Source organism: Lolium perenne, chromosome 3, assembly GCF_019359855.2.
Source record: "Lolium perenne isolate Kyuss_39 chromosome 3, Kyuss_2.0, whole genome shotgun sequence".
NCBI lineage: Eukaryota > Viridiplantae > Streptophyta > Magnoliopsida > Poales > Poaceae > Lolium > Lolium perenne.
In genome coordinates, this window is record NC_067246.2 from 29,608,464 (window position 1) to 29,752,642 (window position 144,179).

The 144,179-nt window shown below is 45.7% G+C and overlaps 4 protein-coding genes, 3 long non-coding RNA genes and 1 pseudogene across 9 annotated transcripts; 4 read left to right on the forward strand and 4 right to left on the reverse strand.

Moving 5' to 3' along the window:
• Nucleotides 1-12,534: 12,534 nt before the first annotated feature.
• On the forward strand, nt 12,535-16,007 carry LOC127340878 (uncharacterized). The gene is made up of 4 exons (XR_007874983.2): nt 12,535-12,888; nt 12,977-13,195; nt 14,423-14,508; nt 15,772-16,007. It is a non-coding gene; the product is annotated as an uncharacterized lncRNA (long non-coding RNA).
• Nucleotides 16,008-51,526: 35,519 nt separating this feature from the next.
• LOC127340877 (uncharacterized) lies at nt 51,527-52,063 on the reverse strand. Its single transcript, XM_051366628.2, has one exon. It carries the CDS (start codon nt 51,922-51,924, stop codon nt 51,715-51,717), a length of 210 nt encoding a protein of 69 aa, XP_051222588.1. The 5' UTR covers nt 51,925-52,063; the 3' UTR covers nt 51,527-51,714.
• Nucleotides 52,064-52,150: 87 nt separating this feature from the next.
• On the forward strand, nt 52,151-56,560 carry LOC139838387 (uncharacterized; annotated as a pseudogene).
• A 7,295-nt stretch (nt 56,561-63,855) lies between these two features.
• On the reverse strand, nt 63,856-64,655 carry LOC127340876 (uncharacterized). Its single transcript, XM_051366626.2, has one exon. The coding sequence runs from the start codon at nt 64,539-64,541 to the stop codon at nt 64,086-64,088; it is 456 nt and encodes a 151-aa protein (XP_051222586.1). The 5' UTR covers nt 64,542-64,655; the 3' UTR covers nt 63,856-64,085.
• An 11,315-nt stretch (nt 64,656-75,970) lies between these two features.
• LOC127338078 (uncharacterized) lies at nt 75,971-76,661 on the reverse strand. The gene has a single exon (XM_051364335.2). The coding sequence runs from the start codon at nt 76,535-76,537 to the stop codon at nt 76,076-76,078; it is 462 nt and encodes a 153-aa protein (XP_051220295.1). The 5' UTR covers nt 76,538-76,661; the 3' UTR covers nt 75,971-76,075.
• A 6,275-nt stretch (nt 76,662-82,936) lies between these two features.
• LOC127340875 (uncharacterized) lies at nt 82,937-84,174 on the forward strand. The gene is made up of 2 exons (XR_007874982.2): nt 82,937-83,056; nt 83,950-84,174. It is a non-coding gene; the product is annotated as an uncharacterized lncRNA (long non-coding RNA).
• A 35,810-nt stretch (nt 84,175-119,984) lies between these two features.
• LOC127340874 (uncharacterized) lies at nt 119,985-121,230 on the forward strand. The gene is made up of 2 exons (XR_007874981.1): nt 119,985-120,080; nt 121,013-121,230. It is a non-coding gene; the product is annotated as an uncharacterized lncRNA (long non-coding RNA).
• Nucleotides 120,886-126,864, reverse strand: LOC127340872 (cysteine-rich receptor-like protein kinase 5). Of its 3 annotated transcripts, XR_007874979.2 has the most exons (11): nt 126,671-126,851; nt 126,107-126,577; nt 125,931-125,983; nt 125,687-125,811; nt 124,880-125,026; nt 124,635-124,732; nt 123,179-123,395; nt 122,858-123,086; nt 122,515-122,644; nt 121,362-121,758; nt 120,886-121,023 (listed from the first exon to the last, which is right to left on the reverse strand). XR_007874979.2 is itself a non-coding variant. In XM_051366625.2 (10 exons), exons 1-10 carry the CDS (start codon nt 126,737-126,739, stop codon nt 121,447-121,449), a joined length of 1,851 nt encoding a protein of 616 aa, XP_051222585.1. In that variant the 5' UTR covers nt 126,740-126,850; the 3' UTR covers nt 121,308-121,446. The 3 variants fall into 3 exon arrangements, 1 of the variants encoding a protein (XP_051222585.1); XM_051366625.2 differs by lacking the exon at nt 120,886-121,023 and having other exon boundaries at nt 121,308-121,758; nt 126,671-126,850; XR_007874980.2 differs by lacking the exons at nt 120,886-121,023; nt 122,858-123,086 and having other exon boundaries at nt 121,619-121,758; nt 126,671-126,864.
• Nucleotides 126,865-144,179: the final 17,315 nt, after the last annotated feature.

A 144,179-nucleotide genomic window follows, 5' to 3' on the forward strand; every position in this document is an offset into this window, starting at 1 on the left:
GAGGCACGCGGGAGACGATGATTTATCCCGGAGTTCACACTCTTGCGAGTGCTAATCTCCGGTGGAGAGGTGCGGTTGCTTAGTGCTCCCGAACGCCACAAGAGGCTCACCTTGAGGTGTAGTTGCTCGATGCACACCAACGCCACAAAGGCCTCACCCCAAGATGCGGTACTCACACCACACACCGAACGCCACGAAGGCGCCTCACCTAAATCTCCGGTGACCCTCGCCACAAAGGCCTAGGTCACGGTTCCACTAAGGGATTTCCTTCGAGGCGGAAACCGGGCCTTACACAAAGATTGGGGCACACATCCACAACTTAATTGGAGGCTCCCAACAAATCGCCACAAAGGCCTAGAATCCGTCTAGGGTTCCAAGAACCCAAGAGTAACAACTTCCTTGCTTTCACCTCCACGAATCACCGTGGAGAACTCAAACCGATGCACCAAATGCAATGGCAAGAACACCACAAAGATGCTCAAGTCCTTCTCTCTCAAATTCCAACAAAGCTACAAAAGCTATTGGGGGAATAAGAGAGGAAGAACAAAGGAATTCACAAAGAACACCAAGATCAAGATCTAGAGAGTTCCACTCACAAAGAGATGGATTTGATTGGTAGAAATGTAGATCTAGATCTCCTCTCTCTTTTCCCTCAAATGGGGGCAAGAATCATGGAGGGATTGAGAGATGGAGCAAGCTTCTCTAGTTCAACAATGGAGGGGAGAGAGAGTGAGAGAAGCACAGCCCAAGGAGGAAGAAGGGGGGTATTTATACCCCCAAGAAAATCGAGCCGTTTGGGCAAAAACAGGGCGGATAGTCCGGCCCAAGTTGGGGCCGGAGTATCCGGGGGCCGGATAATGCGGCCTCGTGGACAAAACCTGGACAAAATCCGGCCAAAAATCCGGCCCCTATCCAGAGCTGCTTTTCTTCCGGTCCTTAGACGATTTCGGGGGCCGGATATTTCCGAAATATCCGGCCCGGATAATCCGGCCCGGATATTTCCAAAATATCCGGCCTAAGAAAAGCAGAAACACCAAAACTAAAACGGGCATAACTTTTGCATCCGGACTCCGATTTCGATGATCTTGGGCTCGTTGAAATCACAACAACGAGCTCTACAACAATATGCATAGAAACATCATAGTCCAGCAAAGGAGGATAGAAACAAATGAAGAAAGGTTTGACCTATCTCAAAAAGACATACCGGTAAAACCTCCAATCTTGAAAATGCAACAAGTTGCCCATGGAAAAACCATTCTCAATGAACTAGAGCTTGTCATGAGAATAAGCACAAGCTCTAAAACATCACATGGATAAGATCCAAATAAAACCAAGAAAGATGATGAACCAAACTCGAAAACGCAACAAGTGATCTATGCCAAATCCGTTTCGATGAACTAGAGCTTGTCATGAGAATAAGCACAAGCTCTAAAACATCACATGGATAAGGTCCAAATAACAACCAAGAAAGATGATGCAAGGATGCAAAGGTTTGAGCTCTCTCCGAACGATACGATCGAGTTACTCACTCGAGAGCCCTCTTGATAGTACGGCAACTAAACTATAAACCGGTCTCCAACTACACTATGAGACCGGTGAGAAACAAACCCTATCAAGAGCAAACCTTATACTTGCGCATTCCACTTGAGCTCGATGACGACGATCTTGACCTCAACAAGATGGAACGCCTTTCTTGCTTGTGCTTGCTTGACGAAGTCTTGTGGATTGCTCCCCCATAATCCACCATGGGAGAGCTTCTTCTTCGGCGCATCTTCACATAACCATGACCACCATGTGGATTGCTCCCCCATAATCCACCATGGGAGAACTTCTTCTTCGGCGCATCTTCACATATCCATGATCACCATATGGATGGCAAGACTCAAGCAAAGGATCTCTTCGAGATGGCTCATCTTGAACTTGCACTTCATTTCTTCATTCTTCATCATGTTGATGTCTTGAAGTAACTTGAGGGCTCACTTCATCTTCATCTTCAAGACATACTTGACACTTGATATCCTTCATCAATTTCTTCTTATTGCAACCTTGAAGCCAACATATGGTTCAAGCATTGCCTATGGACAACTCCTACAAATATAACTCAATGCAAACATTAGTCCATAGGGATTGTCATTAATTACCAAAACCACACATGGGGGCTCCAAGCACTTTCAATCTCCCCCATTTTGGTAATTGATGACAATCTCTTTGAGAGGGTTTATATAAGGAATTTAAGTAACAAATAAGTTGGATCTATAGAGCAAACTCCCCCATAATATATGCATGTGTGAATGATCTTGACTTTCATTGCATATATTGGCATTCAAAGCCTAGTGGAGTTTCCTCTAAAGATTCAACTATGCAAAGCAACAAGATGCAATGCAATGAAGGCACATGCTTAAGCACAAAGCAAAGACATAACCAAATTCCCTTAAACCCTCCAAACTTCTCCCCCATTGGCACCAATTGCCGAAATGGGTGAAAAATTTAGAAGGCTAATATAGTGAGAGTTCCTCCATAGCGTGTGCATTTCTCATAATTTGAGTGGAATCAAATGCACATATCCAATTACGAATATTCGGAAGGAATCACACCATAGATAGGATCAACAATTGCAAAAAGATAACAAAGTCAAGACGCTTCAACAAATGAAGCAAGCAACCAAATGAACCACAAAGAAGATATCAAAAAGAAAGATAGATATTATGATAAGATCAAGAAGATTGCTCTAAATAATATGAGGAAGCTCCTCAAGGTTTGTGCACAAAACTATACAATTTGTATTGGAGTATAAAGTGCACAAACATGGAATCATCACTCCCATAATATCATTCAAAAACAAAATATACCAAGTGAATCAAACTCTAATGATCACCACAAGATAGTGCTCTAAATCAAATGAGGAAGCTCCCCAAGGTACATGCATAAATTAAAATGTTGTCTTTGAATACAATATGCATAACATGGAATCCTCACTCCCTCATTACCATTTAAAACACAAACATTTGGAATAGATCATAGATAGAGAAATAAGCTTAACACTTGCAACAAACAAATAGTTGAGCAATAAGTAAGAGGCACCATAATAAAAGGCTCAACCAAGAGGATATGTGAAAGGCATGATAAAGCATATTATAAGACTATTATATGGATGAGCAAAAAGCATCATCATAGTCTTCAATGAATTATATTTCTTAGCATGACCAATCAACATGCAACAAATAAATAAGATATCAAATGGAGATGTATCATCTCTTATGTGTATAAGTTTCTCTAAGTGGACAATATCACAAAGATATTTATCCACAAAGAAACATGCACACACCAAATAGATACACAAGAAAAATAGCATGATATCCAAGACGAAGTCATGCAATATACCAATAAGATTTTTGCTTAATAGCATGGCCAAAGGCTCAATATTATCTTATTGTACATTCATGAACTTCAACCACAAACAACTAAAATACATCACAAATATCAACAAGGGATAGAAGATAGTTGGGATGCATTTGAGAAAGGCAACAAGTATCACAAACGGGGATACCAAAAGAAGTAACTAAATTTGCACTTTCATCTATATTGCACATGTGAGAGCCTTGAGGAATTGATATGCAACAAAATTGCTAGATAGGCATAGTTGGGATGGATGAATCATGAGCATGATTTAAAATACTTCCCAACACATGCACTCATCTCAAATTACTCACATTCACAATAAAGAGGTTTCATTAAGACTTTTGCAAGAAGCACAACATTTGCAAATCAAGAGATTCATGCCAAGATGCAACCATAAGGTTGGATACAAGAAAAGTATGCATGAGAAGATACTTGTTACCAAGATAGCATTGGTGTGGATGTAGTAGATATGTGTTCGTTGATCATCCTAGCTTGCCTCACGTTACCATTGAGTCACCACTTCTTTCCAAGAGTGAGACAAGCATTCAATGCATATCCATTGTACCTAACACAAAGGTAAGTACAAAATGGTCCCCAAACTAATTGGGTCCGAAGTAGTTAGACACACTACAACATATAGGACAAACTCCACAATTCTATGTGCATATAGATATGAAATTGAATTTCATGCACATCTTAGCCAAATTAGGATTTGATGGAGTTTACCCTATATATTGGATCAAAGAAAGTGACACATGCCATAAGATATACATATATTAAATATGCATGCACAATACTTTCAAGAACCAAAGGAAGATACAATTTGGACAAAACACCAAATAAACCAAGAGACAATGGTTGTCCAAATTATATCAAAGAATCAAATCAACACAAGATTGACTCCAAAGACTTATCTCATTATAAGAAGCTAATTAAACCTAAGCACAAAGGAATGAGATAACCAACTTCCAAGAGAGCAAGGTTCCAACAAATAAACCAAACCCTCGACACTTTTTATGATGGCACACAGTACCAAAAAAAGAAAATTTATGACTCCCAAAACCAAATTTTTGATAAAGATCAAGAGAAGTTTATATAACAAATATAGGAGAGCTCCCCCAAGATTAGTGCATTATCTAGGATTTAGAATATGGATACAAAATGCACACAACTAGGATCATCACACTACCTATATCTACAAAAAAAAGCTAAGAAAGTTTGAATAGAAAAAAGAACACATGGGAGTCAAAGCACAACAAATTCATGGCAATAAATAAGGCAATTTAAACACAAGATCCATAAGATGCAAGGAAGACACATGGGAGTCAAAGCACAACAAATTCATGGCAATAAATAAGGCAATTTAAACACAAGAGCCAATGTAGATATGATCAATAAATATCTACCTCATAATTGATTACCAATTGTCCTAGGACAAGAGGTATTAGGAAATATTTCCCGGTGGTAGTTTGTAAGTATACATAAGATCATATTTACAACGAACAAAGCATATGGTAAAAGATAAGAGTTAACCATCATGCAAAGATAGTTTCTTGATAGCTTCATTTAGTCATACCAACATGCAAGGCAATTAATAGTATTCATACCAACATGCGAAGCAATTAATAGTATTCATACCAACATGCAAAGCAATTAATAGTATGACTTGAAGCACATGGTTTTCCAAAAATGTATTGATGGACACGTTGTGAAAAACCATGCCAAGAAAAACTTTCACAAATAAGATCCACAAAGATATTAGCAATGAAGCCATTTAAGCAAATTGGAGCTTGTTTGAGCAAACATGCCACATAGGAGAGAGATAAATTACGGTATCAATTCTATGTGACACAACCTCAAATGTTCACATTTTCTAGGCTTGTAATATGCACAAAGCTTATTACTCCCCCATAATGTGATAAGGAATTTATTTTCACAAGAGGCAAATAAGATCCAAGTAGAGATATTAATGGACATTAGAATTTGAATTTCTCATGAAGATGACATACCACATAGAGACTAGATAATCTTGCAATATCAATTCTAAGTGGTATTCCTCATGTACACACATTGTTAGGATCATGAAATTCCCAAAGGAATGTCACTCCCCCAAAATGGGATTGTCCATTAATCGCTCATAAGAGCCATATAGGATACAACAAGATGCAAAGAGGCTCCAACACACACACAAATACATGGTGTGCAACCTAACATACATAGACTTGATTTCTCAAGAAAAACTAGTAGGATGCACAACATATACAAACATATGTTAGGAACAAAACTAACACATGCAAAGGGGCGAGTAACTTTCAATATAAAAGAGTTGAGCACATGTTACCGCAAGGAGGAACATTGGGTGTATGATAGAAGTAAGATAACCAAAAGACTTGGCTTGAGATAAGATAAGTGATGAAGATCCCTTAATTCTTCATGATGTAACCAAGTCTCCAATGCCCACCAACAAGCACCTATTGATCAAGTTTTGATTGTTGGTCCCCAACTAAGTTGGGTCCTAAGAGGTTAGTCACAATAGGCTTGGCAACCCAAATGGTTCTTTTCTTGACACCACTTTGAGTACCAACATATTTGGCAAACACATTGCCACCCTCATCCTTACGAAGAGAATAAACATCATCAATGGAGATAGAGTTGGATGAGGTACCAATAGTGCAAAAAGAGGAGATGTGGCCCTTCTCACGGCATATGTAGCAAGTTCTTTTCCTCTCCTTCTTCTCACTAGATTTCTCCACAATGGGAGCATTGGCTTGATTCTTCTTGGGAAGTGGAATTTCTTCAACTTGAGGTTGAATATGAGTTTGAGCTTGAGGCCGCTTCCCTTTTTGCTTCTTCTTCAAAGGGCAAGATCTAACATGGTGCCCTTCAATTTTGCACTTGAAGCAAACAATCTTGGCCGGGTCTTTGACTTGTACTTGGCCCTTCTTGTTGTTGTTGTTCTTGGACTTGTTCTTGTTGTTGGATTTGAATCCAAGTCCACTCTTGTCATTGGGGGATTGTTGCACACTTAACATCGTGTCAAGTTTGCATTTCCCTTCATGACTCTTTACCAAGTCGGTCTTCAAAGAAGTGACTTGGGCCTTGAGCTCTTTGATTTCCTCTACATGGTTAGTAACAACACAAGTACTAGAGGAAGTAGAACCTTCATTGTTAGAGCAACAAGGCAAGGAAGATAATTCATCACAAGATTTAGCAATACTATGAGTGGATGAATTACTAGGACTAGCACATGGCAATATAGCATTTTGGGTAGTAGTGCTAGTATCCACATGAGGCTCACAAGGTGTTGCCTTCGATATGATAGTCTCATGAGCTAACTTTAGCCTATCATGGGAGGCTAGAAGATCCTCATGGGAGCTAGAAAGCTTTCCATGATTTTCTTCCAATTTCCCATAATTGCTAGTTAGCAATTCAAGTTGAGCCCTTAGCTCAACATTCTCCTTCAAGATAGATGCTTCACAAGAAGTAGAGTTAGTAGCACAAGCATCATCACAAGACATATTAAGAAGAGAAGGTAACATAGCATGCTCTTTTAAATATGAAGCTTGTAGTTGCTCATATGACTTGGTGAGGATAGAGTGTTCGCTCTCCAAGGCCTTGTGGGCCTTGTCTAGATCATCTAGATCCTTAACAAGTTTATCATGGCCAACACCAACTTTGAACTTTTCATTTTTAAGCAATTTTAATTTAGCTTTAGCATGGTCTCTTTCTTTAGTGAGTTTAGCAAATATTTCATTTTGAGACACCTCAAGGGTTTGAAGTTGCTCCTCAAGAGAGGCTACGGTCTCTTGTTCTTCTTCAAGATCATTCTTTAAAGATGCTACATCATCGGCATACTCTCGTTCAAGAGCACCCTTTTTATCAATGGTGTTCTCATGCATCCAAATAAGTTTTTGGCTCTCAATAGCGGTAGTCAAGATTTCAAAGAAGTGAGAGCTAGCAATTTTATCTTTGTAAAGAACCTTGAATACACTCTCACCTTTATCGCGTAGAGAGACAACCCAATCCTCTTCTTCATATTCATCCTCATTCTTATCACCACGAGACATATTAGGTTCCATGGTAGGAGGTACCGTGGAACCCTTGGCCATAAGGCATATATGAGGACCGTGAAATAAAGATGAGGAGTTACTTGAGGCTCCTTTCAAGATCTTGTCTTGACCAATAGAATCTTTGGTTTCCTCTACATTGTTAGACACACAACAACTAGAGGAAATAGAATCATTTTTATCATGGCCACAAGACAATGCAAGCATATCATCATTAGATTTTTTCAAGCAACTTACACATGATATGCAAGGACTATCAACACAAGCATGTAAATCATTTCTAGTGCTAGATGTGTTTAAGTCCAAAGATGAACCATTGCAATGAGATATAGATGAAGGATCATCAATAGTAAGCTCAATACCAACATTGCAATTTCCATCACCACTCACCATATCATTACCTTGTGTCTTGAAACACTTTGGTGAAGTGGATGAAGATGAGAACTCATCACGGCCGGAAGTGGAAGCAATACAATCATCCTCAATGATATTGGACACATCATATTTATCTCGAAGCTTTGTCCATAATTCATGAGCGCTCCCAAAAGGCATGATTGAAGAAGTAACTACATTGCTCACAACAATGGAAAACACATGAGAAGCAAGAGCATCGAGACAAGAGTTTTTCTTCTCCTCATAAGATAAATTTTGGGGATCCTTAGGAGAAGAAAAACCCATGTCAAGAAATCGCTCCATGTTCGGGGAAATACCCCGCAAAATATTAAGCACATAAATTTTCCATAGATCATAATTTGTGCCATCAAATATAAACAAGTTATTGTGATCTAATACCCTAACCGACATCTTTACTCTCAAGTCGGTGAAGCCTAAGAATGAGAGACCTCGCCCGATACCAATTGAAAGGACACGGATGTCGCCTAGAGGGGGGTGAATAGGCGATTTAAAACTTTTACGAGATGGGCTTAACAAATGCGGAATAAAACTAGCGTTTACTTTGTCAAGCCCAAAGCCTATATACTATGGTTCACCTATGTGCACCAACAACTTATTCTAAGCAAGAGTTCACCTATGTGCACCAACAACTTATGCTAAGCAATACAAGCAAGTATGTGATAGCAAGATATATATAACTTCAAGCACGATGGCTATCACAAGGTAAAGTGCATAAGTAAAGAGCTCGGGTATAGAGATAACCGAGGCACGCGGGAGACGATGATTTATCCCGGAGTTCACACTCTTGCGAGTGCTAATCTCCGGTGGAGAGGTGCGGTTGCTTAGTGCTCCCGAACGCCACAAGAGGCTCACCTTGAGGTGTAGTTGCTCGATGCACACCAACGCCACAAAGGCCTCACCCCAAGATGCGGTACTCACACCACACACCGAACGCCACGAAGGCGCCTCACCTAAATCTCCGGTGACCCTCGCCACAAAGGCCTAGGTCACGGTTCCACTAAGGGATTTCCTTCGAGGCGGAAACCGGGCCTTACACAAAGATTGGGGCACACATCCACAACTTAATTGGAGGCTCCCAACAAATCGCCACAAAGGCCTAGAATCCGTCTAGGGTTCCAAGAACCCAAGAGTAACAACTTCCTTGCTTTCACCTCCACGAATCACCGTGGAGAACTCAAACCGATGCACCAAATGCAATGGCAAGAACACCACAAAGATGCTCAAGTCCTTCTCTCTCAAATTCCAACAAAGCTACAAAAGCTATTGGGGGAATAAGAGAGGAAGAACAAAGGAATTCACAAAGAACACCAAGATCAAGATCTAGAGAGTTCCACTCACAAAGAGATGGATTTGATTGGTAGAAATGTAGATCTAGATCTCCTCTCTTTTCCCTCAAATGGGGGCAAGAATCATGGAGGGATTGAGAGATGGAGCAAGCTTCTCTAGTTCAACAATGGAGGGAGAGAGAGTGAGAGAAGCACAGCCCAAGGAGGAAGAAGGGGGTAGTTATACCCCCCAAGAAATTCGAGCCGTGTGGGCAAAATCAGGGCAGGATATTCCGGCCCAAGTCAGGGCCGGATGATCCGGGGGGCCGGATAATCCGGCCTCAGGGACAAAACCTGGACAAAATCCGGCCAAAAATCCGGCCCCTATCCAGAGCTGCTTTTCTTCCGGTCCTTAGACGATTTCGGGGGCCGGATATTTCCGAAATATCCGGCCCGGATAATCCGGCCCGGATATTTCCAAAATATCCGGCCTAAGAAAACTGCAGAAACACCAAAACTAAAACGGGCATAACTTTTGCATCCGGACTCCGATTTCGATGATCTTGGGCTCGTTGAAATCACAACAACGAGCTCTACAACAATATGCATAGAAACATCATAGTCCAGCAAAGGAGGATAGAAACAAATGAAGAAAGGTTTGACCTATCTCAAAAAGACATACCGGTAAAACCTCCAATCTTGAAAATGCAACAAGTTGCCCATGGAAAAACCATTCTCAATGAACTAGAGCTTGTCATGAGAATAAGCACAAGCTCTAAAACATCACATGGATAAGATCCAAATAAAACCAAGAAAGATGATGAACCAAACTCGAAAACGCAACAAGTGATCTATGCGAAATCCGTTTTCGATGAACTAGAGCTTGTCATGAGAATAAGCACAAGCTCTAAAACATCACATGGATAAGGTCCAAATAACAACCAAGAAAGATGATGCAAGGATGCAAAGGTTTGAGCTCTCTCCGAACGATACGATCGAGTTACTCACTCGAGAGCCCTCTTGATAGTACGGCAACTAAACTATAAACCGGTCTCCAACTACACTATGAGACCGGTGAGAAACAAACCCTATCAAGAGCAAACCTTATACTTGCGCATTCCACTTGAGCTCGATGACGACGATCTTGACCTCAACAAGATGGAACGCCTTTCTTGCTTGTGCTTGCTTGACGAAGTCTTGTGGATTGCTCCCCCATAATCCACCATGGGAGAGCTTCTTCTTCGGCGCATCTTCACATAACCATGACCACCATGTGGATTGCTCCCCCATAATCCACCATGGGAGAACTTCTTCTTCGGCGCATCTTCACATATCCATGATCACCATATGGATGGCAAGACTCAAGCAAAGGATCTCTTCGAGATGGCTCATCTTGAACTTGCACTTCATTTCTTCATTCTTCATCATGTTGATGTCTTGAAGTAACTTGAGGGCTCACTTCATCTTCATCTTCAAGACATACTTGACACTTGATATCCTTCATCAATTTCTTCTTATTGCAACCTTGAAGCCAACATATGGTTCAAGCATTGCCTATGGACAACTCCTACAAATATAACTCAATGCAAACATTAGTCCATAGGGATTGTCATTAATTACCAAAACCACACATGGGGGCTCCAAGCACTTCAAATGCGATTATTATGAAATTATCCTGTTTAGAAATAAATTGAAACATATGTATACTGAAGTAATCGTAGTTCTTTTTTTACCAAACAAGTTTACGTGGCACTTTTTGAACTTTTTTTGAAACTTTTTAAGGTTAGCCAAAATTCTCATAGGTATCATCTCCAAATTGTAAACTGGAAATTGATATATTGTTGGAAAAACAGCTGTACATATGAGTGAGTATCATATCCAAACTGATGATTTACATGTAGAAACCGTGTCGTAGTTCTGCAGACCTCAATTATGCCGACGCTTTACATATGAACACAGTTCTTGTACTAGACCACAGATTTGTAATTGACGCAGTGAATATTGTTTGTTCAACCTGTCAATTGTATTGAGATCTTGCTTTACATTGCATGTTTCCCTGAACATGCCATGCACATTTTATGGATTGCTTATTTTATGGATTGCTTTCTATGAATTAACCAATTTTACAGAGCATATGTTTTGTACCAGTATGTCCCAATAACCAAGCAGACATAGCGAATAATTGCGCAAATGCATTCGTGAAGTTGATATGGGGCATAGTAGAAATCTCGGCCCTTGCATGGCATAGGGATGTTCATTCGTGGGTCACATATATTTGACTACTCACTTTACAAGATTCACTTCTCCGAAGCACAACTTTCAGTTAACAAATGCAAATGAGTTTTTGTTTTCGTATTCGACTTTCTCGCGACGAGCTCTTCAAAATGAGTCTAATATTTAATATTTTAAAAATTATTACGTAAACTGCATCTATAGAGTTCTCTATTATTTGGACATGTAGGACACTATGTTCATGTAGTCTTGCACTGGTTTTATAAAGTTCTTCCAAGTTTGTTTGAATAGTACATGCAGTATTGTCAAGAGTACTTATGCTTTTACACACATGACAATTGTAGTTTCTTTTTTCACATGGGAACCATTGACCCGAATCTCGAGGAAACCTGAATAGGAAGAATGGCCGTGATATGACCTCCGCCCCAGATCAGTCGCACCATCTGCGTGTCTGGGTAATTGTTCTTACCTACCAAGAATTTCTTGTAGCTATCTGACATAGGCATCCCCAATGGGCCTGCCAAAGATGGTATCCGGGGTTTACTGAAGGCCCACAACCCGAAGGATAAGAAGAATTCGGAAGCCCAACTTGCTAGTTAAGGAAAGCTAGAGTTGTATTAGGAGAGAACACTTGTAATATTACGGGAGGAGTTTGAAACCTTCCCGGACTCTGTAACTTGTACATCACGAATCCCTCGGCTCCACCTCCTATATAAGGGGGAGTCGAGGGACAAAGAAAGTATATTAGATTTTTCGCCGTTCCTTGTTTTTCCGAGTCGTTCTGAAAATCTTCGTCATCATGCATACATCATATACATGGTTTTGACAAAATAAAAGTTATTTATAAATAAACCCTGTTTCACTATTTTCTTCTCGTATGGTTCTATAAGAGCCCTCTTTAAATCTTTGCTTATTTAACAAAACCTCTAGTTCTTATTTGTATTTAAAACCCCAAAGAAAAATAAATATTTTTAAGCCTTGCAAAATTGTTTAACAATAAAAACAAAGCCTTTCAAATCTTTTCCAAAATTCCTCCTTTCATCCTCTTCTTTCTTTTTGCACAAGTTTTCAGCAAGAAACAGAAAAGATGGAAGAAGCTTATTCTGAAGAAGAGGAAAGAAGTCACGGCAGCAATACAATCAGACAGAGTCAACCACACACCAGCTTCCATCTTGTCTTTTTCGTGGGCACAGCAGGAGAGGAGCGTGATCATCCTCGCCGCTCGACCAGCCTCCTCTCAACCACTCCCTGTCTCTTCTTGTTTTTCCCATCTCCAGAGAACCCTAGTTTGCTTCCTCCCTTGCGCCGCCGTTTCCCTTCTGTCTGTTCTCCACGCAAACAGCAGACAAAGAACACACTTCAGATAGTTTGGAAGATTCAGAGAACGGAGATCCTCGCCGGAGAAAATCGACGACAACGTCAGCGTTTTCTTCTCCGACCCCAGAAGAAAATTGGGGTTTCCATCGCCACCGTGTTCCCCCATTGTTTTTGAGCGGGGATTCGTGTTCCTGGTAAGCAGGCGCACCTCCTAGACCTCCGTCCCCTCTCGTTTTCGCTTGCTGCTGCTCTGCCACCGGTGAACCTTCTTCTCCTCCGCAGATCGTCATCGCCGGCGCCGCTATGGTGGTTCCCGAGCCCAGCTAAGGCCTCCCTTCGGTTCGCCTCGTCAACGCACATCTCCTGGCGCAAGGAATTGGAAGGACGTGCTCCAGATCGACGTCGCCGTCCTCGACTTGCCGCAGTCACCGTCGCGTCTCCTTCCTCCTCTTCATCGAATCCGTCTTCCCCGAGCTCCACCGCTTCGCCAGCTTCCTCCTGGTGAGCATCCGCTTCTTCTCTTCCTTTCCCCATCTGTTCCGCCCCGCAGCGCGTCGGCCCGTTTCTGCTCGTTGGTTCTCCGCCATGGTCGACAGGAGAGCATGTTTTCTGAGCTGTTGTCGCAACCTCTTGTCCCTGTGCTCGCGCGCGTCTTCACGCTGCACACCGCGTCCGCGACATCCTGTACCGCACGCTCGCTTGCACGCGCAGCTTCCTGCCACTCCCGCAAAGCACACACCGCGCCTTTGCTTCTGATCATAGTCACCGTCAGTTTCGTCAGTTCTCAGGTCGACATGCTTCAGACTGGGATCTTTTACCTCGCGTCCACTCCTTATCACGTTTCGAAGGTAGCCCAACTGGAGGTACTCGTTGCTGGCTCAGTCGGTTGTGCGTTTGATCCACATCCAGTAAACCACCATCCAATTCCCGGGGAAATCAGCGTCCAATCTTTTTCTCTGTATGTTGCTTCACTTCAGTAGACACATGCAGTTCAGGTTCAGAGATCATGCACGAGGCCAGGTGAAAAACATTCCACACCATACTTTTGCTATCCGATCTTGGTCAGTTGGTCTGTTCCCTTGGTCGGATCAAATCCTGGATGTCTTTGGTTCAACACAATATCAATCTTTTTGTCCTCCGGTTTGCTTTAAAATTCTGGTAATTCAAATCTATTTTAAATGTGTATTACAAACCAGTAGCAGGTATTTGAACTATTTTAAACGTTATCCTGTTACAGTTATTGTTGAACAGATAATTTTGACAACGAAATAAAATAGGTTTTATAATCAAAATTTTGCATAAATCAATATCTTTCAAACCGTAAATCAAAATAAAAAATGTTATATATGAATATTGATCATAAAAATATGAGGAACATGAACATGCCATCCATTCATCTGTTTGCATCTCGCATCATGTCGTGACGTGATAGTTCGTGCATACCACCTAACTTATATGCGGAGTATTTCGGACACCGATTAGGGTTTCCCCCGCTCCGCTTAATTTTGAAGTAGCGCACCCCTGCCATGTTGTACCATGCTAATCAACACTTAAATTTGTCGGTAGAAAATGCAACTCCAACCTAATTTGTGTGTCGGGATTCCGGTTCCGCTTAACTGGATAGGTTGCATCGCATCATCGTTGCCATGTCATGCATGCCTGCATCTTGCTCATGCCGGTTCTTTATCCGTAGTAGTAAGACTTGCATACGTTGTGTGTGTGTTCCAGCATTTGCTTCTTCCCGGATAGGATCACGAAGTGGTGATGTGAGATACGACGAGTTCTCCGACAAGTTCTTCTGCAACTTTTCACAGGCGAGCCCACCCCTTCACCTATTTTACTTTTACATGCTCTTTTGATCTATTGCTATCCTTATGTTGCGATTCTGTTGTGTCACGTGCCCTATCCACCTGTTACCTATATGTCCGAGATACACCTCCTCGCCCTACCTATTGTTTGTTGTTTGCCAGCTTTGCGAGTCGTAGGCGAGTTTAGGGTTTTTGGTTGATATCTCGAAATGTTCGGGATATCTTGTTGGGATGATGACACATGTACTACCTTTTCAAAATGATGATGATAACTTTTGCTACAACTTGAAATTGCTAAGGGATATAATATGCAGAGGCATCTGTGAGCCCCTTTGCGAAAGCATCGGAATTTTGACTTGCTAATGTCCCCTAGGACCCGAGTTCTTGTTATGTGTTTCTAAGACTGAGCGCGCTAATCACTCGTGGGAGGTTTTATCGGGACCCCCCATCACCCATTACCATTTCTCAAGTCTGTTGAAAAGGGGGTCACAACCTTGGTTTTATTTGCCTATGCCATGTATGCCATGCTTTACTTACTGTTGCCTTCGGGTATTTATTACTGTTGCCTTCGGGTGTTTATATTCTGTATTGTACCTTGCGGGACGTTTAGCGAAGCGTGTGGTTCGCACGCCTAGCCATCGGCGCAAACCTCTGAGTCCGTCTTGGAGTACGGCCGAACTTCGATACGGGTAGCTTAGGCGGGTGGCCCCCCTAGACTTACTTGTTGATTTGGGAACGGTCTTGTTGTGAGACTCCGCGCTTGTCTACGCGGGTTCGAGCATGCGTGTATGGTAACATTGGTGCACCCCTGCAGGGTTAAATCTTATCGATAAGCCGTGTCCGCGGTTATGGACGACTTGGCGCTGTTTAACTCGATCATAGAACAACTTACACCTAAAGTTGTCGCTAATAACTTGCTAATTACTTGCTTAGTAAGTTAGCCCTATTATAATGGAATGGATATAAAATTTGGCAACTGTGTGAGTGCCTTGTTAGTACCTCTTGGCTAAGGGGGATCGCAATGGCAGGGTTTGTTTGCAGAGTATAGAACTGCTAGAATATGCGCTCTCTCACCTTCTCTATTAGATGGATGTTGTAGCGTGTCTCTATTGGATAGTGCTTTGCTGCCGCTAAACTCCACCATATAGCCGGGCGAAGTTTACACCGCCCACCAGCAAGCATAGCTGGTCTTGTCTCGCAAGTACGTGCCAACGGTACTTACCCTCGTTTTTCTTCCTCTTTTTCCGGAACCCGCTTTTCGACAAACAGGTACAAGATGACGACGTTAGCAAGGTTACCCTTCCGGCTTGGCCTGGGCAGGGTTATGGACGCCACTGGTTATCTTCAGGACTCTTAGTCCAATTTGTATCTTGTCCGTACTCGGACGCATTCGATCTTCTGTATGATTTGGATCTTTGTATTGTATATTTGTATCTTGACTCGTTGGAGTCGTTGTTGTAATATATGTATCTTGTGGGCTCTATTGTAATCCTGTTGTAATGTTACCGTTCGTGTTAATTCCTCTGGCATCACGTGTGTGATTCGTCGCGCACGTCGTGTTGGAGGGCGTCTCTGAGTCGATATCGTGCGGATTTCGGCGGGATCGCTGGAATCCTCATGGTACCGGTTCCGGGGCGTCACAAAAAACCTGCATCACTAGAGGAACTGAGGGCGTGTCGACAAAAGCCAGACGAATCAATGAGAAAGTACATCCAAAGGTGGAATATCATTAAGAATTCGGCAGAGAATATATCTGACGAGAGAGCGATAGATGCGTTTGTCGCAGGAATCAAGCGGGGAGATTTTGTCGAGGACTTGGGAAGAACTAACCCAAAGACAGTATCCGCATTGATGGAGATAGCAAACAGATGGGCAGATGGAGAAGATGCTGTTCACAACAAACGACATAGGTCACCAGAGGAGGACCGCGGTCGAAATTATCAAAATAGGCGACGATATCCTCGGCAGTACTCGAGCTATGATGCTCCTGGACAAATTTCGGCTGGCTTTCGAGCAAGCGCTGGAGGAAATAATAGAGATGACTATCAAAGGAGCAACGAGCAACGAGGCGACAATAGAGATGACTCCCGAAACAACAGGCAAAATAATGGACCAAGGTTCCAGAGACCTTTCGTGTCCCCCGGGGAGATGATGAACGGGCCGTGTCAGATGCATTTCTATCTCGACAACAACGGAAAGAGACAGTCAGGACACTTGCAAAAGGATTGCCGAAATTTTCAGGCAATGTTAAGGTGGGCAGGTCACGCCAATGCCCAGGCAACAAATAGAAACCCTCAAGGGCCCAGGAGTGAGATCCACTTGCCACCTCCTCCCGCAATTACGGACAAAAATCGACACCAGCTCAGAATAGCGGCAGCACCTACACCTCCACCTTATGTTGATCCCAATTCCAACGGAGCGGTCTCGATGATTCAGAAAGGCAGGCCATCCAATAGAGCTCAGAAAGTAATCTCGCGACAGGTGTTCATGGCAGAGAAGATGCCTCCACCAACGGTTGAATACCTCAATTGGTCAGGGCAAGACATTGGCTTCACAATAGCGGATCATCCACAGCAAGTTCCCCGACCAGGGCAGTCAGCACTTATCTTACCAGCAGTAATTGCAGGATTCGACGTATCTCGTGTATTCATAGATGGAGGCAGCAGTTTAAACCTTATGTACGCAGATACACTAAAGAAGATGAACATATCTCTAGCAAATCTGAAACCAACCGACACACGTTTCCATGGCATCACGCCAGAGAAACCGAGTTATCCGTTGGGGAAGATAAATCTCGACGTTCAGTTCGGGACCCGAGAGAATTACAGAATAGAAAGGCTGGAGTTTGAAGTCGTGGATTTCCCGTCGCAGTATCACGCTTTGTTGGGACGGCCAGCATATGCCAGGTTTATGGCGGTACCACATTATACATACTTGCTATGGAGGATGCTAGGACCTAAGGAACCAATTACAGTTAAAGGAAGCTTCGCGTTAGCCGATAAATGTGACAAGGATTTTCATCGACTGTCAGAAACCTTCGGGATGCAAGCAGAGTACATGGCGTCAAGGCTCACGACTGATTATGATGTGCTGCCAGATGTAGGAAGGCCTAACAAAGAATCAACCTTTAATACTGAGAAAAATTCTAAGGAGGTGCAGATTCACCCGACAGATCCAAAGAAGATGACGTCCATTGCGACAGACATGGACCTCGCATAGGAAAGCGCGCTCGTCGAGTTCCTCCGTGAGCACTGGAAAATCTTCGCATGGTGTCCAGCTGACATGCCAGGAGTACCCAGGGAACTTGCCGAGCACCACCTAAACTTGGATCCATTAGCGAGACCAATAAAACAACATTTGCGGCGTTTTTCGGAGCCAAACCGCAAAGCTATGCTATCAGAGATTGATCGACTAAGAGAAGCTGGTTTCATCAAAGAGCTGCATACAGACGCCACCTGGGTCGCAAACCCAGTGTTGGTTCCGAAGAAAAACACTAAAGTCCTTCGCATGTGTGTCGACTTTACGTGTCTCAACAAACATTGTCCAAAGGATCACTTTCCCCTCCCGAGGATCGATCAAATTATCGACTCCACGGCAGGATGTGAACGTCTTTCCTTCCTGGACGCATATTCTGGTTATAACCAAATCAGATTGAAAGAAGAAGACGATGTCAAAACAGCGTTCATCACTCCTTATGGCGTGTTTTGCTATAGAACAATGCCTTTTGGTCTGAAAAACGCGGGAGCAACATATCAGAGGATGATGCAGAAGTACCTAGCAACACAGATTGGCAAAAACGTACAAGTATACATTGATGATGTCGTCATAACGTCAAAAAAGGGGGCAACGCTAATCGAGGACCTGAAGGAAACTTTCGATAATCTCAACAAGTTTTGCCTCAAACTGAACCCAACGAAATGTTCTTTCGGCGTCCCTGCAGGAGAATTTCTTGCGTTCCTAGTCTCAGCAAGAGGGATTGAAGCTAATCCCGAAAAAATCCAAGCTATCGTAACAATGAGGAAGCCAACAAAGTTGAAAGAAATACAGCAGCTAACTGGGCGAGTCGCAGCTTTAAGCAGATTCGTCGCCAGGCTAGGAGAAAAGGCGTTACCGTTTTACGCTTTAATCAAGCAAGGAGAGAAATTCCAGTGGAACGAAGAGGCAGATAGAGCCTTCGAGGATCAAAAACGCACAATTTCGACACCACCAATCTTGGTGGCGCCGAAAGTGAAGGAACCCTTCCTGTTATACATTGCAGCCACACCTCAGGTGGTCAGCACGGCGCTAGTCGTCGGAAGAGAAGAAGAAGGAAAACTCCATGGAGTGCAAAGGCCGGTATATTTCATTAGTGAAGTTTTATCGCCTTCAAAACAGCGGTACCCGCAGTACCAGAAGCTAGCATATGGAGTGTTCACAATAGCAAGAAAATTGCGTCACTATTTTTCGGCACACCCGATAATAGTGGTCAATGAAGCACCTCTATCAAATATACTGAACAATCCAGAAGCTACAGGTCGTGTCTCCCTTTGGGGAATAGAACTTTCTCCTCGGGACATCACGTATGAAAAAAGAAAAGCAATAAAGTCGCAAATTCTGCCAGATTTCATCGCAGAGTGGATGGAGCTGCAAAATACAGGCCCCCAGATTTATCGAGAACTTGGACTATGAACTTTGACGGGTCCAAAAGGGTAGAAGGAGCTGGTGCAGGCGTGATACTTATAACACCTGAAGGCGACAAACTGAAGTATGTCCTACGGATGACGTTCCCAAACGCATCTAACAACGAAGCAGAATATGAAGCCCTCATACACGGGATGAAGATGGCGAAGGCTTGTGGTGCAACCCGATTAAAAATCTTTGGCGACTCACAATTGGTGGCTCAACAAGTCATGAACCAATGTGATGCAGTCAATGATAGCATGGTGGCATACAAAGAAGTGTACAAAGAGCTCGAGAAGTTATTTGACGGATGCGCAGTAAATCACATCAGCAGGCTGAGCAATGATGAAGCCGATGTTCTCGCAAACATCGGGTCGCAGTGCCTCGCAATTCCGCCAGGTGTGTTTTGGGAAGAGATAACCGAGAGATCCACCAAACCAAAGAAGACGCAGAAGAAGGAGAAGGAGGAGAAACCTTCGACGACTCCCAAAGAAGCACCAGAAGAAGAAGAGGACCAAGAGCTGGTGATGATGGTGCAGGTCCCATGGATGCAAGCATACATATCATATATCTTAAGAAAAGAAATACCCGACGACCCAGTTGAAGCAAGGCGAGTTATTCGACGATCAAAAGCCTTTACAGCGGTCAAAGGGGAGTTGTACAAGCACAATATTTCGGGCGTGCTACAACGGTGCGTTACACCCGAAGAAGGAAGAATAATCTTAAAGGATGTACACGAGGGAATATGCGGTCATCACGTGAGCAGTCGAGCCATTGCGGCCAAGGTTTTTCGGGCTGGATTTTACTGGTTGACGGCAATCGAGGACGCGAAGGAAATAGTACGAACCTGCGATGCATGCCAGAGATTCGCTGCAAAACCCCACTCTCCAGCAGCAGAGCTGATGCCAATACCATTGTCTTGGCCCTTTGCCCAATGGGGTCTCGATATGGTGGCCAGGAGGATACGAGTATATGCTTGTCGCTGTCGACAAATTCACCAAGTGGATAGAAGCGAAGACAATAAATTCACCAGATGCAGCATCACCAATAAAATTCGTGAAGAGCATTGTTTTTCGGTTCGGGGTACCTCATAGCATCGTCACGGACAATGGCAGTAACTTCACATCCAAGGAATTCAAGGCATACTGCGCAGAAGTGGGCATTAAATTGCACTTCACGTCAGTTGGGCACCCAAAAACCAATGGTCAAGTTGAGAAAGCCAATGGTATCATCTGCAACGGCATCAAGAAGTGTTTGTTGGGACCACTGGAAAAGGCTCGGCATACTTGGCCAGAAGAGTTGCCAAGTGTTTTATGGAGTATTCGAACAACGCCAAATACAGCGACACAGGAAACTCCGTTCTTTCTGGTCCATGGAGCTGATGCAGTACTACCGATCGAAATAGAGCATGGTTCCCCAAGAGTCACAGAATATGATGAAGAAACTTCCAGAAGAGCGTTAGATGACGATGTAGATGCACTTGATGAAGCTCGAGATGAAGTACTATCACGTGTCACCAAGTACCAGCAAGACTTGAAAAACTACCACAGTCGACGATTGCGGCCAAGGTCTTTTCAGGTCGGAGATTTAGTTCTGCGGCTCAATCAACAGAGTACTGGAAAACTCGAGTCGCCATGGTTGGGCCCTTACATCGTCACAGAAGTAATCAAAGGAGGAGCATACAGGATCAAGGACAAGAAGACAGGGGTTCCCGAGAAAAACCCCTGGAACGTGGCGCAACTCAGGCGGTTCTACGCTTAGAGTCGAAATATAGTCCTCCTTTGTAAAAATACAATGTACTGAAACGCCCGCGAGTTTTCGGACGCACTCTTTTCCTTTTCAGGGCACCGAGTGGGGCTGGAAAGGTTTTTAATGAGGCGGGCTCGCGGTGCTGCAATATAGTAAAAGATATTGGTGATATACATCTTTTCTCATCGACAGGCTCGGGGGCTCATAACCCATGACATCAAAAAATATATATATATACTCTCGCAAAATAGTAAATTCATCGAGACACAAAAAATAGTATAAGCTCCGGCCAAAGGCTCGGGGGCTTCGCAATATAGATTACACTTCACAATATAGACAACTTCATTATCACGAAGATTTCAACAAAAATACAGACATGTTTTCTTGCAATATAGTACAAATCAGTTAATGCCTAATATACTATCTATGGATAGACCTTTGTTATGTGCAGCAGTTGTCGTATGTTCAGCATAGCTCCCTTTGACAAAGAATTCAGAGTCCATCCGAAGAAGTTCGTCCATCATTTCTTCGGCGATAGGAGTTACAATGTCATTGATTTTGTCAATGTTACTTTTTCGCTTCGACTGTTTGGCCAGGCACTTGGAGACAATCGTCGTCAGGTCTAATTTTCGATAGCAGATCTGTATCATAATCATGGCGAATCTTGCTCCAGCAGACAACTGAGCTCGCACAAAGTTATGAATACGAGGAGCATCCCGAAATTTTTCCATCAGACCAAGAAGAGTGTCGGGTGTCTCGTTCCGAGGAAACATTGTCTTGTAAACAAGGGACAAGGGTCTGGTGCAGAAGTCAAGGAATTCACGAACCTAACAGACGCGATCTTGAAACCTGACAATCTGTCGGGTACGTTCTGGAGTGGCCCAGAACAAAGAACCATGATCAAGGGAGAGGTTGACCTAGAGATTTGTCCTTGCATCTACCCTTTCGTCTTCAGCAGCAGCGTCGAGAAAAGAACCTATTTGGTGACAGTACAAGAATATCAAAAAAGGAAACAACAGGGAAAAAGAAGAAGCTTTGGTTTGCAAAAGCATACCTGACATATCATATCTACACTGGCTTCATTCATTAACTCGAGCATTAAATTCTCTCGAGTGGTCGCTTTCTCAGCTTCAGACACGGCGGCTTCCTTGGCAGCTATGGCTTCTTGAGATTGCTGCAGTGCAACCTTCTCTTTTTCGGCTGCCTTTCGAGATTGCTCCATCATCACAAGTGTTTGTTTCTTTGTATACTGAAGCTGCTGACGAAGTTCTTCCAAGTCATGTGCTAAATCTTTACTCGAGGAATCTCCATCAAATTCATTTTCGATAAGTATTTTATTCGAGTGAGAGGAAGCAGGAAAAATATCGGAAGGACGCGAACTTGAAGCACGGTTATCAAATGTCAACTGAAACAGAAAGTTCGACATCAATCATCAAGCAAAATAGAATTCCATTGATTTTCAGAATATTTACAAGATATTACAATGGAGGTCGCCTTAACAAACTAGTGAGGTAAGTTTCGCTAAAGCTACTTTGGCGACAGCATTAAAAGGACAAAGAAAAAGAAAGACAAGGTGGTCTACTTGACCTCCGGCTTGGACGCGCTTGGAGCAGGAGTTGGTTTCACACCAAGGAAAGCAAGGATTGGCTTTGAGGGAGGCTTGGCAGCTCTAATTAGAGATTACCATTTCTTCGTCTCCATCTCCCATATGCCGCCAACCTTGGTCCAGTCGACGCTTTGTTGGCTATCAGCAATCAGCGCGATGGTGCCCTCAACGCCAATTTTCAGGCCCTCTTGGCGAAGTTTGAGCCCAAGATCTTCCGGCACGATGAAGCTTTTGGCAAGAGCAACAAAAGTGTTGGGCTCCTCTTTCTTCGGGAAGAAGTAGGGGAACAGCTTCGACAGACCTGCCTCAGCGCCAGCAAGGCCTTCGCGTGCCTCATCCCCATGGATTTCAAGAAGGGTAAGCGCGTCGAGAAGCTCGTCGCCTTTAGGACCATCCACTTCGTATTCTTGATGAGTTCTCCCTGAAAACAAGCAAAGGGAAGCTCGTCAGTAAGAATGCTCGAAAAAACGTGAAGTAACCCGAAGAAATGCACAAGGATGCGAGCACTTACTAACAAAACGTGGACTCTGCGACTGCAAGCGACTGAGGATACTTTCTTCTCGAGCAGCTTGCTCAGTTATTTTGTCGCTCAAAGCAGTTTCTGCGTCGTGAAGCCTCTTCCGAAAACCTTCAACACCAGCAGCATCTGCCTTGGCCTTTTCAGCATCTGCCTTGGCCTTCTTAGCATCTGCTTCAGCCTTCTTACGAGCCTTTTCACTTTGCTCCAGTTTTTGAGCAAGTGCATCAGCACGCTTGTTGGCTTCCGCAAGATTTTCTGCCAAAATAGTCAAAACCAGTCAAAATCACGACAAGAAAGGAGTAAACAGTCATGGGCCAGGAGAAGCAGCAAAATATTACCTTCAGCTTCGTTAGCATGATCACGGTACCCGATGAATTGGGCACCGAAGCGGATGAATTCCTTAATCAAAGGCTGACGAAGAAAGATAGAGAAAAGAAAGCGTCAACATAAAAAAACTCGACAGCACAAAGCAAAAAAGAAGCAAACAACGAAAAAAGTCGATAGCATCGGAAAATACTTAGCACAAAAAAGAGAAGGGACTTACATCATCCAAAAGAGGAGTCGCGGAGCCACCCAATTGTAAGGCAGGCTCCGTGATTGATTCAACCCTTGCCCTTTTTGGCGAAGGGACACGGGGGCTTGCAGGAGGAATAGGCTGTTCGGTGTTTTGTTGAGGAGGCAAAGATTCTTCTCCTTCAACTTGCACTTCAGAAACAACTAAAGTACGCGACGTACTCGTTCGAGCAGTCGCGTCAATAGCTTGCGCTTCTTCCTCGTCACCACTGCTGTAAAATGGCGACAGTATAAGAAGCAAGATAGATCAAAAAACGTCAAGAGCAAAACAGTAAGAAGCAAGGGGTAACTTACGAGCTGACGAGGGCATCATCGTATGGATTGAAAGCTGCCTTCCTATCTGAAGGACCAGCTTCTTCGGCTTTGGAGGTGCCGGAATCTTTGACTTCATCCCTCTTCCTCTTGTTCCTTGGAGAAACAGCAGGCGGAAGGGAGTGTGTCGAGGCAGTGGCCTCAGACTCAGCGTCTTTTTCAGAAGAAGCCGCGGATTTATGAGAACCCGCGACTTCACTTTCAGGGCGCGAGGTACCTTGGTTGTCATCATCGACAACGGTATGGTCTTCAACTTCTCCACCCTCAGGAAGAGGAGGAAGAGAAGTGAGAACGGGGTGGTTCTGAAAAAAAGGAAAGAGTGTCGATAAAAAAAGAAGTTATGCAAAAAATCTAGCAAGACAGTAGTCGATAAAATGTAAAACTCGAGGAGACAATATAGCAACTAAGAAGAAAAATTACCTCGGGAAGGGGATTGGCGCCACTATATGGCGTAATGCGGCAAGAGGATGGAATTGGATCTTTCTTGTTGAGCGATGAGATTTTGCGGATAAGCTTTTCAAAATCCTTCAAAGGAAGGTCTTTTGAGAGCCTGTCGACATCTTCTTCACCAGCATACTTCCAGAGGGGATTTTTGCGAGCCTGGAGAGGCTGCACTCTAATCCTAAGGAAATAGGCAGTAATCTCAATACCCAAAAGTTCCTTGCCGCGGGTGTTCTGTAGCTCGTGGATACGAGTCATCAGCGCTTCTGTCGCCAACTTCTCAGCTTCGGTAGCTTCAGCATCCCAGGAACGGCGGCGCAGGATTTTGGCTTCTCCGTCAAAAGGGGCGATGTTGTCCTCCACTGGATTGGAGCTTTCTTCATGGATATACAGCCACTTCTTTCGCCAACCTTGGACAGAGTCGGGGAATTTGACGTCAAAATATTCGACGTCAGAACGAACACAGATAACAACGCCGCCAATGTTGTAGGCGACGTTGTGGGAGCCATTACGGCGGAGGCAGAAGATACGCTTCCACAGAGCCCAGTTAGGTTGGACCCCGAGGAAACACTCACACAATGTGATAAAGATCGACATGTGGAGGATAGAATTGGGCGTCAACTGATGCAGTTGAAGCCCATAAACAAACAGAAGACCCCTAAGAAACTCGTGGATTGGGGGAGAAAGACCTCGGATGAGGTGGTCAACAAAACTGACCCGATACTCGATTGGGGGCTTTGGATAGCTCTCCTCCTTGGGGAAGCGGAGCGAGTTCTCCTTCTTGCTGAACCCCATCTTCTTCAGCAGGTTGATGTCTTGGGCAGAGATCTTGGATCTTTCCCACTCGGCGCTTCCCAGATCCGCCGTCGCCATCTTCGACTCCGGGGTACTGTGCCTAGTCAAACGGATGCGAGGCGGCATCAATGAGCTTGGCGGCGAAGGGTGTGAGTGTGGTTGAGCGCTTGAAGCACTGGGAGCAATGGAGGATTTTGCAGAGGAGAAGCAGAGGTGCGGCGCGTGCGAAAGGACTAGAGGAGGAAGATGATACCTTTATATAGAGGTGCGGTGAATCGACGCGCCGTTGGATTGAGAGATTGCGGAACAGATGGTGTACACGTGGACAAGGGGTAAAAAGTAATTTCATACAGACGAGAAAGCACAGGAGCTACAGTACGTGCGCCAGAAAAAGCGGAGGACGTGTGTCCCCCACTTGCACAACGTGTCAATACGATGCGTAATTTGGGCCCGCAAGGCAGCGGGAGAGAACTTCTCGCGTTTTCCAGGAACATCGGTAATATTTGCTCATAGCCTCGGGGGCTACTCCCATCGGGAGCGCTGTTCGCGCACCCGAGAGATTTGAAAACTTCGAGAGAGAAGAAAAATATAGTAACATAAGACGTGGAGCCTACACCCAAGCACAAGTCCTTGGTTGTAGCCTCGGGGGCTACTCCCACCGGGAACGCTGTTCGCGTGCCCGATGAAATTATAAAAAAGAAAGAAAGAAGAACAAGAGAGTATATTTCAAGTTATATAAATAACTCTACATATACTCCCATCGGGAGAGCAATATAAGTCATCCGTTGACTCAATAAAATGTGCTATTCCAACAGCCGAATAAGCACTCGACAATATATTCTCAGAACGCCAAAGTTGCGAACAATTTCTGAATGCTGCAAAACCTTGCGAAGGTAAGACCCCAGATCCGTTATGTGTGGCGTGGCGCCGTCTCTGACGTCGGTTTGCTACTTTTTTCCGTATCAACAGATACGAAGAAAAATCCTAACGGACGCGTTAGGTACCCGATAAATATGACTGGGACTCGACAGAATGGTAAGACTTTAAGCGGCACCTGTCGAAGTTTACACCAGTATCCCGAGATCATGTCCAGGGACGTGATCTTGAAGTAGGTTTTTGCGAATTGCCACTAGAGCAGTTAACTAGTATCTGATCCGTCAGATGAACTAGCCCCAACTACCATTATCCCTGTACAATATAGAAATTCGTATGCAAAGATATGTGGTGAAGTTCAGAGTTATCGAGTAAATATAAAAGTCGAGATTTTCCCTGACTCTACGATTCAAGCAAAATCTCGGGGGCTACTAACATAGGCATCCCCAATGGGCCTGCCAAAGATGGTACCCGGGGTTTACTGAAGGCCCACGACCCGAAGGATAAAAAGAATTCGGAAGCCCAACTTGCTAGTTAAGGAAAGCTAGAGTTGTATTAGGAGAGAACACTTGTAATATTACGGGAGGAGTTTGAAACCTTCCCGGACTCTGTAACTTGTACATCACGAATCCCTCGGCTCCACCTCCTATATAAGGGGGAGTCGAGGGACAAAGAAAGTATCGATTCATTGTCTCACAAACCCTAGTTTTCATATCGTCGAGTACTTTTCGGCTGAAACCTTCGAGATCTACTTGCCCTCTACTTCTAACTAAAACCCTAGTCTACAACCTGTAGGCATTGACAAGTTAATCCCTTGTCACTATCTATATATAATAATTGAGGTATTTGATCTGTAATCGTCTCTTTAGCAATCATAATTGAATGGTCACTAAATACGTTTAGTTACTAACATTTTGTAACATCCCAAATTTCAATAAAAAGAGAGAAGAAGAATTCCAGAGATCCAAAATTTAGAACCAACAAAAACTTTTATTTTGCATATAGTGCCATGCATAGGACTTGTGCATTTTGAGTGATATGCCATGATGATTGTTCTTATGCTTATGTTATAAACCCTAAAACCCTAAAGTGATCAAGTGAAGATCACAAACAATATAAATCAAAAAGAGAAAGAAATCAAATAAGAATAAAACCCTAAAACCCTCACATATGGTTTATGCCATTTTTGCAAATCTTTACCCTAGACCATTTTGGTCTTCACCATTAGTTGTAATATGATACTAAACACTTATTACAACTTTTGGAATCAAAGAAACACAAATCAAATCAAATTCAAACTCAAAATGGGATCACATATGATAATGGTCAAATCTGCCATTTATATTCTGGTCCCTACTTTGAGCCTTTGCAATTCAAGTTTTTCAAACTAAACTTTCCCAATTCTTTGCACCTCATCCAAGAGCACATCAAGGTGAACAACTTTGGTAAAGACCACCATGCCAAAATCATCATGGATCAAAAACTATGCTCATGTAAAGTTGAGACTTTTTAATATGAGCAACAATCTCACTTTGTCAAATTTTGCTATTCTTGGATTTTTAAAATTCCACCACCACACATAGTTATCTCTGGTCATTTACAACTTAACCAAACTCACCACTTTCAAATTTTTGAACCTTTTGAACTCAACCAAATTTGGGCAAAATTTGCAATTTGCAAATAGGGATTAAATTCAAACACTATTTCAAATAGTGCTCTAACCAAACCTACTGCCCCACTTCACTCTAACCTGTCCCCTGGTCCTCTCTCTCACTTATGCCTGCATACAAACCCTAGGAGGGCAAGGCATAGCTTGCATGTACAAGCCATGCCGCCCGTGTTCTTCTCCCTCTCTTCTCCTTCCACCCCACCTCTGGCCCTGCTGCCCAAACGCGCCACCGTGCCTCCCTACACATTCCTAGCACCGCCGTTGTCGAGGAGGAAGCTGGCAAGCGCCAGACCAACCCGCGCCCATGGCGGCCAGACATGCCGCGGACGTCGCAGCGCGCACGCCACGGGCACCCACATGCCACCTGCCGCCTCGCCAGCTCGAGCAAGCCCTGGCCCCCATTTATTCACCACGCGCCTCGCCGTGCCACCGCGAGCCCGTAAGACACGCTGGCCAAGCCAACCCGTGCCCGCCGCTGCCGGAGAAGGAGACCCTGTTCCGCCGCAGACGCGCCCGACACGAAAGTAACGCAACCCAACCAGACGCCGCCCGACAGCGCTGTCGCCGCCAAAAGCATCGCCAGGATACGCAGAACAGTTCCGCGCCCTCGCCTAGCTCGCTAGCTCGCCGGAACCGCCGCGCCATGGTCGACTTCTTCACTGCCTCGTAGCACCCTCGCGCCTCTATAAATAGAGAGCTCCCTGGACCAAACCAAGCACACCAGCAACATCCCCACTCTCCCCTCGATCTCCTCGACCACTCCACCTTCTCGATTCACCACCGTAGCTCGCCAATATAGCCGCTGGAGCCCGCCAGTACCTCATCTCGCCGCCGTCGATTGGAGCCGCCCCTGGAGCTGCCGCCGGTACCAGGAGCCTCGCCGTCGACTACACCTTCCTCGCGCACACTGCCAGCCACCGCGGGAGCCCTGGTTAGCCCTCCGACCCCCTACCCTCGCCGCGCCAGTGAGGTTCTCTCACCGGCGACGACGACGACCATCGGCCGTTGGATCATGTTCTAATCCAACGCGCCACGTTTCTCATACCGTTTCGCGCGTTTAAGAGACGCTGACGGGTGGCCCCCACCTCGTCAGACGGCCCACGCGCACTGGATGCGTTGCTGGGCCTAGTTTCTCTGTATTTGAATCGTTTCGGCCCAACTTCGTTTCCCGCCGGCCCTTTTAATTCAAATATGAATTTCCAAATCCATATAAATTTCAATACTGGTCCTGACTTTGAAATTCAATAGAATCTGTTTGGCTTGGCCAAATTTAGCAAATTTGATGTTGTTGGAAAGCCACTGAAAAGATCTACAACTTGCCACTGGTCTCACTGTGAGATCTGTTGTAGAAATAAAGTGAAAAAAGATTAAGTCAAGGACTTTTGCACATTCAATTAAATCTTAAAAATCAACCAAAAATGATATTTAGTTAATTCCAACTCCAATAGCTCACATTTAACTTACACTAATTGTTTCTGCAAAAATATGGTGTGGTCACTTTGAATGATCATGCCCTAGTTTAAATAATGGACTATATGGCTAGTTTACTTAAGTGATATTGTCCAAAACTATTATGCAAATTATATGAAGTGTTTCACTTCATTCAAATCTTGTCCCAAGTACTCTCATATGAAGTTGCACCACTGGTCAAATACTCTCACATGAAATACTTGGAGATTTTAAATCGTAAAAGGCATTATTAAATGGTATGAGGTATTCTACCTCATTTAAATCATTTTCTCAAATAATGATGATGAATGGTTGACTTAGGTCAACATGATTTCATGTATGATTGTTTGAGAAATTAAATCTTAAGAAGATTCAATCAGAGGAAATTATTTCTCAAAAACTAAATGGAAACTATCATTTACATATGTAATGAGAGGAAATTATTTTTCCTAAGAAAAGAAAACCAATGCACCTAATTGTTTTAAGTGTGTGATTAGAATAGTTTGTGTGAATGCATGTGATACTTAGAATAGCTATTGAATCTGTTGAGTGATTATACCTCGTATTCAAATTTAGACGCTAGCACCGGAGAATACCCGGAAGAAGAAGGTTGCTACCAAGAGGAGGAGGAGGAGAACTTTGACCATTACCAAGGCAAGCTAATATTCTTGAAAAGTGCAAAGCCCCTTTGGGGCAAGGCACCATTAGTCTTACCTTTCTTACCACAAGCCTATCCCAAGTTTTTACCCTACAAGTTTTTACTTGTTTATTTAAAGAGTTACTTTTATAGTTAACTTTGGTCAAAGTTAAAGAAGGTTACTAAAGTAGCAAAGTTAGTCTCAAGCTAGCCAAGCAAGATAGCACCCCTCATGATTAGTGCTAGTGCTAAATACTAAAACTTGACTACTCTAGATGGGAACATGTGACTTGAACTGAATTTGAAACCTTGGAATGATGAGTCATTTCCATTGAATGAATTTTGAAGGTGAATATGACTTGGAGAAGATGGTGATTTTTGATAAAACTGATATTGGTTTGAATGCGATACCTTTCCAATATTGAGTACCCCCACAATACCTGATTATGGGTAGGGCTTAACTGGAAATTTATGCATCTTAGTATGGGTTCCCTTTGAACACACATCATAGGGGTTATGCCGAGGCTGCCTCCGTTGTTGAGAAATGATGTGAATTGAGGTGAATTGTACGGCCAAGCCCTGTGCAGTTCCCAGGTTGACAGTTGGTCCTGACTGGGAGGCCAAGCTCATGGGGAGAGGTGCTCATACTAGGGTTTATAAGTGAAAGGTTATGGTTGATGATCCGCGTACTGTGTTACGATGATTCGGGGTAATCCCGATGGATGAAATCAAATGTTGTGGCACAAGTGTGCAACCTCTGCAGAGTGCAAACCTATTCGAATAGCCGTGTCCACGGTTACGGACGGTTGGAAAGGCCATACAGTTTCCGGTGTAAGATTCTTGAAAATGTTGGTGAAATGAATGGTGAATTGGTGACTTGAGTTGAATCACATTAAATGTTGTGGGAATGACACTAATGTTCCCACTTGAGTTAGTTAGCACTTGAATAAGTCTTTTCTCAATTACTTGTGAACTAAAATTGGCTTTATACAAATAAACTAGAGCTTAGCATCCCTTACTAGAATTATTAGCACTTACACTAGTATTAGTTTGAGAGTACTTAAAGTACTCACGGCTTTGTCCCTGGCTATTCAAATGGCCAGAGTATGAAGACGAACAGAACTATCAAGGAGATGACCAGCAGGACGCCTACGACAACTAGGAGTCTTCCGACGTCAAGCGTTGGCCTGTGGACTAGAGAGTCCATTTATCTTTACGCTTCCGCTATGAACTTGTGTTTGTTTGTTGATCAATAGATCAACTATTCGTGTAATATGGATCAGGTGATTCAAGTTGTAAGACAATATGGTTTGTAATGAATGATGACTATGCTACTTAACTATTATGCCTCGCAACAACAATATTCCTGGGATTGCGATGAATGACATAATAGGCATCTGGACTTAAAAACCCGAGTGTTGACAAGTTGGTATCAGAGCCATTGTTTGACCTTAGAAGACCATAGTTAGAATGGACGTTCAGAAAAACTTAACTTTGAAATCAAATGAAGAGAATATTTGTGAAAATTTACTTACACTCTTGTCTTTGAGACTTTTTCAAAATTTGATGAATCATGATCTTTCTTATTTGAATCTACTGAAAATTTTGCCACACTTGTTCACTCTCTAACTTACTCATCCATTTCGCTTTCAGATGGAGCCGAATGAACCCATCAACACCAAGTTCTACCAGCTTGGGAATGGGGGAAGTTTGATCTTCGAGCACGACCTCAACGCCGTCTCGGACTTCCTTGGACGCCCACACCCCGAGTTCCACGGGATTCAGTTGGACGACCAGCCTGGAGGAGAGTTGCAGTGGGTCATCAATGCTGAGTTGAGGGGCAAGATGGAGCCTCCCACCTCGGAGAGGATCCTCTTCTCCTTCCGCGAGAGCAACTGGCTCGACGGACTTGCACGTGGCCTTCAGGAGGCACTTGCGCGTCTCTATGGACAGAACGTGGTGCGCCTCCTCGCTTCCCGCTTCGCGCATCTCGTGAGGCGTGATGCCATGGGAGTGCCCATGGAGCTGCAGCCGCACCCGGAGTTGAGGCACCATGCTGAGCACCTTGACTTCATGCTCTACCAGACTCAGGAGGATCTGGACGCCTCCCGCGTGTACGCGAACCAGACCCACGCTCACATCATCGAGCAGGGTGAGGCGATCAAGCTACTCGCCAACAACCGCAAGACCCTTCACCAGCAGCGTGCCAAGAAGGACACTACGATTGTGCGCCTTCGCGCCAAGATAGCATCTCTTGAGGCCACTGTCAAGGCCCAGGAGGATCAGCTAAGAGAGATGGAGGAAGACGACGGAGGTATCGACCTTCAGGGAGGAGGAGCCTTCCTGAGCGACGATAACGACTTTGAGGAGGACGAGTTCACCGAGAAGGAGGACTACGAGTTCCTAGAGGCAGGACCCGACGACTTCGCCCCGATCGATGTCGAGGATGAGGAGTAGTTGCACTAGATCACTTGTGTAGGTGTGAGTTGTATCCCGCCCGTTGTATCGTAGCATGAGAGAATGGTTCTTAAAACCATGGGAAGTGTTAGTGTGTTAGTTTGTACTATGTGATGTTGAATGAATGAATGAATGTTGTGTTTGTCATGAAAAGTTTTCAAGTTTCAAAGTTTTGAACTTACTCAAAATAAACCATAGAAATTTCCCTCTTATCTCATGATCTTCTCTATGTTCAGATGGCCCCTCCCAATCGCAACAACGATGCCATGATGCAACTGCTGCAAACCCTGATGGCTGACAGGGAGACTAAAAGAGCTGAACGCCAAGCCAACATCGCAGCACTGCAAAACCTTGCCAACCAAGGCCATGGAAATCATGACCACCCCGGATCCAAGCTCAAGAACTTCCAGAACACCAACCCTCCGGTGTTTAGCAAGACTGAAGAACCACTCGACGCCGACGACTGGCTCCAGACTATGGAGAACAACTTGGAAGTAGCCGGAGTGGAAGCCAACGAGATGGTCTTGTTCGCAACCCACTATCTTGCCGGACCAGCCCGAGCCTGGTGGACTAGCACCCGTGCCATGAACGGGGGTCAATTCATGACTTGGGCAGATTTCAAGCTCAAGTTTAGCAAGTACCATGTGCCCCCGGGTCTTATCAAGAAGATGAGGGATGAGTTCCGCGAACTCAAGCAAGGACGCATGACGGTGGTAGAATATCGAGACAGGTTCCTTACACTGTCAAGGTACGCCCCCGACGAGACCGACACCACCGAGAAGAGGCAGGAGAGATTCCTGAACCGACTGCATGATGAGATGCTGACTGTCCTCGTCAACATCCCCTTCGCCGACCTTGAAGCCTTAGTGGACTCCGCCATCCAGATGGAAGGCAAGCTGAACCAAGCCAATGAGAACCGCAAACGCCGTATGATGCACCAGAGTGGGCCTAGCAATGCCCCGAAGTATCGCCCCAGCTCAAGCGGAGGTTTCACTCCGAGAAACAACAACAAGTCCCAGATGCAGACTTCACGCCCCGGTTATCAGAACCGGAGTGGAGGCAACTCCAGGCCAGGAGGCCACAACAACAACAACAACTACAACTACAACAACAACTTCAACCGCGCTCCGCCCAGAGCCCCCAACAACAACAACAGCAACAACAACAACACCGCTCCAAGGACTGTGAGCAACGCCATCCCCGTTGCAACCAAGGACAAGGCCACCATCACTTGTTATGAGTGTGGTGTAGTGGGACACTACTCCAACGAGTGCCCCAAGAGGTTAGCCAAGATTGCAGACAACACCGCTGCACCTGCTCAGCAGCAACGCCGTGTCTCCACCGGCAAAAAGTTCGCCCCCAACAACCCCAATAACCGCAATGGCCGTCTCTTCCACATGAACGCCGAAGAAGCCCGGGAAGCACCAGATGTTGTACTGGGTATGTTTTCTGTCAACTCCATCCCTGCCAGAGTGTTGTTTGATTCCGGAGCATCTCATTCAACCTATCAGTTTGAAGCATGTTATGATAGTTCAAATTCCCGGATCAACCACCAAAGCCAGAAATTTTTGCAAAAATGTACCCATCAGAATCCATGAAGTAGATTTTTATGCCAATCTGATTATTCTGGGAAGCAAAGGTTTGGAAGTCGTACTAGGAATGGACTGGATGTCAAAAGACCATGGACTGATTGACTGTGCCAAGAAAGCCACCACCATGACTAGCAGCACCGGTATCCTAGTAGAACATGTATCTGAAAGACTACCCAGAAAATTCACCTGCAACCAAAGTGTAGCCAAGCCAACTCTGGATCAAATCGGGGTCGTTTGTCGATACCCTGATGTGTTTCCGGATGATCTACCCAGTATGCCCCCGGATCGGGATATCGAGTTCATCATCGAGTTAATCCCCGGAACTGGACCTATAGCACAGAGAGCCTATAGTATGAACCCAACAGAGCTTGTGGAGCTGAAGAAGCAGATCGATGATATGTTAGCCAAAGGTTTGATTCGACCTAGTGCATCCCCATGGAGATCACCTGTTTTGTTTGTGGACAAGAAGGATGGTGCCACTCGTTTATGTACGGACTACCGTAAGCTCAACGATGTCACCGTCAAGAACAAATACCCCCTACCCAAGATAGAAGACCTGTTTGATCAGTTGACCGGAGCCAAGGTATTCTCTAAGATAGATCTTAGGACTGGTTATCATCAGCTGAAGATTCGCGCCACCGATATCCCCAAGACTTCCTTTACCACCAGATATGGGTTGTATGAGAACAACGTCATGTCGTTTGGATTAACCAATGCCCCCGCTTATTTCATGAACCTCATAAATAAGATCTTCATGAACTTTTTGGACAAATTTGTCGTTGTCTTCATCGACGACATTCTCATCTACTCCAAGTCCGAAGAGGAACATGGACAACATTTGGAGACTGTCCTTGAAACCCTTAGACACCACCAGTTGTATGCCAAGTTCAGCAAATGTGAGTTTTGGTTGGAGGAAGTAGGATTCCTGGGACATATCTTGTCTGCAGGAGGAATTGCCGTAGATCCCGCAAGATCAAAACTGTTACAGAATGGCAAGCCCCAACCACCCAAACCGAGGTCCGCGCTTTTCTTGGATTAGCCAGATATTACCGCAGATTTGTAGAAGGCTTTTCGAGCATCGCTCGACCAATGACCAAACTGTTAAAGAAGGACAAGAAGTTCGAGTGGACTGACAAATGTGAAGAGAGTTTCCAACAACTCAAGAGTAGACTGACCTCAGCCCCAATCCTGATAATGCCTGATATCACCAAGCCATTTGACGTCTATTGCGACGCTTCCAAGATTGGTCTTGGATGTGTACTTATGCAAGAAGGCAAAGTGATATCATACCTTTCAAGATAGCTGAAGCAACATGAGCAGAACTATCCAACCCACGACTTAGAGCTTGCAGCCGTTGTCTTAGCCTTGAAAGTTTGGCATCATTACCTCATGGGTAATTGATGCGAAATCTACTCCGACCACAAGAGCCTGAAATATATCTTCACCGAGAAGGAGCTGAATATGAGGCAACGCCGATGGATAGAATTGATCAAGGATTACGACATGGAGATTCACTACCACCCCGGCAAGGCCAATGTGGTAGCGGATGCTTTGAGTCGACTGCCGTGTCAGTTGAACTCCATGATCGCAATCGAGCAACCTAGCCTGTTTCAGGAGTTTGAACAGTTTAGACTGGAACTTGTTAGTGAAGGATTCCTAGCCAGCATAGAGCTTCAACCCACCTTGATTAGTCAGATCAAGGAAGCCCAGAAAGGAAACACTAGCATCGACGGAATCAAGAACCAGATAGCCGCCGGAAAAGCACCAGGATTCACCGTAGATGAAGCCGGAGTTCTTTGGTACAAAGGACGCCTTTGTGTGCCATCGGACTCAGAGTTGAAGCAAGTCATCCTGAAAGAAGCCCATGACACCCTTTACTCAATCCACCCCGGAGGTACCAAGATGTATCAAGATCTGAAGGAGCAATTCTGGTGGCATGGAATGAAGAGAGAAATCGGCAGCTACATCGCCAAGTGTGACATCTGTCAGAGAGTCAAGGCGGAAAATCAACGACCCGCAGGATTGCTGCAGCCACTGCAGATTCCAGAATGGAAGTGGGACTCGGTAGGAATGGACTTTATCACCGGTTTGCCCAAACCCAGCAAAGGCAATGATTCAATATGGGTAGTTGTCGATAGACTAACCAAGGTAGCCCATTTCATCGCCGTCAACACCACATACCAAGGCCCAAAGTTAGCTGAACTGTACATCTCCAGAATAGTCGCCCTGCACGGAACCCCGAAATCGATAGTGTCAGATAGAGGATCACAATTCACCTCAAGATTCTGGCAGAAAGTGCACGAAGGACTAGGAACCCGTCTGAATTTCAGCACCGTCTATCACCCTCAGACCGATGGACAGACTGAAAGAGTCAACCAGATATTGGAGGACATGCTGGGAGCATGTGTACTGGAGTATGGATTCAAGTGGGAAGACTGCTTTTCTTACGCAGAATTCTCTTACAACAACAGCTACCAAGCCAGCCTACAGATGGCCCCCTTTGAAGCCTTGTACGGAAGGAAATGCCGTACCCCTCTGAATTGGTCGGAAGTTGGAGAAAGCCAAGTCTTTGGACCCGATGTTCTTCGTGAAGCCGAAGAGAAAGTACACAAGATCCGCGAGTACCTCAAGACGGCGCAATCAAGACAGAAGAGCTACGCCGACAAGAGACGCCGAGAGATGACCTTCGAGATCGGAGATTTTGTCTATCTCAAAGTATCCCCCTGAAAGGAATGCAGAGATTTCAGATGAAAGGAAAGCTCGCACCTCGATATGTCGGACCCTTCAAAGTTCTGAGTCGCCGAGGAGAAGTATCTTATCAACTGGAGCTACCAGAAGAAATGTCAGCTGTGCACGACGTGTTTCACATCTCACTCCTCCGGAAGTGCCTTGAAGTCCCCGAGAAGACCAAAGTGTTCAAGAACATCGATCACCGATCGGTGGATATCAACAAGGACCTGACGTACCACGACGTATCGATTCGCATCTTGGAGGAAGCTTACAGAACCACCCGCACCCGAAGCATCAAGTTTTTGAAGATACAGTGGAGCAACCATACCGAAGATGAAGCCACTTGGGAACGTGAAGACTTCATGAAGAAGGAGTACCCAGATCTCTTTAGTACCTAACTTTCTTTTAGATCTCGGGATGAGATCTTTTGTAAGGGGGAAGGGTTTGTAACATCCCAAATTTCAATAAAAAGAGAGAAGAAGAATTCCAGAGATCCAAAATTTAGAACCAACAAAAACTTTTATTTTGCATATAGTGCCATGCATAGGACTTGTGCATTTTGAGTGATATGCCATGATGATTGTTCTTATGCTTATGTGATAAACCCTAAAACCCTAAAGTGATCAAGTAAAGATCACAAACCAAATAAATCATAAAGAGAAAGAAATCAAATAAGAATAAAACCCTAAAACCCTCACATATGGTTTATGCCATTTTTGCAAATCTTTACCCTAGACCATTTTGGTCTTCACCATTAGTTGTAATATGATACTAAACACTTATTACAACTTTTGGAATCAAAGAAACACACATCAAATCAAATTCAAACTCAAAATGGGATCACATATGATAATGGTCAAATCTGCCATTTATATTCTGGTCCCTACTTTGAGCCTTTGCAATTCAAGTTTTTCAAACTAAACTTTCCCAATTCTTTGCACCTCCTCCAAGAGCACATCAAGGTGAACAACTTTGGTAAAGACCACCATGCCAAAATCATCTTGGATCAAAAACTATGCTCATGTAAAGTTGAGACTTTTTAATATGAGCAACAATCTCACTTTGTCAAATTTTGCTATTCTTGGATTTTTAAAATTCCACCACCACACATAGTTGTCTCTGGTCATTTACAACTTAACCAAACTCACCACTTTCAAATTTTGGAACCTTTTGAACTCAACCAAATTTGGGAAAAATTTGCAATTTGCAAATAGGGATTAAATTCAAACACTATTTCAAATAGTGCTCTAACCAAACCTACTGCCCCACTTCACTCTAACCTACCCCCTGGTCCTCTCTCTCACTTATGCCTGCATAGAAACCCTAGGAGGGCAAGGCATAGCTTGCATGTACAAGCCATGCCGGCCATGTTCTTCTCCCTCTCTTCTCCTTCCTTCCCACCTCTGGCCCTTCTGCCCAAACGCGCCACCGTGCCTCCCTACACATTCCTAGCACCGCCGTTGTCGAGGAGGAAGCTGGCAAGCGCCAGACCAACCCGCGCCCATGACGGCCAGACATGCCGCGGACGTCGCAACGCGCACGCCACGGGCACCCACATGCCACCTGCCGCCTCGCTAGCTCGAGCAAGCCCTGGCCCCCATTTCTTCACCACGCGCCTCGCCGTGCCACCGCGAGCCCGTAAGACACGCTCGCCAAGCCAACCCGTGCCCGCCGCCGCCGGAGAAGGAGACCCTGTTCCGCCGCAGACGCGCCCGACACGGAAGCAACGCGACCCAACCAGACGCCGCCCAACAGCGCTGTCGCCGCCAAAAGCATCGCCAGGATACGCAGAACAGTTCCGCGCCCTCACCTAGCTCACTAGCTCGCCGGAACCGCCGCTCCATGGTCGACTTCTTCACTGCCCCGCAGCACCCTCGCGCCTCTATAAATAGAGAGCTCCCTGGACCAAACCAAGCACACCAGCAGCATCCCCACTCTCCCCTCGATCTCCTCGACCACTCCACCTTCTCGATTCACCACCGTAGCTCACCAATTTAGCCACCGGAGCCCGCCAGTACCTCATCTCGCCGCCGTCGATTGGAGCCGCCCCTGGAGCTGCCGCCGGTACCAGGAGCCTCGCCGTCGACTACACCTTCCTCGCGCACACTGCCAGCCACCGCGGGAGCCCTGGTTAGCCCTCCGACCCCCTACCCTCGCCGCGCCAGTGAGGTTCTCTCACCGGCGACGACGACGACCATCGGCCGTTGGATCATGTTCTAATCCAACGCGCCACGTTTCTCATACCGTTTCGCGCGTTTAAGAGACGCTGACGGGTGGCCCCCACCTTTTCAGACAGCCCACGCGCACTGGATGCGTTGCTGGGCCGAGTTTCTCTGTATTTGAATCGTTTCGGCCCAACTTCGTTTCCCGCCGGCCCTTTTAATTCAAATATGAATTTCCAAATCCATTTAAATTTCAATACTGGTCCTGACTTTGAAATTCAATAGAATCTGTTTGGCTTGGACAAATTTAGCAAATTTGATGTTGTTGGAAAGCCACTGAAAAGATCTACAACTTGCCACTGGTCTCACTGTGAGATCTGTTGTAGAAATAAAGTGACAAAAAGATTAATTCAGGGACTTTTGCACATTCAATTAAATCTTAAAAATCAACCAAAAATGATATTTAGTTAATTCCAACTCCAATAGCTCACATTTAACTTACACTAATTATTTCTGCAAAAATATGGTGTGGTCACTTTGAATGATCATGCCCTAGTTTAAATAATGGACTATATGGCTAGTTTACTTAAGTGATATTGTCCAAAACTATTATGCAAATTATATGAAGTGTTTCACTTCATTTAAATCTTGTCCAAGTACTGTAACGGCCCCGGAAATACCCATAATAGATTTTGTTTGTTCTTTTTATTTTCTGCATCATCATGACATATGCATCATATCATCCACAAGATTTTATGAAATAAAAGTTATTTTGAATAAAAACTATTTTGAGTTTCCCCTCTCATATATGGTTTTTATATATAACCTCTTCTCGTCTATTTGTTTAAACAAAACCCTAACATCAAAACTATTTAACATATGAAACTATTTCAAATGTTTATCAAATTTCAATTAAAGCTGCACTTGTTCTGGTGTGGTTTATAAGTTGTTTTCAAAACCAGTTTTAAAATCAAAGAGGAAACATATTTTTGAAATAAAATAAAAAAACCAACCCTTCTTCTCTGGGCTCCTCTCTCCCTGGCCCGTTTCCCTCTCCTCTTTTCTTTTGTTGGCCGAGCCCATCTTCCCCTCTCCTCCCTGCAGCCCAGTCCGGCCCACCTCCTTTCTCCCTCTGGCCCGAGGCCACTTCTTTCCTCAGCTCATACCGGTTCGAGCGGAGACGCGACCTCCCTCTTGTTGTCTTCCACCTCGCACGCACATGGCGTGAGTGTTGCCGTGGTCCTTGCCCTCTCTCCACCAGCCTGGCCTCCACCTGCTCCCTCCCCTTCTTATCCCCTCCTCGAGGCCCCTGGAAACCCTAGCCCTCACCCATCTCCTCCCTCGCGCCGCCAGCACCCTCTTCCTCTTCCCCTTTTTCTTCCACCACGGAGAACCACGTCGCAGGTCTCCATGGCGCCGTCGCTCCGGCCGCTTCCTCGCCAAACCGAGCACACCGGCGGGTGCGCCTCTTCACCCTCTACCTCATGCTGCAGGGAATCTGAGGGGGAGCCCTCAAATCGCCCCCAAATTGTCGTTCCCTTATCGGTCTCTGCCGCTGTTCATCATCGATTACGGCAATCCCCGTCCTCCTCCGCCCGTTCTGAGCACGCCTCGGCTTCCTGGTAACGTTGCGCGCGTCCTGGACCCCTTCTCCTCCTCCCTCCCTTCCTGGTTCCTTTTCTCACCGAGATGCCGACGCCGTTCGCCGCAGATGTCCGCCGCCGCCACTCTCCGGCGACCTCCTCCTGGCGGCGCCGCCTCCAGATGGTTCACGCCGCCGAGCCGAAGCCGCGACGTCCTTCCTCGCTTCCTGGAGACCTCCTCACCGTCCGCGAGCGCGAAGCCCCGCCGCGGTGACCGCCTTCCTGGAGAACGCGAGCGGCATCGGCCGCACAACGAGCACCTGGTGGGCGTGCTTGGATGCTTTGCCACACTGGCGTCGACGGTCCCACCCGTCAGCGACCTGGACCAACACCCCCACGGTGAGAAACGTATTCTCTATCCAGATCTGGCTAGTTTTGCATCGGCCCCCTGCAGCTTCTATGTTCTCAACCCGGCGTCCCTAGTGCCTGCACTTTTAATAAAACCCCCTGGTCCTTTACCAAACGAACCCGGGGTCCCTCCCCTGGCCGGAATTTATTTCCAGGTCCTTTCCCAATTAATAAAATCTGTTTTCTATAATTTAAAATGCTGAAAAACTATTTCCTTAATAACTTTTAATTGGTAACTCCAATTAAAAAGTGTTATATATAAAAATTGATCGGAAAAATGCAAGGAACATTAATATGCCATCCATATGCCTGTTTGCATCTCGCATCATGTCGCGCGTTGATAGTCGTGCATGTTCACCTAACATATATGCGGAGTATTTTGGATTTCCAACTATGGTTTTCGCCGCTCCGTTTAATATTGATGTAGCTCACCCCTTCCATATTACGTCGTGCTAATCAACCATTAACTTTGTCGGTAAAAATGCAACTCCAACCTAATTTGCTTGTCCAGGGTTCCGACTCCGATTAATATGGATAAGTTGCATCGCATCATGTTTGCCATGCCATGCATATCATCTTGATCATGCTGGATCTTCTTATCCGTAGTAGTAAGACTTGCATCCGTTGTGTGTTCCAGCATTTGCTTCTTCCCGGATAGGATCGCGAAGTGGTGTGGGGAGATACGACAAGTTTCCGGATGTTCCTCGGCAAGCTTTAACAGGCAAGCATTTTCCCTTATACTCCTGTCCCTGCAGGAGTCGCTCACCTATTTTATTTTGCCTTCTTCCTCATGCTATCCTTAAGTTGCGTTCTTTTCACGTGTCCCTTCCACTTGTTACCTCAAGCAGCCTATATTGACTCCACCAACTACCTACAGCTATTGTTTGGTTATCGGGTCTGCCTTGCGAGTCGTAGTGCATGCTAGTGCTGTTTTATCTCGTTACCGTTGTTGTTATCTTATCGGGATATGTTGGGTTGTTGGGAGGTTATCACATGCTATATCAGTTGTTGGAGATACACGTGCTTTACTTAATTGTTAACAACTAAAATTGTAAGCAGAGGCATCTGTGAGCCCCTTTGCGAAAGCATCGGAACTTTGACTTGCTAATGTCCCCTAGGACCCGAGTTCTTGTTATCTGTTCCGAGATTGAGCGCTCTACCCATGCGTGGGGATTCACTGGGACCCCCCTCACCCATTACCTTTTCTCGAGTTAGTTGAAAAGGGGGCCACAACCTTGGTTTTATTTGGTGCATGCATATTTATTACTGTTGCCTTCGGGTGTTTACTTCCTGTTGCCTTCGGGTGGTTTATTTCTGTACTGCACTGCATAATTGCTAGACGACTTATCTAGTGCTTGGCCGTTAGTTCCCGCCTAGACGCCTACGCAACCTCTGGGTCCGTCTCGGAGTACGGCCGAACTTCGTCACGGGTAGCTTAGTTGGGTGGCCCCCCTAGACTTTCTTGTTGAACTGGGAACGGTCTTGTTGTGAGACATCGCCTGTAAGAAGCGGGTCGAGCATGCGTATGGTTACATTTGGGCAACCCCTGCAGGGTGTACATCTTATCGATAAGCCGTGTCCGCGGTTATGGACGACTTGGAATTGTATAGCTTGATCATAGAACAACTTACACTTTTAACTTGTTGCTAATAATCTGATAATAACTTGCGTAGTAATATAGCCTTACTACAACCGTTACCCAATAAAACTTGTCCACCGTTGAGTGCCTTTTACATTGCCTCTTCGCAATTGTTGGAGGGGATATGTGTAATCGGCAGGGTTATGTTTGTGTAGTATTTTATCTGTTACCTTATGCGCTCTCTCACCTTCTCTGATTAGACGAATGTTGTGAGTGTCTCTATAGGTTTTTAGTGCTTGCGCTGCCGCTTAACCCCACCATATTGCCTATGACGTTCCTCTTGCGTCCTCTAAGTCCCCTGCGTGCCTCAAGTACAAAGGACGACTGGTTGACGAATGCTTATACGTCTTGAAGTCTTGTTAAGTACGAACCCGTACTTATTGCTGCTTCTACGGGATATAACCGGGCAGGTATGAAGATATGTTCGATGAAGATGACGTTAGCAAGGTTACCCTTCCGGCTTGGCCTGGGAAGGGTTATGGACGCCGCTGGTTATCTTCAGGACTCTTAGTCCAATTTGTATCTTGTTCGTACTCGGACGTATTTGATCTTCTGTATGATTTGGATCTTTGCATTGTATATTTGTATCTTGACTCATTGGAGTCGTTGTTGTAATATATATGTATCTTGTGGGCTTTATTGTAATCCTGCTGTAATGTTACCGCTCGTGTTAATTCCTCTGGCATCACGTGTGTGATTCTTCGCGCACGTCGTGTTGGAGGGCGTCTCTGAATCGATATCGTGCGGATTTTGGCGGGATCGCTGGAATCCTCATGGTACCGGTTCCGGGGCGTCACATGTTGGTATCAGAGCTCAGGTTGACGGTACCCCACTAGTCCAGCCTGTAGGATAACCTTGCCAACGGTCGTTGAGTTAGAGTGTCAAAACCTATTTTCAAAAATTCGTTGGATAGATCTGATTAGCTCTGAATTTTCTCCTTACCTCAATTCTTTCTCATCTTACCTTTACGAGTTTTGAGTCTTCTCTCTTATCTGAGTTCTCTGAGTCTTAGGCTTCTACGCGGGTTGGACGATCTATGCCTTTCTCCTAATAGGTCCGATCTCTGAAGTCTCCCGACGAAAGCGCATCATCAACAGAGGGAACAACGACTTCTTGTTAGTGGCATCGATCGATCTACGTGGAGCAAAAACTCTTGTTAGTGGTGTCGAGGAGATCGACACGTCGCCTGAAGATCCGATAGTTCACCTCTCTCCCCCGTACCTTGAGGTGGAACCTCGGGGCGAGGTTCCTTGTTAGTGGTGTCGATTGTAACGGCCCCGGAAATACCCATAATAGATTTTGTTTGTTCTTTTTATTTTCTGCATCATCATGACATATGCATCATATCATCCACAAGATTTTATGAAATAAAAGTTATTTTGAATAAAAACTATTTTGAGTTTCCCCTCTCATATGGTTTTTATATATAACCTCTTCTCGTCTATTTGTTTAAACAAAACCCTAACACCAAAACTATTTAACATATGAAACTATTTCAAATGTTTATCAAATTTCAATTAAAGCTGCACTTGTTATGGTGTGGTTTATAAGTTGTTTTCAAAACCAGTTTTAAAATCATAGAGGAAACATATTTTTGAAATAAAATAAAAAAACCAACCCTTCTTCTCTGGGCTCCTCTCTCCCTGGCCCGTTTCCCTCTCCTCTTTTCTTTTGTTGGCCGAGCCCATCTTCCCCTCTCCTCCCTGCAGCCCAGTCCGGCCCACCTCCTTTCTCCCTCTGGCCCGAGGCCACTTCTTTCCTCAGCTCATACCGGTTCGAGCGGAGATGCGACCTCCCTCTTGTCGTCTTCCACCTCGCACGCACATGGCGTGAGTGTTGCCGTGGTCCTTCCCCTCTCTCCACTAGCCTGGCCTCCACCTGCTCCCTCCCCTTCTTATCCCCTCCTCGAGGCCCCTTGAAACCCTAGCCCTCACCCATCTCCTCCCTCGCGCCGCCAGCACCCTCTTCCTCTTCCCCTTTTTCTTCCACCACGGAGAACCGCGTCGCAGGTCTCCATGGCGCCGTCGCTCCGACCGCTTCCTCGCCAAACCGAGCACACCGGCGGGTGCGCCTCTTCACCCTCTACCTCATGCTGCAAGGAATCTGAGGGGGAGCCCTCAAATCGCCCCCAAATCGTCGTTCCCTTCTCGGTCTCTGCCGCTGTTCATCATCGATTACGGTAATCCCCGTCCTCCTCCGCCCGTTCTGAGCACGCCCTCGGCTTCCTGGTAACGTTGCGCGCGTCCTGGACCCCTTCTCCTCCTCCCTCCCTTCCTGGTTCCTTTTCTCACCGAGATGCCGACGCCGTTCGCCGCAGATGTCCGCCGCCGCCACTCTCCGGCGACCTCCTCCTGGCGGCGCCGCCTCCAGATGGTTCACGCCGCCGAGCCGAAGCCGCGACGTCCTTCCTCGCTTCCTGGAGACCTCCTCACCGTCCGCGAGCGCGACGCCCCGCCGCGGTGACCGCCTTCCTGGAGAACGCGAGCGGCATCGGCCGCACAACGAGCACCTGGTGGGCGTTCTTGGATGCTTTGCCACGCTGGCGTCGACGGTCCCACCCGTCAGCGACCTGGACCAACACCCCCAGGGTGAGAAACGTTTTCTCTAACCAGATCTGGCCAGTTTTGCATCGGCCCCCCTGCAGCTTCTATGTTCTCAACCCGGCGTCCCTGGCGCCTGCACTTTTAATAAAACCCCCTGGTCCTTTACCAAACGAACCCGGGGTCCCTCCCCTGGCCGGAATTTATTTCCAGGTCCTTTCCCAATTAATAAAATCTGTTTTCTATAATTTAAAATGCTGAAAAACTATTTCCTTAATAACTTTTAATTGGTAACTCCAATTAAAAAGTGTTATATATAAAAATTGATCGGAAAAATGCAAGGAACATTAATAAGCCATCCATATGCCTGTTTGCATCTCGCATCATGTCGCACGTTGATAGTCGTGCATGTTCACCTAACATATATGCGGAGTATTTTGGATTTCCAACTATGGTTTTCCCCGCTCAGTTTAATATTGATGTAGCTCACCCCTTCCATATTACGTCGTGCTAATCAACCATTAACTTTGTCGGTAAAAATGCAACTCCAACCTAATTTGCTTGTCCGGGGTTCCGACTCCGATTAATATGGATAAGTTGCATCGCATCATGTTTGCCATGCCATGCATATCATCTTGATCATGCTGGATCTTCTTTATCCGTAGTAGTAAGACTTGCATCCGTTGTGTGTTCCAGCATTTGCTTCTTCCCGGATAGGATCGCGAAGTGGTGTGGGGAGATACGACAAGTTTCCGGATGTTCCTCGTCAAGCTTTAACAGGCAAGCATTTTCCCTTATACTCCTGTCCCTGCAGGAGTCGCTCACCTATTTTATTTTGCCTTCTCCCTCATGCTATCCTTAAGTTGCGTTCTTGTCACGTGTCCCTTCCACTTGTTACCTCAAGCAGCCTATATTGACTCCACCAACCACCTACAGCTATTGTTTGGTTATCGGGTCTGCCTTGCGAGTCGTAGTGCATGCAGTGCTGTTTTATCTCGTTACCGTTGTTGTTATCTTATCGGGATATGTTGGGTTGTTGGGAGGTTATCACATGCTATATCAGTTGTTGGAGATACACGTGCTTTACTTAATTGTTAACAACTAAAATTGTAAGCAGAGGCATCTGTGAGCCCCTTTGCGAAAGCATCGGAACTTTGACTTGCTAATGTCCCCTAGGACCCGAGTTCTTGTTATCTGTTCCGAGATTGAGCGCTCTACCCATGCGTGGGGATTCACTGGGACCCCCCTCACCCATTACCTTTTCTCGAGTTAGTTGAAAAGGGGGCCACAACCTTGGTTTTATTTGGTGCATGCATATTTATTACTGTTGCCTTCGGATGTTTACTTCCTGTTGCCTTCGGGTGGTTTATTTCTGTACTGCACTGCATAATTGCTAGACGACTTATCTAGTGCTTGGCCGTTAGTTCCCGCCTAGACGCCTACGCAACCTCTGGGTCCGTCTCGGAGTACGGCCGAACTTCGTCACGGGTAGCTTAGTTGGGTGGCCCCCCTAGACTTTCTTGTTGAACTGGGAACGGTCTTGTTGTGAGACATCGCCTGTAAGAAGCGGGTCGAGCATGCGTATGGTTACATTTGGGCAACCCCTGCAGGGTGTACATCTTATCGATAAGCCGTGTCCGCGGTTATGGACGACTTGGAATTGTATAGCTTGATCATAGAACAACTTACACTTTTAACTTGTTGCTAATAATCTGATAATAACTTGCGTAGTAATATAGCCTTACTACAACCGTTACCCAATAAAACTTGTCCACCTTTGAGTGCCTTTTACATTGCCTCTTCGCAATTGTTGGAGGGGATATGTGTAATCGGCAGGGTTATGTTTGTGTAGTATTTTATCTGTTACCTTATGCGCTCTCTCACCTTCTCTGATTAGACGAATGTTGTAGAGTGTCTCTATAGGTTTTTAGTGCTTGCGCTGCCGCTTAACCCCACCATATTGCCTATGACGTTCCTCTTGCGTCCTCTAAGTCCCCTGCGTGCCTCAAGTACAAAGGACGACTGGTTGACGAATGCTTATACGTCTTGAAGTCTTGTTAAGTACGAACCCGTACTTATTGCTGCTTCTACGGGATATAACCGGGCAGGTATGAAGATATGTTCGATGAAGACGACGTTAGCAAGGTTACCCTTCCGGCTTGGCCTGGGCAGGGTTATGGACGCCGCTGGTTATCTTCAGGACTCTTAGTCCAATTTGTATCTTGTCCGTACTCGGACGTATTTGATCTTCTGTATGATTTGGATCTTTGCATTGTATATTTGTATCTTGACTCGTTGGAGTCGTTGTTGTAATATATATGTATCTTTTGGGCTCTATTGTAATCCTGCTGTAACGTTACCGCTCGTGTTAATTCCTCTGGCATCACGTGTGTGATTCTTCGCGCACGTCGTGTCGGAGGGCGTCTCTGAATCGATATCGTGCGGATTTTGGCGGGATCGCTGGAATCCTCATGGTACCAGTTCCGGGGCGTCACAAGTACTCTCATATAAAGTTGCACCACTGGTCAAATACTCTCACATGAAATACTTGGAGATTTTAAATCATAATAGGCATTATTAAATGGTATGAGGTATTCTACCTCATTTAAATCATTTTCTCAAATAATGATGATGAATGGTTGACTTAGGTCAACATGATTTCATGTATGATTGTTTGAGAAATTAAATCTTAAGAAGATTCAATGAGAGGAAATTATTTCTCAAAAACTAAATGGAAACTATCATTTACATATGTAATGAGAGGAAATTATTTTTCCTAAGAAAAGAAAACCAATGCACCTAATTGTTTTAAGTGTGCGATTAGAATAGTTTGTGTGAATGCATGTGATGCTTAGAATAGCTATTGAATCAGTTGAGTGATTATACCTTGTATTCAAATTTAGACGCTAGCACCGGAGAATACCCGAAAGAAGAAGGTTGCTACCAAGAGGAGGAGGAGGAGAACTTTGACCATTACCAAGGCAAGCTAATATTCTTGCAAAGTGCAAAGCCCCTTTGGGGCAAGGCACCATTAGTCTTACCTTTCTTACCACAGGCCTATCCCACGTTTTTACCCTACAAGTTTTTACTTGTTTATTTAGAGAGTTACTTTTATAGTTAACTTTGGTCAAAGTTAAAGATGGTTACTAAAGTAGCAAAGTTAGTCTCAAGCTAGCCAAGCAAGATAACACCCCTCATGATTAGTGCTAGTGCTAAATACTAAAACTTGACTACTCTAGATGGGAACATGTGACTTGAACTGAATTTGAAACCTTGGAATGATGAGTCATTTCCATTGAATGAATTTTGAAGGTGAATATGACTTGGAGAAGATGGTGATTTTTGATAAAACTGATATTGGTTTGAATGCGATACCTTTCCAATATTGAGTACCCCTACAATACCTGATTATGGGTAGGGCTTAACTGGAAATTTATGCATCTTAGTATGGGTTCCCTCTGAACACACATCATAGGGGTTATGCCGAGGCTGCCTCCGTTGTTGAGAAATGATGTGAATTGAGGTGAATTGTACGGCCAAGCCCTGTGCAGTTCCCAGGTTGACAGTTGGTCTTCACTGGGAGGCCAAGCTCATGGGGAGAGGTGCTCATACTAGGGTTTATAAGTGAAAGGTTATGGTTGATGATCCGCGTACTGTGTTACGATGATTCGGGGTAATCCCGACGGATGAAATCAAATGTTGTGGCACAAGTGTGCAACCTCTGCAGAGTGTAAACCTATTCGAATAGCCGTGTCCACGGTTACGGACGGTTGGAAAGGCCATACATTTTCCGGTGTCAGATTCTTGAAAATGTTGGTGAAATGAATGGTGAATTGGTGACTTGAGTTGAATCACATTAAATGTTGTGGGAATGACACTAATGTTCCCACTTGAGTTAGTTAGCACTTGAATTAGTCTTTTCTCAAATACTTGTGAACTAAAATTGGCTTTATGCAAATAAACTAGAGCTTAGCATCCCTTACTAGAATTATTAGCACTTACACTAGTATTAGTTTGCGAGTACTTAAAGTACTCACGGCTTTGTCCCTGGCTATTCGAATGGCTAGAGTATGAAGACGAACAGAACTATCAAGGAGATGACCAGCAGGACGCCTACGACAACTAGGAGTCTTCCGACGTCAAGCGTTGGCCTGTGGACTAGAGAGTCCATTTATCTTTACGCTTCCGCTATGAACTTGTGTTTGTTCGTTGATCAATAGATCAACTATTCGTGTAATATAGATCAGGTGATTCAAGTTGTAAGACAATATGGTTTGTAATGAATGATGACTATGATACTTAACTATTATGCCTCGCAACAACAATATTCTTGGGATTGCGATGAATGACATAATAGACATCTGTACTTAAAAACCCGGGTGCTGACACATTTCTTGATTGCTAAATACTTTTCGTCACTAACATTTGTTTTGTTACTAAATATTTCAAGGCGCCAATATTTGCTTGGTTACTAAATAATTTGGGTTGCTAACATTTGCTTTGTTATTAAATAATTTTGGCCACCAACCGTTGCTTGGTGACTATTAATATGACATTTTTCTATTTAAACTCAGTGCTGGTTTTTGAATACCTTCAGAAACAAGTAGTAGAAATCATGATGCAACCGGGAAATGCACTTTGGCTCATAGGAGCATTTGCTCTCGTTATGTGAATCCACATTTTGAAGTGTCAAAAAATTCTAAACTAAATTTTTACATGTACATCTAAACATTTTATGTTGGTACACAAATTTTCAAAAAAAGAAAATTTTTTCTGTGGCTCCTGTAAAAAAGACAAATTTTGATATTGTAACACGACTACATACAGCATATTTTTTTGTCTTTTTTGTACACACCACACAAAATGTTGTTTTTCCACGAAAACTTGTGTACGAACATAGAATGTCACGATGTATACCAAAAAATTTATGTCAATTTTTTTTAACATTTTTAAAATTAATTTTTAATTATTTTATATAATGGGAGCATTTGCTCCTGTGAGCCAAAACGCCACCTCCTGATGCAACCAAGGTATGTTGATGAAATTAGACACCAACATTTGATCTCTAGTAACCAAGTACCCTGGTCACCCCTAGCCACTTGTGGATATCCCCTAGACCAAACAGCCCCTAAAGGTATGTTCTCTAGCATTGAGTTTGAGTGGCCAGAATTTCTTCGGGTTAATCACCCTAAGGGCCCAACTACAAAGCCTTTCAACTAAGAGTCTTTTGCCCTATCGACACCACCCTGGCCTCTGCCAAAGGCATCACCAATTTCTTTCGGGTTGATCGCTCTAAGGGCTAAGAGCGCCAAATAGTGATTGCTCGATCTCATTTCATTGTGGTGATGTTACAAATATCACACTATTCGTGCAGAAAAATTGACCACAACGACTAAGGAGGCAAGGGAATGGAAGAGAAAACAATACCACAAAAGAGACGAGAGGTTGGTGCATGCTGAGAAAGTACTTGCATGCAAGCATCCACGAGGTTGAGACATTTTAGATAATTATAATAAATCTCTAAAAATTTATGATAATATCTAACGTAGGGAAGTGGAGAACCGAAGACATCCTCCAATAACACAACAAAGGACAAGGCCTTTGCGTGAAAGTATTGAAGTTAATTACCAAAACCAAGGCCAATATCGGATTGGGGCCTTACAGTTGCCCCCGTATTGTTCCTGAGACAGACAAGACGTCCGAAGGTGAGAAAATGAACGAACATCAGCGTTTTGTGGATCATCAGGAACAACTATGTCTTGATTCGTGTGCGCCTCGTGCGGTCTTGACTCCTGACGTAACACCCGTTCTTCAGATTTTTTTTTTTGGGGGGGGAGGGGTGGAGTTTGATTAGACCATTTTTTACAAAGGTAATGGCACAATTTTTGCTCTCCCATATCCTTCTATGAATCATTTGTGCATTCGGTAGAATAATCGTGGACAAAGACTCCAAGTAAGAACAAACCTATTTCTTCTTTTCCTTTGTTCGCTTGTCCAATTAATCTTCTCTTCCTTTGTTCACCCATCCAATTAATCGAGAGCACTTCATCAAAAAACTCGAAAACTTCAAATTTTCATGTAAAATTTTCCAAAAACATTGGGCACGTGCATATAAATGTCTCGTATGTATTTAAGTGTAAATTTATGTAGAATTGTATTATAACATGTGACCAATATAAAAATGACAAATGTGAAGGCCAAAAGGGAATTTCTAATGCCAATTTTGAACCACAATTTTGTGAAATTATACGTTACTAGAAATCATCTTTATGTATGTACACAAACATTGAGTTTCTTTTTATAAAATTTTAATTTTTATTTAATTATTTATTTTGAAAATACCGGGCTCACTGTAGCCCTGGTTCCGTAATGTCAGCACTCTAGCTAGAAGACTAAGATTCTAGCAGCAAGCAGGTTAAGATGGTAGTTTGTGTGGTACAGTGGTAGTGGTTGGATGGGCAGTGACCCTGTCAGCTTGATCACGACCGATCGATTGGTAGCAAGAGCATGGCATACGTGCACACCGGCCAGCCGCACCGGTCGTACGCTATACATAGCGAACGAATCAGGACTAATTGAGAAACATGACATGGCATACATCCATACCACTAGTAAGAACAAACATGGAAATGTCGCTCAATCCCTGGAAATTAAACATCTCTTGAAGATAGTTACGCTACGCAGGACAACAAACATGGCATACATCCATACTACTAGTAAGAACAAACAGAGAGACAGAAAAAGTGAGAAGATGAAGAAGACAAAGGGAGGAGAAGATCGATAAGAAACCAGGTCGGCCTGTATATATAGGTAGCTAGCTAGCCAGTGGTGATGTGTACTCCGATGACGATGACGAAGAGGGCGATGAGCGCGAAGTAGATGATGGCGTGGACAAGGATGGCCATGGCGCTGGTGTGCATGTTGCCGAACTCCACGATGTGGTGCTTCCCCGGCAGCTGCAGCAGCAGCCCCGGCGAGAGCAGCACGAACAGCACCACCGCGATCACCACCGGACCCCAGTCCGACATGCTCGACGAGGAAGTGGAGGAGGAAGAAGGTGATGGAGCAGACAGCAGAGGAGAGGAAAAGGGGAGGATGGTGTGACTGAGGAGGCGAGGAAGTTGTGGTGGTCGAGGGGAGATGGAAGGGGCTTTCACTGGATTTTGGCCTTCGGTTCGGCAGGTGGCCTCTCGCACTCTCGCTTTCTAGCAACTCCTTCCAGTCCTCCTATTCTAATCACACGTACTGCACTTTGCTTCCGAAAAGAAATCATCTTTAATTAGTTCATAAGTACTGATAATTCCTTGCATGAGATGTTTTACTAGGTTTTCTTATTGTGATTTGCTAGCTAGCTAAGTGATTGATTGGACAAGTAGAAAATGACCACTCTTGGCAGTTTCTTGATTAATTTAGACCATCCTAGCACGAGAGTGAAGTCTGTGGACACTTCTCTTCCATCCTCTGTTCCTCGGGTCGCTCCTCAGTCCTCTCCCGTCGTCCGGCCGGCCCTACATCATTCTTGAACCAGCCGAGTCATAGGTCGTCGGCGGGAACACCGGAACAGCTCCGTCGTGTGCGCCTCACGCGGGCTCGACTCATCCAGCAACGCCACTTTTCCAGATTCAGGGAGATAGCGTTTGATCACGCGATTCTGCACAAAGGTGATGGCACACATTATTTCCCCCTGTTATTCTCTTATGAACCATTTGGGCATTCGGTAGAACAATTGTAGACAAGAGAACGCACCGCGCATCTAGGCAGCTCCCTCATGGCGGCCACCGCGCGCAAGGTGTTCGACGAAATGGGGTGTACCGGGAGCCGGGATCGCCATGAACACGCACGTCTGCAACCCCATGCTGCACTTGTGCGTCAAGGCGGGGGATCCACGCTCGCCCAGGCGCTCATGATGAGGGTGGACGCGGATGGCATGCCGCTAGGCCGCTTCTCCTTCGACATTGTGCACGGTCTACGTTAGGAAGGGGATGCAGCACGAGGCGATGTGTGTGCCGGAGTGGATGAGATAGGAAGGCGTTGAGACAGATATCGTGACCTGAAACACCATGATCCACCCGGTGTGTAAGGAGGGGAAGATGAAGGAAGCGTCCCTGGCTCCCAGCTCGACAGGCAGCTCCACAGGGACATGGTGGATGTGGATGCGAGGGCCAATGCAGTGCTGCTACTTCCCGCCTTCCTGGTGAACTTATAACAAGAGGCCTTCCACCAGATAAATCAGTAAATAGGTCTCTGATGATTATCTGATTCAAAGGCTTTGCAAGAAGGGGCTGGTTGATCTTGCATAAAGGTTTAGAAGCCTACTGTACTTCATCAGATGCAAGGCAAAGGTTTAGAAGCCTACTGTCTTGTCTTGTGTATGGCTGTATGCTACACTTTCATACGCACAACTGACTGCAGGAAAGCTGGCTGCTTCTTTGGATACACTGAACAAGATGGCTGCTTCTTTGGATACATATTGCCTTGTTATGGGGATGAGAAGAGACACGGAAGATGTTGTGGGTTCATGCCATCTAGAGAGGCCTGATTGGGAAGAGTGTATAAACTGATGCACCAAGCAAGGATGAAATCATCAAGGCCTGCACTAGGGAACGGGGACTTGCCTGCGCCTGCAAAATCAAAATCAGAACTCAGAGGGCTTATACACTTGTCGCAGTTTCATGCACTGTTACGCATATGTTCCCTGCCTTTTTGATGGTCATATGTTCCCTGCCTGGATCTTCCATAATGCAAGGGTACGGAATACACTTTGATAATTCACGGCATCTCTTCCGCTATCAGTTTACTGTAAATATCGATCTTGTGTATTTACTGTATGTTTCTAAACCTGTTTTCATGTGTCCTGTTAATTGGAATCACATCTATTGCTGAAGGTTGCAAGAACATGCTCCTGGCATTTCCATGTCTCGTTTACAAACCTTTTCAATAGGAGTATATCCAATGTATGTATGGGAGCAATAAGATAGTTCAGGTGGCCAAATCAACTTGTCAAAGCCAGATAGAAGTAGGACGTTTGATCTTCGGTTTGTCAAGGGATCCGCAAAGCTATTAGGTTTTGAACTCAACAAGGCATCGAATAGGCGAACAAAATTCAGAATCTTAAGCCACATTGGGCCTCTTCTTTGCGGGATAGATCCATTTATGTCCACATAGATTAGGACCTCTGTTTCTACATTTTCTCTTGCAAAAGAATAGGGTTAATTGGATAGTGCCGCACCGCGCTCACCTCACAGTAACCATGCCGCTGCTTCTACTCCCAGCTGCTAAAACCATATCCCTCTCCCTCTTCCTGCCACTGCCCCTGCCTGCTCCCTCTTGCCTACAGCTCCGGCGTGTTACCACCACTGCCACGGCAGCCAGCGACGATGCTGCGGCAGAGCAGCGTGTGGCCAAGGTGCTTGAGTAGCACCGCCACCACGAGTACGACCGCACACCTAACCTGGCAGGGCCAGGTCCCTCGCTCCTTCCTGTGTCGCTTTATATTTGCTACTGTACTATTTGTGTTGAAATGAATGGATGGACCCTCTCTGCTCAGTTGGCTAGCTCACTGGCACTGTTGTGGTGATCTAGGGTCCTGGAGAACGCCTGCAGGGACAACGAGGAGACTGCGCCATTCGCGGCAACAACAAAGGGTCCGTTCCTGTAGAAATCGCAGAGGTTTTAATTTGTTCAGGCTGAAAATACCTTTTCTGTACTAAATTGTAGAATTTTGTGTACTTCGTGAGATGCAGATTCAAGGGTGTACAAGAAAAGCAGGCACGGGTTCAATACACTTGAGACAGAATCGGTTACGGCATTTAAAGTCAACTTCTGAGAGTGATTTGTCACGTAGATGATAACCATGCTCGTATTTTAATCTGTTTCGCATCGTGATAGCTGAACGTGATTCTAGACCGAATGATCTGCTTCAGCCTGTAGCGACATTCATTTTCTAAATCCATGATTCTGTTCTCATCGATATAGTTTTGTTTCTCTTCTTATGAAATAACTGAGCATTTCCAGGCCCATCCATAATTCAAAAGAACTGCACAAACTGAGGCAAGACCATCTGAATGCGGGCTAATTTTGTGCATAAATCAACCATGTAATAGCTAACTTTTGACATCAACATCGCACAGTCAGTTGATACGATTGTTGTTGTCAACGCAATCGTGATTCATCCAGTGCGAACAAGTTGAGGTTCATGAACACTGAATTTCATGTATCTTTGTATCATTGCACCTTCAACCCGTGAAATGCTTTCATTTGGTTTCAACTCTTTGGAGAACCTACCGATAGTGATGTTCACCTTCTTGGCAGAGTAAAGTGACATTGTATATTTATTTCTTCAGATTATCATCATTCGAATGCAATTTCCCTATTTTGACGTCCTCTGTTCTTCACAGGTAATTCAGGCTTGGTATGTCATGGGAAGGCTAGGAGCTGAAGATGAAGAGCAATGCATTATGCACTATTGTATCTAGAAATTAATTTTCATATTATATGAGATGTCCTTTGAATTTCGAAAAAAATACATGCACTATTATTGTAATGTGTGGACCACCTCCGCTTCCTTTTCTTTTACATTATTTGTGAACCATGTTTGGCATGGTTTTTTTGACCGGGGCTACGGCGGGTTTAGGCCAGCCAGTTTGGCATGGTTTAGCTTGACACCTAATTGATAAGATCTTAGACAAGAAATTTCATGTTTCATAGTAGTATTAACGATTCTCGATCAACTGGTTACAACTGCGGACACTTGGGTAATACAATCTTGTATATGTTTCCTCTTTTCTATGCTAGTTATTTATTTCCCTATCTCTTTTGGAGTTGTGATTGCGTCAATTTGTTTTCAGTTGGCCAAATCAATGCTGGACTTTGATGGAGCTTCTGCTGTAATGCCTTCATCTTTCCATGATATCAGTGATCTTGAGTTTCAAGACATGGGGCAGGAGTATGGTAAGGATGGGAAACACTCAATAATTCTGAACCTTATAAAGGTATTTATGCTATTCTGATAATCATCATCAATTAATTTTTGGGTGTACCTTGGGACTTCAAATTATCTTGGATTGGATGTACTACTACTGAACTGCCCTACAAGTAAGCTCGGAGTAAGGCATCTCTTTCTCTCTGATACTGTACAATACGTCTGCAGTTTTAGCTGGGAAGAAGCATCACCACTCATCTTGTGGGGATATAAATTGGCACCTTTACTCCCTAGCCATGTTTTCTCAAGAAAAAAAATCTAGAGCTGAATCCGAGCTGTGAGACTAACCGAGACTGATTCTAGAACCAGCTAGCTGTTTGTAGACCTTTCTAAAGGAGTAGACATTATTTATTCATTTATTGTCCTGTTTTCACTGCTAGCAACATTGGCTCATAACATACATTACGAAATGCAATAACATATTTTTCCAGATTTCATCATCCTCATGCACCCTAACTCACCCAACCTGTCGATTTGGCCAAAACTGTAGACACTTGGGAATCAAACAAGTCGTTTTTGGCAGCAAAAAACTGGGCAACTGGGAGGAAAGAGTGGAGCACTTCAAAATATAAGAACCATCAAGTCATACTCATACATGGCTTTATTCGTTCGTAATTGAAAAGACATGTGGTAGGAGCCTCACCCGGCCCCATAATTCATAGAAATTATGGTTAGTGTTTAGCACCGAGCCAGGATATAGTCTAAGACCTGCTGGATATAGTCTGCTCGTTATGTAACTCATTTTCTTATGGTAAAAATAATCCAGCAGAATGTTTGAAGTACAAAATGCCCTTGTCTTATTTGTTTTATACAAAGCATTTTTATTTCCTGGTGCGTTGCCATTGTTCTAGTGGCATTGCATTGGAAACATCAGATTGGAGCGGGCGAGGCACATCGTCCCTCCTGCTACGGAGTTTCGAATACGTCCTCCTCTTCATTGAGGTTGGGAAGCCTGCAAACTGTGCTCGGCTCAGTGCAATGTAAGTATTCTACCTTGCATACATAGTGTATTTTCTATGTTTTTATTAAAATAAATATGCACAAAATTACACCATTGGTATATGTTCTGAACAGCATAAACCAACACTTAAAAATGTGATGTTGATGAATATTCGACTCTACGAACTGTTTAGTTTGGTAATTTTTATCTATAGAGCATATTCACCTTCTTGCCGAAATATCCACAGTGATCTCCATTCGATTTTGGTATGATTTTTTCCGAAAGAGCGGATCATAACCTCAGAATCTGTATCAAAATGATACATACGGCCTTGAATACGGAGAAGTTGTGTCTGTTTAATAACAAGAGACGAGTCTAGTATTGTATGGTCATGATATATCTGAATTTAACATTGCGAGTTGTTTGATCTTGTGATAGCTCGGTGTACCTTTCTAGACTAGTCTTGTCCTGATTCACTCTATTCTCTCAACAATTGTACTCGATATCATGACCTTCCGCCACCATGAGCGTAGCATACCATGACGGATTTCAGATAAAACCTTTAACATGCGTGGCTCATCTTGCTGGCGTTTGATTTCTATCGATTTCAGCTTTTTGCACCAGAGAAAGAGGGGTCGGCTTTTTGAGACTTCCTGTTCCTTCTTCCTCGTCTCCTTGGGCGGGGCAGCTAAAAACTGTGGTTCATGCGCAAGACTCGGTAAATGTAAAACAAACAAAAAAAAGAAGGGGCCAATGGAAGTGCAGTAATGACAACAACGTACAATGCAATGGTGCAATCCAAGCTTCTCCAAGTTAGGCGTGCTTCGTAGGATGCTTGTCAAGATCTGGAAGGTGGTTCCGACACCACATTCTTCCAGGAGCAAAGTCTTCAAATTATGGAGCGGGGGAAATTGCAGAGATTTTTTCTTTAGCAACGCCTGACCAAAAGAAGACGGACATATGACTTAGTTATAAGAAAATCTCAGACGCCTAATATATATATATATATATATATATATATATATATATATATATATATGTTGATTGGTATATGTACCTCGAAGTCGACGGTGAAGCCCGAGAGGCGCAGGTTAGCGACATTGGGGAGGAGGGCCAGGAAGCAACACATGGACTGGATGAACAGAAGCTTCGCTGCTTCCCAATAATATCGATCCCGCCGGTACTCGTATAGGCCCATGAGCTGGATCGACGCCTTGGCGAGCAGCGCCAGTGGCTCTGGGTCGGGCGCTCCGTCTTTGACGTGGCAGGCGGTGGGTGAATCCGGCGGCGCTCACCGGCGATTCTGGCGTGATCGACTCGTATGGTCGCCAGGCGACGTTCCAGTAGTGGCTGCAGCGGATATCGACGGCGGTAGGGAAGTGCTGGAGGCCGCGGCGGATCCACCGGTCAGCCGCGATGCGGACGGAACCGAGGTAGATTTCTCTGTCCTTGCCTCTAGCCAGGTTCAGGCGGAAGGCGTCCAGCTGCGTCTCCGGTGGGATCGACGTCAGCAGGTGGTCGGCGAAGTCCTCGAAGCGCACCCACGAGCTGTTGACGAACTCCCGCTCGTCGAGGTCAGCGCAGGGCACGTCGCGCCACAGGTGCCTCCAGCGTCGCGAGAGCGCGCTCGTGTGCGCGGCCTGCCGCCCTAGGTGAGAGAGTATGCTGTGCAGGAGGCAGTCCGGCAGGTCGCTCAGCCGGTCAAGGACGCGGCGGCGCTTGTTGCTTGAAGAGTCCATGCCGGGGAGTAGAGAACTCTAGGTTACGAATCCCTCAGCCGTGTTTAGAACTTTAGGTAGGAGGAAGGAAGAGTACGAAGAGACGTACTCACCACGAAGACTTAGGAGAGGTATATAGACGAAGGGTTGATCAATCCGATCTGCTACGTAGGCGTCTCTGTCAAGATACGATACGACGCCCTGTCAAAACTGTCAAGGAATGCGTGATTTTTAAAGGAATAATCTGTCGACCAAAAAACCCATCCGCCCACGATCTACATAAACCAAGGAAGGCCATCTTCTTGCAGCCAGACCTAATGCCGTCCCAGCGAAGCCCATCAAACCTGGCGGCCATGGACACGGAGCAAGGAACTCTCCCTCCTCAGCCGACACCGGAGGTGGACGCGGCAGGACCTATAGAAGAAGCATGTGAAATATTTCTATTTGGCGTCCTCGGAGTCATCGGCTTATTGAGCATGGGTTTGTTAATCTGGTCAATCTACCAAGAGTTCAAGTACAAGCAGCCAAACTACACCGTCGCGATCGCCGCCGTCTCCGGCCTCGACCCGACGACGGACCGGCCAGTGCTAGATCCGGAGTTCAGCCTCACCGTCAGCGTCATGCAGCGCAGCCCTATCTCGCACCGGTGCGGCGACCATGGCACGGGCACCGCGGTGCAGGTGAGTTACCATGGCTTCGAGCTTGCCTCCGCAGCGACGCCGCAGGTCTGCCAGACCGAGGGCACCTGGACCGTCATCGCGCGTGGGAGCCGCGTGTGGCTGCCGGGGCCGGAGATGGACAGCCTAGCGGCGGATATTCGACGCGACGCCGGGGTGTTCGATGTGGTGATCACGATCCCGAATACGGCCTCCGTGCGAGGGGACGTCTACGGGCTGGAGGTTTCATGCATGGCGAGGCGCATCGGGCAGGAACTCGGCGGCGGGGGTTTGTGCGATGTACGTGGGGTAAAATACGCGAGATCTACGAACTGAACTAACCTGGGTGTCGCTGCAACACCTGCATGCGGAATAAATGCCAGGTGTGGCCGGAACGTGTCGCCAACACTGTGCCTTGCGGGTTAAACTTTCCGGGTTTTTTTTTCTTTTTCCTTAAGGATGATCTTCTGAATTTCATACCTGAAATATTTGTCTAAATCATGACAATACAAGAAACTATTGTTGTTTAATCAGTTGCTAGTGGAGTAGTAGTAGCAAGTTTGCTTAGCCACAAATAAGGCATGCACCTGTACGTGCATCTACTAGTAGTAGTAGTAGTTTGCTCTCTGTGAAGAGGATCAGCAAGTAGGGCAAGTGGGCAAGAGTCAAATCAGAGTTGCAGGAGATAACCTGACAGGACTAGAAGGTGATAAGATAAGCCTGAAACCTGCAGGGATAAGAGCATCTCCAACAGAGACGCTAAATCGCGGCGCGCTAAACCTCAGATTCTGCGCGCGGTAAACAGCTAGCGCGCGCTGGGCCGTTTTTTCCCCCGCCGGACGCGCTAATATGCAGCGCGTGCGCGGGCGGAAAAAATCGTCCTCCGCCGGGCGCGGCAAAATACAGCGCGCGGGGTGCGGAAAACAGTTTTCTAGACTATTTTGCAAACACAAAGATCAAATAATCACACATAATTCATGGTCACAAATGATGTACCATAATTTAAATGGACACAAAGTGCAACATACATCACATAGTTCAAGAACGACACACAAAATGACGTAGTTCAACAATGACACACGACATATGGTTCAAATGGACAAAGTGGAACACATAATGCATATCACAAATGCATATCACACTTCCGCATTTTCCAAGTCAACACCTTCTTCTTCCTCCTCGTCATCTTGGGTTGAAGGAGGAATAGTAGCATTCATGGAAGACACGAAGCCTCCCGGTGGTGCTCCCATACTCCCATACACACCACTCACCGAGCCTCCCATGGTCCCTCCAAACACTCCTCCATAGCTTGGTCCTCCCATGCCGGCCATGCCTCCATAGCCTCCCATGCCGGCCATGCCTCCCATGCCGGCCATGGGCATGCTTTCCATGCCGGCCATGCCTCCCATGGTGGGCATGGGCATGCTTCCCATGCCGGCCATGCCTCCCATGCCTCCTCCAAACGTCGGCATGCCTCCTCCAAACATGCCGGTAGTGGAAGTGTTCATGTTGGCTACCAACAATCTCTTTTTGGCCAACACTTCATCGCGAAGAAGGTTGATGTACTCCTTTTACCTCTCATCCATATGGGAAGTATCCATCAAGAAAAGCTTCATCTCCTCCTCCGCTAGGCGTGCATGCTCCTCGGTGGCTTGCCTCTTCTCCTCCAAAGCCAACTTCCTCTCCTCGTTGGCGGCAATCCTCTTCTCCAAAGCGGCTCTCCTAGCTTCAATAGCATTCATAGCCTCTTTCTCCAAGTTTCGTTGCATCTTTCTATCTTCATTTGCTTGCAACCTTGCATTTGCAATCCTTTCCATAGCCATGGCAATGTCATCATCTCCGGCCTTCTTTCCCTTCATTTCCTTGGCGGTCTTCCTACCATGCACATTCCTCCGCCCATTGTTGACGGAGTGAGGAGTGGAGCTTCTCTTCTTCCCTTCATCACTTGAATAATCATCATCGATGATTGTTGCATCACCGGTAGCATTGGCCGCCATAGTTGCCGCATCCAACTTGCCGCACGTCTTCCACTTCTCTTCATTCCCTAGCACGTCATAGCAATGATGCAAGGTGAATGGCTTGCCAAGAATCTTGTTGCCTTTCTTGTTCTTCTTTCCCACATCCCTAAACAATCCTTGAGCCATAGAGTTCTACACATATGCGGAAAAGAAAATAGATGAGCCATATGAAGTAGAACCGTATTCTTCTCATATGAACCATATGGTGAACATAGTAGAATGACTTACCCTATCATTCTCATTAGTGCCACTTGGATTGAGAACATCGATGTTGGCTTGCACGCCCGCCCATTTTTGGCAATCGGTGTTGATACCGGACCAACGGGACCGAAGTGAGCGCATGGTTCCCTCGATCCCACTTGTGTTGTGTGTGTTGAAGTACTCCTTCATCCTCATCCAATATGTTTCTCTTGTTTGATCGGTAACGGTTGTTGGATCCATTCCAATTGTCAACCACGTCTTGCAAAACAACTTGTCCTCCGCTATGGTGTAGTTGGCGGACCGACCGGGAGGGCGAGGTTCAATCAACCCTTCTCCTTCCTCATCTACATCCTCATATTCCTCCTCTCCATCGGCGGCTTCATCATGCATGAACGAGGATCCAACATTCATTGTCTCCATGAATATCGCATCATCGACTCTACAGTGCAATGAAATTGATTATTATACGGCTAGGTATGCATCTAAACTACAATTTGGACGAAAAGTAGCGTTTTTTACCTCTCGGGCATTTCATCATGCACCGTATGTGCGTCCGCGCGGTTGCCGGACGGAGGCGCCGGCTGGTTCGTCGTCGTCGTCGGAGGAGGAGGAGGCGCCTGGTTCGGCGTCGGAGGAGGAGGCTGCGGCCGGCGGGGGACGGGCGCCTTCGCTTTCTTCGGCGGCGCGACGGCGGCGGGACCGATGTGCGGCCGTTTGTTCGACGGCGCCTTCTCCTCCTCGGCGCGGGCCGCGCGTTGTCGGCGCCTGCGCGCGGCGGCAGCGCCTGCGGCAGTGCCCGCGCGGCGGGACGAAGAGCGCGCGCGCAGCAGCCGTTGGGTTGCCGTCGTCGGCGCCGCCGCTAGGGTTTGGCGGTGGCGCGGCGGAAGTGGCGGCGGCGGAGGGTGGGACAGAGTAGGGAGGGGTCGGTGGGTTGCCGGAGGGGTCGTCCATCGTCGGGATCGCCGGCGGCGCGCGGAGACGACGGATTGGGCGCTCGGGCGGCGACGCGGAAGAGGAAGTTTCAGCGCGGGGGATTTTTCGCGCTTGGACGAGCATTGCCGCGCGCTGTAGCCGACGCGCCAGATATGTCGCTCCGGTTTGTGCAAAACGCCGCGTGCCCTAAAAATTTTACAGCGCCACGCCGTTTACCGCGCCTGCTGGAGCGCCTCATTCCCTCCCCCGCGCGCTATATCGGACGTTTTTATGCCGCGCGGCCTATATAGCGCGTCTGTTGGAGATGCTCGGAGCATCTCCAACAGACGCGCTAAATCGCGGCGCGCTAAACCTCAGATTCTGCGCGCGGTAAACAGCTAGCGCGCGCTGGGCCGTTTTTTCCCCCGCCGGACGCGCTAATATGCAGCGCGTGCGCGGGCGGAAAAAATCGTCCTCCGCCGGGCACGGCAAAATACAGCGCGCGCGGGCGCGGAAAACAGTTTTCTAGACTATTTTGCAATCACAAAGATCAAATAATCCCACATAATTCATGGTCACAAATGATGTACCATAATTTAAATGGACACAAAGTGCAACATACATCACATAGTTCAAGAACGACACACAAAATGACGTAGTTCAACAATGACACACGACATATGGTTCAAATGGACAAAGTGGAACACATAATGCATATCACACTTCCGCATTTTCCAAGTCAACACCTTCTTCTTCCTCCTCGTCATCTTGGGTTGAAGGAGGAATAGTAGCATTCATGGAAGACACGAAGCCTCCCGGTGGTGCTCCCATACTCCCATACACACCACTCACCGAGCCTCCCATGGTCCCTCCAAACACTCCTCCATAGCTTGGTCCTCCCATGCCGGCCATGCCTCCATAGCCTCCCATGCCGGCCATGCCTCCCATGCCGGCCATGGGCATGCTTCCCATGCCGGCCATGCGGGACGAAGAGCGCGCGCGCAGCAGCAGTTGGGTTGCCGCCGTCGGCGCCGCCGCTAGGGTTTGGCGGTGGCGCGGGGGAAGTGGCGGCGGCGGAGGGTGGGACAGAGTAGGGAGGGGTCGGTGGGTTGCCGGAGGGGTCGTGCATCGTCGGGATCGCCGGCGGCGCGCGGAGACGACGGATTGGGCGCTCGGACGGCGACGCGGAAGAGGAAGTTTCAGCGCGGGGGATTTTTCGCGCTTGGACGAGCGTTGCCGCGCGCTGTAGCCGACGCGCCAGATATGCCGCTCCGGTTTGTGCAAAACGCCGCACGTCCTAAAATTTTTACAGCGCCGCGCCGTTTACCGCGCCTGCTGGAGCGCCTCATTCCCTCCCGCGCGCGCTATATCGGACGTTTTTATACCGCGCGGCCTATATAGCGCGTCTGTTGGAGATGCTCTAAGGTGAGCGGTGTGTTTTTTCCGTCGCACGAGAAGCCTCGCGATGCGGCGCTTGTGTGTAGATTTTCTCTTCTTTCTTTCTTCTTTCGAGGTCCCGAACAACCATTCAACTTTAAAATTGTTTGCATGCTTGTTGAAAAAATAATTTGACAAGCTCTCATCGACTGTTTCTTCCAACTATTCAGTATCATCATACTACTAAATTAATGCAAACGAACTATTTACTGCTCCAAACGAATGTATATATCGGTAATCGGCTCAGCGAAAACCAAACGAATCGTATGTCCGTCAGATCTTTCGATCCGTCGCACTATTTACACACAGAAATCGCGGCGAACCAGTCAAGAAACGTGCTGCAGAACGGTTCCCGCCGCCTGCCCGAGGAGGTGCAGGGCGACTGCGGCAGAGACCGGCACGCCGCCGAGCACCAGCGCGGCCACGGCCACGGCGACGCCGGGCCTGGTGCCCATGAGCATCAGCTGCAGCGTGCCGGCGAGCGCGGACACGTCGGAGACGTACGCCGGGTAGTAGCGCTTCTCCCACGATGCCCACCCCGGCGGCGCCTCGTAGTTGGTCTCCGCCATCCGCGCCTCCCGGATCTTTCGCCGCAGCACCGTCATGCCCTCGTCCACCAGCGCTCCGCCGTAGTGGTCCCGCTGGAAGGCGCCGCATCTCACCGTCGCCACGGCCCGCGGCCTTCTCGATTGCGGCGACAGGGCGTGGCACGGCGGCAATCCGTGACGGAGTCCAAGCCCGGCGGCCGGCCGCATCGTTCGAAGTGAGAGGGTAGACGACATCGATGGGGCGTGCTCGACAGTTGATCAGGTTTGTGGTCTCAAGAAGATGATACTACTGAGTGCTAACAGGAGTATGATCCAGGAACAGGAAGAAAGAAGCAATTGAAGTTGACGAGAAATGCAGCTCGAGTGAGACTTTTATAGGCAACAAGCCAACAAAGGCTCAAATTTGTAAACGCGTGATGCGTCGTTGGCGGGTTTTGGACGGTGATTTGGACGTTATTTAATTATTACAATTTACTAGTAATATTGTTTGGATCCAGCAGATGATGGAGGGGCAATCAAACCGCCATGGCTCGTGGACTCCAACTAACACCTGCCTGCCTGCCCGCCGGCCGCCGCCGTCCGCCCCAAGGCAATCACCTATCTCGTTAACTGCAGATGATGGAGTAGTCTTATGATTGAGTTGAACGATGACGACTACAAGAATATTTATATGGGTTACACAAAAAAAGAATATTTATATGGGTTGAAATTCTAATGCATCTCCGAACGATTTATTCACTACCGAATGTATATAGTACGCATCACCGATTGAGATTTGAGATTTGATACTGCTTCCTCTTTGCCATAATAATATAGTACGCATTGATTTCTGTGGAAGTCAGATTGCACTAAGTTTAACTAAGTTTATCGAGAAAATTATCTATATCTACAATGCTGAATGTATATTCTATTAAAATGTACTTCATGATGTTTTTAGTGGTGTCAATTTCATATTTTAGTTATTGACATTTTTTATATTTTTAATTAAAGTTTACACGACTTGACTTTAAAAAACATAATATAGAGGACATATTATACTCATTGCTTCATAATGAAGCTATTGAAAAATATAAGGTTATTCAATGGAAGTGGTAGGAGTATTATTCATTCGAAGAAACTGGGACCTTCAACAATCAACACCAACAAAAGCAGAAAGAGTTGGCCACCCCCACGCTGCTGACTGTTCTCCATCGATCTGAATTCTTTTTTCGCCGTCAGGCTTGCAGTTCAACAATGTCATACGTCACCGACGTGTGTGCCGACCGATCGATGGATCGCTCAAATTAAGCACCTGGAAATTGCATTATTACTATCTTGCTCATGTACTTTATCGAGATATACATTCAAATACAAGTCTATATGCACATGCTTCTGGATTTCCGACCTTTTACCCGTTTTATATAAGGAGTAGTCTTAATGTCGAAGTAGAGGCGTCCTATCAAGCGGTCGCTGTTGAATTCCCCACTTGATCATCGTATGATTAAGCATGACGCGTAACGTGCGATGTCTACTCGTCCGTGCAATTCGCGGTGATTCACGGAAAGGGATATAGGAAGCTGCGAGACGTGGGTGTTAAGCCGTAAATTGACTGTAACAAGGAGGGCGCCAGCTGATGGTAGCTTGATCTAACTCAACGCAGCCTATGAGTTGTGACGTCGATCGTCTCGATTGCATTTTAAAAAGATCTTTTGTTCACGACCTTCAAAAATATAATGGTATTGGTTTGTTGTTCATCAACTTGAGTAGAGGGTTTATTTAGGGGGAATTGCCACTTCTAAGAAGAACTAAGCTACTGCGGAGTAGACTTCTGCAACATCAGATTTTCATAGTGATTTATGCTCTTGAGTTGTAAGTTGGATTGCAACTGAGCTTTTTCAGTTGCTGGTGGGGCTATTAGATTTGCTTCGTGGTTCGTGCTAATGGTGAGTTGCAACTAATATTTGATGACATCATTTGAGGATAGGGTGCCCACACCAGCAACCCCAAAACAAAGACCCCCAAAAACATTTAGAGTTCAAATTTTCATAAATTGCGTTGGGTTCATTCGAATTTGTACAAAGTTTGTGAAATAAATAGTACTAGATGAAAATACTAAATCTAGCGGCGGTCGAAGGCACCAAAGTCGAGGGTGTTGTTAGCGTTGTCAGCGTCGTTCGAGCCAAAGTCAAAGTCTAATCTTCCTCCTTCTTCACCGCGGTGCCGGTGACGGTGCCGTCGAAGGACCAGGCCCATCAAGGTCGACGACGTTGTTGCTGTCAATCGTCGACCATCACTCCGCCTGCCTATCGCTCGTCGCCAGCACGTCCTCGTTGGACGATCTCTGCATCAACAGATGTTTCCCCGCCGTATCCTCTTGATCGTCGGCACCGCGGGCAGCCGCTTGCAACTCCAGCTCCAGTTGCCACCATGTCTTCTTCGGCTGGGACGGGAGGACCGGCTGGAGGATCGATTCTTCCTCTTTCTTCATTGTCGGATCCTTCTTCATGTGGAGGAGCGCTTGTGCCGAGGAAGATGACCTTTCCCCATCCCGAATAAAAATGCTTCTGTTCCGTCTTGGCGTAGGGTAGGGCGCCGATCGCTGCTAGCCGCCAGAGCTGGAGCCGAAGCGAGACGAACCCGAAAGCGCCATTAGAGCGGTGGACATGCCTAATCCTATGTGGCGCGAGGCACCGGCACACCCGTTCAGCACCCCGCACGAAGGGGCGGTCGCCTGCGTTTGTATTGGGCTCCAAAACTAGTCGGATACTTATTGGGCATGTCGGTGTGGTCCAAAAAAACACTCCGAACCCCCAAATTGCTATTGGGGTAGATATGGGGCGCGCCGGTGGAGATGCTCATAGTTCTCATATTTTACCTCTTGAATGCATATGTTCCTTCTATTTTTTAATGCATCTTTCATACATTTTGAAATGTGAAAAAGATTCAAACGAAAAATTCACGTGAACATCTTCACATGCTACTTGCGTGCAAAGTTTTTCCATGAAAAATAAGGGTCTGTGTAAAATAGAAAAAAACTCTAAAAGTAACACTACGGGAAAAATAGGCGGTGCCGTGCAGCCTATCTTTGTCGTGTGTTCTCGCACATCAAAGATTTCTTTGTTGTGTGTACGGAGGAAAACGCACGACAAAGATCTTGGCCACGGCAACGACAGACACGAGCGCCCAGCAAAGATGCGATTCACGGCAACGATGGAAGAGAGCGCACGGCAATGGACCAACGTAGCCCACGGCAAGTTGCACGGCAAAGTACAAAAGGCATCGCCGTGCACACCTTTGCCTAGTGTTTTTCACAAATACACGGCAAAGCAAGCCTTTGCCTAGTGTTTTTAATAAACGCACGGCAAAGAAGGCTTTGCCTAGTGTAAACGCGCGACAAAGATGTAAAAACTGGATTTTTTCCTCAACTAAAAAGGCGTGGTGTGGTATAGTTACCAACAAATAAACACTTAGCCTATTGATAAGGTTGCATACTTTTCCTACTCCGTGTCCTGGGTTCGAATCCCAAACTGGGGCTTTTTTTAGATAAAACATGTTTGGCACACGGCAAAGAAACGACCTTTGCCGTGCGGCATCGCCGGCAAAACCTTTACCGTGCAACGATGGCGAGTCGCACGGCAAAGAAACCTTTGCCGTCAATGGCATTGTCGTGCGCCATCGCACGGCAAAGCCTTTGCTGTGCATATAACACCCTTTGCCGTGTAAATAGTTGCACGGCAAAGTCCTTTGTTCCCCGTAGTGTAAGGCTTTTGTGAAACAAGTTTTGTCTTTTTTACATCGACCACAAATAATATCGATGTTCGCAAAACTGTACGGATGCACATAAATTGTTGAGATGTACATGCTTTATTTTTTTTAGAATTTTCTGATAATTAGAAATATGTGTTTTGTGTGAAGGGAGCGTCTGCACCCCGGAGGCAAATTAAATTTCTGGTAAAACAAAACTAATCACACCCTTATTTAGCTCCAAATCTAGCCAGCTCGGGCTTTTCTGGTCGCTGTGGTCTGCCCGTGGATCAAGTCGTTCACGTGCATCGCACATGAGGAAGCCGAAACAAACGGACTGGTCGCACTATGTGTGTTTAGGAACTCGGGTATCTTTCAGTCGGTAGTACTAGGCCCTCCAAACTGCGAACATATGGCTCCCCGGCAATATATAGCTCTTTTGCTTTTTAAAAATAAAAATCATATTAGCATGTTTCAAAGAATTCGACTAGAGACAACTTTCTCGGATGGCTTCGCCCGCGGGAAACCCTAGGTGGCGGGTGTCGTACACGGCGACTATTCCGGCGCCGGCGGCGGAGCCCGTCCACCTCGAAGGCGAGCTTTTCCTCCGTCGGGAGATCGCACGCCTTGTTCTCCTCGATGCGGAGGGGCTCACGATCGACGCGAGATATCTTCGGGCGGGTGAGGTGGTGATCGGCGGGGCTCACATCGAGTTCCCGGCACATCGCGTGAAGATTCTGCGGCCGGCGATTCCTACCGCGGCTCCGGTGAGCGATTCTCCGGCGCTTCCTCGCCGGGATTCCTCACTCGCGGGAATTGGGGATTCGAACGGGGGAGCTGCAGCAAATGTTGGGTCTGGCCCATCGAGCCCAACTGCTACAGCAACAGGCCCCCATGGCGCGAGAGGTATATCTGGGGAGAGACCTGCGGGGCTTGCCCTAGATTCCTTATTCGCTCACTTCTGGACAGCTTCCAGGGCTCCGCCGCCGCCCATCGCCGCCGATTCCTTTGGCTGGTGGTTGGGTAAGGTGGGCGGCGACCATCGATCCTTTGCTCAGGTGCTAAAATCCCCTCCCAAATCCACAAATCCTACCGTTCCTGTTGGCTCGACATCGGCGATGGGAGATCGCGGAGGGCGCAGTTTCTCTGGCGGGAGGCGTGGTGGAGGTGCGTTTGGTGGTGCGGGAGGCCGCAACTCCATCCCTGCTCGTCCGGGTGGGGGCAACCGTAACCTCGTCTGGCAGCGGGACGATGGGGGCAGCGGCGGCGGGGGCAACAACTCAAGTGAAGGTGGATCCACGCAGTGGGATGCAGCAGCGGCGGCCGTCGCACAAGGATCTGGGAAGGACAAGGCCCCGGCTGTCCCAGCCGCGGGCAACCGCTCATCGCAGCTTCATCAACAGCAGCGTGTCGAGAGGAAATCGTCTCATGGTGATGTCTCATGCCTTAACTGTGGTAGTAATGCACATTTCTCTGCTCGTTGTCCTACTATTCGCTGTGAGAGATGTGGGAAATTAGGGCATATCAATCAAATTTGTCAAGCTGTGTTACCCTGGGAATGTGTGGCTTCTATGTGCGGTTTTCAGCAACCTGGTCAAGGCTTCTTCTATTTTCATGATTCCTCATCAGCTAGACAGGTCAAGGACCGTGCTTCTAGCTTAGTTATCACTGTGCTTGAGGGTAATCCTACCTCTAGAGACCTTGAGAAAGAATTCAATGAATATTTGGGTTCGGGGTGGAGGTGTACTGCTCGACCGTTGAATTCAAAGCAATATACTATGAGATTTCCTAGTGCAAAAGAGGTGGATAAGGCTGTGTTCTATGGGGGAAGTATGGAAATGACAACCTTTGATGCTGTGATAAACCTGTCCCCTTGGTCTGCCGTGATTGGGGCCTCTGGCATGTTGAACAAAGCTTGGGTTCGGATCCGAAATATACCTGCTGAGAAAAGATGCGATGCAAATGTTGCTTACGCTGGCTCCCTGGTTGGTGTTACCTTGGAAGTGGATCAGGCTACTCTTCATAAACCTGAGTTCTGCAGAATTTTATTGGGTTGCAGAGATATTGATAAGCTTGCTGAAACTGCTGAGGGTGTTCTGGGTGATTTTTTCTATACTTTTGCTTATGAGGTGGAGTCGGTGGTGGTTCAGGGGCCTCCTGTGGTGAAAAATATGGTGACAGTTGCTAACTCCTCCACACCATCATCGCCTAAACGTGCTAGAACTGAAACATACTCGGCTGCGGCCTCAGATGCATCTACTGGTGGCTTTACTGGTGCTACTTCACAATCTGGTGGTGCGGGGTATGGGAAGAGTTGTGCCATGGCGCTTGCGACGGTGTCGGAACATGAATCTGAAGAAGAGGAGGAGAGTGACATTGGTGACAATGATTCTGAGTTGTTCATTGACACAATTGCTCGTGAAAACAGAATCAATATTGGTGATGTGGCTGCTGATTTGGTTGCTCCTGATGGCGACTTGGTAGAGCAGCCAATTGTTGAAAAAGAAATGAGTCATACTCCTTCTTCCCAGCTTGTCATCGCTCCCATTACTCCTGTGGTTGAGAAAGAAGTGGTTTCCCCTGATGTGATAAAATCTGATAGTAGGATGGCAACTTCCTATGCTGATGCGGTGAAAGGGTGTACATGGTCATCATCCCCTGTGGTGACGGAGGTTGAGAATGAGGAATTGATCGAGGGCTCGGGGAGGGCTGAATATTATGTGCAGTCACCTAGCACTGCAGTGATTGATGTGGTTTCTCCTGTTGAGAAAGTGGTGCTTCCGGAAGTGGATGTAAGAGTCAGCTCTCGCAACCTGGAAGGAAAGATGGGCTCAATCATGGAGCAGGCTGCTGCTTTGACAAAGAAAAGGAACCTTGAAGGTAATTCGATTCCTCCTCCATCCTCTAATTCGTTTGGTGTTTTATCAAATAACGAAATCATGGTTAGGGCTTCTTTGATGGGCATAGATATGCCATCTGATAATTTCGAGAGAATTGATGTGCTAAAAGAATTAGAGGTTGCTAGGAATAATATGGCGGAAAAAAATGAAAAGTTGCCTGATTCTTCCTTCATTTTGCATCATGATCATAGTAAAACAACCCCTTTATGTTTAACTTGGTTGGATGATGATGAAGTTGATGATTCCTTTACGGTGGTTAGTTCCAGAAAGTCTAGGAAGAAATCTCCTAAGAATGTGGTAAAAATATCGAAACCTATGACAAGAAGTCAAGCGAAAGGCGACAGTGCTGCCCAAGTCCCTGGCAGAGCTGTTAGGCCTAGAAGGAAACCTGAAAGATTCAAATGATAGTTGGTATTTGGAATATTAGAGGGGTGGGGAAAAAAGGGGTTTCCACCTGTCTCAATGATATCATTGCGGATTATAAACTGGACTTTATTGGTTTACAAGAAACGATGAAAACAAATTACAAAACAAAGCTTCTTTAGAAAAATTGATCCTGGGAATAATTTCTTTTGGAAGTGGATTCCTTCAATTGGCAAATCTGGTGGCATCCTTTGCGGTGTGAGATATGAGGTGCTTGAGGTACAAACTGTTAAGCTGGGGGAATTCATGATCTTGTTGTTCCTTTGGGACAAGATAAAAAAATGTAGATGGGCGGCTATTGTGGTATATGGACCTGCTCATGATAATAAGAGGGATGAATTCCTTGCTGAGTTATCTCTTTTTTGTAATTCTGTTGACTGTCCTTATTTCGTTGGAGGGGATTTTAATATTCTGCGTACGGTTATGGAGAAAAATAAACCTTATGTGTTATCACATTACTCCGATACTTTCAATTCCATTATTCATACGCTTTGTTTGAGAGAGATTCATATGACGGGAGGGTTGTATACTTGGTCGAATAAACAAAAAAATCCTACCCTGGAGAAACTTGATAGAATTTTGATGTCTCCTGATTGGGAGTTGTTATTCCCCTTGGCCTCGGTGAAAAAATTGGTAAGAGATCAATCTGATCATAATCCCCTCGTGTTAGATACAGGTGATACGATTTCCTTTGTAAAGAAAAGGAGTTTCAAGTTTGATACTGCCTGGTTAAAAAATGATGAGTTTCTCCATAAAGTTGAATTGATTTGGAAACAACATGTTAATAGTTCAGACCCTATTGATGTGTTGAATATCAAGCTGAAAAGGTTTAAAAAGTATTTTAAAGGCTGGGGTTCAAATGCCTTCGGCCATATGAAAAAAAGAAAAATGGAGTTATTAGATGAGCTCGGGAAGTTAGAATGTAAGGAAGAGAACAATACAATTTCACCTGATGAGGTTGCGAGGAGAACGGCCATTTTGGTAGAGCTGTATAATGTATACGCGGAAGAGGAGTCTTATTGGCATCAGAGATCTCATGCGAGATGGCTCTTGCATGGTGATCAAAACACATCCTACTTTCACAGAATTGCGAACGGGAGAAAAAGAAAAAATTCTGTTCACTCCCTGGATGATAATGGGGTTTTGGTGGAAGGCACGGATAATCTGTTGAAACATGCCACAACATATTATAAAGAGCTTTTTGGACCTGCTCCTGGTAACATGTTTAGTCTTTCGCAGAACTTATGGTGTGAGGATGAAATGTTGAATGAGAATGATAATATAAATCTTACTAGACCCTTTACTACAGAGGAGGTTAGAAATGCCCTCTTTTCCATGAAAAGTAATCGTGCTCCTGGGCCGGATGAGATTCCCACTGAGTTCTATCAACACTGTTGGGAAGTAGTAAAAAATGATGTGATGAACCTTTTTCATAGTTTCCATAATGGTAGCCTAGACTTGCAGCGTCTCAACTATGGGGTTATAACCTTGTTGCCAAAAATGGCGGATGCGAATAAAATTCAGCAATATAGACCCATTTGCTTGCTTAGATGCATTTATAAGTTGATTACAAAAACTTTAACAATCAGGCTTGACCCATATGCACCAAAGCTTTTTAGCATTCAGCAGAATGCTTTCATAAAAAATAGACATCTGATGGATGGTGTGTTTTCCTTACATGAAGTTATGCATCATGTACATATTAAAAAACAAGTCGGGGTAATTCTAAAGCTTGATTTCGAAAAAGCCTATGACAAAGTGAATTGGGATTTTCTTTTGAGTTGTCATGAAGCTAGAGGTTTCTGTTCCCTTTGGTGTTCGTGGATTCGACAGTCGCTTCATAATGGGACGGTGAGTGTCAAAATCAATGATAAAATGGGTCCATATTTCCAAAGTGCCAAGGGGGTTAGACAGGGAGATCCGTTGGCTCCTTTTTTGTTTAATATGGTTGGTGAATCCCTGACTAAGATGGTGCTTCAAGCACAACGCAATGATTTGATCTGCGGTTTGGCTCCTGATTTGGTGGATAAAGGGGTAGGTATCCTACAATACGCGGATGATACGGTGCTATGTCTAACTCATGATCCTGAAAAAGCTGTAAACCTGAAACTGTTGCTTTATTTGTTCGAACTCATGTCTGGACTCAAAATAAATTTCCTGAAAAGTGAGATTTTTACTATCAATGCTGACAATGAGATCACGAGATTTTATTCTGACCTCTTTAACTGTCAAGTTGGTCAGTTACCGATGAAATACTTGGGTATGCCGGTAACCTTTGCAAAGCTGAAAAGAGTTGATTGGGATTTCCTTGATGCTAAAATGCTTAAAAAACTTGACTCCTGGATTGGGGACTCCGCAACCTTGGGAGGTCGCTTAATTCTTCTGGATTCCAGTCTCTCGGGGATTCCATATTTCTATATGTCTATGTTCCTTTTAAACAAAACATTTATTGAGAAGTTGGATAAACATAGAGGGAGCTTCTTTTGGGCTGGTAAGAATAAGAAGAGAAAGTATCACATGGTCAAGTGGTCGAGAATCTGTCGATCCAAAAACAAAGGAGGTCTTGGGGTCAAAGATCTCAGAAAACAAAATATTAGTCTCCTGTGTAAGTGGTGGTGGAAATTAGAGACACAAGATGGATTGTGGCAACAAATTGTGAAGGCGAAATATCTTAGAAACAAGTCTGTTGCGATGGTGAAACCTTGTATCCGGGATTCTCCTGGTTGGAAAACGCTCTTGAAAGTAAAGGATTACTATTTTGAGGGGCGTAGAGTGGTGTTAAAAAAAGGAGACTTAGTAAGATTCTGGATTGATCCCTGGCTGGATGATAAACCTTTATGTGAGGTATATTCGAATCTTTTTGATATTTGTCAAGGTCAGGAATGGACCTTCGAGAGAATGCTTAGTTGTGATTTCAATGTCCCTTTTAGGAGAAGGTTGTTACCTGATATGATGGTACATTGGGATTTTATCAAATCCAAGGCCCGGGCACGGCCCTTGGTAAATGAGTCGGATGTGGTTACTTGGAATATGAATAACAAAAAGGTTTTCTCTACCAAATCCATGTATCAACACCTTGAGAGAAACCTGGCTGGTTCTCACAACAAATGGATTTGGAAAGCCAAAATTCCTCTCAAAATAAAGATTTTCCTTTGGCAATTGTTCAGAAATGCAATTTTGACTAGAGACAATCTGAAAAGACGCAGATGGGCAGGTTCCCCTCTCTGCTCCTTTTGTAATCAATGTGAAACTGCTAGACATTTGTTTTTTGAGTGTGCTAATGCCAAAGTGGTCTGGGGGGTCTTGGGGAAGATTTTGAGAACTGAGGTTTGCCCCATGTCTTTATGGCAAAGTATAACCTGGTTACACTGTTTCTATCCACATGGAAAGAAATTCCATATGCTTCTCCTTGCCACAATATGTTGGGGGATTTGGAATGTCAGGAACAAGATAACCTTTGACGGATATGTTGTTCGCTCTCCTCTAGTAACTATCGCCACAATTTGTTCTTTCCTGCATTTTTGGTCAGGGCTTTATGGCGCGGAAGAGGGGGAGAAGATCAAGAATGGCGCGGATCAGATGCTACAGCAGGCGTCGGCGCTGCATCATGGTGCTGCGGCGGTTGCTCCAGGGACTCCAAGGCCCCGGTCTGGACTTCTAATGATCACTAATGGGGAAGACTAGAAAGAAAAAAGTTGGGCCTTTGTTGGCTGTGGCTTTGTTAGCTTCTGGATTGAGCTGTTGATGTGGTTTTCTGGGATCCTGAAGCTCTTTTGTGGTTGTGGTAACCTGAAACTTGGTAGTGTAGGGGTAGGTTTTTTGCCCCGTAGCTTAGTTTTCGATGCCGAGGCTGAGCAGCGGGTTTTCCTACCAAAAACTTTCCTTTTGCTGGGCAGTTTATCTTCCTTTTGTGTGTTGTGTGGTGGAGACAGTAAACTGAATGATGTATTTCCGTTATATGATGTAATGGAAATGGGAAGGAAGTCCCAGTTGGAAAAAAAAATGTTTCAAAGAATTCAGATTTTTTTATACAACGCGTCAGTTTCCTATCAAAAATTGTGTTGTATTTTAGTCTACACGAAAATCACAAAAATGTGGGTCTAAGTTGGTATCAAAACATTAATTTTTGGTATTCACATTTTTTTTTTTGTTTGGTGTAGGTCACAAATGAAAAACATATTTCGATTAAATATTATGTGTGTGTACTAGACAACCATGGATGCATGTATGTTTTTTTAAGTGAGTCAACAAGTTTTCAAATTATTCAAGATTCGGGGTACATGAAGCTAGGGCTAGGTCTCGAACTAAAACATATTTCGATTAAATATTATGTGTGTGTACTAGACAACCATGGATGCAATCTGGCCGCCGGCTCCGGCTCGTTCTCTTCGTCGTCAGCTCTCCGCTGGGCATCCACGAACAATATGCTCAACTAATCAAGAACCGGAGAAGGACAATATAGTTTGACCATGTGTTCATTCACTTGTGGGCGGCGAGAATACCCAAACATTTTTCTCGACTCAATAGTGATTGGACTTCTTTTGTTTAAACCATTTGGATTTCTTTTTCTTAAGGGAGCAATTTTACAAGCTCTTTTCAACTCTGGTTTCCTACCAATACAAAAGAAATTGTTACTCTGGCTAAAATCAAATGAATCACATACCCAACAAACCAATCAATATGTCGCACTATCTACACACACACGCATTGCCGACGAACCGGTCAAGAATGCTGCAGAACGGCTCCCGCGACCTGCCCGAGGAGGTGCAGGGCAACGGCGGCGGAGACAGGCACGCCGCCGAGCACTAGCGCGGCCACGGCAACAGCGACGCCGGGCCTGGTGCCCATCGCCATCAGCTGCAGCGCGCCGGCGAGGGCGGACACGTCGGAGACGTAGGTCCGGTAGTAGCGCTTCTCCCAGGCTGCCCACCCGGCTGGCGCCTCATAGTTGGTCTCCGCCATCCTCGCTTCCCGGATCCTCCGCCGCAGCACCGTCATGCCCTCGTCTGCCAGCGCGCCTCCGTAGTTGTTCCTCCGGAATGCACCGCAGCGCACCGACGTCGTCGCCACCGCCGGCAGCTTCCTGGGCTGCAGCACCCGGCCGTTGCTCGGCGCTGTCCCGTGTTGCTGGAAACCAAGTCCGGCCGCTGGCCGCATCATTGGAAGTGAGAGGGCAGACGACATCGATCGATGTGTTGGGCTCAAGAATGGATTGGGTTTGTGATGTAGGAAGATGAGATACTACTAGCAAGTAGCAAAGAGGTCAAGAGTGCGATGGAGGAAGAAGAAGGATGGAAGTTGGCAAGAAATGCAGCTGGAGCGAGACTTTATAGGCGAGGAGGGTTCAAATTAAGCGCGTTACGCATCGTTGGCGCCTTGGCGGGTTTTGGCCGGTGATTAATCTGGACGTTGTTTAATCATTGTCTGATGAATGCAGCAGATGATGTAGTAGTGGTGATCACCTAGCTCGTGTTCGCCAACCAACACCCTGCCGCCAGCCGCCTCTAGCTTGAGTTGAACGCGACGACTACTACCAAAATTTATTAGTACATGGATTTGAACTAGTGATGGGGCGGCGGACCGAAGCTTCTCATTTTGATTCATATATTTTATTTACCTCGTTCATGGGGTTATGACCGATAGAACAATTTGAAACTTTTCAATGATAACCTTATTCAGTGGATGCGGTATTATACTATAATTCATTTCGAAGAAACTGGGAGTTTCAATGCCAAAATTAAATAAAATTGAGCTGTACTACTGTCCATCGATCTAAAAAAAATAAGTCACCGTCAGGCTTGCACCTGACACCCATACAACATCCATACAGCCAATATACTACTGGAGTATATGATATGATGCCCAGAAAAAATAAACATGTGCAAATTAAATCATGTCATACGAGTGATCAATATATGTGTGCCGGTCACCCAAGTTAAGCACTTGGATTTATCATTATTATCTTGTCAATGTTCATCCTTGAAGTCTACATGCACATGTTTCTTGATTTTCAGTTTTCCCGTTGTATATATCCAAGAAGAGGCGTCCCATCAAGCAGTTGCTGTCCAATCATCCATTTGCAGTTTTCCACTTGATCACATAATGAGCACAACGCGTTGCGTGTGATCCCCATGCCTGTATGCACTTCGCGGTGATTCACGGAAGGAGATATAAGCAGAAGAAGGGCAGCTGCTGGTAGTTTGATCCAACTCCAACGGAGCTGCTGGTGATGTCGATCGTCTCAATTACTTCGATGATGACCTGGAGCTGGATATCGTTTAAAGTCCACTTATCCGCATAGGCGGAGTTCTTCCACCTGCACGCCAACCATAGGCGGAGGAAGAACTTCATTGCACAGCTCAGTGTGGACGGGATCCTCGTGGCGGAACATGACAAGAAGGCCGAGGCCGTGGACTCTTTCTACGGCGATTTGTTGGGCGCGGCGCCGGAGCGAGACTTCTCCCTGGACCTTGGCTTTCTCGGGGTGCAGACTCATGACCTCTCAGAGCTCGACAGACCTTTCACTGAGGAGGAGATTTGGGATGTAGTGCGCTCTCAGGAGCTGGACAAGGCGCCAGGGCCCGATGGATTTTCGGGTAGGTTCTATGTGGCTTGCTGGCCCATCATCAAGCTCGATGTGATGGCGGCCTTTCAGTCCTTGTGGGAGGGGGACTGTCGGGGGCTCCATGTGGCAAACCAAGCTTTGGTGTCCTTGCTTCCTAAGCGGGCGGATGCGGTGGAAGTGAAGGATTTCCGACCGATTAGCCTCATCCATAGCGTGGCAAAGCTCATGGCCAAGGCGTTGTCCTCTCGCCTTGCTCCCAGGATGGAGGAGTTGGTTGGCCCTCAGCAGAGTGCTTTCATTCGTGGGAGGTGCCTCCATGACAACTTCCAGTTGGTGCATCATGCGGCCCGGAAGCTGCATGCGCTTAAGCGCGATGCCATCCTTTTGAAGCTCGACATCACCAAAGCTTTCGACACTGTGGATTGGGCATTCCTCTTAGAGGTGATGTCCCGGTTAGGCTTTGGCCGTAAGTGGACCTCCATGGTGGGCGGGCTGCTTAGCTCGGCTTCCACCCGCGTGTTGGTCAACGGTCAGGCCGGGGCGCTCATCTTCAACCGCCGGGGACTCCGCCAGGGTGACCCCCTCTCCCCTTTGCTCTTTGACACGGTGATGGATGTTCTCCACCTCATGTTTGAGAGGGCAGCGGACGCGGGCTTGCTCACGGAGCTTTCCCCTAGTGGTTTCCGGCATCGCACCTCGATGTATGCCGATGACGTGGTCACCTTCATCAGACCCACCAGGTTGGATCTCCAGACCTGCGCTCAGATCGTGGAGGACTTTGGGGTGGCATCGGGCCTGCGCACTAACCTGGCCAAGTGCTCGCTTCACCCCATTCGCTGCTCTCAGGAGCAAGTGGACCTGGCCAGCTCTATTCTAGGCTGCGAGGTGGGCTCTTTCCCTTTCAAGTACTTGGGACTCCCCCTTGGACTTACAAAGGTGACAGCGGCACAGCTACAGCCAGTGGTGGACAGTGCGGCCAATAGGCTGCAACGGTGGTGTGCCAACCTTCTCACCCGTGGAGGGAGGACCATTCTGGTCCAGACTACTCTCTCGGCGATCCCGGTTCACGCCATGATGTCTCTGGACATCCCTCCGAAGGTCATTGAGGCGTTGCTAAAGATTTGTCGCGCCTTCCTTTGGAAAGGGCGGCGGGAGATCTCGGGTGGTCATTGCTTGGTCGCGTGGGACAAAGTGGCTTCCCCAAAGCTGCTTGGGGGCCTAGGTATTCCGAACCTGCGCCTCCTCAATCTTGCTCTTCGATGTCGTTGGGCGTGGCTTCAAAAGGTGGACCCGTCAAAGGCTTGGGCGGAGTTCAACATTCAGCTCCCCAGCCTCTGTATGGCGATCTCGGACGCTGCTATTTGTTACACGGTGGGCAATGGCGACCGGGCTAGATTCTGGACGGATCGCTGGCTTGACGGGGCCAAAGTGGCGGAGATCGCTCCGAACGTGGTTTGCATGGTCTCGAGGAGGAGAGCAGCGGCATGCTCGGTGAGGGAGGGCCTCTCGGGCCAGTGGCTTCGCGATAGTGGCCCCGATATGAGTGCCGAGGCTCTCCCAGAGTTTTTCCTTCTCTGGCAGAGGCTGGCCAACTTCCACTTGGACCCCGAACGAGAGGATTTACCTCTCTGGAGATGGTCGCCTGACGGTCGCTACTCCGCCAAGTCGGCGTATGGAGCCTTCTTCGCGGGACAGGTGAGGGCTCCTATCTCCGATGAGATTTGGCTCTCCCGGGCTCCCTACAGTTGCAAGTTCTTTGCGTGGCTCGCCGCAAAGAACCGTTGTTGGACAGCGGATAGACTTCAGAGACGTGGCCTGCCTCGCCCAACGGCCTGTCCGTTGTGCGACCAGGAGCCAGAGTCACTGCAGCATCTGCTCCTTGGCTGCGTGGTGTCGCGGGAGGTCTAGTTTTGGGCCCTTCGCTGTTGGGGCAAGGAGGACTGGCTCCCAGCGGCGGACACCGAGCTTCTGGAGTGGTGGTCTTCACGTACCTGCCCGACGGCCCATAGGCGGGACATGTGGACCGCGATCATCCTAGTGTTCTGGTGTATTTGGAGGCACCGGAACGATGTGGTCTTCAACGGCGTGGCGGCTTCGCAGTTCACCATTAGAGACAGGATTAGTCTGGAGTTTGATAGGTGGCGGCTGGCCAAGCTCTTCCGTGGCACCCTTTTTGTTTTTCTTGACCCTAGTCTTCTCCCGTGGCAGCTAGGAGAGTAGGCGTGCGTGGGGAGCTGCTCCCCCTTGTGGGCAGCATCAACTTTGCCTTCTTTGGCTTTCTTCTATGCGATTGATACACCTTTTCATGGTGTATCCTCGAAAAAAGAAAAAAAAACTTATCCGCATTACGGAAGAGATAGTTGAACCAAAGAACATCAACTTCAACGCTGGAAAAATGTGTCCATAAACATGCAAAATATAAAAATTGATTCATCAACTTAGCTTGTGGGTCAACTTAGTGTTGGAATATTAACCAGTTTTCACATGAGTTTAATTAGTGAAAACAACATACTCCCTTCGTCCTGGTTTACACTAGTAGAAAAAGGGGCTTCCGTCCAACCCTTTAGTACCGGTTTCCTTACGAACCGGTACTAAAGGGTGCATTAGTACCGGTTGCATTGTCTAGGTCTTTAGTACCGGTTCGTAAGGACCTTTAGTACCGGTTCGTGTCACGAACCGGTACTAAAGGGTTAGCGTCAGGCGGAAAAACCTTTAGTACCGGTTCGTGACACGAACCGGTACTAAAGGGTCCTTTTTTTCTTTGTAAAATACAAATAAAAATGATAGAAAATTAAAAAAATAAAATGTTTTTAGATTCTTGTATGTTATGCAACCTACTATTCGGTGAAATTAAGAAATTCGAATTTTGACTTTTTTTGCAAATTTTTTTTTAAAAAATGGTAAAATCGCATTAATTTTTGCATACGACGTTGGAAAAATGCGTATAATATATAAAAATCATCGTGAGAAAAAGTTACATCCGAATTCACCTGGGTTTATCCGGTTAGCTATTTTTAGATTCTGAAAATATGAAAGCAGGAAGATTTTATTTTTTTTCCAGAAATTTAGAAATTTATATATTTTTTATTTTTGAAAAATTAAAATTAATAATTATAAGATCTTTTTAGTCCTAAAATATTACTATTACATTTAGCAAATTATAAAATTTTCAAATTTTCAGATTTTAGGTTTGGCAAAAAAATATTAAAATTATAAAAAATAATTAAAAATAATACAAATTTAAAAAATTAAATTTATTTATTTATTCAACATTATTATTACATCATTACTTTTTTATTAAAAGAATTATTTGGATTTTAGACAATAAAGAAGTGTGACATCGACCAACATGTTAATAGGATTGATATGATACTACTATCACATACATGCGCGCGAAGCACTTGGAAGTGGAACGGGATGGAACTCGGAAGTTAAGCGTGCTAGTGCAGGAGTAGTATGAGGATGGGTGACCGACCGGGAAGTATGACCACGGGTAAGTAATTTGACTAGAGATAAAGTGTAGTTAGAGACTAACGAAAATACTAGAAATTCTGGAGGAAAAAAAAGAGGGAATGAAAAAAATAAAATAAAAAAGGGAGTGAAAAATAATTAGAAAAAATGGATTAAAAAAATTAAACGAAAATAGCCTTTAGTACCGGTTCGTAAGGAACCGGTACTAAAGGTAGGAGGCCTTTAGTACCGAATCTTTAGTACCGGTTCCAAAACCGGTACTAAAGACCCTTTAGAACCGGTACTAAAGGGGGGTCTGTGTACTAGTGTTATAGGATATGCGCATATACCAAAATCGTTAATGGTCAACTTAGTGTTGGAATATTAACCAGTTTTCACATGAGTTTAATTAGTGAAAACAACATACTCCCTTCGTCCTGGTTTATAGGATATGCGCATATACCAAAATCGTTAATTTGACTAATATAATAAACTGTATAACATGAAAATTATAACTATAACTACTATATTAAAGGGGAACAAACATCTTTTTTCTCAGATTTTTGAGGCCTTCTTGGGAGTGAATCTGGTGGCAGACACGTGTTAATCTTGTTATTTGATTCCTCCTACCTTTTTGTTGTGTACGGTTTGGTGATACATAACATTTTTTTCTACTAACATTGGTCCGTTTGGGTGATTCAGTGGGGTGGCCATAGCTGGTGTATGATTGGCGGTGGTTACCCATGTGAAAAAACACAGGATAGTTCCACGATGCCACGATCTATCTGTCTTTAACTCACACGTATAGCTTTCCACCGCTCAGCCTAGGAAAATTACCTTATCTCTTCACGGACTCCCTCCTCCACTCATTTTTCCTCCTCTCTGTAAATAGCCACGGGACACGGGAGGGCAGCAAGGCGGATGGGTGTCGCGGGAGGCTCCGTCAGGACGCCTCCGACGAGCGTGTCGCCGGAGGCTCCGTCAGGACGCCTCCGACGAGCATGAGGAGGCGCGTCGCGGGAGTTTCCGCCAGGCCGTCGCTGATGAGCGGGATGAGGTGCGTCGCGGGAGGCTCTGCCTAGGACCCCTTCGACGAGCGCGAGAGGGCGCGGGGAGGGCTGCGCCAGGCCGCCGTATAATCCGCTACCTTGCCGCCGGTGAGCATCAACCGTGAGGAGGAGGCGCGTCTCAGAGAGGACTCCACGAGGACGCCGCCGACTCCGCCATGACGCCGTCGACGAGCTCGAGGAGGAGGCGCGATGCGGGGATGCTTGCACAAGGGCACCGTCGACTCTACCACGCCGTCAAAAAAGAGGAGGAGGACGCCACCTTCCGCCTCTAGGGTGGAGACGCCACCGATAACAACCACATCGGGGAGGCCAGGTGGTCTGGTGGTGGCTTCGAGGGTAAGTTGCCGTCGTCATCGGGCTACCAACTCAGGACCATTGTGCCTCTCCCTCACCGATGTGGTGGTTCCATTCATGCTGTCGTGCTCTGTGTCCGCGAGGTTGCTGCAGCTAGATGGAGGTCGGAGCTTGACGAAACTGTGGTGATGGCGGCGGTGCTTCTCTTCCACACTTGCTGTTGAAACTTCTGAATCTGTGTGGCCTCCACAAGCTTTTACTTCTACATCCCTGCATAATGGATTGGAACTCAAGAAATTAAAAGTGAAGGCCTTCTACTGGCAGGTATATCTAAATCTCTAGATACCATTTCTGTGTAGTACTCATAAAAATGTTTAGAGGTGTCACAAATATAGAGGGCTAACCACCTTTTGGACAAGATTTCTCCTTTTTTAGACATAGATGGATTGGTTCCATATGCACATTTATTTTTACCAGGATGTTCTTATTTTGATAGTAACTCAATACATCTCCATGTCTTCATGGATAGGTGTGAGTACCGGCGTGCTGGCCCTTGCCCGTGAGAGGCATTTTGTCATCAGTGACTACAAAAAATTGCTAATTTCAATATTGTGTTTTCGAATTTTTTTGGATAGAGGTTGAGTTCCACCCTTCATTTCCTTGTAGACATGTGTAACATCAACTTCACGATGTTATATATCTAATTCATTGCTGCTTAAGCCTTATTTATGGTCATATTGAAGTTCACTTCCTCACTTTTGGCATCACAATAAAATTGAATTTCGTTGTACTGGTATCTCAAATTAGTTGTGATGTGAGAACCTAACCCCTGTTTGAGCTATTGATCATTAGTTTAATTGATGTATTACAGTCTTTCTTGGACATTCAAACGAACCATATTGATCTGCCTTTGCAAAAAGAAGAGGTACATAGTGTACCGAATCTACCATTCATCAGCTTCATGGCTTGACTGTTTGGCAGACTGGGGAGCATTGTTTGTGCATGTTGAGAGGGGATAATTTGAATGGGTAAACCACCAAGCTTGCCCATTGAATTGAATATGTAGTTTAAGTTTTGGTTTTCATGTTATTTGATACATGTTCGTGCCTTGATTTTGTTTTCTATATTATGGTATGAATCTAGAGCTCCAGTAAACAAGGTTTTTCCACCGCTAAAAAATTGTGCTAAGGCTAATGTTGATGCAACATGGTTTGTAGATTGAAAGATGGGAGCTTGATACTTGGTAAGAGACAATGGTACCGTACTACATGGATCTAGAGCATTAACCATAGGAGGTAAACATGTTTTGATCTGCTCTATGACGTAGTTTTCTAAGGTAACTGATTATTCTTGCAAATATACAACAGTGCAAATTGACCTCTAGATGTATGTGCAAATATATACTTGAGTCTAATTTAATTAGCCCGGGGAGGGGAAAGTTATCTAGACATTAAAGTGAGTACTTGATGGAATCAATGAAGTTTAACTTTGTTATCTGCTGGCAAACTAATGTTCAGGATGCCTTACACGAAAAGAAAAGGTTAGCAATATTGATTGGAGAGAAAGAACACTCTGATCAGTGCATTCAACTTGCATTTTTATCCTTCGCCTCATGTTCACCACTATCGGTTGGCAAGCAGAGAAATATGTGAAAGAGAGATAAAATTTAGTTCACCAGATGGCAAGATGATATATTTTGCAGCTCATACCCCATGCTTGGCATGGTTTTCTACCAGGTCAGTATGGCAGCATATCTACCCTGCACCTAAACCATAATTGATGTGTTTCCTACCTATTACTAACGAGATTACAAGGACTATGGTAGATTGGTACCAAACTACCAGTCCATCTACTATTCGGAACTAATAATTGTCTCAATGCTAACCTCTCTTGCTCTCTATAATTCTGTGTATATGAATAGTGCCTAGAGAATGTCCTCAAAATTGAACTTCGAAGACCCTGTGTTTCATAATGACATTAACTAACTGATACTGGTGATACAAGTCAAGGGAATATTTTTCTGATAGTGGCATAGGATACGGGAGATCGGGAACAACAATACTGGTGCATGGTGCAAATTGCAAATTGATCTTAACTAGGCACCAATTATCTGCATTCACATGCATGGAAAATATATTGTAACAGAGTTGCGATTTGGATATATCGGTAAACCTTTCTTTTCAAGTGTACAACTTTATTATACCAATTCACAACTTATTTTTTCCCTTGGTAATCATATTGTGTTGCGATTTACCAAAGTTTAGAACTGAAAATGTGAAATTCCACCTATAAATTTGGCCGTTTCTCTGAATAAATTGCACCTACAAAATTAACTCTGGTTCTCTTTCTTAACCTTGGGAATAGCTAAGTGCTAATCACATGCACTCAGTATAGAGAAATGCAATTGCACTTAAGTGTTGTAAAATTTGCAGTGGACATGATCCAGAACTTTCTTCCTTTTTCATTCAAGCTACAATATAGAAAATCTGCGACTTGATTGCTTTTCTTTTTTCAGTATAGAAGCTTTTTCTTAGCAATTACTCTATATTTTGCATTATCTTTAATGGTCTTTTCGAGCTCTATTTTCTCTGATACTACAAGATAGAGGAGCTGTTTGACGACATTACGCAGTTTGGTCGACTAGGCTATTGTGACAGTGGGGGAGGAAGACATCAGTGCAAAGCATGGCAGGGCAGAATAGTTGTTGGATTTGAGAATTGTATGCATGATCATCCATTAGCATCTGGTGGTATCGGCACGGAGCTTATCTTTTTAGATGGTTCTGAAACGCACTTACAGCTGGTAGCTGCGCTGTATCGCTCTGTAATATGGATTTGGTCTGTAAATAGTCTTAACTAAATGGTTTGTTTGCTCACTGAAAGCTGATAATTAGTCTCACTGAATGGTTTGTTTGGTGATGCTAAAGGTCTGAGGGAATAGTTACCTGTTCACATGCAACACCAGTCGTCAACCTATGTTGAGGGCTGTGAATACCTGTTTACCACACGCCCCTACTTGGTTACTTGACATGTCCTCCTACTTTGCCTGACAATTTTCTCCCACTTGGATTTGTTTGCCTGCAGAACTTTGGTCTTTTTTTCAGTCTTCTTGCAATCGGAATTTTGTTCTAAAAGCACGGTATTCCTATTGCCAATGAAGGTTCTGCATTCCTATCTGTTTTCGGCCGTTGTTTGCTGAACTCATGGTGTGAGCATGACATGGACGACAGTTGTCTGACTGCTTCTATTGCTGGCGCAGGCTCCCAGATCTCTTTCAGTTGCTAAAGAGTATGTACACCACACGATAGACATTTCCCCGTTAACCAACCCATATGAATTATTTAACAACGCTTGAATAAAAATGTAACCAGATCTTAGCAACAGCAGTACACCTACCTTAGTCCTATTAGTGTAACATCACATCAAGCATATGTTATATATCTTAACACGCGCTCAGGATACTTCTGCTACAAGGGGGGAAACAAAAAGCGATCTAAACTAAGGATACAAAACACGCAACAATATTTGGAGATGGCAGTGAATCAGGTTGTAATCAACGTGCTAAAAATTATCTTTTTATTTACCTGCCTTCTGTTGTTACCAGCTAATTTAGTAGTAGTAACAACTACATTTTAATGTATTTGACTTTGAGTTCGCTATTTTAGTTTCATCATATTTACATAAGCACAGAGATCAGAGCTAGCTAAGCATGATAGTCAAAACGAGAGTCAAACTCGAAACACCCAGCCACTTAGTTTAGCTAATGAAAATTACGGCATTAAAAAATTACTTATGCTAGGGAGAAAAAGAGGAGTATACCGAGATTAAGTCGCATATGCACTTGGCCGGCGGTAGATGTCCACCACCACATACACCAGCCAAAGTCGAACTTCTGACCCAACCGCTGCTCCTGCCGCTCCATGTTCCTCATGCCCGCGAATTTGCTGGCTGGGCTGGCGACAGAAAAATACTCGATTCCCCCCCTCCCCCCCCCCGCTCTCCCCAAGTTCTGGCTGCCGACCTCGCCCTTGGCAGCAGCTCGGCTCTACACCTCCATGCCTGCACGCCGGCACCGCACCAGCCACCAGTGGCAGAGTTGCTCCTGCCTCCGGATCCGTGGGCGGAGTTGCGCTGCAACTTGCGGTGAACGCGCGCACAGGGGATACCGTTGGCCTCTGGGAACAATGCGAAGAGGAGCACTCTGGAGGAAACAGTGTGGTCCTCTCCTCCTCCGTCTGACGAAGCCGTGCACTCGCGCCTTCGCCTTCTCTCACGACATCTAGACCACTCCACTTGGGTCTGGCGGAGCGCCCATTCTTGAGCTCCGTCCTGCCTCCACTCTCAGCTCGACCTCGATTATAGTTGGATTTTGCAGCAACGCGGAGAGCGTCTTCCTACATGCTCGCTCTTCTGCCTATCCTCTCCATCCACATATTATATCTAAAGCGGCGGTAGGAGTTCACCGCAATGTACACCATCACAGCAGAGCTTCTCACTTTAAGATCCTCCAGTTGACTTATCGTTTATTCTTCCTCTTTCACAGTTTCACTTTTCCTCTGTCAATAAAAGCGGTGTCTCTCCACGCGCGACACCTGGTGATTTGTCGAGCTAGCGAAATTCCAGGAAAGGGTATCCGAGCCGACACGTGCTGCGTGGTGAAGAGACATCGATTCTAATCGGCCGGCGTGGAGCTTAACGGGTTGGGGTTTTCGACAAACCGTTTATCTCCTGTTTTTCCCTTTCTCTTCTGGTTTCTTCGACAGACTGATTGTTCAACTTAGCCGTCTTCTCCTCGTGTTTTTCAATCTAAGTTATTTGGAGTGCTTTCCCTAAATCAGGGTTCCCCAAGTTATTTTGAAAATTTTATTTTACCGCATATGGAAGTTCAAAGCTTCTTATGTAAGAATCAAAATTGAAGACTGACTTTATGTCTTTAGTTCAGGGTTGAGTCAGAGAATGAGATTATGTGAAATCTTTCTACAACGCGATCCTTCTTTCTGATCTACCAGTTGATAATAATAAAAAGATTTGGAAGATGAAGATACCATTAAAAATTAAAATTTTTGGATGGTATCTTCGTCGAGGGGTAATCCTCACCAAAGATAATCTTGTTAAGCGTAATTGGCATGGAAGTACTCGATGTGTTTTCTGTCAACAGGACGAAACAATCAAGCATTTGTTCTTCCAGTGCCAGTTCGCGAGATCTATATGGTCAGTCATCCAACTAGCGTCTACCCTGTATCCTCCGACTAGTGTTGCCAATGTATTTGGTAATTGGCTCCATGGTGTTGATTCAAGGTTTAAGTTGCTTCTTAGGGTGGGGGCGCTAGCAGTTATCTGGGCGCTTTGGCTATGTAGAAACGACAAGATTTTTAATGATAAAAATTGCTCTTTGTTGCAGGTCATCTACAGATGTACAGGTATTCTCCGTTCGTGGTTACCTCTTCAGCGAGTGGAGAACCGAGACCTGTTTACGGAGGTCTGTACACGGTTGGAGGCTGCGGCGAGGGATACTTTTTCCCAACATGGGTGGCAGCATAGTCTACGGATAGATGCCCCACCTACTTCTTAGGCGTTATATGTTTCATCTTGATGTGTATCTCGCCTAGTTTTTTGTTTTTATCACTTTCGAACCTGAGACAACATAAACGGCTGTGTGCATCCTGGTTATGCAGAGGCTGGATGTAATTGCTTATAAAAGTAATGAAAGCATCCTTTATCGTAAAAAGGGGGAGCTCGACTGGTCAGACCCGGATGACACCACCGACAAAGAACACAAACCGCTGAGCACAAAGAGGTGAAGCTCGACTGGTCGGACCAAGATGACACTACCAACAAAGAACCCAAGGGTATAAATCGGTGACATCGGCATCCTCTCCTCTGAGGATGAACACAACATCAACGGGCGATGAACCCCGAAGGAGTGGAATAATCAGAACACTGAGCACATGCATGTGCATAGTGACCTAGCATATCACTTAAGTTTCATTAGCTTCACTTCTAAATGTTTTTGTACCGTTGTAGTTTAAAATAGGAGTATATTTCACTTTCAACTCACGGTTTCCTCCAAGGCACGGCGTGCCGCTGTGCCATTCCTTGCTAGTATTATAAAAGAGTAGAACATCTAAACTTTCTAATGATATATGTTTTATAATATACCTTGTGTTATGTTGATCAAATTTATAACCTAGAGATACGTACATGACTTATGAACCGTGACAGAGGGAGTAGAAATGCACACAATAAACCTAATCAGATTTCATTAACTATTCATAAGTATTAACACGGTTACGTCGGTAGAACCCAACCAAATGTGGGTAGAGGTGTGGAGACCACACCTAAACTCAAATACAGGGACCGAACCGCAAGAAGATTGATGGGGGCAGCAGTGGCAAGGAAACAACAGATAGATCCTATGTGTCAAACCCCTTCTGAACCCACACACCAAATCGAGTCCCCGACACCAGGAAAAGCGAATCACATCACCACCTACAACTCATGCGCCCTAACTGCTCACGCGGGGCGAGAGGAAACATTAGAAAAATGCCCCTACCCACGCCCACTCTATCAGAACATAAATTTACAACATCTCATTGTGGGGGGATAGAAATGGCGGACTCTCACCATCTAGTGGAGGTGACGGCGGGCCGAATGGATAAGAACGTTAAATCTCACCATCTACATTTGGTCGAATAGGGAGAGGTGCACGAACTTGCTAGGGAAAAAGTGAGGAGGCGGTTTTCTGGCAATACTTTTTGTCAAGCAGTTCTCTAATTTTGAATATTTTGCCAACAAAAATACATCCATAGGTGAGACCATCACGTGTGTGTGCGCGGGCGTGCCTACTCTTCAAGACCGTTGTGTGAATGTTTTCCCCAAATCTTAGCGCGCCGCATGTGACGATACTACTCCGGTCTATGCTATGTAAATATTCTCTAGATAAATATTATTTCATTGTTTATACTTGAATTTTATACTTCTATGCACCTCCTACTATAGAACCATAATCCTAACTAGCTTATTTACATCATCATCGTGAACCATACAAAAATATGACTAAATATTGATTATGGTTTGTGGTGTACATTCCAAATGCCTATCATTGGAAAGTATAGTTGATTTGTAAATAAATTCACACAATTTTTCCTTTTCGACACATTTCCCCTTAAATATCTTTAGACTTAAAGTTGAGTAAACAAAAAAATGAATTATTTGTGTGCCACACTGGTTTAATTGTGACAGTTTCATGTAAATATATCTATCTGCAAATGAGCATGCCATTTTGTGTGTAATTTAAAATATTACTCATAGTAGTGACATTTAAAGTGTCTTCTCTATAAAATATCTTGATAGCAATGTCCAGTGTATGCTTGTGATTCAACACTTGGCATGTTGCTTTATTGATATTCTTCTATTTAAATGTGTTTTACATGTTCCAATGGATTCAATGAATTGACAATATGTGTGAAGTTCTGGTTAGACTGGTACAAACACCAAGCACTACAGTGGGCTCGGGTAATAATTTTTTGCCCGAAACCAACGTCGATGATAAACTCTAAGAAGACTGGCCAGTTGGCTACAGAACACGCAAAGACCATCAGCAGGGATGTGCCGTCGCTGCAGCTGATGTCCAGTAGGGAGGCAATCATGGATAAAACGCCATTGGACAAATTTCATCTTCCCTGGCGCTTGGATGGACCAGACAGCCTTCCAGTTCTTCTCCTCGGTACCCCTGTCCGAGCTAGCTCCCTAGCCCGCATTGCCTTGGCGATCAAAGAAGGACGCCGTTCTGGCCAAATTATAGGCTGATCTAACAGTATAGGTTCCAAACTTGTTATAAGGCCATGAGACTAAATCTGCGCCACCTCGACGACTAATAGGAATATTGAGTATAATATTCGCGAGCTCCTCGTGGAAGAAGGCTCGCACAGTGTTCACTTCCCAGCCTGTACCTTTTTCATTCAACAGGTACCGCACCTTGGCACTGTTAGGGATCGGTGACAAGGGCATGAAGGTGCCCTTCGGATTATGGGGGATCCAATTGTCCTTCGTGATATTTATGCTGTCACCATTGCCGATACACCATTTTATGCCTCTCACCAGTAGCTCACGGCCATGAAAAATTGATTGCCATGTGAACGAGGAGGACCTTGGCTTCTCCGCAGCCAAGAAATCTGAATGCGGGTAGTAACATCCTTTGAGGACCCTCCCGCAGAGAGATGAAGGTTCAGAGAGTAGCCTCTAACATTGCTTTCCCAACATAGCCTGGTTAAAGAGAACAAAGTCTCTGAAACCCAAACCCCCAAGAGACTTTGGTGAAGACAGCCACTCCCAAGATTTCCAATGCATTTTCTTGCACCCATCCTCAAAACCACACCAATGATCTGTGATACTTGACCTCATCTTGTCACACTTTGCAATGGGAATCTGAAAACAGCTCGTGACATGGTTCGGAATGGACCGAGCAACCGATTTTAGCTAGACCTCCTTACCCGCACGTGAAAGAGGTCGCCCCGCGACGCTAGTAACACACCGCCACACCCTCTCCGAGAGGAACTGGAAGGATGATGTAGCTGCCCAAGAAATTTCCGTGGGCATCCCCAGATAACAGTCACGAAGCACATCATTGGTGACTTCCAAAGAATTATTGACCCCGATCTTGATGCTATCATGACATTTGTTCCCAAAAAAACCGAGGATTTCTGCAGATTAACTCTCTGGCCCCACAGTATGTATCAAGAACCTCTTTCAGTTTTCAACACTTCGATTGTCACTCCGTGCAAAGAAGGTACCGTTATCCGCGAAGAGCAAGTGTGATATAGAAGGGCCTTGTTGTCCATTTTTTAGACCTTGTAGCTCACCAAGACCCTCCTTCTTCTGCAGTAAAAAGGATAAACCCTCTGTGCACAAAAGAAACAAATAAGGACTAATAGGATCCCCTTGTCGAATACCCCTCGATGGCACCACCGGGGATGTGAGATCACCATTAACCTTCACCGCATATCTAGCTGAGGTAACACATCTCATAACCGAGTTTACCCAATCAGCATCAAAGCCCAATTTAGAGAGACACCTATGAAGATATTCCCATTCGATACGGTCATATGCTTTCATCATATCAACTTTGAGGGCAAAGAACGGTCTCTTGCTTTTCTATCGCCTCACAGTATGGAGGCACTCATAGGCGATGAGTGCACTGTCAGTGATGAGCCGACTAGGAACAAAAGCACTCTGGTATTCTGATATAATGTCTGGTAAGAGGAGCTTCAATCTATTAGCTACAACTTTGAAGGCAATCCTATACAAGACATTACACAGACTAATCGGTCTAAACTTAGACAAAGTTTCTCATTAGTTACTTTTTGCCGGTTGGCTGATGATCCCTCGATATTCTTGCCGGAGTCCTTTGAAGGCTCCAGCTGGACTGGGACGAAGGGGGGAGGTGCGGAGGAGATTGGCGTGGCCATGACCGGCTCGGACGTTGATGGAGGCGGAGTTGAAGAAGACATCTACGAAAGCATGCAAGTTAACTAATTTTAGCCGGATCCGTTGTTTGCACCCTAATCATCCCTGCCAAGAACGGCGAGAAGATGAAGCTCGAAGGACATACCGGAATGGTTTCCGTGGTGGTCGGAGTCGCCGGCGGTGAGGTTTTTGCTGCGGTGGCTCGCCGGACTTAAGAACAGGACGAACTGGATGAACTGCTCACGGTGGCGCTCGAACTCCGGCGATCTTCCGGCGGATTCCGGCACAGCGGAAGAAGAGCTCGGAGGTGGCGCTGGGATGAGAGGTGAAAAGGGGAGTGAATGGGAGATTAGGGTGAACGGTGGGATATTTATAGGTTGAGGGAGGAGATTCGTGTGTCGCATCCTGTGGTCGGAACGCAAGCGTCACGCCGTTGGATAGCTGACACGTGTCGAAAACCCTAAGCGGTAAAAGTGGCTAAGGATAAGTTACCGCACAAATCGCCCGAAAATGGCGCCAAGATTGGCGGAACCGTTAGAGCCATTCGAGGTTCCGGGTGACAATTTGAAAAATTGCTTACCGCTATCTCAGCAGGGAAGTAACCCGGAGATGCATTGTCAAATGGTGTCGATGGATGAAGTCCCGCGGGATAGGGGTTTTTTCCGACTTGAAGGTTGGAAAGGAAGAAAGAGTGAAGTTGGAGTTCTTCAAGTTTCGCCCATGTAACCGAGAAATTTGCCGGAAGTCAAGATGATTCAGCAAGGCAGAAACAAGAGGTGAATCTCAGAGAACTCTGGGGGTTACTGTTGTGGGTATACTTCATGGGTGTACCATCGACAGTGCCTAGATCCGGCAAGCACGGGTGGCCCACAGATGGTGATGTGGCATGTGGCCCATCGGGTGGCCCAATTGCTGTAGATCATGAAGGATGAAGTCCAGCCCAGGAGCGGGGAGCCGGATCCCAACCGACCTGCGAAGGAGGCCGGATCCGTGGAAGCCCATAAGGTATCCGGATCCGGTACGACATAGATGGAAGGCGGATCCTTGACATACACGGCAAGACATTGTACCGTAGTCAGGCAACTTGTAATCCGGCTAGGACTCTCCATGTAAACCCTAGATATGTGCGCCTTTATAAGCCGGATCCTGGGAGCCCTAGAGGCACAACCACAACTCATTGTAACAACGCGAAAGCGCCAATATAATTCTAGACAAGCAGCAGTAGGCCCTGTATTCGAGCAGGTGTTCCGAAGCTGGGTAAATCGCGTACCGCCGTCCCGAGGACTCTCCGCCCTATGGCCCCTACTTCCTCTCACCCTCGTGAGGATCCCTCCTCCAGGGTACCGTCGAATAGGCAACGACAGTTACCTTGGGAATAAGCACAATAACCGAGTCACAGAAACCCTCTGGTATGTCAACACCATCCAAGAAATTCCGAACAACATTACAGACATCATTTTCAACAAGGTCCCAGTGTACTTGATAGAACATGGCGGGAAAACCATCCGGGCCAGGTGCCTTAGTGGGACCCATCTGGAAAAGAGTTGTTTTAATCTCATCATTTGAGTACTCCTTGCATAGACTAGCATTCATCTGGTGATCAACCTTTAGTGGTATCGCATCCAAAACTGTATCCATGGACACCACAGGTTCGGAGCTGAACAGGTCCTCATAGAAGTGATGGACCAGACCCTTGATTTCGGTTTGATCCTCACACACCGAGCCATCCTCCCTGATCAAAGCAGAAATGCGGTTCGTCCGTTTTCTAGCTGTTGCTTTTGAATGGAAGAATGCAGTATTACGGTCTCCCTCCCGGAGCCAATCCACACGAGATCTTTGACGATCCATTATCTCTTCCCTCTCAAACAGCTCACACAGCTGACGCTCCACCTGCTTCTCCTCGGCAATGCCTGCATCCGAGATGGCGACACTCCGAAGTGAGCGCAGCACTCGCTTCAAGCGATTGATCTCCCGCCGAACCGACCCAAACGAAGTCTTGAAACACACGACCTGTATCCTGAGGACATCATGGACTTAAACGTGAAGTCGTGAATGTTTATTCCTTGATGAAGATGGAAATCAGAGTAATTGGTTCCATAGATGAATATCCATGGGATAAAATTTTGAATTCACTCAACTAGTGTTGTTAACTGTTGCAACTGTTGGTGTAGCCAAGCGCCTTCTGCTGAGCCTCTTGCCTAATGGAACCATACGTTCCAGCTAAAAAAAAAAAACTGTTGTCGCATGCTCATTTGCTCATTTTACGTGAGCTCCTTTCACGGAGTCTTTTTCCTCCTTTCAAAATCAAAAAACGTTTGCCTGCTTAAATCATTATTTTTGTAACGGGGCAATTTGACAAGCTCTCGTCAATTTTGTCTATTCAAGCTATATATACCCATTTTTTGATGGGATTGCCATTTTTCCCTTCTGCGGAGAGGGCGGAGCTCCTTGCGTGCCGTCGGGCGATTCTTCTGGCAAAGGAATCAGGGGTTGTGAATGTGGTTTTGGAAACCGATTGCTTGGAAGCAGTGGCTAAGTTAGGAAGCAAGAACCTGGACCGATCGATCGACGGACCATTGGTGGAGGAAGTAAAGAGTCTCCTGCAGGGGTTCGATGATTATAGGGTTTATCATGTGCGCCATGCTTGTAATAGGGCGGCACATTTATTAGCTAAAGATGGTTGCGATAATAAGCTTTGTAAGAACTGATTTGGGGTCCCTCCGGGGTATCTTGTAGACTCTCTGGCTTTTGATTTGCCCAATGTTTAATGAATCGCAGCTCATTTGATCTCAAAAAAAGATCGTCTTTGGTGGTTTTGGCCGGTGATTTGGACCTTGTTTATTTATGGTTTGGATCCAGCAGATGATGGAGTGGTAATAACCTAGTAGTAGTTGCTCGTTAGCTGCAACGTTGAGGCTCGTGAACTCCATTACTCCAATGAACATATGCCGCCTTCAAGGCTCTAGCTAGTCTCATGATTGAGTTGAACACGACGACTACTACCAAAATTTATGGAGCTGAACTAGTGATGGGCATTAAAGTTTTCTCTCCCTCCCGTGACGCCACCACTTGGGCGACACCGGAGGCTGCCCACCAATCCCTAGCCAACTTCTCCTCCAGCTGATCCCATGGTTGTTGGTGGCGGTGGCAGTGGTGGCACCTGTCTCGCCAAAGGGCAGAGGGTCGAGGAGGCACGAGGCGGCGATGCCTCGGAGCGGAGAGGCATGGTGGCGAGCGTGTGCAGACGGTGGTGGTGGAGGGGAATGCGCGGTGATAGAGGTGTTGGAGGTGTGCGGATCGGGTGAGGGAAACCTCGGCGACGCCATCTGAGGCGTTGCTACCATAACGGGCGGTGAAGGAAGTGGGCATGCCCTCGATCCGATCTAGGCCGATAGGTCGATGGCAACTACCTGCATGCCTAGATGGGTTGCTATCAGATGGTGGTGGTGCGGACCTCTGGGTATGTCACCTGATCCATCTTGGTCAGCATCAGTCAGGTTCATCTTCTCCTCTACGCCGGTATGTTGGGTGGGGGTTACTGGCTCGAAATAAAGGTACGGTTCTAGGGTTTCTCTTGCACCAAGACGAAGATCTTCTTGATGTTTGTCCTCCTTGATATGGTCTGAATGTCTGGTTCCGGAATGCTCCATCAGCGAACTCCTATGGGCACCACATGCCTGAAGATTGCTGACGGATGGGATTCAGCCGTGCGCACCCATGTTTTCTGGACGGAGCGGCGCGAATCTCTAATATCTATCTCCATCATGGGACATGGCTTTTTCGTTCCATGCTGAAGTCAGAGGCGGAGAATGTCATAGAAGTGAAGATCTGAGGACTAGGTATTCTGGTTCGAGTGTTTCTAGTGATGGTGAATTTGTTCGTGTTTCGGGACTCGTAGAAGTGTCATGCAAGTGGGGGTGATAGCACAACACAAGTTCAAATTCTTACCTTTCAGGTGAATGGCCTTAATTGATTGTGATTAGCAATGCCCTTGTTGAAATCATTGTTTTGAGAGAGTGGACTTTCTTCAGGGTGAAAATCTATGATCGAACAACAACGGCATTTGTGCAATGTTTCCTTCTTGAAGGCGTTGTTTTTGGAAAATTTGGACTTCAGATACTATTTTTGGTGGTGTTTGTACTACTGCTACAAGGACTAGATCACTGAGTGTAGCAGGACTTTTCTATGTTAGCTTCCTTTTCTTTTATTTTTGAATGTATGCATTCGTAGTGCCATTAGGGTATTACATTGTTGCAGGCTGAATGCAATTTGTATCTTCGCAATATTAATATATTTCCTTTATCCAAGAAAAATTGATGGGTAGCCTAGAGGTTCTCCTCCGAGCAAAAAGACGCTCCTTTGATCCATGTGTTTTATTTATCCTGTTTATGGCTTCATATTCAATCTTCTGATTTAAAAGTGTTTTTAATAGCGTTAAAGGGGTTTATTTGTTGAAATTTGGCCTATTATACGCCTATTCTATTTGACTTGGTCAATAATTCCCGAAAATCCCTATGGTTCAGTTGGTCCATTCACGCATGGCAAGAGGTGGCACTACAACATACTCAATTTTTTCTGGAGCAATTTTTCGTCGAGAGAAGCACTTGGACCTCGCGAGGCCCAGAAGGACCTAGGTGGCACGGTCAGAAGGTGGGACCACGCAACTTGGTCCATCGAAACTCGGATGTCATTGATTCCACCGTTAATCTCTTAGTTTTGACCTAAAACCTTCTAAAAAGGGGTTCCCGTAGCATTTTTGAGAGTGTGCGGGGTGTAGACCGAAAGAACGAAATAGAGAGACGGAAGGGTGCCACTGGAAGGAGTCCGGAGGGCGAAAACGCTGCCATGAACACCTCCAGCCTCCTCCGGCGCAGTCATCATCAATATCTCCATCAACACCTACAACAACCCCTATTATAATCGATCTCAGAAGGTGGGACCACGCAACCTGGTCCATCGAAACTCGGATGTCATTGATTCCACCGCTAATCTCTTAGTTTTGACCTAAAACCTTCTAAAAAGGGGTTCCCGAAGCATTTTTGAGAGGGTGCGGGGTGTAGACCGAAAGAACGAAATAGAGAGACGGAAGGGTGCCACTGGAAGGAGACCGGAGGGCGAAAACGCTGCTAGGATCGCCTCCAGCCTCCTCCGGCGCAGTCATCATCAATATCTCCATCAACAACTAGAACAACATCCTCCATCTCCCTATTATAATCGATCTCTTGTCAAACATCGTGATGCAATCTATTGTTTTTCCATGAACAATTGTGTCTCTATGTCTAGTTTTGAGTAGTGAATTGTTTATGAAAATTGTGAGATAGATCATTTATGGTTGCATACAAGTTTTTTTATCTTCTATGATGGTATTATGTACTGATGTATGAGACACATATTGGGAGATGCATAAGTTGTCACCATTCCATGTTGATAGGAGAAGGGATGGAGGAGTGACAGAAACCAGATCCTAAGTCTTAAATATGCATGTTGTATTAATTCATGGTTAATCAACGGAAAATAAGCTAATGGGAACCTTATAACTTTATGCCGTGGTTGGACTTTATGTCTAATAACTCCTATATTTTCGCATGATAATAGCCTTAGGATCAATCATTGGCGGTGTAACTACGCATGGATTTGACTACACCTATTTATGAATCCTCCCTAGAATAAACTATAGAGTATATTTATTTATACAAGATAGATGTGATGGTTAGGAATGTTGATGCCAGACACATAACTTTAATTAACTCCATTAGACGGGGTAGGGGGTTTTAATCATGCTTTATGATATTTATTACTCATGCATCTTGATGGTAAATTATGACATTCGCTAATTGTGACAAACAAAGGAATGAAGTAAGCAATTTTCCTAAGCACTTGCTTCATTGAGTTACATTCTCTCTACTTTACTTGGGCACTAGTTTTAATTTCTGCATTTGCTTTCAGCACAGAGTTTTACTTTACAATTTTCTAGTTACAAGTTAAAAGCATCTTACACCTTGCAGATCATTGCATTGCATAAAAGGCCATATAAATGGGCTATAGGGATTTGAAGAATAGATAGTTTACCTCCATCGAACTGTATTACGGTGATTCCCTGCACTTGAGAATTATCAGCATGGCGGAAGTTACTTGTCCCAACGATGACACTTATGTTTTTTCTTCTGCGCCGAGCAAACTGAATTCAAACGCTCCTTGAGCTTTGTCCTGAAACAAAACAAAAAAACTTGATGCATCGTTCTGCCCAAGTGAGGGTTTGTAATAACTTAATAAAACTATGAGTCTTTCGGAATTAAGTCATACCGTGCATGAGATGTAAGGTGAAAACACTCATCGTGCTGATTTTTATCAATTTGCATGTAAAGTTTGTATATTTTAAGCAAGTGTTGGTTTATTATTTCTTCCGACTTGCACATTTGACTTTTGGTGAGACGGAAAAAAATTAGCCGGAAAATTGCTGAGGCGATAGTGTTTATTAGCAACAATCAAAAACCCTAGAAAAAGCCCCCAGCCTATAGTATCGCAAAACTCTATTGAGGAATCCACACACAAACAACATAAAACATGTAGACCAAAAAAATTAAGCTCGCACTCCTGGCGGCTTTTTGTACCGCAACTTACGATGCTTAGGCAGAAACTTCCAACACTAAAATCCAAGAAGAATTTTTGAGAAGATCATATGATCGAAAAATGAAAAATGAATGGAGTTTAGAGACTCATGGAAAAGAGTGAACTAAAAGTTTTATTTCATTGATCATGCATATAGTATATATTACACAATACATGATGTGCTAAAAGATAAAAGGGACGTAGCTATGCAATGTTTCATGGTCGTTTTATTTCGTCAAATACATCAGATGGATCCTTGCGTTTGCGTTTCTGGCTTTAGACTGGCCTTTCTTGTAACTCGCGAATATAAATGAGGTAGTAAGATCTATTATGTAGCAACTTGCTGATAACAAAAGGTTCTTTTCATGGCGAAGACAACTTATGCTTCTTTTCTTAATTTAGCCAGAGCACTAGATCACTTTTTTAAACGAGCAATGACCAACACGACGACTATGGCTACAAAGTTTCTACATAAACCACATAGCATAGATGGTAAATCTTCCGTCCAAGCTTACGCACCGCGTCTCGTCGGTGTTTCAAGGCGAGGTTTAAGCCCACCTAAAATGAACCCATTGATCCACTCAACTTGATCATTGAACTGTGAATGCACCGACGACGTCTCCTAATTGGTCTCCGCCATGCATGCAACGTGCATCATGGATCCTCTGTCGCTGCACCCAGGAGCTGACCCCAATTAGGGATGGCATCCGCAGGGTATGGGTACGGGTAGAGCCATCCCATACCCGTACCCCATCACCTCTAATCTTACCCGTCACCCGTACCCATACCCGTCAATGGGTCCAAGTTTTTCCCATACCCGTCACCCGACAGGGTAAATGGGTACCTGCGGGTAAAAATACTCGCGCTTAAAACACATCAAATTGATCGAAAAAATATGGCAAGAGGTGAAGCGATCATAAATAGGGGTCTAATGCTCACTAATCTACCAACGATTGTGACACCGGCAATCGTGAGGTTTAGCCTAGCAACATGAAGGCATGATTAGGGATAAATTAAGTAGTTTAGAATATTACAATGGCTCAATTGTTAATTTTAGATGGTTACGTGGGTATGGGTTCTATGATCCATACTCGTACCCACTCTACCCGATGCGTATAATATTTTCCCATTTACAAACCTATGGATAATTTTTTTCCATACTTGTTCTCCTATTGGGTTTTCACCCGATGGATACGCGGGTCATAGGTACCCATTGCCATCCCCAAATGAACCGACCCTAATGCACAAGATTACATGTCGAATTTTATTATCAGTGGTAGTACTTACCATCTGTAAGGGTTCTGTGCATGAGAGTGGGCTGCGTGTTGTGCATCAGAGTAGGTGGGCGTCAGCCCATTCTTTCTAGCGCTGAGGGCCCGTAACACTACGGGGACGACCAGCTACACCGACGGCCCCGCACCGTCGGCACAACAACGTTCACCGTCGGCACCGTCTCTGCCGACGGTCACCGTCGGCGTCTCCCCGTCGGCACAGCAGGCGTCGGGGTCTGCGCGTGCACCGTCGGCATAGAACTTCACCGTCGGCACAGCCGTACGCCGACGGCTGGACGGTGGCCGTCGGCCGTCTCATCGTCGGCACAGCCAACCAGCCGTCACGCCGGCGCCGTCAACGTCCCCAGCTGTGCCGACGGTGTAACCGTCGGCACAATTTTCTTTTTTTTTTCCCAGAATGGCGGCAAAACGGTGGCTGTTCAAACTGGAAAATCGCGCGGCCCAGGCCTGGCTGGGCTGACGGTGTCACCGTCGGCACAGACCCTGCCATTTGGCACAGCTACGGGCCTGTGCCGACGGTGACACCGTCGGCACAGCCAGGCCCAGTTTTTTCTGATTTTTGCCAATTTGGCCTCGTTTGCTCAGAAAATCGCAGAAAATGCACATATTATAGGATTGAATATGCAGTAACATATATATCACCATATAGCACACAGATATCACCGTATAGCACCAAATCTCACAAATATAGCATCAAATCTCACAAATAGCACAAATATAGCATACAAGACCATGGTACATACACCGGATCCACTACAAAGATGGAGCGTGTCATCATGTGCTAGTACAATGTAGAAACTATGGTGGTGCACCACCCGAGTGACGATCTAGCTACAGACGATCTAGCTCCGAGTGGGTGAAGTGAGGCCGCTGTATCTCGACGGTGCTCGGGGAGGTAGAACCACGACGAGAGCCACCGGAACCGAGAAAAATGCCGAGGTTCGGCGAAGCACCAGGAGAATGGCGACCGGGGTGCATCGGCGTACCACAAGGAGTGTCGTTCCCGGATTCTCCCAATCCCTACATGTTGGAGGGAGTTAGCAACTTAGCCATGTCACACCAAGTTAGCAACTTAGCCAAGTTAGCAACTTACCGGGGTCAGCGACGCCGACGCTTGTACATGATATAGAACTCCTCCTTGGACGGGAACAACGGCGTCGGCCCCGGATGAGGTGGCTCTGGAGTGGTTCCTCTCGCACTCAGTCATCATGAACCGAGTGAAACTCTGCAAGAAACAGGGAGAGATAGCTCAGATTCAAACATGGGGACTTATGATGTTTTGCAACCATAGAGATTGAAACTTACCGCCATCTGGTTGCTCGTCCACCGGACATAGGCATCTTTCACAAGGTCATGCTCCTTAACCTTCTCGAGATACTCCTCGTAAGCTCTTGCATTGGCCTCCTCGATCTCAGTCTACTATTTCATAAATAATGCGTGTCATCAACATAGCCATTCGGGAACAAGAGTCAAAACAGAGGATGAAAGTGTGGATGACTTACATCAACCTCTACCCGAGAACGGCATGTAGTCCGCGAGGAGGTAGCGTAGCTGCCGGAGGAGGGTAGCCTTGATCTGCGTGAAGTTCCTCACGAGGCTTGAAACCCCCAGCAAGGCAGCCCGGACGTCCAGGCGGCTGGCCGGACCCCGCCAGCATCATCGCCACCTCGTCGACCGGCTCGGTCATAGGGTCCTCCACCTCTGGATGGAGCTTGGCGTACTCCTCGCAGTATCTTTCCTTGTTCTCTTTGGCCTTGCCGTAGTACATCTCAGGCGCGGGCCGAGGCTCGTTCGGACCGGGCGTCACCAGCTTCATGTGCGTCCACGCTTCCATCTCACCAAGTTCCCTCCCGAGCTTCTTCCCCTGCATCACAAAACAAATGTTATGCATATCATCGAAAATCAAAAAAATGCAGCTTGTTCCATTTTTATATGTACCAGACGCTCCCGATAGCGATCGGTGCTGCTGCTCCCCGCAGTGTGTGTTCCCTGAGAACCACGGTTGGCCTTGTTCCGGTCGCTCACGGCCTTGAAATCGGGGTTTTCGCCGACCCAATTCTTGACCAACTCCATGAAGGCGGCCCTCTTATTATTATCAGCCCAATGTGGTACAACCTGCAAAATCAAAACTCATTTGAAGAACAAACAATATAGTTGCAAGTTAGCCGCGGTACATAGAATCGCATTGACAATTACTTACCGACATGAAGTCATCTATCGTCATAGCCGGGCGAGTCCTGCACAATCTCAGGCTTTGTGTACCTTACGCCCTGCTCGAGCATAGAAGTGGCCGATGCACGTGATCCTCTGGTTGTACCACTGCTGCCGTGTCAACTTCCGACACATGTTACGGAGCACCACGTCCGCCCTATCCTTATGCTCAGTCGCCACCCTATAATTGCGCTGCAATCAAGCATAACAGAAAGTGTGAGAGGCATGAGTTATCACGGTGGGGTTATCAACTACATATGAACGAAACCCAAAGAGTATGCATTACGTACCCAAAACTTCTTGATCACGGCGTCGGCGGCGGAAGCAAAGCCAGGGTAAGGCGCTATCTCATAGTCTTCCCAAGTGTAGGCTAGCTTGGACTCGCCCCCAAGGACCGGAGTGTACATCCCCGGCCAGTACTTCCTAATAGCAGCTCCAATCAGACTCCCTGGCACGCGGACATTCTTCCCCGTGTATGTGAAATTCCTGCACAATTATCAAACATTAGAAAATGCTAAGTGTCATAACGAAAATGAAATCACCTTACTACTTACTCTATCTTTCCTGGGACAAGGAGCCACTTCTCATCCTCCGTAGCAGGTTCCTTACTCTCATCGGGAACTGCGCTTCCCCACGAATCCGCAACTTCTTCGGAGCCATCTCCGTCGAAGCCTCCTCGTCCCTAGACTCCTCCTCCTCCTCCCTAGTGTCCTCCTCCTCCTCCCTAGTGTCCTCCTCCTCGTCCAGCGACTGTGAAGCCACTGAGCCAGAAGCAGAGGGAATGTCAGCTAGAAGGAGCTGTGCATTCCCCCCTCGTCCTCCAGCTCGTCCTCCCCCTCGTCCTCCAGCTCGTCCTCCCCCTCGTCCTCCAGCTCGTCCTCCCCCTCGTCCTCCCCGTCCTCCGTCTGCGTCTTCGTAACGCCGGGTGGGAATAATGGGTCTTGCACTCCGTCTGGAAGCACCCGGCCCTGGCTTCCGCTGATGCATCTGATCAAGCAAGGAGCTCGATGATGCCTTCCGTCCGCTCATATTGGGCAATTACCTGCATAAGAAAAAGAGAAAATAATTAATAAGCATGTTGAAAATTAATAAGCATAATGACAAATATAGGTACTAAGCATAATGAAAAATGTAGGTATTAAGCATAATGACAAATGTATGTATTAAGCATAATGATAATGTAGGTACTAAGCATAATGACAAATGTATGTATTAAGCATAATGATAATGTAGGTACTAAGCATAAAAGACCCTCACCATTCATCACCACTCTCATCTCTAGGCATTGGGTTCTCAGCCTCACTATCAAAATCAGTATCATATGAGTATTCATGGTCGGCATTGGGTTCGGTTGAGTCTCGAAAATGATGTCTGTGCTCGCATGGCGGTTGGTGATCATAGCTATGTCCTTCGGGTCCACCACGGTCTCACCACGCATTTGTACATCGTTGTGGAGATCCACGAAGACCTATGTCTATTTGAAGAGCCCCGAACTGCTCTTCCTCTTGATAGAAAATTCCCTCATATGTTACCGGGTCAATGTTGTTGTAATCGTCCTCGGAGGGGATGGGTAGCTTACCATGTGGCGATACGGAACACGACTTCCCAGCCCATGAGTTCCTCATTCGACATGGGTAGGACAAATAATAAACTTGCTTGGTTTGGTGAGCCACAACATAGACGTCGGATCCGGCTGTAGGTGGTTGTAGGCCTAACTTCAACTAAACCAATGGAAGGGGTGCTTCTCATTCCACCGTGTGGGTCAAACCGATGGCATTTGAACACAAAGAGCTTGAGTTCTATGTTTGCGTTGTTGAACATCAACTCGTATACCTTTTGTAACCTTCCATAGTAATCAAGATCATCGGCTCCATGGTGTAGACCCAGTATTTATTGTTTTTGCATTAGGCCGGTTCTTACGGTGAAACTCCGTATGGAAGCGATACCCATTTACATCATACTTCTCATGCGTATGGACTCTACGGTTAAAACCCTGGGAAACGCATCTCAACTCATCTGTCATCTCAACGTTGGGATCAGCTCCCTACAAGTTCAGTTCAGATTATTTTGTGCATTAGTTACGTGTAATAAGACAAGTCACGGATTGCAAAGTAAGAGGAACATTTGAGAAATTACTTTTTCATGGAACCAGTTCACGAAGCTTTTATTTAAGGGCGGGGCACCCTCTTTCAGAAGAGTGTACCACTGCGTGGGAGTGGGACCATTTCTTCCTGACCACATTTCATCATGGAATTGGCTGAAAGGAGAAAATACGTATTAGACCAAAACCAAGTTACTGGTTCCAAAGTAATTGGTTCATCATTTTACCTCATGAAATCGACCACTTCCTCCATGTTCATAAGCACGTAAAGCATTATGCAATCCTTCTCTTCTGGCGAAATGTTCTCCACTTTTGAGGCACCGGCCTTGCCACCGGGATATTTGAAGAGCAAGAGCTTTGGGTCACGGTTGGGCTCATCGGAATTGTACCGAGCGGCGGGTTATGCTTAGTGGGCACATCATTGGCATAGTACATTGTCGTGGCGTCTGCCATCTCATGGAGGAGAGTTGCCTCAGCTATGCATGCTTCAATCTTATTTTTGTTTCCACATTTGTACCGAATATATTTGAACTCCCTCTCAATACAAAACTGCCAACGATCCTGCACCGGTCCCCCAAGAGTGCCTCGTTGGCGAGATGCACGATGAGATGTAACATCGAAGTGAAGAAGCACAGGGGGAATATCATCTCTAACTTGCATAGCATGTCGGCACTTGCTGCTGCAGCTTCTCAATCACCTCGGTACATATACGCAGCACGGACCGTGCGGAAAAAATGGCTCACCTCCGCAAGCACTCGCCGGACATGATCGGGAGATACCCTCGAAGCATCACCGGCATCAGCCGCTCAATCCATATATGATAGTCGTGACTCTTGAGCCCGTTTATTTTTCCTGTAGCAAGATTGACTCCCTTACTCATATTCGAACAATAACCATCAGGGAACATCACGTCATATTTGAGCCACGTAAATGCCTCCTTCTTGTCGGCGCTATCAAGACAGTACTTGGCATGCGGCTTTAACCAACCTTTTCGATTGCCCTCGGGAGGCTGCATGTGTAGAGCCACCTGTCACATATCTCCTCAATATCGACTCTAGCTGAAACATTATCCCTTGACTTGCACGGTATGTTGCGGCGGTGTTAAGGAATGCCTCCCCACAATTCTTTTCGGTGTGCATCATATCGATATTATGGGGAAGTTCAAGGTCCTTGTAATACTCGAGCTCTGTTATGCCTGCTATGTGAGTCCAGTTGTGCGTTTTACCATATCCCTCAAATTGGTGGCCGGGTTCCTTACTAGGTTTGGAGAGCACGTAGCTCAGCATCAACGATTGCACCATTGAACTTTGGTATTTCTTTATGTTCAAGCACAACTACGCCTTTCGTGAAGTTTTTCTTGTCGGATCTGAACCGATGCCCTGGGTGAGGAACTTGCGGTGTTTGTCAAAGGCAACATATTTGTGTCCAGCTTTTAGGTGCCTGAATTCTAGTTCGTGCACTGCACACTTTGGGCATGGAAACTTACCAGCTGTACTATGCCCACAGAATAGGGCGTACAGGGTAGGTCATGCATCGAATAGTGGAACCAAACTTTCATGATGAAGTTTCTCTTTGATGCTCGGTCGTATGTCAATGTACCGTGATGCCACGAGTGGTGCAAATCATCCACAAGTGGTTGCATTAAGACACTCAATTTCTTCCTGGATATTCAGGCCCTGGAAGGATCATCGACAAGAATATGTTCTTCCTTTGCATTACGACTCCGGGAGGGAGATTGAGCGGAATAACAAACACGGGCCAGCTGTGCGCGGCGGTCGACATACCATATGGGTTGAATCCATCGGTTGCTATCGCAATTCTAACATTCCGAGCCTCACTTGCCTCATTTGGGTGCTTTTGATCGAAGCGCTTCCATGATTGACCATCGAGATGGATGTACCATGGGTACCCGTTTCTTCTCGTCTTGCAATCTTATCCCGGTCTTATGCCATGTCATACGCTTGGCAGTCTCCTCGAACATGTAAAGCCGCTGGATTCTTTTGATGAATGGGAGATAACGAAGAATCTTTATGGCTACCTTTGTCTGCCTCTTCTGACCATTGCCTACATCTACCTCATGATACCTAGAGTGACCACACTTGGCACAGTACTTGTCATCCGCATAGTCTTTCCAAAACAAAAGGCAAAGTTTTGGACAGACATCATATGTTACATAATCCATTTTCAATGCTTTCAAGATTTTCTTCGTTTCGTACATGGTCTTGGGCAAGCAATGACCTTCGGGCAACATGTTACCTACGTGCTCGAGTCTTTTCAAAGGATGCTCGAGTACTCTCAAACATGCACTTGTCGGCTAGCAAGCTGCGTGATGCCATCAAGTTGAGACATTTTTGCACCGGGTATAGAGGCCTCCTAGCTGAGGCCATCATATCAATGAAGGCCCTCGCGGTTGGCTCAGGTTCCTCCTCTGGAAGTTCCTCCGGTTGTGGCGGTCCCTCCGGTTCGAGGCGGTTCCTCCCGGTTCAATTTGTTCGTCCCATGGTAACTACGGCATGTCGGCATCCCGAAGATCATCTAGCAAGTTTAAGATGCCATCGTTCTCATTGCCATCGATCCGCTGCCGCATCACCTCACCTCTATCACGTTCGTGCCGAGAAAAGTCGACCGGCGGGTCGTAGTCACGCATATACCCATTCCACCAAAGGTGTTTAGTCATCTCTAGAATATCCTTAGGATGACGCCTCCTGAGACATTGCAAGGGCAACGAGGACGAACAATCCCCTTCGAACCACGAGCTAACTCCTTCACTAACAAATCGGTCTTCCATTTCCATTCATCTTGTCACTTGAGTCGAACTAACACGGCCACTTTGTACATCCACTCATTATCAGCCATCCTGCTTTATTGCGTGACAAACAACAAATAGTAGCATGAAATTGAATGCATCATATTTTTATTTTTCTACCGGCGAAAACGCGTGCATCAACCTACATCTCTACTAGGTGGGCTCCTAGCAGCCCCGGACCCGTAGTTGGGTACGTTCTCCACGTTCTGCTCGGGTGCGAGACAGAATTTGGCAGCACCTCCCGCTGCTCTCCCGATACACGTCTCGGCAAAAAGCCGAGAGGATGTGCATCCGGAGAACAACGGGGAGGCGGCGACGAAATCCTGTCTCTCACCCGAGCAGAACATGGAAAACGTGCCCAACTACGAGTCCGGCGACTGTCCCGTAAATGCCACAAGCGTTACGGTTCAAAATATGCCGACCACTAATGCATATTTATCCGCGTAACGCTTGCGGACGGGAATTGACACCTAGGTTACGCGACTTGACGGAGAAATGAAATCTAGTGACATAAAAAAAGCGAAGGGGGAGTCGGCAATTCAGCTCACCCTCGGCTGTAGAGGAAGTAGTCGAACAACCGGCGATGTCGACGGCCGTAGAGATGCGCCGCAAGATCCGGGTCGTCACGCGGGGTGCTCACTACGGGACCTAGTTCAAATAATAAAAATTTGTCAATGCAAATTCATCGCTAAATAGATTTCATTTTCAATTTCAATTAGCATTTCAATTTCAATTTCATTTTGCATTTCAATTTTATTTTCATTTAGCATTTCAATTTGATTTTCATTTTCAATTAGCATTTCAATTTCAATTTCATTTAGCATTTCAATTTTTATTTTCAATTAGCATTTCAATATCTTTTTCAACTAGCATTTCAATTTCAATTTCATTTTCAATTTCATTTTCCATTTCAATTTTCCCTAACTATTAACTACTCAATAACTAACTAACTACCAAATAGACACAAAAATAAAAATAAAAAGAAGAAAAATTAAAGCGAAAGCGAAGCAGCAATGGGCGAAAGCAGGCGAGGCGGCGCTGAGCGGCGGAAGCGAGGGAGTCGGGGCGGGGCGGCTGCAGCGGGCGGGGCTGTCGGCCGACGCGGCGGAGGCGAGGCGGCCGGGCGTCGGCGGGTGGTGGCGGAGGAAGAGCGGCCGGGCGTCGGCGGGTGGTGGCGGAGGCGAGGGGGTCGGGCGGGGCGCGGCTGCGGCGCGGCGGGCGGCTGCCGACGCGGCGGAGGCGAGCGGCGGCGGGCCTCGGCGGGTGGTGGCGGAGGAAGAGGGCGGGCGAGGGTGGCCGGGCGTCGGCGTGTGGTGGCGGAGGCGAAGCGGCCGGCGTGGCGGCGGGTGGTGGCGGAGGCGAGCGGCCGGGCGTGGCGGCGGGTGGCGGCCGGAGACGGCGGCGCGGGGTGGGGGCGTGGCGAGGCGGGCCGGGGGTGGGGGTGTGGATGAGGTGGTCGGGCCGCGCGCGCCGATCTGATTATGTCCACCCACCCGTGCCGACGGTGAGTTTGTGCGAAACGGTGACCGTCGGCACAGTGCTGTTTTTTTATTTTTTTATTTTGTTTTTATTTTCCTTTTTATTTTTTAAATAAATATTGTCACTATTTACTACAAAAAATAAGAATAGAATAGGAGTAAGCACTTGTTCTACTAGGTTACTTAGTTGGCATGATCTTTGTCGTGACGGCCGTCGGCACGAGCTGTTTTTTACTACGAGGTTACTTAGTTCGAGAAGCGGGCACACCGGAGGGGGTAGCATTGGATATAGAACCATCTCAAATCACTTTTGTGCATGCCATGTGGACACACACAACTTTTGGGGCCATTCCCTAGGTCCGATGCTCGATTTCTGACGAAACCCTAGTTCTGTTGACCGCGTCGTCTACCCCTTTGTTGCATCCCATCGGGGTCCCCGGTGGGCGTATGCCTACGTTTGAGCTTGGTTAGGTCATAGGTACATGTGGAAACAAGTACCATCCCCTATGATCGCAAGGTGCTCTCCGGTTCACCTCAGGGAGTTCCCCCTATACATGCGAATCTGCCTATGTGTAGGAACCCCATGTCCGAGAAGCCGGGCACACCCGGGGGGGTAGCATTGGATATAGAACCATCTTAAATCACTTTTGTGCATGCCATGTGGACACACACAACTTTTGGGGCCATTCCCTAGGTCCGATGCTCGATTTCTGACGAAACCCTAGTTCTGTTGACCGCGTCGTCTACCCCTTTGACTGCATCCCATCGGGGGTCCCCCGGTGGGCGTATGCCTACGTTTGAGCTTGGTTAGGTCATAGGTACATGTGGAAACAAGTACCATCCCCTATGATCCCAAGGTTCTCTCCGGTTCACCTCCGAGGGAGTTCCCCCTAAACATGCGGGAATCCGCCTATGTGTAGGAACCCCATGTCCGAGAAGCCGGGCACACCGGAGGGTAGCATTGGATATAGAACCATCTCAAATCACTTTTGTGCATGCCATGTGGACACACACAACTTTTGGGGCCATTCCCTAGGTCCGATGCTCGATTTCTGACGAAACCCTAGTTCTGTTGACCGCGTCGTCTACCCCTTTGACTGCATCCCATCGGGGGTCCCCCGGTGGGCGTATGCCTACGTTTGAGCTTGCTTAGGTCATAGGTACATGTGGAAACAAGTACCATCCCCTATGATCCCAAGGTTCTCTCCGGTTCACCTCCGAGGGAGTTCCCCCCTATACATGCAGAATCTGCCTAAGTGTAGGAACCCCATCTCCGAGAAGCCGGGCACACCCGGAGGGGGTAGCATTGGATATAGAACCATCTTAAATCACTTTTGTGCATGCCATGTGGACACACACAACTTTTGGGGCCATTCCCTAGGTCCGATGCTCGATTTCTGACGAAACCCTAGTTCTGTTGACCGCGTCGTCTACCCCTTTGACTGCATCCCATCGGGGGTCCCCCGGTGGGCGTATGCCTAAGTTTAAGCTTGGTTAGGTCATAGGTACATGTGGAAACAAGTACCATCCCCTATGATCCCAAGGTTCTCTCCGGTTCACCTCAGGGAGTTCCCCTATACATGCGGGAATGCTGCCTATGTGTAGGAACCCCATGTCCGAGAAGCCGGGCACACCGGAGGGTAGCATTGGATATAGAACCATCTCAAATCACTTTTGTGCATGCCATGTGGACACACACAACTTTTGGGGCCATTCCCTAGGTCCGATGCTCGATTTACGACGAAACCCTAGTTACGTTGACCGCGCCGTCTACCCCTTTGAGCGCATCCCATCGGGGTCCCCGGTGGGCGTATGCCTACGTTTGAGCTTGGTTAGGTCATAGGTACATGTGGAAACAAGTACCATCCCCTATGATCCCAAGGTTCTCTCCGGTTCACCTCAGGGAGTTCCCTATACATGCGAGAATCTGCCTAAGTGTAGGAACCCCATGTCCGAGAAGCCGGGCACACCGGAGGAGGGTAGCATTGGATATAGAACCATCTTAAATCACTTTTGTGCATGCCATGTGGACACACACAACTTTTGGGGCCATTCCCTAGGTCCGATGCTCGATTTACGACGAAACCCTAGTTACGTTGACCGCGTCGTCTACCCCTTTGATCGCATCCCATCGGGGTCCCCGGTGGGCGTATGCCTACGTTTGAGCTTGGTTAGGTCATAGGTACATGTGGAAACAAGTACCATCCCCTATGATCCCAAGGTTCTCTCCGGTTCACCTCAGGGAGTTCCCCTATACATGCGAGAATCCGCCTATGTGTAGGAACCCCATGTCCGAGAAGCGGGCACACCGGAGGGGTAGCATTGGATATAGAACCATCTCAAATCACTTTTGTGCATGCCATGTGGACACACACAACTTTTGGGGCCATTCCCTAGGTCCGATGCTCGATTTCGACGAAACCCTAGTTACGTTGACCGCGTCGTCTACCCCTTTGATCGCATCCCATCGGGGGTCCCCCGGTGGGCGTATGCCTACGTTTGAGCTTGGTTAGGTCATAGGTACATGTTGAAACAAGTACCATCCCCTATGATCCCAAGGTTCTCTCCGGTTCACCTCAGGGAGTTCCCCCTATACATGCAGAATCTGCCTAAGTGTAGGAACCCCATGTCCGAAGCGGGCACACCGGTGGGGGTAGCATTGGATATAGAACCATCTTAAATCACTTTTGTGCATGCCATGTGGACACACACAACTTTTGGGGCCATTCCCTAGGTCCGATGCTCGATTTACGACGAAACCCTAGTTACGTTGACCGCGTCGTCTACCCCTTTGTTGCATCCCATCGGGGTCCCCGGTGGGCGTATGCCTACGTTTAAGCTTGGTTAGGTCATAGGTACATGTGGAAACAAGTACCATCCCCTATGATCCCAAGGTTCTCTCCGGTTCACCTCAGGGAGTTCCCTACTATACATGCAGAATCTGCCTATGTGTAGGAACCCCATGTCAGAAGCCGGGCACACCGGAGGGGGTAGCATTGGATATAGAACCATCTCAAATCACTTTTGTGCATGCCATGTGGACACACACAACTTTTGGGGCCATTCCCTAGGTCCGATGCTCGATTTACGACGAAACCCTAGTTACGTTGACCGCGTCGTCTACCCCTTTGATCGCATCCCATCGGGGTCCCCGGTGGGCGTATGCCTACGTTTGAGCTTGGTTAGGTCATAGGTACATGTGGAAACAAGTACCATCCCCTATGATCCCAAGGTTCTCTCCGGTTCACCTCAGGGAGTTCCCCCTATACATGCAGAATCCGCCTAAGTGTAGGAACCCCATCTCAGAAGCGGGCACACCGGAGGGGTAGCATTGGATATAGAACCATCTTAAATCACTTTTGTGCATGCCATGTGGACACACACAACTTTTGGGGCCATTCCCTAGGTCAGATGCTCGATTTACGACGAAACCCTAGTTACGTTGGACCGCGTCGTCTACCCCTTTGATCGCATCCCATCGGGGTCCCCGGTGGGCGTATGCCTACGTTTAAGCTTGGTTAGGTCATAGGTACATGTGGAAACAAGTACCATCCCCTATGATCCCAAGGTTCTCTCCGGTTCACCTCAGGGAGTTCCCCCTATACATGCGGGAATCTGCCTATGTGTAGGAACCCCATGTCCGAGAAGCCGGGCACACCGGAGGGGTAGCATTGGATATAGAACCATCTCAAATCACTTTTGTGCATGCCATGTGGACACACACAACTTTTGGGGCCATTCCCTAGGTCCGATGCTCGATTTACGACGAAACCCTAGTTACGTTGACCGCGCCGTCTACCCCTTTGATCGCATCCCATCGGGGGTCCCCGGTGGGCATATGCCTACGTTTGAGCTTGGTTAGGTCATAGGTACATGTGGAAACAAGTACCATCCCCTATGATCCCAAGGTTCTCTCCGGTTCACCTCAGGGAGTTCCCCCTATACATGCGTAATCTGCCTAAGTGTAGGAACCCCATGTCCGAGAAGCCGGGCACACCCGGGGGTAGCATTGGATATAGAACCATCTTAAATCACTTTTGTGCATGCCATGTGGACACACACAACTTTTGGGGCCATTCCCTAGGTCCGATGCTCGATTTACGACGAAACCCTAGTTACGTTGACCGCGTCGTCTACCCCTTTGATCGCATCCCATCGGGGTCCCCGGTGGGCGTATGCCTAAGTTTGAGCTTGGTTAGGTCATAGGTACATGTGGAAACAAGTACCATCCCCTATGATCCCAAGGTTCTCTCCGGTTCACCTCAGGGAGTTCCCCCTATACATGCGAGAATCTGCCTATGTGTAGGAACCCCATGTCCGAGAAGCCGGGCACACCGGAGGGGTAGCATTGGATATAGAACCATCTCAAATCACTTTTGTGCATGCCATGTGGACACACACAACTTTTGGGGCCATTCCCTAGGTCCGATGCTCGATTTACGACGAAACCCTAGTTACGGTTGACCGCGTCGTCTACCCCTTTGATCGCATCCCATCGGGGTCCCCGGTGGGCGTATGCCTACGTTTGAGCTTGGTTAGGTCATAGGTACATGTGGAAACAAGTACCATCCCCTATGATCCCAAGGTTCTCTCCGGTTCACCTCAGGGAGTTCCCCCTATACATGCGAGAATCTGCCTAAGTGTAGGAACCCCATGTCCGAAGCCGGGCACACCGGGGGGGTAGCATTGGATATAGAACCATCTTAAATCACTTTTGTGCATGCCATGTGGACACACACAACTTTTGGGGCCATTCCCTAGGTCCCATGCTCGATTTGTGACCAAACCCAAGTTATGTTGACTGCGTCGTCTACCCCTTGATCGCATCCCATCGGGGGTCCCCCGGTGGGCGTATGCCTACGTTTGAGCTTGGTTAGGTCATAGGTACATGTGGAAACAAGTACCATCCCCTATGATCCCAAGGTTCTCTCCGGTTCACCTCCGAGGGAGTTCCCCCCTATACATGCAGAATCTGCCTATGTGTAGGAACCCCATGTCCGAGAAGCCGGGCACACCCGGGGGGTAGCATTGGATATAGAACCATCTTAAATCACTTTTGTGCATGCCATGTGGACACACACAACTTTTGGGGCCATTCCCTAGGTCCGATGCTCGATTTACGACGAAACCCTAGTTACGGTTGACCGCGTCGTCTACCCCTTTGATCGCATCCCATCGGGGTCCCCGGTGGGCGTATGCCTACGTTTGAGCTTGCTTAGGTCATAGGTACATGTGGAAACAAGTACCATCCCCTATGATCCCAAGGTTCTCTCCGGTTCACCTCCGAGGGAGTTCCCCCTATACATGCGAGAATCTGCACTAAGTGTAGGAACCCCATCTCCGAGAAGCCGGGCACACCCGGGGGGGTAGCATTGGATATAGAACCATCTTAAATCACTTTTGTGCATGCCATGTGGACACACACAACTTTTGGGGCCATTCCCTAGGTCCGATGCTCGATTTCTGACGAAACCCTAGTTACATTGACCGCGTCGTCTACCCCTTTGATCGCATCCCATCGGGGTCCCCGGTGGGCGTATGCCTACGTTTGAGCTTGGTTAGGTCATAGGTACATGTGGAAACAAGTACCATCCCCTATGATCCCAAGGTTCTCTCCGGTTCACCTCAGGGAGTTCCCTATACATGCGGGAATCTGCCTATGTGTAGGAACCCCATGTCCGAGAAGCCAGAGCACACCGGAGGGGTAGCATTGGATATAGAACCATCTCAAATCACTTTTGTGCATGCCATGTGGACACACACAACTTTTGGGGCCATTCCCTAGGTCCGATGCTCGATTTACGACGAAACCCTAGTTACGTTGACCGCGTCGTCTACCCCTTTGATCGCATCCCATCGGGGTCCCCGGTGGGCGTATGCCTACGTTTGAGCTTGGTTAGGTCATAGGTACATGTGGAAACAAGTACCATCCCCTATGATCCCAAGGTTCTCTCCGGTTCACCTCAGGGAGTTCCCCCTATACATGCGAGAATCTGCCTAAGTGTAGGAACCCCATGTCCAGAAGCGGGCACACCCGGGGGTAGCATTGGATATAGAACCATCTTAAATCACTTTTGTGCATGCCATGTGGACACACACAACTTTTGGGGCCATTCCCTAGGTCCGATGCTCGATTTCGACGAAACCCTAGTTACGTTGACCGCGTCGTCTACCCCTTTGACTCGCATCCCATCGGGGTCCCCGGTGGGCGTATGCCTACGTTTGAGCTTGGTTAGGTCATAGGTACATGTGGAAATAAGTACCATCCCCTATGATCCCAAGGTTCTCTCCGGTTCACCTCAGGGAGTTCCCCCTATACATGCAGAATCCGCCTATGTGTAGGAACCCCATGTCAGAAGCCGGGCACACCGGAGGAGGTAGCATTGGATATAGAACCATCTCAAATCACTTTTGTGCATGCCATGTGGACACACACAACTTTTGGGGCCATTCCCTAGGTCCGATGCTCGATTTCGACGAAACCCTAGTTACGGTTGACCGCGTCGTCTACCCCTTTGATCGCATCCCATCGGGGTCCCCGGTGGGCGTATGCCTACGTTTGAGCTTGCTTAGGTCATAGGTACATGTGGAAACAAGTACCATCCCTATGATCCCAAGGTTCTCTCCGGTTCACCTCAGGGAGTTCCCCCTATACATGCAGACCGCCTAAGTGTAGGAACCCCATGTCCGAGAAGCGGGCACACCCGGGGGTAGCATTGGATATAGAACCATCTTAAATCACTTTTGTGCATGCCATGTGGACACACACAACTTTTGGGGCCATTCCCTAGGTCCGATGCTCGATTTACGACGAAACCCTAGTTACGTTGACCGCGTCGTCTACCCCTTTGATCGCATCCCATCGGGGTCCCCGGTGGGCGTATGCCTACGTTTGAGCTTGGTTAGGTCATAGGTACATGTGGAAAGAAGTACCATCCCCTATGATCCCAAGGTTCTCTCCGGTTCACCACCGAGGGAGTTCCCTATACATGCGAGAATCTGCCTATGTGTAGGAACCCCATGTCCGAGAAGCCGGGCACACCCGGAGGGTAGCATTGGATATAGAACCATCTCAAATCACTTTTGTGCATGCCATGTGGACACACACAACTTTTGGGGCCATTCCCTAGGTCCGATGCTCGATTTACGACGAAACCCTAGTTACGGTTGACCGCGTCGTCTACCCCTTTGATCGCATCCCATCGGGGTCCCCGGTGGGCGTATGCCTACGTTTGAGCTTGGTTAGGTCATAGGTACATGTGGAAACAAGTACCATCCCCTATGATCCCAAGGTTCTCTCCGGTTCACCTCAGGGAGTTCCCCCTATACATGCAGAATGCCTATGTGTAGGAACCCCATGTCCGAGAAGCCGGGCACACCCGGAGGGTAGCATTGGATATAGAACCATCTCAAATCACTTTTGTGCATGCCATGTGGACACACACAACTTTAGGGCCATTCCCTAGGTCCGATGCTCGATTTACGACGAAACCCTAGTCTCGTTGACCGCGTCGTCTACCCCTTTGATCGCATCCCATCGGTCCCCGGTGGGCGTATGCCTACGTTTGAGCTTGCTTAGGTCATAGGTACATGTGGAAACAAGTACCATCCCTATGATCCCAAGGTTCTCTCCGGTTCACCTCAGGAGTTGCCCCCTATACATGCGAGAATCTGCCTAAGTGTAGGAACCCCATGTCCGAGAAGCCGGGCACACCCGGGGGTAGCATTGGATATAGAACCATCTTAAATCACTTTTGTGCATGCCATGTGGACACACACAACTTTTGGGGCCATTCCCTAGGTCCGATGCTCGATTTACGACGAAACCCTAGTTACGTTGACCGCGTCGTCTACCCCTTTGATCGCATCCCATCGAGGGTCCCCGGTGGGCGTATGCCTACGTTTGAGCTTGGTTAGGTCATAGGTACATGTGGAAACAAGTACCATCCCCTATGATCCCAAGGTTCTCTCCGGTTCACCTCCGAGGGAGTTCCCCCTATACATGCAGAATCCGCCTATGTGTAGGAACCCCATGTCCGAGAAGCCGGGCACACCCGGAGGGGTAGCATTGGATATAGAACCATCTCAAATCACTTTTGTGCATGCCATGTGGACACACACAACTTTTGGGGCCATTCCCTAGGTCCGATGCTCGATTTCGACGAAACCCTAGTTACGTTGGACCGCGTCGTCTACCCCTTTGATCGCATCCCATCGGGGTCCCCGGTGGGCGTATGCCTACGTTTGAGCTTGCTTAGGTCATAGGTACATGTGGAAACAAGTACCATCCCCTATGATCCCAAGGTTCTCTCCGGTTCACCTCCGAGGGAGTTGCCCCCTATACATGCAGAATCTGCCTAAGTGTAGGAACCCCATGTCCGAGAAGCCGGGCACACCCGGGGGGTAGCATTGGATATAGAACCATCTTAAATCACTTTTGTGCATGCCATGTGGACACACACAACTTTTGGGGCCATTCCCTAGGTCCGATGCTCGATTTCTGACGAAACCCTAGTTCTGTTGACCGCGTCGTCTACCCCTTTGACTGCATCCCATCGAGGGTCCCCCGGTGGGCGTATGCCTACGTTTGAGCTTGGTTAGGTCATAGGTACATGTGGAAACAAGTACCATCCCCTATGATCCCAAGGTTCTCTCCGGTTCACCTCCGAGGGAGTTCCCCCCTATACATGCAGACCGCCTATGTGTAGGAACCCCATGTCCGAGAAGCCGGGCACACCGGAGGGTAGCATTGGATATAGAACCATCTCAAATCACTTTTGTGCATGCCATGTGGACACACACAACTTTTGGGGCCATTCCCTAGGTCCGATGCTCGATTTACGACGAAACCCTAGTTACGTTGACCGCGTCGTCTACCCCTTTGATCGCATCCCATCGGGGTCCCCGGTGGGCGTATGCCTACGTTTGAGCTTGCTTAGGTCATAGGTACATGTGGAAACAAGTACCATCCCCTATGATCCCAAGGTTCTCTCCGGTTCACCTCCGAGGGAGTTCCCCCTATACATGCGAATCTCTCCTGCCCTTTTTTTCCCGCCCACCCTTTTCCCGCTGCTTCTCTCCCGCCCTTTTTCCCGCCCACCCTTTCCCGCTCCTTCTCTCCCGCCCTTTTTTCCCGCCCACCCTTTCCCGCTGCTTCTCTCCCGCCCTTTTTTCCCGCCTCTCCACCCTTTCCCGCCCATTCTCTCCCGCCATGTTTTCCCGCCGTTTCAGCCCCTCGTCGGCCTATATATAGCCATGGCTTCTCCACTAACAACACCAGCAACATTTCTCCCTTCATCACTTCTCTCATCCAATAGAACCACAAAATCCTCCGAGCTGAGCTGCCGCCAGATGGCTCCTCGTCGCCGTAGCAACACGGGCTTCATCGGCGTTCGCTGCGGCTGCGGGACATTTCACGGCTGAAATCACCGCCGGTGGTACGCGTGTGTGGCTCGGCACCTTCTACACGAAGGAGGCTGCTGCCCGCGCATACGACGTTGCGGCTTGGAGGTTTGGCCGGCCGCGCCACGAAATGAACTTCCCGGAGGTCGGGTCTCGACGGAAGCTCGAGTCTCTCTGCGAGCCACTACTTCGCTCACAGGGGTGAAGCGCGGCGGTACAGGGCTGGCCAGCGGCGGATTGATACCACCGAGGCGGACGAGCAGTTCATGGCACGGTGGCGCAGACCATCCCGAGACGTCGAGGCAACGCGCGCATTACGGAAGGAGAAGCGGACGTACGAGAGAGAGAGAGGAGGGCGGGAAAGCGGCAGAGGAAGGCCGAGGTTGAAGCAGAGTACGCCAAAGGAGAGGCGTCGACATGGGGGAGAATGATGAACGGTGGTTGTGGAACCTCACAACCACCGCTTCGAGGACACCCCGGTGAGGATGAAGATTTCGACTTCTCCGATTAATATGTGTGTGTCGACCAGTGTTAAGTGCTTTGTTCGTGTGTGGGTGTAGTTCTTTAAAAGCTTTGGTTTGTGTGTGGGTCTAGTTCTTTAAGTGTTTTGGTTCATGTGTGTGGGTGTAGTTTCTTTAAGTGTTTTGCTTCCTCTGTGTGGGTGTAGTTCTTTAACTGTTTCGGTTCGTGTGTGGGTCTAATTCTGTAAGCGCTTTGGTATGTGTGTGAGTCTAGTTATTTAAGTATTTTGTATCGTGTGTGGGTCTTAAGTATTTTGTATCGTGTGTGGGCCATTCACCCCCTCCGAGGTTCGATTTCTGGCGAAGGGGTTCTATACCGCCCTTATACATATATATAGGTTTCTCGCAAAGGGGTTCGCCAAAATAGCAGTGAGAAATAAATAAACAAAAAAAATGATATGGATTAATAATTATATGGGTAATAATTATCTCTTTGATGCAAAAAAAAACAGGAAAAACCAAAAAATATGCATATTTGGCTGTGCCGACGGCCGCCGTTGTGCCGTGGGTCACCGTCGGCACAGAAGCAGGGGGACCCAGCAGTCAGGCGCTGTGCCGACGGCCGCCGTTGCGCCGTGGGCTACCGTCGGCACAGTGCAGACGGCGCCGTGACAGTTTAACGGCTGGGCCCTCCTGTCAGAGCGTGTACCGACGGTTGCAGATGTGCCGACGGTGACCTTCGGGCTCCACCTAGCTGTGCCGACGGCCGAGGTTGCGCCGAGGGTGGCCGTCGGTGTACCGTGCGTTGTGCCGACGGCCCCGCTGTGCCGACGGTGAGCTTCGTCGCCGGTAGCTGGAGGCCTCTGTGCCGACGGCCCCGACATTTGGCCGTCGGCACATAGCCTGGCCGTCGGCACACGTCGGTTCTCCCGTAGTGTATAAGGTGAGTCCCGCTCCGTGCCCGCCCGAGTGACAGAGGACGTCTCCGCTTCTGCGCTCCAATCTCGATTGGTCAAAATGGGAGACGGCCCTCGCTGATCGATCCCCGACGGACGGGCGGACGCTGTGGCAGGCCCCTGGTGCTGCTCGGCAGCTCCTCCAATCAGGTGTAGGGAGGATATTCAGGTGGAGATTGCACAGCTCACGTCGCCTCTTCTCAACGTTTCGTTTCAGGGCCGGTGAGACATTCAGGTGGAGATTGGGAATCCGGCTGTTTTATACGCAAAGTTTCATCCAAGTTGTATCACATCTAGTACATGTGGTAATGCCGTAATGGTTATGTTTCAGGCCTTGTATCACATCTAAATTTAGACAAAGTTGAAACATCCTTTATTGGACAAGGGAGTATGATATATCAAATGTACCAAAATGGCTAAAGGTAACGTGAACATTTTAACTATATATTCGAGTACTTTATTTTTTCTGGTTCGACTATGTTTCACTGAAAAATTAAGTCTGCAGGTTACTGAGCCTTGCGTTTGATGATCTACTTTAGGATTTGAAAATGCAAGACATATTTTTTAGGTAACTTTGTCTTTTATTTCATCATTATTGTAGGAACTTTAGTTTTTAAATACCAATTTAGTTATATTTGTACTTTGCCTTCAAATATGCCATATTATCTATATTAAAAGCTATAAAACGTACTTATATGTAGTAGATTGTTTCTCGAAAATTTGCTGCTAGAGAAAGTGGTGCATGAAGGTGACTTGAGCTCCAGCTCCGCCCCTGGCCGCACCACTATGCCTTCGTCCACCAGTGAGGCCGTAGTGGTCCTTTCGGAAGTCGCCGCAATGCATCGCCTTCGCCTCCCATTATCTCAGCCATTTCTGGTTCATCCTCGATCTTGAATCTAGCAGTTTCGTTGCTCTTCCACATTTTCCAGAGCGTGTGAGGCTGCAAAGTTCTCCCATGACAAATACGGCAAGGGGGAGAAATCATAATCTCGCACACAAAAGCCACTCTATTTGGCCTGATTAACATGGTTATCGCAACATATACCAGTCCAACCATACTCAGCGTATCTTTAGCAGTCACCCCGTAAGCGATCGTGCAACCAATATTAAAGCCTTCCATACATGTTGTCTGCTCCACTTTTTGGCAGGTAAAAAACTCCCAGCATGCATTGCTACTCTGTGTAACCCTATAAAGATCATAAAAACTTTGCAAAGATTTGGCCTTACATGGAAGTCGAAACGCATCAAATTGAGCTTATGATAGGGTTGTCAAATATGTAACAACGACGGCTAACAAAAGTCTGAATTTGACAGACAAAAATGGTCAGATAAATGACTATAGAACCAAATTTGTAGCAGAAGCCAAACATCTTATAGCCCATTCTCTTCCACATGTTTTTTTGTAATTGGACCTGCATTCTTTTTTCGCAGTCCCCACTGCTTTTCCAGTATCCTTTCACTTGCATTTATTTAGAGGTTTCATAACTTGATTATTTGCAGAGGCGAACAACCTGAAGGAGGTGACAACATTCTTTGAAATGGAATGGCAGTGGAAAGGAGAAAGATTGGGAGGGAAGAGATAGGGACGAATGCCAAAGTAGCCTGCCTCGGTTGGTCACCTACTGTTTTAAGTTCAAATTGTAGCTGAATTAACATACTATTAAGTTCAAATTGTAGCTGAATTGCCAAACTAAAAAACACGGGAGCTTTATTGTGTACATTCATATATACTACTCAATTATAAACTGAAAGAAGGGTCTGTTCACAAAATTAAGTTCAGAGTAGAGGCATTACGTGTACTAAATCCATCCTAGTAATATACCAATACAAATAGGAATACTCTCTGTACCTGGTTAAGAAACAGTCTGAACAAAGGTGTTAGTTCCATATTCTAGTGCCCCCTTCACAGAAAATCACCATCTCGCCCACACTAGCTATCTTGGTTCAACGATATCTGAATCTGATAGTTCCCCTTCATCATGGTAACCCCATCCACTACCAGACGCCTCTGGGTGTTGTGTAATCTGCGGATTCTCGCCCCGTGGCGTAGGGACTGTAGGTATGACCGCACTCTCGCAGCTGAGCATCAGAAGAACGTCCCACATGCTTAGCGGGTCTTTTCCATCAGATCCGGTGCACAACAGTGCTACCTGAATGCATCTCATTATCTCAGCCATACGAGGTTCACCATGCAATGCTGGATCTATTAACTGCGCCGTTCTTTCCATTGTCCAAAGTCTCAGAGGCTGCAAAGTGCAAAATATTCAGATGGATTTATCAGTTGCGTATCTATATTTGACACAAACACACACACCTAGTACTCCCTCCTTCCTAATTTAGGATGCATATTAGGTTTGGTCAAAGTCAAACTTTATAAAGTTGATCCAACTATATATAAAAATATATTAACTTTTGTAATACCAAATGCATGTAATATGAAAAAAATACTTACTGAGATCATTCTGTAGATGTTGCTACAATTTTTTATATATTTAATCAAAGTTTATAAAGTTTGGCTTTGACCAAAACTAATATGCATCCTAATTTGGGAGAGAGGGGGTATTGGGCGACTTCATTCAATAGATAGAGGGTATTTATACTGATTTTAGTGGCCAGCTGCTTGGAACTAAATAGCATGATAACCTATTGCATTACCTAGAAAAGAATCTATGTTTGTATTAAAAAAATCTATGATTCTAGGATTATTTGAAGACCCTGTTTTCTTACTGTGGCTGGTATTGAACATTCCTTTTCATATATGATTCTAGGATTAAAAATGATAAAAAGTGCTTAAACCCATTGATTCCCAACAACGAATAAAGACGATGCAACTAATAATATAGCAATATATGAGATATACTGAACAATTTGATAGCAGATTAACATTTTGGTGATGGCATCTGTAGTGTGGTTGCTCATGCCACGTTCCACTAGAGAGTCTGCATGTCCTTATGTCCTATATTAATCAGGTACATATATCATCATTCTGAGTATGTACTTACATCATAGTTCTCGTTATTTTGAAGTTCACGTGTGCTCTGTGCAGTAATGATCTCAAGAAGAGTCATACCAAAGCTAAAGATGTCGCTCCTCACAGAGTAAACTCTGTGATTGTTAGCATCCATATAGCCCCTATATTCAAAACCATTTAGAAAACAGAACATAATACACAAGGTGAAATGAGAAAAGGCTCTCACTCCATTCTAAAATAAATGTCGCAAATTTATCAAGATTCGTATGTATCTAGCACTAAAATATATCTAGATACACGAGAATCTAGACAAATCTGTGACACTTATTTTCGAACGGAGTGAGTATTGCTCAGTGCATTTGATAAGTTCATACATTGTGCCATGTAAACTACCACGGTGTTCATCCGGACGATAATTGTTCGAGCAGGCAAAATCAGTAATCTTAGGAGCCATATTAGAATCTAAGAGAATACTTCGTGGACTTAAATCGCCATGTATAATGTGCATCCCGCAACACTCATGTAGATAAAGAAGACCACGAGCTATCCCTATAATTATTTTGAAGCGCTTAGACCAGTCAAGAAATCTCTTTGTTCCTGTGCCTGCAAATTCTCAGATAATGGCAATCACGGGAGAGAAAAGTAAGTGAAATCAGTACAACAATGAACTACAAAGAGCTTAACAGAAGGCATACCAACACTTATGATGTCAGTCAATCTTCCATTTGCCATGTATTCATAGGCTAGAAGTGCCTCTCCTCTTTCGGTGCAACATCCGACAAGCTTAACTATGTTCATGTGTTGAAGCTTTGCAAGAAACCGAATTTCATCTTTCAATCTGATCAATGGTTCAGAAGTATTTGGATGTGGTTTCCTTTTGATCATGATTTCAAGTCCATTGGGCAACCGTCCCTAAAAGTATCGAAAGTAGATTTAAACTATAGCAAAGCTGTTATGGCTTGACACAGCCAACCAAATATTTTACTGAAATTTTATTCAGTATACTATTTTAAACTATTTCTACCTGGGGGAGACTTTAAGTTATTTTTATGAAAAAAAATCAGTCACTTCTTTACATGTAGATTTCAGTATTTTCAACCCTACCTTATAACTATTTCAGTGTTTATGAAAAAAAAAAGCATTCGCGGCACTCTGCAAACTAGGGCAATGTGGTAGCTCTCGGGCCCTCAATGATCGTCGTGTGTCTAACTAGTGTGGTACTCGGCAAAACCTTTGCCGTGTGTCTAGCCAAGACACTGGGCGAAGACATGTGCAACGTGGGAGCACCAGGCGAGGCTGTCTTTGCCGTGCTTCTAACCAAGACACCCAGCAAAGACATCACACCTCTAACGTCGGCCAAACAGCCATCTCCTTTTCTTGCCTTAGCCGTGTATCCGTGATAATACACTCCGCAAAAAACCTGCGCCAGCGGAATCTTTACTGACTGTAACACATGGAAAAGTATTTTCCATGTGTTTTTCGCCTTCACCGTGTATTTTCGGCACAAGACAAATCCCATTTCCTGTAGTGATAGTATTCTTTTTCAGAACATCTTTAATTGCGCCTCTTTCAAGGATCATACAACATGGTGAGAGAAACATCACAAAACAAAAAATGTGAAATATTGATTGTGTGGCTTCTTTCAATTTTCTTCTCTAAGTTAGCACAATTTTGTTTGGCACGAAGGCTTCGTTATTCTAGTTGTTGTTGTTGTGTGGAATATTTTCTGAAAATGATTATGTGTGCCCTGCCTCTGCATCAACCGATACATATAGCAATTTTATTGCTTCATTACAAAATTTGATTTACAACTCATTAAAATTCATGGATCATGGAGGGTTGATACAAGAATCAACCATCAAAAGATGCTAAATACTCCCTCCGTTCCAAACTAAGGGTCACATCTTTTTTCCAAAATGAGCGAACCTACACACTAAAATGCATATCTAGATCAAATCTAACTGAAGTGGTGACACTTAATTTAGAACAGAGGAAGCACCGTGGAACTCATATGCATAAACATGTTACCTATGATCAAACTGTCAGCCACACTGGCTATGTAGTACTTGAATAGAGTAAGTCAAAAGAAAAACAAAGATTTCTTTGTTTTCTGGAGTTTTTTTAATTATGGAAGCAAGCACACTACGTTACCTTGTAAACATCATCTGATCCCCAACCTTCAATTTTGTATTCAGACGCAAAATTATTTGTTGCTGCGGACAATTGGGTGAAGTGGAAAAATGTGAAGCCTGCCGATAAAAGAAAAGCAATGCACCATGAGTTTCTTTACATAGTTTGAGTATTATGGATTTGGTTGTTGCATGTCCTAACTATACTATGAACTGTCCTAATCTCAAGCATTCACTAATCTTTAGTTAGTGATTAGCTAGTAGTACCTGCTCCGGTCAGTTCAGCAATGAAAGGTGGTGTTTCTACTACTCCCTTCTCCCGTGCAAACGTCGACCACTTTTTCCCCGAAAGAGGCAACTTCAACACAAATCTCCGCTTCTTAGTCGGCAATGAACCATTCTTCTCATTACTACCTGAAGAAAATGTCAATTCCAAAGTATATACGCATAAATATCTGGAAGGAAAATATGTATCTTCTAGAATTTTAAATTTCTAAAAGCAAGATTAATTTCATGTGAAGTCATCAGGCATGCACAGGAATCTTGGAGGAAGTGTGCCATGTGTGCTGGAGTTTTCTCTCTTCCACAACAGTACCAAGGGTGCAACTGAATCTATGTTTCCGCACGTTTTCTCTAGGATCGGGATCTTGTGGTGCTGCCAGGGTCTGATCCTAACTTGCCTTTTTTGCGGTGCGCCAGGGTGTACCAACGAGCGGCTGGGCGCCCCCTAGACGCACCCGAAGATTATACCATCTTCTAAACCCTTCTTCTTGACTGTTTTTCTCAATTAGGCACAAGCACTTCTATATATGGGTACCATAAGGAGCTCTTCTCAGTCTATGGTATTTAATTACACGTAGTGACCTATGGATTGTTACAGTTCTCAAGAGCAACAGTTAAGGGAAAAAATGACATTTGATTTGATATGGTTGTATTTGCAAAAATGGTTCTGCAAGTTGGAACTGTAAAATAAATTGAAAGCAACACATATAGCTAGTTAGACTTCCAATTCAGTAAACCCAACTTCCATATAGAAATACTAGTTAAGCACTAGATCTAGGTTGAAAGAAATACCTGCTTGCTGGTGTTCCTCAACTATAGTGGACTCCGTTCGTGCTTGGGTCATTTCAATTTCAGCAGGCTCAGTTTCAATTTCAACTGGTTCAGTTTCCATTACAGAAGGTGTCCCAACTAGACTCCTGAAAAATATAGATTATCTTGTTGGTGTCGTATCAATTCAATTTTGATTACCTTGTCTAGGGAACAGGGAGGTATGTGTATTCTCTAGAACAACAGACCAACACATATTTCTACTGACCGAGTTTCAGGGTTTTGGCTGCTGGTAGACGATGTCCGCAGCTCTTGTGAATCCTGAAATGACGAAGTAATAAGAATAAATCTAAAGCAAATGGGAAGAGCTAGCCCAAGGATGATGTTTTTCCGGCAAATGCAAACTAAAGTAGATTCTGTGCCACGAAGCAGCAGAGAGCGTACCTGCTGGGATGACGATGACAACTGCACACTCCTGCCAAGTTCTTCGAGGCGGCGGGTTATGTCGGCGTGGCTGATCATAGGGTAGAACCTGAGGTGCTTGGCGATCTTCTTCTTGACGCGCCGGAACTGGTCGCTCTGCTTCCATCCCATGAAGACGCGGTACGCGGCGCTGCAATCCCGGCAGGACTGGACGAGGCTGTCGGCCTCCCTGAGCGTCGTGTCCAGCCCGTTGAGCACGTTCTTGATCTCGTCCTGCCTCATCATCTCCGGCTCTTTCAGCAGCTTCAGCAGGTCCTCCATCATCTGCAGGTCCTGCACCAGCTCCTGGCAGGTCTCTCGGTTGTGCCGAACCGCCTGGGCTGCCTGCAGGATCGTCGAGATGAGCCCCAGCGCGTCCACTCCGGCCAGCTGCGCGACGGAGGCCGCGCAGCCTAAGTTGTCCCACTGCGCCATGGCTAGCTGCACCACCACCTGCGTCTCGATCAAGACAGGGTAATATTCAGTCAGCCTCTAGTCATGGACAGGAAAGGGGAAGTATAAGAGCAATTGGTAACAGAGCAAAACCTGTATGTGGTTTAGGGAGACGCGCCAACGCGTAGAGAAATTAAAGTATTTGTCGGCCAGAAACACCATGGACTTGCTGATGCTAAGTTTCTTTCACATTAGTGGTTGTCTTCAGCCCCAGGGAAATTGCTTGCGTATTGGAAATTTGGAACTGAGACCGAGAGCAACGACGAGCAGTCAGGAAAATAGAGGCAAACCGAAACTACCAGGAACATGGCTCGGAGACGGGTCCTATTGCAGCAATCAGCAGTGGGCAGTGGCTCAGCTAGTCATGTAAAGTGTTCGACTTCAAGACCAGTGGTTAGTTGACTGATCAAGTCATCTTCTACGCGGTATACACTAGCGTAATGGGGTCCGCTGCTTCATCAATCAACTGAAAAACCTTCTCATCCTTCACGTATCACATATAATGTCGACTTGCACATAGGTGTTTGATTTGGCTCGGGGTGGAAAATATAGCCAGTCGTAGCCACAAAACAATCCTCTCTCTACTGGAAAAGACTCGGTAGCGCCCGCGCTTCACGGGGGAGCCTATCTCGCACCCGCTGCGCGTACTCGGGACGCGAGGCCGTAGGGGTGTCTTGATGATTGACTCTACCATCCCTAACTTTGGACACTAAATCCAATCTGACATATCTCAGATAAGATCTTTTAGGATCAATTGGTTAGGCATCCCTCTTCTTTGTTTGCATAAGGCCACTAGCCATCTAGTGTTCGCTATCCTTCAACTTTCGATTAGCGAAATGATCTTCAAAACTATAGGCCTTAAATTGCCTCAAATTTGCCTTTCTTAAGACTACCATCCCCGTTGAAGATATTTTCAAAATGTTCCATCGTTGCGTATAAGTAGAATCTTCATAGCCCAAAAAAAAAAACACAGTCAAAGTCAAACGTTTGTCGGTGGCACAGGGTTGTGTTTGAAGAAATGGAGTTTCGTTGTTCGTCACATAGCCGCGCCCCCAGAAAATTTGGAGTTTTTTTTCATTTTCATATGGAAATTGTGCAAACTTAAAACATATTTAAATTTTAAATTATTCAAATTCCAAAAATATTTAAATTCGAAAGTTGTTCAAATGCAAAAAAAATGTTCAAATTCCAAAATCATTCAAATTCAATTATTGTTCAGTTTTGAAAGGTTCAAATTTAAAAAAAAAACACAAAAACCCATAAGAAACTTTGCAAAAGCGGACAAAACCAAAAATGCAGCAAAGAAAACCATCCAAACAGGTAAAAACAATCGTCTAGAAAAACTGACTTAATTTATTTATTCTTTTTACGGAAACTTAACTTAAATATATAACAAAAATCCCCAAGTTTCGCGCTAGCTCTTGATCAAGTTATACTAAGTTTCATTCACCTTAGTGGTGGGTTTCATCCCAAAGAAATTGTTTTCATATATTTTTTTCAAAATAGAGGTTCTACCCTCAACCTCTACATCAAAATGACGAACGTAACTTAAAATTATTCTACGGAATCATATAACAAAAATACAAACATCAAACTGGATCCACCTCACTAACGACCGATGTCGCCACACCTACAAGCTTGATGAAGCGGGTGACCATATAGGAGCCTCATGCTCAGACATCACCAATGCACATCATCAAAGAACCGAAGACCTTACCAAAACGCACTATATCAAGTCAGAAACTCTAACGGTCTAGCAAACCCTGCATGCACACCACTGCACACGCTAGAAAAGTTGCAGCCACCATCTTTCACGGACCCATCTCAAGAAGAATCAACTCATTGACCTTTTCAAGCCTACCATCGACACCGCCACAGTGCCAAACGACACCACCTCCCTACGCGACTCCATCACATTGCATCCGTCTTCGAGACCCCACTACACCATGCCGCCAAGACTAGAAGATGTCGATGCGGCATATGCACAGCGCTCCACCACAGCACCACCGGCCTCCAACCATTTCTGCTCCAAATATGTGGATCCTAGTACGAAGAACGGCGTCGTTTGTCGCCCTTGTACGATCCGGAGATCCAAGTCTAGGGTTCCCCCTAGAGCAGCCTAGGCGAGAAGAAACACAGGCTGCAAGAACGATGCCTGCAACAAGGTGGCAACAAGGAGGCCCCGCCATCATCCACAATGAAAAAAGTCAGGGCTAGATCTCACAGCCAGCCACGCCTCGCCATCCGGGACTAGATGACAGATCGTGAGACCCGCCAAACTAGCCAAAAACTAGCCGATCCCCTCCGGCGAAAGAGTAGACCACCACTGCCCTGGATTTCTCATGTTGCAGGTCTACCCCACGAGCACCGTCGAATGCCAACGTCGAGGTCGCCGAGATACAGTACACGGCCCGACCAAATGAATCTGGGCTAAGATCGAACTTGTCTGCTCCACGCTGCACCCAACCAAGCCTAGGCCGCCTCCGTCGTCTGCAGATGGCTAGAATAGGCGCCGCCGTTGCGCCTCCTTGGCAGTCAAGGAACTCCGCTGCCTCCACGCCACACGGGCTTTACCTAGCGACGCGGTTGGTGGGGATGCACCTAGGGGGGAGGAGCAGGAGGGATGCAAGTGAGGACACCCTGGTGCGGCGCGAGCCGCCGCCGCACCCGGGGTGGAACTGAGGGCAACGGGCAATCGGGGAAATGGGGGGAAACCGCAACTACACGGATTATGGCTCGGAGACGTCTCCTCTTGGAGCAATCAGTAGTGTTTTTTTTAGGGAAACAGTGGGACTTCGTCCCGCTCCTAGCTTTATTGATAATCAAACACACTTACATCATTTATCAGAAAAGGCAAAATAAAACTAGGGGGATCATCATCCCAAGTACAAGAAGAAGAAGAAGAAGAAGAAGAAGAAGAAGAAGAAGAAGAAGAAGAAGAAGAAGAAGAAGAAGAAGAAGAAGAAGAAGAAGAAGAAGAAGAAGAAGAAGAAGAAGAAGAAGAAGAAGAAGAAGAAGAAGAAGAAGAAGAAGAAGAAGAAGAAGAAGAAGAAGAAGAAGAAGAAGAAGAAGAAGAAGAAGAAGAAGAAGAAGAAGAAGAAGAAGAAGAAGAAGAAGAAGAAGAAGAAGAAGAAGAAGAAGAAGAAGAAGAAGAAGAAGAAGAAGAAGAAGAAGAAGAAGAAGAAGAAGAAGAAGAAGAAGAAGAAGAAGAAGAAGAAGAAGAAGAAGAAGAAGAAGAAGAAGAAGAAGAAGAAGAAGAAGAAGAAGAAGAAGAAGAAGAAGAAGAAGAAGAAGAAGAAGAAGAAGAAGAAGAAGAAGAAGAAGAAGAAGAAGAAGAAGAAGAAGAAGAAGAAGAAGAAGAAGAAGAAGAAGAAGAAGAAGAAGAAGAAGAAGAAGAAGAAGAAGAAGAAGAAGAAGAAGAAGAAGAAGAAGAAGAAGAAGAAGAAGAAGAAGAAGAAGAAGAAGAAGAAGAAGAAGAAGAAGAAGAAGAAGAAGAAGAAGAAGAAGAAGAAGAAGAAGAAGAAGAAGAAGAAGAAGAAGAAGAAGAAGAAGAAGAAGAAGAAGAAGAAGAAGAAGAAGAAGAAGAAGAAGAAGAAGAAGAAGAAGAAGAAGAAGAAGAAGAAGAAGAAGAAGAAGAAGAAGAAGAAGAAGAAGAAGAAGAAGAAGAAGAAGAAGAAGAAGAAGAAGAAGAAGAAGAAGAAGAAGAAGAAGAAGAAGAAGAAGAAGAAGAAGAAGAAGAAGAAGAAGAAGAAGAAGAAGAAGAAGAAGAAGAAGAAGAAGAAGAAGAAGAAGAAGAAGAAGAAGAAGAAGAAGAAGAAGAAGAAGAAGAAGAAGAAGAAGAAGAAGAAGAAGAAGAAGAAGAAGAAGAAGAAGAAGAAGAAGAAGAAGAAGAAGAAGAAGAAGAAGAAGAAGAAGAAGAAGAAGAAGAAGAAGAAGAAGAAGAAGAAGAAGAAGAAGAAGAAGAAGAAGAAGAAGAAGAAGAAGAAGAAGAAGAAGAAGAAGAAGAAGAAGAAGAAGAAGAAGAAGAAGAAGAAGAAGAAGAAGAAGAAGAAGAAGAAGAAGAAGAAGAAGAAGAAGAAGAAGAAGAAGAAGAAGAAGAAGAAGAAGAAGAAGAAGAAGAAGAAGAAGAAGAAGAAGAAGAAGAAGAAGAAGAAGAAGAAGAAGAAGAAGAAGAAGAAGAAGAAGAAGAAGAAGAAGAAGAAGAAGAAGAAGAAGAAGAAGAAGAAGAAGAAGACTGAAAACTAGATTTAGCAAGTTCATGCGCCACAATATTTGCCTCACGTGGGCAGTATTCAAAATTCACCTTTGAGAAACCCGACGCCAATAAGTTGCAGCCGTAGAGGATAGTTGTTGCAGCTGTAGCCGAGAAACCCCACCATTCATTGTTTACACTACTTCAGTATTATCATATTGTATAGTAAATCGATTGCATCTCATATATTGAGCTAACAGAAGTCCCACCTGGAGAGCATAAGCTTCAGCAGTTATCACATCTGCCACAAATGGGAGATCTTTAGTATGAGTTGCGATGAATTTACCTCTGAAGTCGCTTATAACAACACTCGCACTTCCACGTCTTTGATCTGCACAAAAAGATGTGTCGATATTGATCTTCACTTCACCTTCAAGTGGACATGTCTAAGACACAGGTTTGCGCTGAATAGGGTTCTTGCGTGCTCGCCAATAGTTTGGTGCTAGGGCTCCCGTCGACGGAGCCAAATTCTGGGGCGTTTGCACCTCTTCACCAAGGACACATTTGCGTCTCTCCTACTAGATATACCATGCCCCAGTAAGAATAATTTCAGGTAATCCGATTCCGCCTAGAGAGTCCCAGGTTCCCATTGTACAGATTATATGTTCCAACGCAAAAGCTCCTACTCTATCTATACTTACCGCATAGCTTCTTCTATATTTTCTTTGCACACATACAGGTGAACAGAGTATGCATTATATCCTCACATCCTACCAAGCACACCGAGCATCCACTATTAGTAATTATATGTTGATTTGCCAGAATACCAAAACAAGGGATGAGACCATGGAGAGCTCTCCAACCAAAGATTTTCACTTTTGCAGGAATACTTAGTTTCCATAACTTTTTCCATACCAGGCTAATCTCAGATCTTCCCACACCTAAAGCTCTCTTCTCTCTTGTCGACCGAAATGATAGTCCCATTCAGCATGGTATGCCGAGCGCACCGTGAAAAAACCGTTGATTGTATGATGCCATGCAATAAAATCATCCATACCAGGTGGTGCAATGGGAATCTCCATAATTCGGTTCACATCCACTTCCCAAAAAAGTTCTCGTAATAAATTCTCATCCCATAACCGTGTATTCGGATCAATAAGTTTAGCAGCTTTAGTCAAAAGGGTATTACCACGTGGAATAACAAGCTTCCGTGATGGGCTGGTAGGGATCCAAGCATCCTCCCAAATATTTACTTGGGTTCCATCACCAATTCTCCAAATGCACATCTCCTTTTGAAAGTTTCTAGCCCCGCAATTACACTCTGTGAGGTAAAGGAACTACCAGGCTTTAATTTAGCTTTGAGGATATCTCCTTCAGGATAATATCTCAGGATAATATCTTGTTGTTAAAATTCTTGCACAAAAAGACTCGGGCCTTTCCAATAATCTCCAATATTATTTTGCTAGCATTGCCATATTGAAGGTGTGTAGGTCACGGAAACCCATACCACCTCTCACCTTAGGTATGCACATTTTCCTCCAGGTTAACCAGTACATTCTCGTATGGTCATCATCATCACCCCACCATAGTTGCGAAATAGCATAAGTAATTCATTTACATCTGTTTTTCGGAATCTTAAATATTGTCATCGCAAACACAGGCATAGCTTGTGAGGCTGCTTTGAGGAGCACCTCCTTTCCTCCCATAGAAAGTAACTTTTCTTTCCATCCATTTATCTTAGGCAGAACCTTCTCAATTAGATGTCGGAAACAGTCGCTTTTATCCGCTCCAACTATAATAGGCGGGCGAAAGAAGTCCAAATAACCCCCTATCTATTGTGTTTGGGGCGCAAACTCCCCCTATGTTTCAACTGGGTCATTTAACCCCCACAAGTATTCAAAACCATGCAAATTACCCCCTAGGTGCTGATAGGCTGTTTTGGTAGCGGTTTAGGCCACGGTGTGGATAGTGGTTTCGGCCACATAGGCCACTGATGGCGTGTAACTCACACGTTCGTTGGGAACCCCAAGAGGAAGGTATGATGAGCACAGCAGCAAGTTTTCCCTCAGAAAGAAACCAAGGTTTATCGAACCAGGAGGAGCCAAGAAGCACGTTGAAGGTTGATGGCGGCGGGATGTAGTGCGGCGCAACACCAGGGATTCCGGCGCCAACGTGGAACCTGCACAACACAACCAAAGTACTTTGTCCCAACGAAACAGTGAGGTTGTCAATCTCACCGGCTTGCTGTAACAAAGGATTAACCGTATTGTGTGGAAGATGATTGTTTGCAGAAAACAGTAGAACAAGTATTGCAGTAGATTGTATTTCAGTAAAGAGAATTGGACCGGGGTCCACAGTTCACTAGAGGTGTCTCTCCCATAAGATAAACAGCATGTTGGATGAACAAATTACAGTTGGGCAATTGACAAATAAAGAGGGCATGACCATGCACATACATATCATGATGAGTATAGTGAGATTTAATTGGGCATTACGATAAAGTACATAGACCGCCATCCAACTGCATCTATGCCTAAAAAGTCCACCTTCAGGTTATCATCCGAACCCCCTCCAGTATTAAGTTGCAAAGCAACAGACAATTGCATTAAGTATGGTGCGTAATGTAATCAACAACTACATCCTTAGACATAGCATCAATGTTTTATCCCTAGTGGCAACAGCACAACACAACCTTAGAACTTTCATCACTGTCCCGGTGTCAATGCAGGCATGAACCCACTATCGAGCATAAATACTCCTCTTGGAGTTACAAGCATCTACTTGGCCAGAGCATCTACTAGTAACGGAGAGCATGCAAGATCATAAACAACACATAGATATAACTTTGATAATCAACATAACAAGTATTCTCTATTCATCGGATCCCAACAAACGCAACATATAGAATTACAGATAGATGATCTTGATCATGTTAGGCAGCTCACAAGATCCGACAATGATAGCACAATGGGGAGAAGACAACCATCTAGCTACTGCTATGGACCCATAGTCCAGGGGTAGACTACTCACACATCACTCCGGAGGCGACCATGGCGGCGTAGAGTCCTCCGGGAGATGATTTCCCTCTCCGGCAGGGTGCCGGAGGCGATCTCCTGGATCCCCCGAGATGGGATCGGCGGCGGCGGCGTCTCGCAAGGTTTTCCGTATCGTGGCTCTCAGACCGGGGGTTTCGCGACGGAGGCTTTAAGTAGGCGGAAGGGCAGGTCAGGAAGGGGCACGAGGGGCCCACACCATAGGGCCGCGCGGCCAGGGCAGGGGCCGCGCCGCCCTAGGGTTTGGCCACCTCGTGGCCCCACTTCGTTGACTCTTCGGTCTTCTGGAAGCTTCGTGGCAAAATAGGACCCTGGGCGTTGATTTCGTCCAATTCCGAGAATATTTCGTTACTAGGATTTCTGAAACCAAAAACAGCAGAAACAAAGAATCGGCACTTCGGTATCTTGTTAATAGGTTATTTACAGAAAATGAAAGAATATGACATAAATTTTGAATAAAACATGGAGATAACATCAATAATGGGGCATGGAACATAAGAAATTATCGATACGTCTGAGACGTATCAGCATCCCCAAGCTTAGTTCTCGTTCGTCCCAGCGGTAAAACGATAACACGATAATTTCGGAGTGACATGCCATCATAACCTTGATCATACTATTTGTAAAGCATATGTAGTGAATGCAGCGATCAAAACAATGTATATGACATGAGTAAACAAGTGAATCATAAAGCAAAGACTTTTCATGAATAGCACTTCAAGACAAGCATCAATAAGTCTTGCATAAGAGTTAACTCATAAAGCAATAATTCAAAGTAAAAGCATTGAAGCAACACAAAAGAAGATTAAGTTTCAGCGGTTGCTTTCAACTTGTAACATGTATATCTCATGGATATTGTCAACATAGAGTAATATAATAAGTGCAATAAGCAAGTATGTAGGAATCAATGCACAGTTCACACAAGTGTTTGCTTCTTGAGGTGGAGAGAAATAGGTGAACTGACTCAACATTGAAAGTAAAAGAATTGTCCTCCATAGAGGAAAAGCATCGATTGCTATATTTGTGCTAGAGCTTTGATTTTGAAAACATGAAACAATTTTGTCAACGGTAGTAATAAAGCATATGTATCATGTAAATTATATCTTACAAGTTGCAAGCCTCATGCATAGTGTACTAATAGTGCCCGCACCTTGTCCTAATTAGCTTGGACTACCGGATCATCACAATGCACATGTTTTGACCAAGTGTCACAAAGGGGTACCTCTATGCCGCCTGTACAAAGGTCTAAGGAGAAAGCTCGCATTGGATTTCTCGCTATTGATTATTCTTCAACTTAGACATCCATACCGGGACAACATAGACAACGAGATAATGGACTCCTCTTTTATGCATAAGCATGTAACAACAATTAATAATTTTCTCATTTGAGATTGAGGATATATGTCCAAAACTGAAACTTCCACCATGGATCATGGCTTTAGTTAGCGGCCCAATGTTCTTCTCTAACAATATGCATGCTTAACCATAGGGTGGTAGATCGCTCTTACTTCAGACAAGACGGACATGCATAGCAACTCACATGAAATTCAACAAAGAGTAGTTGATGGCGTCCCCAGTGAACATGGTTATCGCACAACAAGCAACTTATTAAGAGATAAAGTGCATAATTACATATTCAATACCACAATAGTTTTTAAGCTATTTGTCCCATGAGCTATATATTGCAAAGGTGAATGATGGAATTTTAAAGGTAGCACTCAAGCAATATACTTTGGAATAGCGGAAAATACCATGTAGTAGGTAGGTATGGTGGACACAAATGGCATAGTGGTTGGCTCAAGTATTTTGGATGCATGAGAAGTATTCCCTCTCGATACAAGGTTTAGGCTAGCAAGGCTTATTTGAAACAAACACAAGGATGAACCGGTGCAGCAAAACTCACATAAAAGACATATTGAAAACATTATAAGACTCTACACCGTCTTCCTTGTTGTTCAAACTCAATACTAGAAATTATCTAGACCTTAGAGAAACCAAATTTTAGCATGCTCTATGTATTTCTTCATTAATGGGTGCAAAGCATATGATGCAAGAGCTTAATCATGAGCACAACAATTGCCAAGTATCACATTACCCAAGACATTAATAGCAATTACTACATGTATCATTTTCCAATTCCAACCATATAACAATTTAACGAAGGAGAAACTTCGCCATGAATACTATTAGTAGAAACCAAGGACATACTTGTCCATATGCTACAGCGGAGCATGTCTCTCTCCCATAAAGTGAATGCTAGGATCCATGTTATTCAAATAAAACAAAAAACAATAACAAACCGACGCTCCAAGAAAAAGCACATAAGATGTGATGGAATAAAAATATAGTTTCGGGAGGAACTCCGATAATGTTGTCGATGAAGAAGGGGATGCCTTGGGCATCCCCAAGCTTAGACGCTTGAGTCTTCTTGATATATGCAGGGGTGAACCACCGGGGCATCCCCAAGCTTAGAGCTTTCACTCTCCTTGATCATGTTGCATCATACTCCTCTCTTGATCCTTGAAAACTTCCTCCACACCAAACTCGAAACAACTCATTAGAGGGTTAGTGCACAATAAAAATTAACATATTCAGAGGTGACACAATCATTCTTAACACTTCTGGACATTGCATAATGCTACTGGACATTAATGGATCAAAGAAATTCATCCAACATAGCAAAAGAGGCAATGCGAAATAAAAGGCAGAATCTGTCAAAACAGAACAGTTCGTATTGACGAATTTTAAAATGGCACCAGACTTGCTCAAATGAAAATGCTCAAATTGAATGAAAGTTGCATACATATCTGAGGATCATGCACGTAAATTGGCATAATTTTCTGAGCTACCTACAGGGAGGTGGACCCAGATTCGTGACAGCAAAGAAATCTGTTTCTGCGCAGTAATCCAAATCTAGTACTTACTTTCTTATCAAAGACTTTACTTGGCATAACAAAACACTAAACTAAGATAAGGAGAGGTTGCTACAGTAGTAAACAACTTCCAAGACACAAAATAAAAACAAAGTACTGTAGTAAAATAAATACATGGGTTATCTCCCAAGAAGTGCTTTCTTTATAGCCATTAAGATGGGCTCAGTAATTTTAATGATGCACTCGCAAAGAAATAGTATTTGAAGCAAAAGAAAGCATCAAGAGGCAAATTCAAAACACATTTAAGTCTAACATGCTTCCTATGCATAGGAATCTTGTAAATAAACAAGTTCATGAAGAGCAAAGTGACAAGCATAGGAAGATAAAACAAGTGTAGCTTCAAAAATTTCAGCATATAGAGAGGCATTTTAGTAACATGAAAATTTCTACAACCATATTTTCCTCTCTCGTAATAACTTTCAGTAGTATCATGAGCAAACTCAACAATATAACTATCACATAAAGCATTCTTATCATGAGTCTCATGCATAAAATTATTACTCTCCACATAAGCATAATCAATTTTATTAGTTGTAGTGGGAGCAAATTCAACAAAGTGGCTATCATCATATATAGGAGGAATATTGTAATCATAAAAGAAAATTTTATCCTCAATGCTTGGGGGACTAAAAAGATCATGCTCATCAGAGCCAACTTCCCCAAGCTTAGAATTTTCCATAGCATTAGCAACAATGGTGTTCAAAGCATTCATAGTAATAACATTTCCATTAGCATGCATATAAAGTTCCATGGGTTTTTTAATTCTCTCTTCAAACACATCATGTCCTAATTCAAGATAAAGTTCATAAAGATCTCTCATATTTTTGTTGTTTTCCATTATGCTTAACTAGTGCAATAAAAACATGCATGATATTAAGTAAAGTAAACAAGTAACTAATTTTTTTGTGTTTTTGATATAGAGTGCAAGACAAGTAAATAAAGAAAAGCTAGCCACTAATTTTTTTTGTATTTTGATTTAGTGCAGCAAACAAAGTAGTAAATAAAACTAAGCAAGACAAAAACAAAGTAAAGAGATTGAGAAGTGGAGACTCCCCTTGCAGCGTGTCTTGATCTCCCCGGCAACGGCGCCAGAAATTTAGCTTGATGGCGTGTAACTCACACGTTCGTTGGGAACCCCAAGAGGAAGGTATGATGAGCACAGCAGCAAGTTTTCCCTCGAAAAGAAACCAAGGTTTATCGAACCAGGAGGAGCCAAGAAGCACGTTGAAGGTTGATGGCGGCGGGATGTAGTGCGGCGCAACACCAGGGATTCGGCGCCAACGTGGAACCTGCACAACACAACCAAAGTACTTTGTCCCAATGAAAGCAGTGAGGTTGTCAATCTCACCGGCTTGCTGTAACAAAGGATTAACCGTATTGTGTGGAAGATGATTGTTTGCAGAAACAAGAGAACAAGTATTGCAGTAGATTGTATTTCAAGAAAGAGAATTGGACCGGGGTCCACAGTTCACTAGAGGTGTCTCTCCCATAAGATAAACAGCATGTTGGGTGAACAAATTACGCTTGGGAAATTGACAAATAAAGAGGGCATGACCATGCACATACATATCATGATGAGTATAGTGAGATTTAATTGGGCATTACGACAAAGTACATAGACCGCCATCCAACCGCATCTATGCCTAAAAAGTCCACCTTCGTGTTATCATCCGAACCCCCTCCGATTAAGTTGCAAAGCAACAGACAATTGCATTAAGTATGGTGCGTAATGTAATCAACAACTACATCCTTAGACATAGCATCAATGTTTTATCCCTAGTGGCAACAGCACAACACAACCTTAGAACTTTCTCTCACATCGTCCCAGTGTCAATGCAGGCATGAACCCACTATCGAGCATAAATACTCCCTCTTGGAGTTACAAGCATCTACTTGGCCAGAGCATCTACTAGTAACGGAGAGCATGCAAGATCATAAACAACACATAGATATAACTTTGATAATCAACATAACAAGTATTCTCTATTCATCGGATCCCAACAAACGCAACATATAGAATTACAGATAGATGATCTTGATCATGTTAGGCAGCTCACAAGATCCGACAATGATAGCACAATGGGGAGAAGACAACCATCTAGCTACCGCTATGGACCCATAGTCCAGGGGTAGACTACTCACACATCACTCCGGAGGCGACCATGGCGGCGTAGAGTCCTCCGGAGATGATTTCCCTCTCCGGCAGGGTGCCGGAGGCGATCTCCTGGATCCCCGAGATGGGATCGGCGGCGGCGGCGGCCTCGAAGGTTTTCCGTATCGTGGCTCTCGATGCGGGGGTTTCGCGACGGAGGCTTTAAGTAGGCGGAAGGGCAGGTCAGAAGGGGCACGAGGGCCCACACCATAGGGCCGCGCGGCCGTGGCGGGGCCGCGCCGCCTAGGGTTTGGCCACCTCGTGGCCCCACTTCGTTGACTCTTCGGTCTTACGGAAGCTTCGTGGCAAAATCGGACCCTGGGCGGTGATTTCGTCCAATTCCGAGAATATTTCGTTACTAGGATTTCTGAAACGAATAACAGCAGAAAACAAAGAATCGGCACTTCGGTATCTTGTTAATAGGTTAGTTCCGTAAAATGCACGAATATGACATAAAGTGTGCATAAAACATGTAGATAACATCAATAATGTGGCATGGAACATAAGAAATTATCGATACGTCGGAGACGTATCAGCATCCCTGCTTAGTTACGCTGTCGTCCAGCAGTAAAACGATAACACGTATAATTTCTGGAGTGACATGCCATCATAACCTTGATCATACTATTTGTAAAGCATATGTAGTGAATGCAGCGATCAAAACAATGTATATGACATGAGTAAACAAGTGAATCATAAAGCAAAGACTTTTCATGAATAGCACTTCAAGACAAGCATCAATAAGTCTTGCATAAGAGTTAACTCATAAAGCAATAATTCAAAGTAAAAGCATTGAAGCAACACAAAAGAAGATTAAGTTTCAGCGGTTGCTTTCAACTTGTAACATGTATATCTCATGGATATTGTCAACATAGAGTAATATAATAAGTGCAATAAGCAAGTATGTAGGAATCAATGCACAGTTCACACAAGTGTTTGCTTCTTGAGGTGGAGAGAAATAGGTGAACTGACTCAACATTGAAAGTAAAAGAATTGTCCTCCATAGAGGAAAAGCATCGATTGCTATATTTGTGCTAGAGCTTTGATTTTGAAAACATGAAACAATTTTGTCAACGGTAGTAATAAAGCATATGTATCATGTAAATTATATCTTACAAGTTGCAAGCCTCATGCATAGTGTACTAATAGTGCCCGCACCTTGTCCTAATTAGCTTGGACTACCGGATCATCACAATGCACATGTTTTGACCAAGTGTCACAAAGGGGTACCTCTATGCCACTTTGTACAAAGGTCTAAGGAGAAAGCTCGCATTGGATTTCTCGCTATTGGATTATTCTTCAACTTAGACATCCATACCGGGACAACATAGACAACAGATAATGGACTCCTCTTTTATGCATAAGCATGTAACAACAATTAATAATTTTCTCATTTGAGATTGAGGATATATGTCCAAAACTGAAACTTCCACCATGGATCATGGCTTTAGTTAGCGGCCCAATGTTCTTCTCTAACAATATGCATGCTTAACCATAGGGTGGTAGATCGCTCTTACTTCAGACAAGACGGACATGCATAGCAACTCACATGAAATTCAACAAAGAGTAGTTGATGGCGTCCCCAGTGAACATGGTTATCGCACAACAAGCAACTTATTAAGAGATAAAGTGCATAATTACATATTCAATACCACAATAGTTTTTAAGCTATTTGTCCCATGAGCTATATATTGCAAAGGTGAATGATGGAATTTTAAAGGTAGCACTCAAGCAATATACTTTGGAATAGCGGAAAATACCATGTAGTAGGTAGGTATGGTGGACACAAATGGCATAGTGGTTGGCTCAAGTATTTTGGATGCATGAGAAGTATTCCCTCTCGATACAAGGTTTAGGCTAGCAAGGCTTATTTGAAACAAACACAAGGATGAACCGGTGCAGCAAAACTCACATAAAAGACATATTGAAAACATTATAAGACTCTACACCGTCTTCCTTGTTGTTCAAACTCAATACTAGAAATTATCTAGACCTTAGAGAAACCAAATTTTAGCATGCTCTATGTATTTCTTCATTAATGGGTGCAAAGCATATGATGCAAGAGCTTAATCATGAGCACAACAATTGCCAAGTATCACATTACCCAAGACATTAATAGCAATTACTACATGTATCATTTTCCAATTCCAACCATATAACAATTTAACGAAGGAGAAACTTCGCCATGAATACTATTAGTAGAAACCAAGGACATACTTGTCCATATGCTACAGCGGAGCATGTCTCTCTCCCATAAAGTGAATGCTAGGATCCATGTTATTCAAATAAAACAAAAAAAACAAAAACAAACCGACGCTCCAAGAAAAGCACATAAGATGTGATGGAATAAAAATATAGTTTCAGGGGAGGAACCTGATAATGTTGTCGATGAAGAAGGGGATGCCTTGGGCATCCCCAAGCTTAGACGCTTGAGTCTTCTTGATATATGCAGGGGTGAACCACCGGGGCATCCCCAAGCTTAGAGCTTTCACTCTCCTTGATCATGTTGCATCATACTCCTCTCTTGATCCTTGAAAACTTCCTCCACACCAAACTCGAAACAACTCATTAGAGGGTTAGTGCACAATAAAAATTAACATATTCAGAGGTGACACAATCATTCTTAACACTTCTGGACATTGCATAATGCTACTGGACATTAATGGATCAAAGAAATTCATCCAACATAGCAAAAGAGGCAATGCGAAATAAAAGGCAGAATCTGTCAAAACAGAACAGTTCGTATTGACGAATTTTAAAATGGCACCAGACTTGCTCAAATGAAAATGCTCAAATTGAATGAAAGTTGCATACATATCTGAGGATCATGCACGTAAATTGGCATAATTTTCTGAGCTACCTACAGGGAGGTGGACCCAGATTCGTGACAGCAAAGAAATCTGTTTCTGCGCAGTAATCCAAATCTAGTACTTACTTTCTTATCAAAGACTTTACTTGGCATAACAAAACACTAAACTAAGATAAGGAGAGGTTGCTACAGTAGTAAACAACTTCCAAGACACAAAATAAAAACAAAGTACTGTAGTAAAATAAATACATGGGTTATCTCCCAAGAAGTGCTTTCTTTATAGCCATTAAGATGGGCTCAGTAATTTTAATGATGCACTCGCAAGAAATAGTATTTGAAGCAAAAGAAAGCATCAAGAGGCAAATTCAAAACACATTTAAGTCTAACATGCTTCCTATGCATAGGAATCTTGTAAATAAACAAGTTCATGAAGAGCAAAGTGACAAGCATAGGAAGATAAAACAAGTGTAGCTTCAAAAATTTCAGCATATAGAGAGGCATTTTAGTAACATGAAAATTTCTACAACCATATTTTCCTCTCTCATAATAACTTTCAGTAGTATCATGAGCAAACTCAACAATATAACTATCACATAAAGCATTCTTATCATGAGTCTCATGCATAAAATTATTACTCTCCACATAAGCATAATCAATTTTATTAGTTGTAGTGGGAGCAAATTCAACAAAGTGGCTATCATCATATATAGGAGGAATATTGTAATCATAAAAGAAAATTTTATCCTCAATGCTTGGGGGACTAAAAAGATCATGCTCATCAGAGCCAACTTCCCCAAGCTTAGAATTTTCCATAGCATTAGCAACAATGGTGTTCAAAGCATTCATAGTAATAACATTTCCATTAGCATGCATATAAAGTTCCATGGGTTTTTTAATTCTCTCTTCAAACACATCATGTCCTAATTCAAGATAAAGTTCATAAAGATCTCTCATATTTTTGTTGTTTTCCATTATGCTTAACTAGTGCAATAAAAACATGCATGATATTAAGTAAAGTAAACAAGTAACTAATTTTTTTGTGTTTTTGATATAGAGTGCAAGACAGTAAATAAAGTAAAGCTAGCCACTAATTTTTTTTGTATTTTGATTTAGTGCAGCAAACAAAGTAGTAAATAAAACTAAGCAAGACAAAAACAAAGTAAAGAGATTGAGAAGTGGAGACTCCCCTTGCAGCGTGTCTTGATCTCCCCGGCAACGGCGCCAGAAATTTAGCTTGATGGCGTGTAACTCACACGTTCGTTGGGAACCCCAAGAGGAAGGTATGATGAGCACAGCAGCAAGTTTTCCCTCAGAAAGAAACCAAGGTTTATCGAACCAGGAGGAGCCAAGAAGCACGTTGAAGGTTGATGGCGGCGGGATGTAGTGCGGCGCAACACCAGGGATTCCGGCGCCAACGTGGAACCTGCACAACACAACCAAAGTACTTTGTCCCAATGAAACAGTGAGGTTGTCAATCTCACCGGCTTGCTGTAACAAAGGATTAACCGTATTGTGTGGAAGATGATTGTTTGCAGAAAACAGTAGAACAAGTATTGCAGTAGATTGTATTTCAGTAAAGAGAATTGGACCGGGGTCCACAGTTCACTAGAGGTGTCTCTCCCATAAGATAAACAGCATGTTGGGTGAACAAATTACAGTTGGGAAATTGACAAATAAAGAGGGCATGACCATGCACATACATATCATGATGAGTATAGTGAGATTTAATTGGGCATTACGACAAAGTACATAGACCGCCATCCAACTGCATCTATGCCTAAAAAGTCCACCTTCAGGTTATCATCCGAACCCCCTCCAGTATTAAGTTGCAAAGCAACAGACAATTGCATTAAGTATGGTGCGTAATGTAATCAACAACTACATCCTTAGACATAGCATCAATGTTTTATCCCTAGTGGCAACAGCACAACACAACCTTAGAACTTTCATCACGGTCCTGTGTGTCAATGCAGGCATGAACCCACTATCGAGCATAAATACTCCCTCTTGGAGTTACAAGCATCTACTTGGCCAGAGCATCTACTAGTAACGGAGAGCATGCAAGATCATAAACAACACATAGATATAACTTTGATAATCAACATAACAAGTATTCTCTATTCATCGGATCCCAACAAACGCAACATATAGAATTACAGATAGATGATCTTGATCATGTTAGGCAGCTCACAAGATCCGACAATGATAGCACAATGGGGAGAAGACAACCATCTAGCTACTGCTATGGACCCATAGTCCAGGGGTAGACTACTCACACATCACTCCGGAGGCGACCATGGCGGCGTAGAGTCCTCCGGGAGATGATTCCCCTCTCCGGCAGGGTGCCGGAGGCGATCTCCTGGATCCCCCGAGATGGGATCGGCGGCGGCGGCGTCTCAGTAAGGTTTTCCGTATCGTGGCTCTCGGTACTGGGGGTTTCGCGACGGAGGCTTTAAGTAGGCG

Excerpts from the sequence above, each read along its gene's own strand:
- LOC127340876 (XM_051366626.2), bottom strand. The coding sequence starts at position 64,541 with ATGTCGTCTACCCTCTCACTTCGAACGATGCGGCCGGCCGCCGGGCTT.
- LOC127340872 (XM_051366625.2), bottom strand. The coding sequence starts at position 126,739 with ATGGTGTTTCTGGCCGACAAATACTTTAATTTCTCTACGCGTTGGCGC. Across the intron at positions 125,027-125,686 it reads TGAGGAACACCAGCAAGCAG|GTAGTAATGAGAAGAATGGT; the intron begins GTATTTCTTTCA and ends CATTTTCTTCAG. Across the intron at positions 123,396-124,634 it reads GATCAGATGATGTTTACAAG|GGACGGTTGCCCAATGGACT; the intron begins GTAACGTAGTGT and ends CGATACTTTTAG.
- LOC127340877 (XM_051366628.2), bottom strand. The coding sequence starts at position 51,924 with ATGTCGGACTGGGGTCCGGTGGTGATCGCGGTGGTGCTGTTCGTGCTG.
- LOC127338078 (XM_051364335.2), bottom strand. The coding sequence starts at position 76,537 with ATGTCGTCTGCCCTCTCACTTCCAATGATGCGGCCAGCGGCCGGACTT.